General features: G+C 40.8%; 13 protein-coding genes and 1 non-coding gene across 18 annotated transcripts in view; 9 read left to right on the top strand and 5 right to left on the bottom strand.

The window, feature by feature from the left end:
- The first annotated feature begins 5,564 nt into the window (after positions 1-5,564).
- Positions 5,565-7,681, top strand: LOC115688282 (pectinesterase 3-like). The gene is made up of 3 exons (XM_030614071.2): positions 5,565-5,954; positions 6,202-6,871; positions 7,002-7,681. Exons 1-3 carry the CDS (start codon positions 5,565-5,567, stop codon positions 7,679-7,681), a joined length of 1,740 nt encoding a protein of 579 aa, XP_030469931.1.
- Positions 7,682-11,679: 3,998 nt separating this feature from the next.
- On the top strand, positions 11,680-17,557 carry LOC115687176 (alanine aminotransferase 2-like). The gene is made up of 15 exons (XM_030612660.2): positions 11,680-12,130; positions 13,031-13,081; positions 13,433-13,483; positions 13,861-13,926; positions 14,011-14,072; positions 14,570-14,648; positions 14,729-14,833; positions 14,966-15,076; positions 15,269-15,406; positions 15,541-15,615; positions 15,798-15,918; positions 16,060-16,214; positions 16,558-16,632; positions 16,824-17,027; positions 17,258-17,557. The coding sequence occupies exons 1-15, from the start codon at positions 11,930-11,932 to the stop codon at positions 17,375-17,377; spliced, it is 1,614 nt and encodes a 537-aa protein (XP_030468520.1). The 5' UTR covers positions 11,680-11,929; the 3' UTR covers positions 17,378-17,557.
- Positions 17,558-17,985: 428 nt separating this feature from the next.
- Positions 17,986-22,502, bottom strand: LOC115687186 (uncharacterized). Its single transcript, XM_030612670.2, has 5 exons — positions 22,296-22,502; positions 21,546-22,164; positions 20,410-20,932; positions 20,221-20,302; positions 17,986-18,606 (listed from the first exon to the last, which is right to left on the bottom strand). Exons 1-5 carry the CDS (start codon positions 22,356-22,358, stop codon positions 18,370-18,372), a joined length of 1,524 nt encoding a protein of 507 aa, XP_030468530.2. The 5' UTR covers positions 22,359-22,502; the 3' UTR covers positions 17,986-18,369.
- A 4,751-nt stretch (positions 22,503-27,253) lies between these two features.
- LOC115686793 (uncharacterized) lies at positions 27,254-28,518 on the top strand. 2 transcript variants are annotated; one of them, XM_056313968.1, is made up of 3 exons: positions 27,254-27,660; positions 27,917-28,044; positions 28,222-28,518. In XM_056313968.1, the coding sequence occupies exons 1-3, from the start codon at positions 27,508-27,510 to the stop codon at positions 28,352-28,354; spliced, it is 414 nt and encodes a 137-aa protein (XP_056169943.1). In that variant the 5' UTR covers positions 27,254-27,507; the 3' UTR covers positions 28,355-28,518. The 2 variants fall into 2 exon arrangements, with proteins under 2 accessions (XP_056169943.1, XP_030468067.1); XM_030612207.2 differs by having other exon boundaries at positions 27,265-27,660; positions 27,920-28,044.
- Positions 28,519-34,179: 5,661 nt separating this feature from the next.
- Positions 34,180-34,795, bottom strand: LOC115687546 (protein SENESCENCE-ASSOCIATED GENE 21, mitochondrial-like). Its single transcript, XM_030613162.2, has 2 exons — positions 34,643-34,795; positions 34,180-34,484 (listed from the first exon to the last, which is right to left on the bottom strand). The coding sequence occupies exons 1-2, from the start codon at positions 34,684-34,686 to the stop codon at positions 34,265-34,267; spliced, it is 264 nt and encodes an 87-aa protein (XP_030469022.1). The 5' UTR covers positions 34,687-34,795; the 3' UTR covers positions 34,180-34,264.
- A 4,423-nt stretch (positions 34,796-39,218) lies between these two features.
- Positions 39,219-39,320, top strand: LOC115688348 (U6 spliceosomal RNA). The gene has a single exon (XR_004006564.1). It is a non-coding gene; the product is annotated as a U6 spliceosomal RNA (small nuclear RNA).
- Positions 39,321-40,793: 1,473 nt separating this feature from the next.
- On the bottom strand, positions 40,794-41,330 carry LOC130134571 (protein SENESCENCE-ASSOCIATED GENE 21, mitochondrial-like). Its single transcript, XM_056314118.1, has 2 exons — positions 41,234-41,330; positions 40,794-41,069 (listed from the first exon to the last, which is right to left on the bottom strand). The coding sequence occupies exons 1-2, from the start codon at positions 41,275-41,277 to the stop codon at positions 40,868-40,870; spliced, it is 246 nt and encodes an 81-aa protein (XP_056170093.1). The 5' UTR covers positions 41,278-41,330; the 3' UTR covers positions 40,794-40,867.
- Positions 41,331-58,641: 17,311 nt separating this feature from the next.
- LOC115686616 (FCS-Like Zinc finger 17-like) lies at positions 58,642-59,536 on the top strand. Its single transcript, XM_030611970.2, has 2 exons — positions 58,642-58,989; positions 59,135-59,536. Exons 1-2 carry the CDS (start codon positions 58,664-58,666, stop codon positions 59,346-59,348), a joined length of 540 nt encoding a protein of 179 aa, XP_030467830.1. The 5' UTR covers positions 58,642-58,663; the 3' UTR covers positions 59,349-59,536.
- A 4,617-nt stretch (positions 59,537-64,153) lies between these two features.
- Positions 64,154-65,597, bottom strand: LOC115686599 (cytochrome b561 and DOMON domain-containing protein At5g35735-like). Its single transcript, XM_030611954.2, has 3 exons — positions 64,962-65,597; positions 64,592-64,843; positions 64,154-64,468 (listed from the first exon to the last, which is right to left on the bottom strand). The coding sequence occupies exons 1-3, from the start codon at positions 65,595-65,597 to the stop codon at positions 64,154-64,156; spliced, it is 1,203 nt and encodes a 400-aa protein (XP_030467814.1).
- Positions 65,598-71,371: 5,774 nt separating this feature from the next.
- Positions 71,372-77,975, top strand: LOC115686587 (AT-rich interactive domain-containing protein 4-like). Its single transcript, XM_030611939.2, has 15 exons — positions 71,372-71,612; positions 71,706-71,885; positions 72,562-72,615; positions 72,744-72,832; positions 73,402-73,675; positions 73,808-73,864; positions 74,193-74,224; positions 74,648-74,783; positions 74,867-75,037; positions 75,262-75,885; positions 76,435-76,572; positions 76,684-76,782; positions 77,106-77,206; positions 77,303-77,393; positions 77,571-77,975. Exons 1-15 carry the CDS (start codon positions 71,499-71,501, stop codon positions 77,676-77,678), a joined length of 2,268 nt encoding a protein of 755 aa, XP_030467799.1. The 5' UTR covers positions 71,372-71,498; the 3' UTR covers positions 77,679-77,975.
- A 133-nt stretch (positions 77,976-78,108) lies between these two features.
- Positions 78,109-79,524, top strand: LOC115686606 (E3 ubiquitin-protein ligase RSL1). The gene is made up of 2 exons (XM_030611963.2): positions 78,109-79,015; positions 79,357-79,524. Exons 1-2 carry the CDS (start codon positions 78,216-78,218, stop codon positions 79,421-79,423), a joined length of 867 nt encoding a protein of 288 aa, XP_030467823.2. The 5' UTR covers positions 78,109-78,215; the 3' UTR covers positions 79,424-79,524.
- An 8,890-nt stretch (positions 79,525-88,414) lies between these two features.
- Positions 88,415-89,431, bottom strand: LOC115685758 (uncharacterized). The gene is made up of 2 exons (XM_030610868.2): positions 89,393-89,431; positions 88,415-89,203 (listed from the first exon to the last, which is right to left on the bottom strand). Exons 1-2 carry the CDS (start codon positions 89,429-89,431, stop codon positions 88,415-88,417), a joined length of 828 nt encoding a protein of 275 aa, XP_030466728.2.
- A 4,552-nt stretch (positions 89,432-93,983) lies between these two features.
- LOC115685242 (subtilisin-like protease SBT1.5) lies at positions 93,984-97,114 on the top strand. The gene has a single exon (XM_030610278.2). It carries the CDS (start codon positions 94,235-94,237, stop codon positions 96,587-96,589), a length of 2,355 nt encoding a protein of 784 aa, XP_030466138.2. The 5' UTR covers positions 93,984-94,234; the 3' UTR covers positions 96,590-97,114.
- Positions 97,115-112,565: 15,451 nt separating this feature from the next.
- The window catches only part of LOC115684041 (ethylene-responsive transcription factor RAP2-12-like), a 3,046-nt gene continuing 2,606 nt past the window's right edge, over positions 112,566-113,005 (top strand). For all 4 annotated transcript variants that reach the window (XM_056314103.1, XM_056314102.1, XM_056314104.1 and 1 more), the window contains exon 1: positions 112,566-113,005. This exon is cut by the window's right edge and continues 77 nt beyond it. In XM_056314103.1, coding sequence (XP_056170078.1) covers positions 112,779-113,005 — 227 coding nt within the window. In that variant the 5' untranslated portion in view covers positions 112,566-112,778.

Here is a 113,005-nt window from a genome sequence, read left to right as displayed (position 1 = left end):
CAATGATATGAAAATATTGAATTTTCTCCCTTCATGGGGCTTATTCAGTGTCGCGAGCAAGGGGAAAAGAATGAGATTTAGAGGTAATACCCAAAAGGGTTAGCCGACAGCCCTGAATTAGGCACGGGCTCTTTTGAGGCCTTACCTCGCGTGACTTTAGGTTTCATTTTAAGTTCCAATTAATTCTAAAAATTCTATGTGAATTAGGAGTCTCACTAGCCTATTGAGGTCGATTAGGGCGCACATGATAATCATTTTATTTCTCTTTTTTTTTTTTTTCTGTTCTCAGGAACAAGTTTAAGACAGAAATCCGTTTGGTAACACAATTTCATTTTTCTATTTCTGAAACAATTTTCTACTCCAGAAATAGGTTTGAAACAGAAATCAAAAGTAAAAATTTTATAATTTTCTATTTCCAGAATAAAAATGATAAATAAAAACTTTTCTCAACGTTTGCCCTTATTACTAGCCGGCCGCCCACTCGTCGCCCTACCATCACCGCCGGTCGCCTCTCACCACCACCAGCCGTCGTCCTCCGCCACCCACTATTCATTGCCATTGTTCGCTGCCGCTCGCTGTTTGCCTTCCTCCGCCGCCGGCCGCCTTCCGCCGTTAGTCGCCGCCTGTCACCCCGCATTGTTGATCGCCATCGTCCACTTGCCGTCGCCGCCCAACACCGGCCACCTCTTGCCGCCAGTCGCCTTCATCCGTCCTCTGCTGCCTCCCGTCACCACCCAACATTGGCTGCCTTCCGTCACCACCCAACACCGGCCACCTACGCACCCGCTTGCCTCCTGTCATCATCCTCCACCGCTAGGCGCCTCCCGTTGCCGTCCTTCGCCGCCTACTGCCGCCTATCGCCGTCCTCCGCTGCTGCCTAACGCCGGCCACCTCCTGGCGCCGCTCGTCTCCCAGCATCGACCGTCTCTCGCCACTGCTCGCCGACCGCTCAGGAGGAAGAAATTGTGTCATTATGAAACAAATTTTTATTTTAGAAACAGAAATTTTGTGTCGTTATGAAACACATATTTTGGCTCAGAAACTTATGCATGGAATAGAATAGAATAGAAAAATCTATTTCTGGAACAAAATGGTTGTCATTTGCGCCCTTAGAAACCAAATAAGGCGTGAGAGTATGCCTTTCTTCCTACGCAATCAGAGTTTTCTAGGTTCGAGGACTAAATTACACCAATTACCTAATTAATGCCATTTCGGTATCTAAACTTGATTGTTTATCAACTAAGGTGTCCACACGGTCCTCTTGTTCAATTATTGGTCTTAGGGTTCTCGTTTGTTAGAAGCGCGCATGATAACCATTCTGTTTCTTTATTTTTTTATTTTTCTATTCCCGAGAACACGTTTGAAATAGAAATCCGTTTGATAATGTGATTTCATTTTTCTATTTTTGGAACAAATTTTTAATCCAAAAATAGGTTTGGAATAAAAATGAGAAGTAAAGCTTTTCTCCTTTTTTATTTCTGGAACCAAAAGAGAAATAAAAACTCTTCTCAACGCTCGCCCTTGCCTCCCAGTGGCTGCCACTCGCCGCCATCACCCCCCGCAGGCCATCACCCGTCGATGAATTGAGAAAAGCGTAAGAGGGAGAAATTTTGTGTTGTTATTATACGCATATCTCTGTTCAGAAACTCGTCCATGAAATAAAAATAGAAAAATTTACTTCTGGCCAGAAATCTATTCTTGGAATAAAATGGTTATCATTTGCCCCCCTAGGGTCTATGCAATTTTTTGTGTGTTTATTATGGTCCTTTTCCTTAACCATGCTACAAAGGAAAAGAACAATCAATATATTGAAAGTGCGGGAAGTAAATACCAAATAATTGAAAATGCTTAAAGTAAGGTAGGATAAATAAAACTCGATACTTGTTGAGAAAATAATATACAGAGGGCTGGAAGTCCTTGCCGCCGCCCCACCATCGCCGGGAGGGGCCGATGAGAGTGGTGCGGTGGCGGCAGCTTGACTACTCCTCCTTTTTTATAACTTTTTTTAACTTATTTTAAATAATAATTTAAATTTAGGCCAAAACGATGTTTTAGTCTTTTATATAATAATTTAGCCACGTCATCACTACACAGGAGAGATAAAATATTAAAATAAGTCATGTCAGCGCCCCGTCTACATTTTCCGTTAGTAAATTAGACGGTGTTACCTTTAGAACTCGATTGAATCAATTTGATAAATTTTACGACTTAATTGTACTTTTTACAAGTTTTAGGACTTAATCATATTTTCTTGATAAATTTTATGACTTCTAATGAACATAGATCCTCAAAGAATGAATACACTTGTCCAAGCCCCCGAAAGTCGCGCTTCCGGTCAAGGCGACTCAAACCTTTCTTTTCTACAACTGATATGCATCATTAGATCATGCACGCTCCACATGACATCAAACGATGGGGATGGAGCTCGCGCACAGATTCGGTGCAAACAAGGACTGGTCAAAGCTTATACATACACCCTTCGCCAGTTCCGAAAAGTCAAGCGCATGTAAGTCAATGGGGAAAATGCTTTGACTCACTCTAAATCAATGAGGGGGTCTTACATTATGTATACATATAGATCGCGCTTGCCCATATCACCATTTGAAGATATATTATTCCTATGAGAAATTTATTATGTTTAGATGCTCAATGACGTTGTTCTTCCGGTTCCACTACTTAATGAGATTGTTTCGGTTTTGACCAAAAAAAAAAGATATATTATTCCTATTATCCCCCAAAACAGTCTTCCTCAACACGTTATAGTTTTGTCCCCGGGAGAGTGAATTTTGAAAATGAATGAATGAATAAATATCGTTGACCGAAAAAATAAAAAGAATGAATAAATATTTCAAAGCTCTTAACTGGGTCTCCTTTCGATCACGGACTCGACCCCTCTTATAAACAATGGGCGGTTGAGGAATGGGACGTGAGATTTAAGCGTGTGTATAAAATTATTGGCGAAATTATCCAAAAAGTCATAAATATATTGTATGGCCGCCAATTTAGTTAAAAACTATCTAATTTGACTAATATAATTCTAAGCCTTTTGGTGATTTTCTAACATAATCCATCCGGCCAATTTAGGATAGCAATTGCTGATGTGACATGGACAATCTTAAATGAAACAACATCGTTTTGTAATTTCTGTTAAATTTTATGACTTTTCCTTCTTCTTTTTCCTTCGATTTTTCCAATTATGTCCTCTACTTTCATCTTCTTCTCTCCGCTGATCAACGGAGCCTCGACGATTTGCCGGCCACAGGCGAGGGTCGCCGGCCATCATCAAAGCCCTGGCGACCCCTATCAGCTCTTTTGAGAAAGACGAACAGTGAGGAATAGGAAAAAAAGAAGATAAGAAATCGAAAAAAATTATAAAATATCTCAAAACAACGTTATTTTAAGTGGAGTCGAACATATTAGATCAACGGTTGTGCCACGTAGAGCGGCTGGCGCTAACCAAACCGCCATGTCAGCGATTTCTTGTCTAAATTTATCGAACGGACTGCATTGAAAAAGTTGTCAAAAAGTTTAGAACGATATTGGCCAAATTAGAAAGCTTATAAATTATTTGAATTAGCACAATAAGTCTAGGACCTTTTTTTAACAATTTTCCCTACAAATTATTTTTCATTGCCATTATCCATAAATTTATATTAGGCTATATTTTCGTTTAAGGTGAGATCACGTCTGCGTCACATGGACGGTCTTCCAAGCAAATTAAACATCGCGGAAACGCGCGAGGAAGATTAAAAGAAGATGTAAGGTACGACCACAAAAAGAAATCAAAAGAAGAAGTCCCACTGGGGACTTTGACATTGCCAAACTCACTTTTTTTATCCTAATATCGGATGCACAGGATCGAATACAAGAATTAGTACGCGCCATACCATTTTGTAATTTGGTAAGTACATTGGTATCAATTCAGTTATAAATCTTTCAATCATACCAATTTAGTTATAAACCTTTTGATGTGGATGTCGGTGATTCTACGTGACACCAACGCTAACTGCTGGCACTAACATAGATATTTTTTTATAATTTATAATTTATTTTCTTTTTTCCTTTTTTCATTTTTTTTTACCCTTTTCTTTTTGGTAGTGGCCGGTCGCCGGCCATCGACCACATGCCATGGCCAGCGAGAGTGAGCACCGACAAGAGGGCGGCCCTCGCCCAGGCCAAGCCACGACAATTTATAATTTTTTGGTATTCATTTTTTTGTGATCTAGAATATACTATTAATCTAACAGTAAATTAAGGATTGTCACTTAATCATTTCTTTTTTCGTTACAGGAGGATTTGAAAAGATGTCTCTTGGCAAATTCTCTTTTGTGTATTGGAGAATTTTTAAAGGATGGAATGTTGAAATTTAGATGGTTGCGAAGATCACCTCATTTAACCACTGGAATTTGCCCCAGTGGCCACTCTTCTTACTTGTGAAACGGGAGGTAGCGAGTTCAATTCCCTATCTTTTCAAGGGGGCTAAGGGTAACGTTTAGTTTTAGATGTAAGTTTCGACTTCTAGGCTCTGTAAAGAAGCATGACAAAAGTATGAGAATGAGTTGAGAGTTATAGTAGGACAGACAAAAAAAAATCACCTCATTTACGCCTATGAACCGTTGACCAAGCATTGAGGAGCAATTATTTTACAGAAGACAAGCTTTCATGTGATGATCCATGATGGCAGAGGAGATGATTATTCTTACACCGGTCCCATTAGCATCAGGACCATTCGTGACCTCGACACTCGGAAAATTTCATAGGATAGGAAAGAGAGGAACTGGTATACGCATTATCGAAGTGTAATACGATATGCACGGTTCCGGAATTTCGACATAACTCCAAAATGATGGAGATCCCTCCTTCCATATTGACATAGTAATACAACAGGCATTTCAACTAATTCTCTTGTCTGCGGCGAGAGGGTGGTCAATGGTCGGTGGCCGGTGACCGGCTGCTACCAAAAAGAGAAGGGAAAGAAAAAAAAAAAAAAGAATTATTAAAAAAAAAATATCCATATCAGCGTTGGCTGTGCTATGTAGGATCGCCGGCATCCACGTCATCAATTTCCAGCTTAATTTGGCCTGATGGACTGAATTAGCACAATTACAAAAAGTTTAGGACTAAATTGGTCCAATCGAAAGGTTTAAGGCTAAATTGGTACAAATGCAATGAGTCCATGACTTTCTTTGGTACCTAATCCCACATTAATTCAACTGCACAAGTTCGCGATTATTCTCGTGACGTGCGCAAAGATTATTCGATTACTTAGCTACATAATTCGACGCTTGCAAAATGCTTTTCTTTGACGAAGGAATGACGGGGGACGTTTACTTCTTCATCGGATATCTTAAATTAATCTCAAACTTAGTCAAATAATTCACGAGAGAAAACAAAAACAAAACAGAGAGAGAGAGAGAGTCTACGAAAGGCCTGTTCCAAGCCTTGTCCCTTATCTCTCCTATAAAACGAGAATGGTCAACTCCAAAGCCCCCCATGTTTAAACCTCTTCTAGCCCTAAACTCCGAAAACGCCACTAAGACCGTAACAATTCCATACGCACGCGTATGGAACCAGTCGAGTCCTTCAGGGACTACGGTAAGGCCGACACGCTCGAGGATCGCGAGTTCAGGAGGCAGACGCGCATCCGCGTGATCATCATTGTGGTGTCTTCCTTCGTGCTCTTGGCGGCGATCGTCACCACCATCAAGGGAATGGTCCTAGAGGAACGAATCGATGATGCCAACTCGAGCTCGACCACCCAGATGACTCAGGCGGCATCGATCAGGGCCGTGTGCAGCGTGACCGAATACCCCGGCTTGTGTTTCTCCAGCATCGCGACGCACGAGAGCTCCTCCAACACCACCGGCCCCGAACAGATCTTCAAGGTCTCGCTTCTGGTCGCCTTTAGCGGGGCGGCCAGCTTCTTCAACTATACGAGCCAGCTTGTCACGCAGGTAGGCTAAACTAAACATGGATGATCATACATTCAACTACAGATGATCCGCCAAATGCGATTTTTACGTACAGATATCTGTTTGATGATGCCTTGACATAAGACCAACTTCTCTCAAAGATTATTCAGCAATTCCTGGACCTAAAATAAGCCCAGAGTTTGCTTCCACACGAGTTTTGGAACTCGTTGAATCTGAATATATCAAATGCAACTGTTCATTCAACAATTAATTAACCTCGCGTGTATAGGTGAGCGATCCTCAAGAGCAAGCAGCTTTCGGAGTCTGCCAAACGGTGCTCCAAGACGCCGTCAACCACCTCACCGACTCGGTGTCTCTCACGGAGGTCAACCAAGGCCTACAGCTCCTGTCTCCTTACAAAATCTCCGACATGCGGACTTGGCTGAGCACGGCCATCACCGACCAAGAAACCTGCTTGGATGCACTCGAAGAGGCCAACTCCACCCGCCTCGGCAACATGAAGCTCGCCATGCAAAACTCCACCGAGCTCACCAGCAACAGCCTAGCCATCGCCACCAAAATCATGCGTTTGTTAGCCTCCTTCAACGCCCCCATCCACCGGAGGTTGCTAGGGTTCAGAGCCAGGTCCGTTTTCCCAAGCTGGGTTGGCCCGGCTGACCGGAGACTTCTCCAAGAGGTGAACCTGAGGCCGAACTTGACGGTGGCGCAAGACGGGACGGGGAACTACAAGACGATCAGAGACGCGGTGGAGGCCATACCTAAAAAAAGCTTGTCGAGGTTCGTGATTTACATTAAGGCCGGGGTTTATGAGGAGAATGTAATTTTGGATAAGAGCAAGTGGAATGTGATGATGTATGGGGACGGGAAGACTCGTACCATCGTCACTAGTGACCTAAATTTCATCGACGGGATGCCAACATTCGCGACGGCAACGTTCGGTAAGCATTGTTGATTTCTCTAATTAAAACAATGCTGCGTCTTCATATGTGAAATATGTTATCTCAATGCATAGCTCTAAACTTTAATGCATTGACAATGCACTAACGACATTGTTTTGTTCAATACCAGTTGTTGTAGGAAAAGGCTTCATTGCCAAAGACCTGGGGTTCGCAAACACTGCAGGTCCAGCGAAGCTCCGGGCCGTGGCGTTCCGATCGCAGTCCGACCTCTCCGTGATGTACCGGTGCGCGTTCGACGCATTCCAGAACACCCTTTATGCCTACGCGAACCGCCAGTTCTACTCGGATTGCGACATCACGGGCACTGTGGACTTCATTTTCGGGAACGCTGCAATCGTCCTCCAGAACTGCACGATCCTGCCTCGCCAGCCCCTGAGCTTCCTCTACGACACCCTCACGGCCCAAGGCAAGTCCGACCCGAACCAAAACACCGGGATCTCGATCCACAAGTGCAGGATAACTCCGAACGGGAACCTTACGGCCGAGACATACCTGGGCCGGCTGTGGAAGGCCTACTCGACCACGGTCTTCATGGAGTCCAGCATCGGCCCGTTCCTGAGCCCGAAGGGCTGGACCGAGTGGATCGCCGACGTGCAGCCGCCCAACACCATCTTTTATGGAGAGTACATGAACACCGGGCCGGGCTCGAACACGAGCGGGCGGGTCACGTGGCCCGGGTACCATCCGGTCCTTACCATGGACCAGGCCAGGAAGTTCACGGTGGGCTCGTTCATACAAGGCAACGCGTGGTTGCCCCTAACTGGGGTGGCTTTCGACCCATCCTTATGATTCAAAAAAGAGTCGTGTGTTGCACGTAAGTGGAAACTTCTTTCGCAGAGGCTGTCGTTTTCAAATTAAATGTGTAACGAAAGAGAAAAGCGAAAACCGCTTTGAACTCTTTTCAAATAAAGATTGGAAAAGGATGTGAAGAAAATTAGGGAAGTCCCAAGGTGCAACCTTATCATCCAATTACGATCCGATAGCTTCTTTTACTATGAAAAGTCGCGAGATATATGGGCACGTGACACCATTGGAAATCTAATCACCCCCAATATTTCCAAATTGGGTGTCAGTGAATCACTCTAATCAGCTAATTAACTTTGGCAAAAGTAAAATAGAAAAAGATTGATCAACTAGACCTAGATCGACAAAATAAGTCAGCATATTCTACTGTATTTTAATCGATTTGGCAAATTCTAAGGAAATGCTTGCCATGTGACGAGTCTCGGTTTCCAAAGTCGTTCAAAGGTAACGTTAGGTCATTGGTGTATTGGTACTAGCGAAATGATGCTGATCATAAAAAAAAGCATGAAACTAGAAAAAGGCATTTATGAAGTAACGAAGTGCAGCGTTTGTCTGCCCACGCCAATAACCATGCGTTTAAGTGTAATTAATTTCTTATCTACTATCTTAAAATGATCATTGTTACACATAAAATGGTTGATCTTGGATGATTTGGGGCATCACCTTCTAAAAATACATAAAAATCTTTCGGCTAGTATCCCCACAGTGATACAAAGAGGGTCACTATTATATTCGGTTGGATTTTGGATATTGCCTTTGATTTCATATTTTCTAAAGGCGGGCAGTTGCGTCGATAGATAAGTCTCGTGCAATCTTAAATTGTAACGGTACAGTTTCAAAAGCAGTGTTAAGAGACTTGATCAGAGTGGACAATATCGTGTTGGCGTCAGGATGAGGCTGCCGACAAATCTTACTAGAGTCAATTGGGTGATGTGAGTGTATATATGTCTTAGTTACTACGTCGCTTCGCTATTGATCGTTGATTTGGTAGATTGGTCTCGTATGACCTTAAACTAGCAAAATGCGCTTTCAAACTATGCTGGCCTGGGTGGGTCACAATCAAAGTGGACTATATCGTGTTGGCGCTCGGATGGAGCTTCCGACAGGTCCAATTTGACGTGCCAGACTAAGTATCTCTTCCCGATTTAGAGGCGGGTCTCCGGCTCGGAAAAAAAAACATTTATTGATGTATAATTCCAAAAGGTTGCTCTAATCGAAAGTCAAATTTGAGATAATCGGGCTGTTACAACAATAGTTGCCATTTGACTAACCCGGATTCCTAGGGGTCGGGGCAAGTAAGTGGTCCATGGGCATGGTGGACCGGGTGGTCCTTGATTCTCTAGGGTATAAGGCCTTTCTCCAATTGCTTGCCCCGTCGGCCTTCGCCTAAGTCGTAAATATGAACCCTTTGTTTTTTTGTTAACTTCTGCTTGAATTCCAACAAATGAAACTTTGCAATTAATCTCGAGGCATGGCTCCGTTTATTTCGCGAAAAATAAATTATCTAGAAAATATTCCTAAAAAGATCGATTGTATCGTTTAAAATAATCAGCCAATGACAAATATTTTCATTATCGACAATAATTTATATCTAAATACATTCATAGGTAATAAAAATATTTTCCGTTCATTCATTTTTATAAGAAAGCGATCATTTTCAAGAAAGTGTTTTCTAAATTATTCATTTTCTTCGAAATAAACGAAACTTTATTTCCTTTTCTTCTTGAAAAAGTCTCTCTTGACTAGAGAAAGCTATTCAGGCGTAACTTTGATTGATGAGTTACAAATTATAGACTCATCCATATATAAACTTACATTATGTAAAGGTAAATGATGTTCCCTTCCGGTGGATATTGTATAATCAGTCATAAATCTATTGTAAGGATGTTAATTCAGCCCTTTGGTCGGAAGGACTCTATTGGAATTTCGCGCAAATGTTTAGGACTAAATTGAAAAGTTTAGCACTGAATTGACATTCGTGATTTAAGATAAATTGAGTAATTTTCCCTCCCCGTCTGTAATTCCAAAAGACCAATTAAAGGAAGTTTTTATTTTTCGCATCATTTAGAATCACTCGATGTGCAGGCCAGATTAAAGGAACATTTACCATTCCACCTTCCCAAACGAGCTTAAGAGCGCACTCCCTCGCATCGGCTCCTGATACATTTAAACTTTTGCTTTTGGAGTACTCCTCACATGACTTGAACCTAAGATCACAGAATAAAGCAAAACCTTTATTACCATCAAAATCAACACTTTTTTAGTTGTGAAAACTGGAATTAACTACATATGATGTAATGGACATGTAACACCATTGCATAGCCCTTAGGAGATTGTTCTAAGTGCTGAGCATGTCCGTTCATATCGAGGCTTACGTTCGAATCGCAGCGTATGCGCATTCTCTTGGCGCCGCCACCCGACATAGATGCCTCAAGTAATTACCGGACATTTGTGTGAAGGGCGAAAACTATCACACCGGATAGGGATTACTTGGCTCTTTAAGCAGTTCGGGACATTCATTGATATAAAAAACACATAACACTATTATACGAAGTGTTGATTTTGGTACAACATTTACCACAAACAAACAATTAATAAGTAATTTTAGCAAAAAAAAAAAGAACAATTGATAAGTAATAATCCTATAATGCGTAGACTTCTAATCATGGCACCCTAATACATTGTTAGTGTTCTTAGCGAGTGCTCTTAAGGAAATTTGTACAACATTCCTCGTAAGAAGAGAATTCTTTTTAAAGAATAACAAACATCAAAATAGACTTCGATTTCATTCGCCTAAAGAGCCAAAACTAACTTCTTTTCTTTCACTTTCACGTCAAAAACTAAAATATTAATTTCGTTTTCGAAAATTATGAAAACTTCGTATATAGATCTAACATGTCGACGTTAATATATTTATAAAAGTTTTCAATTACTAAAATTAGAAAATGAATTAAAGTGCATGGCCCCAAAGATTTAGAAAAACATAACAAAGGATGGGAGGAAAGTCGTGTGTGGGCCCTTCAATGTTTAATTTTTTTTAATGTAAAATATGGGAGGAGATGACTTGCCGGGCAAGTTCATTATTTATGACTAAGACGTTCAAGAACTATTTAAAAACTTGAAAAACGGTCTGAACTCACTGAGGCCTAAAGTATACATACAAGTGACCAAAGTTTAATTTAATAAGACATGTTGGGTGTATGATATATATAAACACACATTTAAGAGAACATATAGGTCAAATATTTGATTTTGTTGTTTCCGGCAAAAACAATGCGCCGAAGATGGGAAAAACCACAACTAGACTCCATTTATTTCGCGAAAAATAATCTATTCGGAAAATATTTTCCTAAAAATAAAAATAAACAAATGAAAAATATTTTTATGGTTTACGAAAAATTCGAGACATAAATTACTATCGATAATGAAAATATCTCTCATTAATCTAATTACTTCAATTTATATAAATAATTATTTTTTAGATCATCCATTCTTTGCAAAATGAACGGAGCCTTAAATTAGAATGCCTTATTCGTAATGTCACGCGCGCTTCGCTATGGCCCATGGAAAATATCGAAATCCGATGTCACGGCCGCAGATTACTTGATGTTCTTGGGGGCGTGGTTTTTGCTATTGCTGACGATGAGTTTTTCTCGTCTCCTGCCTGCTTCGCTTCGCTCGCACGCCCGCATCAAACGCTGTTTTCGAGAGAACAGCAATGGAAAAACAAGCGGAAGGCAAAAGCCAAGAAGAAGAAGAGGAAGAAGAAGCGCCTCTCCTCCTCTGTCAAAGGGTCGGAGCAGGACACACCGCGGGATGCCGCGACGAGTAGTTTTCGGCAAGTCTGCTCAAGAAAGCAATAAACTTTTGCATAATCCAACACACCCACCATTAAAAAAAGAACAATTAAGACCGCCTTGCGAGGTGGGTCTGGTCTGGCGAAAATCTGGTCTCAAAAGAGAGAGAGAGAGAGAAGAAAGAGAGGAGAGAGAGATCTGAACTTGGAAAGAAGGCGTGACTGGCCAAAACCGTGGGCGAATTTCGTAAGGAAAGATTGGACAAAGCGAAAAAACCTCGGTCCTATAGAGAGAGAGAGAGAGAGAGAGAGACAGAAGGAGAGACAGAGGGAGGTACGCACGCGTACACCCGCACGCAGAGGTTTCCGTCGTCACGTCACGTACGCCTCTCTCTCTCTCTCTCTCCCTCTTCCTTGATCGTGGTGGGTATAAAACGATGCGGAGATTCGTAGCAGAGAGAGCCCGAGACCTCCTCCACCGCACTCGTTCTCTGCAACGCCAGGACCGCCGCCGCTTGCTCTGTCCTCCTCTGTCTCCCTTCTCCTCTCAATCTCGTTTCTTGTCCTCCGCTTCAGCTCCCGATTCGCATCCTCCCATGGGCTCCCCACCCGTCACTCTCGATACTATCAATCCCAAGGTACCGACTTTTTTCCCCTCCGGTCTTTCTTTTCTTGAATTTTCAGTGCGCTTTTGTTTCGCCACCCTTTGTTTTGTGAGGGTGAAAACGACTTTGATTGGCCGCTTTGATGTTCTTCCCGACATGGGTTTTCCGTTGATTGGAAAGCGGGGTCATGTCGGGTTGTTCTTGCTGTCGACAATTTTTTTAGGCCTTTTTTTTCGTTGCCCTGTCGTTTTTAATCTCCTTCGCGTATTTTTTTTTCTCTGGGTGCTTGCACGATTACGGATTACGCGCTCTGTATGGGAATAAAGCCGTTCTGCTTTATTCCTGCTGGTTGTTTGTTCTCTTTATTTATGTTTCCTGTTTGTTTCTTTTTCTTTACCACCCCCCCCCTGTTGATTGGGCTCAAAGCTTTCTGATACTCTACAGGTTCTTGAGATTTGACTGTATGTGTATTTACTGAGAATATTGGGCCATCAAGTTAACATGTAGCTCAAATATGTGGCCAGATGCATATTGCATGTAGAGTTCACGTTTAAATCTTGGTGAAGCACTTGGCGTTTGCCATCATTATCCTTTTCAATTGATGTGAATGACGGGCTGATCGTGGCCAACATTCTCTGTCTAAGCTGATATATTGTCAATAGTGGAAAAGTCACTGGTTCCATGGGGACTGTACTGTGTTTTTGCTCCATGTCGTTGTAGTGCCACAAAATCTGAACCATTCAAGTCAAATCAATGATCAGTGAAAGAATATTTAGTCATTCTAGTGAAACATTGAACTTAGAGTGGAGGCAGAGTTGGGTTCAGTCCTATTTTTTGAGATTCCTCACCATGCATATGTAGCTCTTGGTTGCAGTCTGCAGAATTTTCTTCTCCCAGTGTGGTTTTTCACCTTGAGTGGTTCCTCTTTTCCAGGTTCTGAAATGTGAATATGCTGTTCGTGGTGAAATTGTCTCCATTGCCCAGGTAATGTGACAATCTGCAATCTGCAACTCGTTTGTGATTAAAGATAATTACACTCAATGGGGGTGGAAACACGAGTGGAAATTCTACTTATGAGACCCTCAAATTATTGATAGACGCTGACTGTCCTATGCCGCATGACTAAATGATTATCTAAATATGGAATTAAAAGGTGCAATTTTTTGGGTTACCGTTTGTGACATTGATGCTTTCAAAACTTTGTACACAATGACCAAAAAAGGATACTTGGCAACAGGGAAAATGAATTTCAGTGTAATGTTATGCAGGGTCTAGTATATGATATGTTTCCTGAGAGTACTTATGCAGTTATGTTGCGTTTTTTTTTTGGTACAGCGTTTGCAGCAAGAGCTGAAAGAGAACCCAGGTTCTCATCCTTTTGATGAGGTACTTTCTTCTGCCCTTCATGTGTTGTTCTTCATGGACAATTGTGATGCTACCGCTAGGAGTAAGTATCTTGATATAAAGTTAAGGGGGATATACAATCATATTGCGTTTTACCTGCTCATGAAGTTCAATCCAATTTATTGAAGCAAAGGTGTTCAGGACTTGTTTTTTAGATTTTGATGAGCTGGGAAAATAGCTCACGAGGTTTGTATATCAGAAAAGATAAATCTAAGAAAAGTATCTTGCAAGGATTAACTTGTAGGGAACAAACAGGGGCTCTATTGTGCACCTCGAAGAATTGAGTTTTGGAAGACTGTGTTTGCACTGGTTTTGAAAGTTATTCCCCTGAGAGATGACGACTCTTTTTCTTGGTGCAGATACTTTACTGTAACATTGGAAACCCTCAGTCTCTAGGCCAGCAGCCAATTACCTTTTTTAGAGAGGTATTTTTTTGGTGTAGTTCAGACGAGTCTGTTAAACTCATTCTTTCCCCATGAATGCTCTAATTAGGGTCATTCTTTGTGTAGGTTCTGGCATTATGTGATCATCCATCCATTTTGGACAATAGTGAAACCCAGGGCTTGTTCAGGTACTGACAGATAGCATTGGCCATGTAATTCTTCTTTTATTGCGTTTTTCTGTTACGAGAGGGTCACTGTCTTAGATGTCCATAGAACTGTCAAGTGGGGAGAGGATATGGATTAGATGGACAAGCTTGTGACAAAGTGCTTATGAACAGTAAGCAATGAGATTATCCACTCATTTTGTTGAAGTTCACCGTTAACAGAAGTTCACAATAGAACTGTGTGTAAGTGTCGTACAGGAGTTCCTACCATTTGAACTGCTTGTTGAAACTTGAAATGATTCAACACATATAGTCTATTGACTAGTTTCTATGTTGGATCACTGTCTGCTTTTGCCCATTCATAACAATTTTGGTGAGTGTGCTCTCTTACCAACACACTTCCTAATATACAAATATTGTCGTTTCATTGGCTCTGGCTGGGAGTGTCTTTGATGAGGTGTAATTTTAATAATGCCTGAATCAGTTCTTTCCGTTGTGTAATTCTTTGTTGCATATTACAGTGCTGACGCTATAGAGCGAGCTTGGCAGATTCTTGATCAAATTCCTGGCAGAGCAACTGGTGCATATAGTCATAGCCAGGTTCGGAATTTTCCCATCTGCAGACAGTTGTTCTTTTCCCTGGTGCCACATGATTTATGGCATAGTCTTATGAATGACAGGGAATCCAAGGTTTGCGTGATGCTATTGCTGCTGGTATTGAAGCCCGTGATGGTTTTCCTGCTGATCCAAATGATATTTTCTTGACAGATGGTGCTAGCCCAGCGGTACCATCCCTATTCTAATATTTTCTTTCTTCATTCCTGGTTGTTTTTGGCATTAGGAACTTTCAGGTTTCTCTGGGATTGATATTTCATACTTATATGATGAACAAAGCTGATGCATTTACATGATGTCAGGTTCATATGATGATGCAATTACTAACAAGATCAGAAAGCGATGGACTACTGTGCCCTATTCCTCAGTATCCTTTGTACTCTGCTTCGATCGCCCTCCATGGTGGAACCCTTGTAAGTTTTTCACTTATAGTTAAAATCAAGATCCAATAGATGCTATGTTAATGGGATTGTTTCAAAATTTGTCAATTAGTGTATTTGGCCTTCTTAATGGCATGCATTTATAATTTCTTCACATGTTTTACATCTTTAACTGAGATGGTCCATAGGTTCGTGTTATGAATTATAAGTTTGATATTTCTTCAGGTCCCTTACTATCTGGAGGAGGAAACGGGATGGGGTTTGGAAATGTCTGAGCTTCGAAAGCAATTAGATAATGCGAGATCCAAGGGTATAACTGTTAGGGCACTGGTGGTTATTAATCCTGGCAATCCAACCGGGCAAGTAAGAATTTGTGATTTTAGAACATTTTCCTTTCTGATTCGAGTGCCAGATGCTGTTTAGAAGCATGTGCGGATGTCTTAATTTCGAATGTTCAATGTTTACCTTTTTGATGATTTTGGAGCTTGTGGCTGCAGGTCCTAGCAGAAGAAAACCAACGGCAAGTTGTAGAATTCTGCAAGAAAGAAGGTCTTGTTCTTTTGGCTGACGAGGTTGGTCAATATTTATGACACAATATGCACAATTAATACTACAATCCCAACATATATTGAGGCTGGATGCCTGCTTCAAGCTAGCCAGTTGCATCAATTACTCTAACGCATTTGAGTGGCCAGGATTTTTCTTTTTCGTATTAAGAACGATGACAACATTGACTTGAGCGAACTTCATGCAGGTGTACCAAGAAAATATTTATGTTCCGGACAAGCAATTCCACTCATTCAAGAAGATTGCACGTTCAATGGGGTATGGTGAGAACGACATCTCCTTAGTCTCTTTCCAATCAGTCTCAAAAGGTATGCTGCTCTCCTCTCTCTCTCTCTCTCTCTCTCTCTCTCTCTCTCTCTCAGAGACCTTGTTGTTTTATATTTAAGTGAGATGAGGTAATCAAAATGACTGATAAGTCTAATATTTGGATGTTCCTTTTCGGTGAACAGGATACTACGGTGAGTGTGGTAAAAGAGGAGGTTACATGGAGGTGACAGGGTTTAGTGCTGATGTGAGGGAACAGATTTACAAAGTTGCGTCTGTAAATCTTTGTTCCAATATCTCTGGTCAGATTCTCGCAAGCCTTGTAATGAACCCACCCAAGGTTTGTTCTTTATTCTCTCAACATATGTAGCTTTTCGCCGACTATTTTCTGATTCAAGATCAATGATTGTAATAGTGATCTAGACCATAGACCATTCCTCATAAAAATTCTTTTTTTTTTTCCGTGAATCAAAGCCTTCTTTTGGGTGTAGTATTACTATTCTCATAAGATTTGAAAAATTTGAGCGTTGGATGAACCAGGGTCGAGTGTAGCTCTAGAAATTTGAGTGGCTATATGCTTGAGCGATGCCTGACTGTGACAATGCTATTGTTTTGCAACATCCTTCTACTGGTACTCTTAAGTCACAGTCTGACATTTATTGGGATATATAACATGAACGCAGGTTGGAGATGAGTCATATGAGTCTTATCGTGAAGAGAGAGATGGAATCCTTTCATCCCTAGCAAGACGAGCAAAGGTCAGCTTTCTTTGCTAAAGAGCAAATATTATTTATATGAACTGGAATTGTTCTTCTTTCGGAATAACTGATACATGTAGGGACACCATGGGGAAATATCCACCAGTAGATAACGAAAAGGATACTACTAAGTAAATCCTTTCTTCTATCAATTCTCATCAAGTTATATTCTTCTTCCTCCTTTTGAGCAGACACTGGAAAATGCTTTCAATAGCTTAGAGGGCATAACGTGCAATAGAGCAGAAGGAGCAATGTATCTCTTCCCCCGTATTTATCTTCCCCATAAGGCAATTAAGGCAGCAGAAGCTGCAAAAACGGCACCAGATGCTTTCTACTGTCGCCGCCTCCTTAATGCCACAGGGATTGTTGTTGTTCCTGGTTCTGGCTTCGGACAGGTAATTTCATTAGAGCGCAGTGTTCTTTACTTAAGAAGAAATTGCTTCTATATGATATACATGTTGGAAAATAATTTTTATTTTCATCCGTATGATGAATGTCTAAGACTAGACTCTGTTTCCATAAGGAAGATTACGATCACCGATGATCCAACTTGATCCATAGCTCGAGTTATCTCTTCTTTTTGACCTCTAAATTGTTTTATTTTTTATTTGGTGCTATGTGGAAGGTCCCTGGAACTTGGCATTTCCGATGTACAATACTGCCCCAAGAGGATAAGATTCCAGCAGTCGTGTCTCGCCTAACTGAATTTCACAAAGGATTCATGGATGAATTCCGTGATGAATGAAGAAGCTTCTTGCTCCCAACTGCATCTCGTCAAGGTAATAAGTGGAAGCTGTCGATAGCCATGTTCATGAATTTCGTCCATAAGAGGAACATGTGACATTTGTTGTACTGGTCCTTCTTCTCTTTCTCTTTCTCTTTTGTGTACTTGTTTTTCCAATAAAAAAACTCAGCTCTCTATTCATCTGCTAGCAGTTGGCGGAAAGTTGTGGTCTGATGAATATCTGGATATCTTGCTGTCAACCAAATTTAGATATCAAACTAAAGCTCGAGTTGTAGAACTGAGTCAAGAAACTTGCCCCCGAGTTTGATCGTTGGGTTACCAAATAGAACATGGAGCTATTTCAAGCCTACAGTGATGATTTGTTTTCCCGCACCGAAAGTGCATCTTTAGCCCTATTTGAAACTTTTGCTCGTTTTATCCTCGAACTTCTTAGTCAAGAAAAATTGTGTCGTTCAAAGCTAAAGATTGATCATGCCTTGCTAGGTTTTGCATTTGCTCACATCAATAGGATGGTGAAATACATTTTGGTCACATTTTTCATGAGAATGCTACTCTATTCCAAATTACGCGTTTCCTGCAAATGAAGCTTAAAATTTGGAACTGAAACATCGAGGCGCAAGTAATTCTTTTACTTCAGCAAAAAGTTCCAGCTGCAACATAACAAGTGAAGGAACTGTCCCACTACCACGTCTCAGAAGCTCGTCTGTGAAAGCCTACTAAAATCGGTTCAGTTCTCTCACTTTGAAAGTACCATGTGCCTGTACATGAGCCTCACCTATTCTACGAAAGAATCCGCTTTTTGAGTCCTAGGTGTCGACTGCTGTGCTGGCTACTCTGTCTTGTCAGTAAGCTCCTTTCGACCATCCCTTGTTAAAAGCAAAGATTATAGAATCGTGTGGGAAAGGGGAAATGGTTGTGTGTTGACTCAAGCTAGGATCGACCCAGAAGCACCCAAGGCTCGAAAAGGAAAAGGAAAAAACATTTTCTTGTGATCAGTGATGGCTAGTGCAGGGGAAGCAACCACAAGAGGCATAACCAGAAAAGTGGGAATCTTGGTGGTGGTATTGGTGGTGGTTGATGATCTTCTTGGCTTGTTCGGAGGCCTTCTGAATTTGGTCACTGTGCTGTTGCCTGGCTTGTGCTCGCCAATCCTCTGCCTTTCTGTGCACGTTTGCCATTCTCCTCATCAACTTCTCTTCTAGGTTTGATCTCATCTTTTGTATTTTAACCTAAAAAGGCACAGTCCAACCGGCAACCAACTCAGACGAGGATGGCAATTTAAGGGTAAACGATATTTCAGGTTTTAAAATCTGAATTTCAGTATCACACTTTTGGCTCATACTGAACCACCTTTGATCAAAGATCAGGAATATATCCAGTTTTGCAGAAAGACTGGAGCTGCCACTTCTTCAGATGATATTGGTTTTCAAATTGTGGCTTAGGTTTTGTCAATCAATGAATGACCAGGCACTTAATACACAGTCAAAGAAAAGAAAATTGCGGTTCCCAAGTCAAATAATGAGTGACAATTTCGATATGCTTTGGACTGGGCTTTGTATCTTTATTCCATCTCAATTCTCAGTACCACCATCGTTAATTCTCTCTCTCTCTCTCTCTCTCTCTCTCTCTGCTTCAAGCATGGTATATACTATATATTTCTTGCCCTCTTTCATTTCTGCAAAAATCACATTCTTCTGGGAGAGCTAAGCAGATTTCTTTGGGTTGGGGGACCCCCCCTCAACTCCAAGAGAGAGAGAGAGAGAGAGCTCAATAAACTAATCACCAAGAACAAAAAACCATGCCCCAAGCATAAGAGACAGCCCAACCCCAAGTAAAAAGTACCCAATTCCCCACAAGATCTTCTTATCTTCAAACTGGTGCGTCTGAGAGGGATCTCTCACATGGGCACACAACAAAGAAGCAACAAAAACCAATGAGGCCATAAGCATATAAAATGCGTGCATGATGACTTTTAGGGAGTTAGGCATGCGGATGCCCCAATATTGAATTGAGGAAAGACGCTCAAACAGAGGTGGACCGGTCAAGAAGGATCGTAAAATAAAAGGCTAAAAGAATTTAAGAGAAAGAGCTTGTGTGATTACGGAGAAGGCCGTGGCAGGTGCGTGCGGCTCGAGGAAGAAGAAGATGAAGCCAAAAACGTTGGACTTGAACCTGACACACTGGGATATTAACAAACATAATATAGCCACTCGGTGGGTATGAACAGATTAGTGGGCTTTTCCCTCATCCGCTGTCTTAACCATTCTAAATTACAAAGGTTTTGTTCCGTGTCGCTAATTGTTTACAGAAACCAATGATCAAAAGCATTTTCGACGAACCACGTACTTTTTGTCCTGAACATCGAAGAACTAGCTAGATTGTCTGTAAACTCGACCGGAGTTTAGGTTCGAGGAGGTGGGAGTTCACACGGGGAGGCAGATACACTCAAGTACTTGCCTTTAGGCTTTAGTAATATACTTGTTGGTCCCCTAGAGGTATAAATTGATCCTGTGTGACACGTCGCGAAGCTTGATCCAAATGGGCTAAAGCTACTCAAGCATGTCTTGGATGCCTATCTATTACGCTAAGACAACACAATAACGGGAAGATCCAAGTATTAACAGCTAAATTCTCATATACCTGCAGAAACAAATGTCCATGGTGCTGCAAAATGGGGTTTAGTTCAGAGGACAGGACAAGGACAAATGCCAGAACCTAATGTTGTTTTCTCTGTTTGCTTCCGTTCCACGTAGTTAAATTAACCACTCTAATTTAGCACACATTCATTAGCCACTAGAACAGAAATCTAACAGGTTAGAAGAAAAGCCAAAAAATGGTAGTACCTCAAGCTTTCTGGACTGAGCTTCAGCTTTCGCACTCTCAAGGTTCAACCAAGCTTGAATCTTTGCCTCTTCCCTCTGGTACCTGCCCACTCAAGAACAATCATTACCCGCCACAAAAAAGAACAGAAGATTAAAGTTGAAAGACATAATTATTGAGCAACCATTTTGTCTGTACAGCTTATTAATTACCTGAGGCAGCACTTCATCTTCTCTTCCTCCTCCCATGATGCAGCGCCTGTTCTGGACTCTGAAAAACTGGATTTCTGAAACCCATTAGCGGTGTTGGTCTCGAAATGCCTCAGGCTCTTCGAAATATCCTCCTCCTCCTCTTCCCTGGAGCTCCAGTTAGAGGCGATGGAATCATACTGTGTCCCAAGCTGAAGCTTGGCTAGGTGGCACTCCTTGAGCTGATTCATGTCAATGGCAGTGATTCCACCGTTGTTGCTATGGCAAGTGTCCATGCCCAATGGGCCTGACCGATCGGCCGGTGTGTTGTGCCTCGGTGGGGACGAGACCTTGTACGGGGTGGGGCACCTGGAGTTGGTGGAGCTGCCCAGTGGAGTCATCTCTGTGCCCGCGTCTCTGTGGTGGACCTCTGTGCCTGCATCTTTCATGGTTTCACTGGCTGAGTTCCTGAACAAGAAGCCTTCTCTGGATGGGTCGGCGCATTTGAATTTTGGCAATATGGTGTCCACATCGTCCGTGAACTTATCTGCGGTGGGAACAAATCCTCGGGACATGTTAATCAAGAACCCAGACTGGCTTTTTGCAGTGACAGCAGAGAGTGCATGGAAAGAAGAAATTCCTGGGTTATGAATGATAATTGCATGATCATGAGAAAAAGGGGCTACTTGTTGGCAGAACAGAGAGTGCTCATTGACATGAAAAATGAATTTGCTTTTTGGACATAGGAAAGGTAGAGCATGCAGAATTTCTGCTTGGATGTGCATGGAAATCAACTTCTCTTTTCAAAAAGAAAGATCAGCAGAATTTGACAAATAGAACCGAAGTTTGCCTCTTTTCCTTTCTTTACATTCCTAGACTCAATATTTGCATATTAAAACCAAATTACCTCCTTCACTGAGCTTCAAAGTTTTGAAACAGAAAAGTGAAAGAAACAGAAGATAATAGAAGGGATCAAAGGGGGAAAAAATTTGCAAAGCAGAGATGAAACAAGAAATTGAAAACAAAGAGTCGCGCAAATGGAGAATGAGTTAGTGAAGATGATGACCCAGTGGAGCCCAAGATGTAACAGTTTCAAGTAAAAAGGCCAAAAAAGGGTCAAGGTCTCCATTGAAGTTTTTTTTAAAGGAAGTAAATTACACCTTTTAGGAGTACATCTGCAGAGGCAGGTGAGACCCCATTCAATTCTCCGGCTGGATTTTCATGGCCCAAAGACAGAGACTCCTGAAACTGAGAGACCACCGAGACTACTTCCTCGGTGACCCTTGACTTCTCTGCAAAGACCTCGATGCTGCTGTTGCTGTGCCTGAACCCATCACAGTGCCTGGACATTCTTGATGGTTCGAGTGGCTTCAGGGCATGCGCGGGGGAGCTGTGGCAAGAAGAGCTGCCCATGAGCCACTTCTCTGCATCGTCCCACTTGGAAGGGAAGCTCCTTCTGGACAAGTTCTTGCCCGCACTGAAGCTGAACACAGGCCTACCAGGGGTTGAAGGAGCCTGAAGCAGAGTCGCGGTGGTCTCTGTCCTCCTGCTCGTGACCGAGCTCACTCCATCTCTCCTCCTCTGCGCCGAAACCTCAAGTATGCCACCGGCCTCTGTTGGGTTGCCGTTGTTGTTGCAGCTCACGGTTCCCACAACAGGGAATGACTTGACGAACTCAGATGTCTCTCTGAGGTTGAGCTTGCAAAGTGGGTCAGGGAACGTGTCCACGTCCACGAAAGGGTTGTTGCTTGAGCTCCTCCCGTAGTCCATTGGCGCCTCCTGAGTCACAATCACGAACAAGAACAATCCCACAAAATTATACCATCAGAAACACAGAGAGAGAGAGAGAGACAACAAGAGCACAAGAAAAGGGAAGGGACTTTTTGGCATCTCTTTTTTTAAACTATTACCCTATGAGATGAATACTCTGACGGGTCTGGACGGTAATACCATTTGGGACCTGCGAGATCCATCGTTTTGTTCAAAGGGTCTGTGGAAGAACGAATGAATCTTTCTCTGTTGCCTTGGGCCTTGTCGTTTGTTTCCTCGCTTCTATATACGTTGCTTCATTCTTGGGGTACAGAGGAAGGTGCGTCGTGGGAGCGACGGAGGATGGGGGAAAAAGGAGGAAGGGAGGGGGGGGGGGGGGGGGGGGGATTGACTCGCTGCAGGCCAGGATTACTACGGTCAAGAGGCTGTTCAACTACGACTCACATGCTGCTGATGGAGTAGCACCATTACCAGGTCAGTTCTGTCTGTTGTGCTGTCAAAAATTTTCACTGTTACATCGTGTCATTGTACTGTGTCGCGCAGGAAGCAGACAAGGGATGGAGACGAAAATGTACTTGAACGTGAAAAAGGAAGACTTCGAGAGAGAAAGAGGGAGAGAGAGAGGAGCATTGGAAGGCGGAAAAGGCTCACGGAACGAAAGACAGCTTTCTACTGCGTCTGAGAGTGGGAGGGAGGGAGGGAGGGAGGGGACGTCTATGAATTGGTTTGTGCCATGGATTTTCCAGCTTATTTTATGTGTTCCATTGGCATACAAATTTTTTCCTCTACTTCCATTTTACATAAATGATTCCAAAATTGACCCTGAATTCCTTTTTTTATTTTTGTGTGTGTGAAAATTGCACAAATCCCCCGAACTTTCGTAAAGTTTGTGTTTGCTCCCGAATTTTCAACTGTTACACAGTACCTCTGAACTTTCATTCTGTTACGGTCGATGGCTCTTTGTAATCATTTCCATTAGCATATGCAATGCACGTGACTTTTGAGAGGTGAAAGTATATTTTTATCTCGCTTTTTGTGCGGAATTTCTCTTTTATCTTACATGGCCGTAAAAGATGAAAAAATATTGAAAAATGGGAGAAAACTAAATTAACTAAAATACTAATAATAGAAAGAATAAAAATCGATGACAATTCTAAACAATAAGAAATTGTTAAAATTTGATCAATATAGCCACTTCAAAAGAACTATATAATTACACCCAAAAAAAAGGACTAAATAAGATAAAAAAAATTCAACAAAAAGAAAAATGGTCGTAATAACAAAAAAGATGAAATGACAAAAAATCCATCATCGTATGTATATTTAAAGGGTTAAATAATGTAAAGAAATGATGTACTTAACTCATAAAAAGGAAATGATCCACCGAAATCCAATTTGATATTTTTAAATATTTTTTATTGATCAATCATTTTTTTCATTAATCATTTGAATATACATAATCAATATCTAATGTTTTAGTTTGACCTTTTTGGTTGTTGAGGTTTTTTGCATTTTACTTAATCGTGTTTCTTTTCCTTAAAATGTTTTATTTGCTATACAAATATATTCATCAAATTCGAAAATATTTTATTTTAGGGTTAATACCACGAAAAATCCCAAACTGGTACACATGTGACAAATTTACCCAAAACTAATTTTTTAACCACTAAAAACCCCAAACTGATACATCTATGACAAATTTATCCACCGTTAATTTTCGTTAAATTTTACTGTCAAATTATTGAATCGAATAACAAGTGGCAATTGACAGATATACCGATTTGGGGTTTTGCCCTCCGTTTGTCACAGGTGTAACAGTTTGTGATTTTTCATGATATTAATCCAATTTAACGAAGGGTAAATTTGTCATAAATGTATTGGTTTGGGATTTTTTATGGTAAAAAAATTAGTTTTTGGCAAATTTGTCACAAGTGTACCAGTTTTGGATTTTTTATGGTCAAAATATTAGTTTTGAGTAAATTTGTCACAGATATACCAATTTATGGTTTTTCATGATATTAATCATTTATTTTATAATGTTACTTTTGTTATTCATTTTTCTTATATTAGTAATGTATTTAACTTGTTTTCTCCAATCTCTTTATTTTTTTCATTTTTTTATAGAAGTCCAGGGTAAATGAGATATTTTCTTTAAAAATTGATATGCCTGGATCCGGAATATAATTAATTTAAGACCTGCGGAGTTAACTAAATCAGATCTTTTATATAGAAGACATAATACTCATTAGTCATTATACCCTAGGACCACTTTATGAATGCTCGTTTTAAAGACGCCAACCAATTAATAATGACTTTGATTAATAGTTCTACTTTCCTTTGACCTCACATCAAAAAACCTTTAGTCAATTGCCAATGCTAGGCTTCGGGAGTTTAGCCTTCCTCAGTTCCTCTACCAATCTTTCATGCTATATTTTTAAGCCTCAAAGGTCACGTGCATTGCCTATTCGAACGGAAAATAATGGATAACGACTGTACTTAAATGAAAGTTTGACGGTAATGCGTAACGATAGAAAATTCACAGGAGAAAAAGTATATTACCCCAAAAGTTCGTGAGAGGGTGTCGAGTAATTTCTCTCTTCTTCTTTTTTCGGGGATGAGGTCGAGGAGTGTTTGTGAAACCCCGAAAGGTCTAGTGAACAAATTGACAAGAAAATGCATTGAATCACGCATTAAAAGAAAGAAGGCATCGGGGCACCGACACATTATGTACGAGAAAGTGACACGGGCAGCGGAAATTAAGTTTAGTAACGACGTGCTTAAATAAGAGATCTATCACAAGGGGCTACCCATACCAATGCCTCTTATTAATGAGGCCAAGTTGTCATAACAATGAAACAATCCCATAATGTTCGATGCAAGATCATCATAGATCCATGGATAGATTAGCTGTCGCCGTAATAACATGGTGGGCCACAAAAGAAATCTAAATGGGTCAAAACTAATCTAATTTAGATTTTGATGTTCATGTGATGGATCTAGTTGCCCACGGGCTTGCTCGAGGAATGGACCTACAGATCACTTTAGATGGGCTTGGGCAAGCTCGCGTGATTATAAAGTTCAGCCCATCCTGATTGGGCCGGATTCTGGCCCGCCTAGATCCGAAGAAGCTATGAACTCTTTCTATTGATGGGCAATGTTTGTGCCGTGGTTTTTATTTTCATTCTTTACATGCATATATAGAGCTAGAAGGGACGACTCAGGTTGAAAATTCTCCTCGGCGGTTATCATAGGATCCTTATTCGATTTGAATTATAACTACTCGGTACCACCTAAGACTTTGTCCAAAGTTGGTGAATCCGACACCTTAACCCTACTGATGTGTTAGTAATTCAAAACTCCTTCTACACCGGATAGCATCGACCAAGAGCACGAAGACTGGTTCATGCCATGCATCGAATTTATGGTCCCGTAAAAGACATGAGGGCAAAAGATCACTTAATCAATGATGTTTGGGTGATGTCACTACAATCTTGAAGATGCTAAACGGAAAAAACAAAGGAAATAGTTGAAAGAAGGGATTTGGGATAAATGGACATTGATCTTTTGCCAAATTATAATGTCATCTCTAAACTTTTAATTTGTTTAATGTAATCCCTATATTATTGGTAAATATTCAATGTAGTCCCTAGATTATATAAAAATATATAAAAATTCAGGAATCACGTTGGACATTGGATAAAAGTTTACGGATCACATTGAATAAATCAAAAGTTTAAGGATGACATTGTATATTAAACCAAAGTTCAGGGATCTCGTCAAACAAATTAAAGTTCGAGAACAATATTATATTTATAATTCAGAGATCATTTGTGTCATTTTCAATTTAAAAGAATACAAGTCAAGACCTCCAATTGCAAGATTATTTATTACATAGAAAAAGATTAGAAAATGCATCTCATGACGAACTGTCGTGTCAGGGGTGACAGTGAGGCCATCACAAAAGCAATCATCCACGCGATGATCGCTAATAACAATATTATCTTGTTTTTCGAGTGCTCAAAACAGCTCCAGGCAAGAGATGGCAAATCCAGCCTCCATTGGTCAAGAGCTTGCAAAAGTCAACGGGTAGAGCAAATTTAGGCAGAACAACAAAAACAAAATACAAGTAATCGAAAACGACAGGGAGTAATATAAGTGAGTATGTGCATGAGGGCCTCTTTCATTCTCGTCAAGGACCAATCCGTCGTTGTTGCTTGATGAATCTAAATTTATTTAATTGCATTCTCTATACAAAGCGACGCACCACAATAAATTAGATCTACTTATATTTGGATCTAATGGCTATTAATACACACAGAACGGTTCTTTAATGCTTTGTTTGGGTGGGGAAAGTTTGGTGGGCGAAGAAAAACTTTGAATCTTTCCTATGTTTTTCTCTTGTAAAATCTTTAGATTTTTCTATAATTTTCTCCGTTTTCCATGCCTCACTCCAAGTTTCATGGCATCCCCTTTGCTTCCAAAGCACAGCAGCATGAAAGATTACAGATATTTTGGCAGCGGCAGAGACTACAGTAGCGTGTGATCTTGGGGTCTAGCGACATTTCCTCTAGGTGGATCGATAGTTGAATGATTGAGGACATACCATGAAAAGCATTTGTTCTTTTTGCCAAAAGTAAAGAACCCATTTGAGATATGAGAATAGCTTTCGTTGATTGATGGGCACCAGCAGTAGCTCCAAGCTGAAAACCACTAGGTAGAATTTGCTCATTTTCTTGCACATCAGCCGTCAACTTTTTCTTTCTGAAGTAATCATCTTTCCGTTTTCTCCTGTCAAACTTGTCATGATTCAGTAATGGAGGACTTAGGGTGTGCAAAAGAATAAACATTTCACATCAATTATCACCAGCAGCAATGGATCACTTCTTCCCCAGAAGATGACGAGACCGTAATGTCAAATCCCACCGACCATGATGATTTCAAGAACCCTCTGCACCCTTGATGAGACTGAAATGTCAAATCTCATAACAGATATGAATCAGGCCTCATAGAAGAGATTTCTGAGTTTTGATCGACCAAAACAAATCAACCGAGAGGAGAGAAATATGGCATAAATCTAACAATCAACAGCGACAGTCACTGGATAAACAAGACATGGCCCACTTCCTCCACATAAGATAGCTGGATGATGCACCCATTATTGTACTATCTACTATTTTAATAATAGTGTACACCAACTTACATAGATAACTTAAGAAGCAACAACATTCTTTAAGTCCCACAGAGCTTTAAGCCACAATTTCTCGACAAGGTCTTCTTCTTCTTCTTGTTTCTCTTCCTACTCCATCTTCAAAGTCATCTGGCCATCATTAGTTGCGCTTTTTCGGACGATCCATGGCTTTGTCAAACTTAAAGGCCCCTCGTATCATGGCTCATGAATCTGGTCCAGTCATCAGGCCCTTGAACAGAGTGATGATGCTTGGGAAAAGTCAACTCCCATTCAGAAGAGCACCTGCTATGCGGATCAGATCTTGCTTAAACAACCCGGTACTAAACGATTTTTACTAAGCTTGTGTAAACGTTATGGAAGCCCAGTTCCTGTAAGCGTCAATCTTATCATCCTCTGCCTGATATCAAGTTTGATGCTAGATTTAGACTTAAGAAAGAATCGAGAGGCGAAGATGTTAATTCTAACAGATGCAAAATTTGGCCTGAATTGGGCTTGTAGCAGCTGTAGTCCACCTGCGAATGTTTGTTTAACGCAGGAGAGTCGATCTTATTTCAAGACATCGATTGGTTTTAGCAGGTTTTCGAGGATCGGGCCGAGGGTATACTCTGTTACAGAGACGAGAATGGGGAAATCATCTGCGAAGGTTTCGACGAGGGCCCGAGATACCAGCCGAAGATCTTGAGAACAGAGCATCATCCCAGGTAAAGCAATCTCCAGCTAAATTGCATGAACTATTCAATTTGAATATCTGTGAAATCACACCAGGTAGGTTGAGTGATGCGACGAACTCTGTTCAAATATTGCATCTGATTATGACCCGCTTGATTAAACGACCTCCTGCTAAATTTGCGCTTTTCTTTCTTTTTCTGGACATTCAGAGATGCGAAGATCATTGACCTTCTCCAACAGAACTGGATTCAGCTAGTTAATGGAAGCGAAGTATACCAAGCTGACGCGGGACTCGCAGCACAACAGGACTTCAACCAGAATGGTTACAACAGATTTCGCTGATCGACTGCGCTAAAATTACTTTCCAAGAATAAATCATATGCAAACTAGATATGCTCTAGAATGTCGAAAATCCAATTCCTGCAATGTGAATAGTGCACTGGTTTTGCCCAGAAGGTGAATTATGTCTCTCGAGTCTTGATTCAAGAAATGCTCTTTCAATGGTCCCCGACACCTGATCGATGTGGGTATTGGATGAGGGCATGGCATTGTACGATCTCATCGGCGAGATTATTGGTGCAGTCCGCGCAATCCATGGTCGAACCTATGGTCGTGCACTTGCATCCCCAAGCTCTTGAGCTTATGAAAAAGTGTGGGGATGCTAGATACAATGGACACGTTGCCTTTCGACTCTGATCACCTGTCGATGATTCTATACATGCAGAAGCTTCGCCTTTATATATAAAACGTAATCCTCGCAGAAATGGCCTGCAATCGCTCATCTTCGTCATCTGGATTGAAGCTTCGACGGGTTTTTTCAGAGGAAAAATATCGAGTAGGTTCATTCTTCATAAGAAACCGTGCTGTGAAGAACATGCAACAGTCCATAAGGTCTTTGGTATATTCAAAGTTGATCTAATTATAGCTTAACTGTATCTGATTTAGTCAACATATATGAGTTATGGCTATATTCTTGTTAAACTTCTAAATAATCTAGCATTAGTTTGGCACGTTTAACCTTCTATAATTATAGCCAGAGGTCGCGAGCTTCGTTAAAGTGTATGAGAAAAATTCAATCCCAGATTGGGTAATGCTTGCAAGATAAGAGTTCAGGCTATATTCTTCTTAAACTTCTAGATATTCTAGCATTAGTTTGGCACATTTAGCCTTCTCTAATGATAGCCAGAGGTCACGAGCTTCGTTAAAGTGCACGAGAAAACTTCAATCCCAGGTCGGGCAATGCTTGCAAGACAAAAGTTCATGCTATGTTCTTGTTAAAAGTTTAGATATTCTAACACTAGTTTGGCTTGTAATTATAGCCAGAGGTCACGAGCTTCATTAAAGTGCACGAGAGAACCTTAATCCCAAGTCGAGCAATGTGTGCAAGATAAGAAAAACTACATGAACTCCTTTGAGATTTCCTTTGCACGCCATGTTAAAAGTTTCAATAAGGTTTTCTCGAGAAAAGTGCCAAAAAAGTCATAAACATTTTGCATTTGTGCCAATTTAGTCCTAAACCTTTTTTTGGTGCCAATTCAGTCGTAAACCTTTTGCATTGGTGCCAATTCGATCATAAACCTTTTGTCCTTGTGCCAACTTAGTCATTCCGATCAATTTTAGCCGGATTTTGCTAACATGGACGTCGGCTGACCGGTCACCGACGCTGACGTGGACAACTTTAATAATATTTTATTTTATTTTATCCCTCCCCTCCCTCCTTCCTCTAGCCGGTCGCGGGACCGGCAACCGGCAGAGGCTGGCGCCGGCGAGGTCGACCTCGCCGGTCATTGGCGAGGCTTGCCCTCGCCAGCGATGGCAAAGGTGAGCCTCACCAGCGGCTGGGCGAGGCCCGACCTCGCTCAGTGCGAGGCCACCCTCGCCAGTGGTCAGCGAGGTTGACCTCACCGGCCTTTGGCCAGCCGGACCGCCTAGCCGGCCTCTGGCCTCTTGGCGGTCGCCAATCCGGCGACTGGCTGGAGGAAGGAAGGAGGGAAGGGGAAAAAAAAAGAAATAAAAATTCAAAAAAATATTAAAATATTATTAAAGTTGTCCACGTCAGCACCGGTGACCGGCCGTCGGCCGATCGACGTCCACATCAGCAAAATTCGGCCAAAATTGACTAGAAGGACTGAACTGGCACAAAAACAAAAGGTTTAGGACTGAATTGGCGTCAATATAAAAAGTTTAGGACTGAATTGACACAATAAAAAGGTTTAGGACTAAATTGGTAGCAATGTAAAAGGTTGAGGACTGAATTGACACAAAAAAAAAGGTTTATGACTAAATTAGCACCAATGCAGAAGGTTTATAACTTCTTTGGCACTTTTCCCAGGTTTTCTCCTTTGTTCGTGAAGAAAAGGCTTTTAACTTTGATGCTTGGTTGGGCCGGCTATCGGGCCAACAACTTTTGCCAGGGCCTAGCCCAAGGCCCAAGCCCGCAATTTATTTGACTATGCACATGTAATTGACCGAGCTCGCTCCATTTGGCAATGTCAAAATTGGTACAATTGTACTCGTAACCAATGCCCAACTCAGTTCTTGATTTGATACTTGTCAATTTGGCACTTATCCCTTTTGATTCACGTTAACTGATACGGCCTTTCCAACTCGGTGGAGAAACTCACATTTGTCAAAAATGGCTATTGATGTGTACAATCACGTCAATGAAATTTCGAAGTAATAATCATAAGAATGCGGGAGGGGAGGGGGCGTTTAGATGTTGGCTGGATGAATGGCCCCTGGGTCCTCGCCCGGTGGTGGAACAATCGCTCACCACCTTTTTGCAAGGGTTGGTCGGCCCTTGCAACCGTCATGTGAGGGTCAATCGACTCTCGTTCGTTGATGAATTGTACTAGTACCGTCACCGTGCGAGCATTCTAACCCTTGCTTATATCTGGGTGAGCGCACGTAGGCTTTCACCTGCTCGTGATAAGGCCGGACCTTCACCAACATAGGCGGGTAGCGCTAGCATCCCACACACTCTCTCCCACGTTGTTCTCTCTTTTATCTTTTTAATATGGGTGTGCAAAAGGAATAGTCCAGACCGGGAACTGCCCAGATCCGAGGGTCCCAGTTCGGTCACCGGTTCCATAAAAATGGAACGGGTGATTTTTGGTCCGGTTCCTGGTGTGGAAACTGCCCACTTGGACCGCCCGGACCAGACCGACTATTTTTCTTTTATTTCTTAAAATTCTTTACAGAAAACCTTTTCTTTACCACCCGGACCTAACCTCTTCTCTTTCCATGTTCGGCTATTCCTTCCAGTTTCACACTTGCTCTTTCCCTCACCCTCTCACGCTCGCTCTTTCCCGAGGATCCCAACTCGGAACATGGCGAGGTGGTCGGCCGTAGTTCGATTCATCTCAAACTCGCCCCACCGTCTTCGAACCGAGTAGGGACCCCCGCAATTAAATGCTCATCCCTGGGAACCCTTTTGCTTCGCCTTGTTCTGTTTAAAGGATGAGCTGAGCTTAGTTTCTCTGGCTTTCGAGTGTTTTGTGTCCAACTGAATTGATTTCTTTGATGTCAAGCATTTCCTGATGGTCGTTTGGGTCTAAGTTTGGGTTCGAGTTCTAAAAGATGGTCGACGTGTTCTCCTCACTCCATGTTCACCACATGCTCGATGAAATGCTTTGAATCAAACTTGTGCAAACTTGTCTCTGTGTTGTGTATGCAAACTGGCTGCTATGTTTCGGACCAAAAAATAAAACACTGGCTGCTATGTGTTTGTAATGATACTTAAACGAAGCTACGTTCTTGTTTAAGGAAAATATTTTGAATCAAAACACTTGAATGTTCATCTCACATCTATTTTCGGTTCAGCTATTTCGCATTCACTTTCTTGCTATTCGAGTTTACGGTCGTATGTCCCGGCCTTGCTCTATTTCTGTATTGTCATGGGTTCTGGTGCTGTTCGATGGTGGCTGGTGGTGGCCATTAACGTGGTAGAGGCGGTCCGGTGATGTTTTAAACTTAAAATTTGCCACAATTATTGGGAATCCCACGGTTCCATTCAACCGTTCGAGAACCAACCGGACCATCGGGGTTCGGTCCGGTCCCAGGTTCAGCGGGAACCCCATCCTCTTGGTCCAGTTCCCGGTTCTAGGGTGGGAATGGAACCTCTCGGAAACCGATCACCTCCACTTTTTAAGTTTTGTCGGCTGTACACATCAACAAATAGGGTTTCCACGGCTTAGTTGGATTGCCATGTAAGCTAGAAAGATCAAATTCGTTCAAATCAAAGAATACAAGTATATCAAAGACCAATATCAATGTTCCAAGACCATATTGAATATTAACTAAGGGTTTAAGGACCAATTTGACATCACCTCTCAAATTAGGGGTGTAGTTCCTAGCATAATTTGAAACCAAAATTCCAACACGACATAAACTTGTTGAGAGAGATCCAAACTCAACACGGCACGACTTAACTCAAAGAGAATATGAATCGACATACTTTCACCCATTTTAGTAAAAAGAACAACTTTGTGATCATGAAACTATACGAATGGCCGCCAGTACGAATACAACAAACATCACACGAATCGCCAGCCAAATTTTAACGTCCACTTGGAGAATGCGACACAACTTTGCAAATAAGTTTTACTATTAAATCACGGTACACCTGCCATTGCTCACGAGATCTTAAGTCGAGATGAATTTATTAGTTACGGCAAATTCGTTCAAGTCGAGCTAATTTCCTCAAATAATCTCGAATATCCAAGAAGAATATACCGATTCCTCCCCCATCAGTTCCCTTCAATTACTTCAAACACGCTGGAAGATGGGACCGAATGCTCTTTTCATCGCGGGCATTTTTTCCTCGATTTTCCCATTTTGTGAATGGTTCATAACAATACGTCAACGTTCGATGTTTTTCTCTAGGACCCTTTGAGTTTAACGACTATTTTCCTGGGAAATAGCGAACGAAGTTTCTTCACTAACCTTAGTTGAGATACTTGCTTCTCAATCCAAAAACGGAAGATACCCTACTTTTTGTCTGCCTAGAAATGTTAGGAAAAAGAAATTTTAGTATGTTCGTCAATATCGTGAAAGAAATTTTCGAGTGATCATCGGTAGAAACATGATACGTGTACGCATACAACTTTTCACATAGCTGCATTCTCACAATAGCCACCCATTATATTCTAGCAAAAAAAGAAAAAAAGAAGAAGAAAAAAGCCACCCTTTATATAATAGGTGACATCTTTTACATTGAGATAATTGTCCAAAAAGCCATAAATTTATTATTGTAGGGCGACCAATGTGGTCATAAACCTTTTGGTTGTGCAAATTTAGTCATAAACATTTTGACATTTTGTCAATTTAGTCCCAAACCTTTCAATTTGTCAATTTAGCCCTAACCCTTTTGAAAATTTATCAATTCAGTGCAAATCTATCTTTTGGAAAATTGGCTAGAAGAACTACATTGGTAAAACGATAAAAGGTTTAGGACTAAATTGATAAATTGCCAAAAGATTGAGAACTAAATTGGTACGATTGAAAAGTTTAAGACTACATTGACATAATTGAAAAGCTTAGGATTGAATTGGCTGCTGTACAATATGTTTAGGACTTTTTGGACAATTTTTCCCTTTTACATTTACTTGTTTTATAGGCAATTCGCTAGTCTAACATAAGTAGTATTTGATTCAGTCCTGTTCTCCCACTCAATGAAAGTAAATCCAGAAGGAGAAGAATTTAAGGTGTTATTGCAAAGTAGGTTTCTATGCATATATCTCCTCGTTTTGTGGGCTGCTTGCATTGATTTTCTAAAAGATACATTTGTTTGTCGAGGGACATGGAATGTGAATAGGATTCTCATTTCCATTCTTTTAGGTAGTTTCATCATCAACTTTTCATACGGGTGGGAATGAATGGACCAAACACGATCATAAAATTAGGTCAGCAAATTATTTTAGTCCAAACATTTGCTTGGATCGCTAGATGTTAATAAACGGGCTTGATTCTGTATACATTATCATTCCGATTCCTCTTTATTTATTCTCTCTTTTTTTTTATTATATTCCAAGCTTTTCATTCAGATAAGTCAAATGAGTCCTAAGTTTTTTGTCCATTTAAATGCCATAAAATAGCATAACAAAATTACGGAAGTTGCATATTATATTCATTGATTGAAAGGCCCCTCCCGTGCCCCATATTAATCGGGTCACAACACAGATCGTATCGTATATTATCATAAATAAGGGATTATAGATCAAGGAAAAGCCACATTTATTATAAAGATCTTGTTCAGAGTTTGCCCTTTTTCTTGGAGAGAAACTTCTCTCTCAGCTCTGCAGCATCAACCTCATCGAAGTGGCTCTCCGGTATCCAGTTTCCACTCTTGGGATCTCTCATCCAGAACACCTTCTTCTCCTCCTCCTCGTCCGCCACCTTCCTCATCGCACCTGCTGCCGTCGCCCTTGCAGCCGCCGTGGCCTTCTCCGCTAGTGCTCCATATGATCTCCGGCTAAACCACAAACGTCCAAAGACAGTCACTACGGTATGTTCATGTCATATGATTGGACGTGGAAAAGCGCAGAAAGAACACGAGAAAACCCGTGAGTCGCGACGCTTGACGTGCAGTGACTGGTGTGAACAAGAAATGGAGTTAGAATAATCGCTTACCCGAGAAGAAGAATGCCATTGATGGGGGCTTTGGCCATGATCATCGCTTTCAAGAAACCTGAAACTAGATAGATGTGGATGGGATTACTTGCTAGGGTTCTTGAACGAGGGGGGGTTTTTATAGTACTTAGAGATACAGAGAGATTTACGTGAGGCAAAAGTTTCCTAAGAATCTTTGAAATAAGTGGCTGCGGAACGAAATTATCAATCGAAAGGAAGCACGTGGGGTATCTGAGAATTTCTATCTGCAATGGAATTCCAGAGCACCTAAATTCTCCAATTTGCTCTTATTGCGCTTGAGGTGTCAACTCAATTTTCGTTTTTTATTTTGCTTTTTGCCAAGAGGTATCGATTTACGTAGATGTCTTTACGTCATTTATTTTCGCTACAATTCATTCGCATGCACGAAGGCGCACGTCTTGCACGCCAAATGTAATTAGGGGAGGATTCGGATTCATCGTATTTAGACTTCTTTACAGAACTTATTTCGCCAATATTATCTTAGCATTTGTTGTGGCTGTCAGTGGAATTGTTAGACTTAGGCATTTAGTATGCTTAATTATGTTACGGTCTGCACTTTAAATTTTGAATTTAAATGTCATGAAATTCTACGACACTACCTAATGGTATACGAGGTTCCATGAAATTTTGGAATAAAAATCTGAGAGTAGAAAGAAGCTTCGCATTGTGCATAGCATAAGAGAAATAGATGCGCACTTTACATTTTTTTCTCATTATACCTAACTTTGTCTAATCGGCAACAACCAACAGGTGCATGAATCACTGGGGATAATTCTCAACAGCGAATCTGGCTCCAAAACAAAAAATCACTAAGGGCGAACTCGATTTGTTTCTCTTTGACAAAGCCAAACCAATTAAGAGTGCGTTTGTTTCACGCAAAACTCGTGATTTGGAAAATATTTTCCAAAAAATAATCTAATCATGTTAGGCCCACTTAGGGGAAAAGGCACACCATTTTTGGCTTGGTTGGCTCAGCCCAGCCCAAAGAATAGTACAAAAAATTCTAAGATGGGCGGGCTTGGGTAAATTTTTAGGCCTGACCTTGTGGCCCAAATTGAGCTCGCTCAATGATCACATATAAACCAGATAAAAATCCTAATCCAAGAATCGGTTTTGTGATATTTGATGTAACAAAGTAAAACATGATATGTTTGTGATCGCTTTATATCATGGAACATCCTAACATTTTACCTTAATTGGGATGCTTGCAAATTATCGCGTCCTCATGCATATGGTAAAGCTTGTCCACAAGGTTATAGGCATGAAGAAACATTGTGATTTTACATGTTATTTAAATAAAGAGGAGGACTTATTATGTTCATCTAGTGTTTCTTACTGTTGGGACGAGCGTAGAAGTCCAACGCTTCATGGGGACTCATTCGAGGAGATCAGCCCAAGTCTAAACCCGCATAAAAATCTAGTTAGACCCACCTTTGTTAAAAAATTTAAGCAAGTGGTTATGAGCCAATTATGATATATTAACTATATCCATATCACACCAATACCTAGATGTGAGATTATGTTATACTTCATCGATCCTATCATAGTTCGGTTTGTTTTTCAACATTCAAAAACCTAATCTAATTTCACTCTATAACAAAGTGGTAACAACAATAAAATTAGATTACCAGCGATCTAACGGTTTAGAGTTTCAAATGTTGGAGTATTTAAATGGTACATTACAATCTTGATAGTATCAATGCACAAAAGTGTGTGAATATGCTTTATGTGTGAATTCTCTTTTGGGGTTGGAATGTATGTGTGTGAAGTTTTTGACATGGGATGGAAGTTGCTGAAAGGAATTGTAAGGTAGTCTTTTCTTTTTAACTTAAGCACCTACATGGCCATGTGATGAACGAGGGAATTTCATGGGGGTGATCCTCAGCATTATCCTCTCTTGATTATGGTGGATCTTCTCTATTCACTTCTTTTTGGGAGGTAGACGAATTTGTCGTAGGCTGGCAATTATTCCCCATTTGTCGGAATTCTTTTTCAGGGATATGTTCTGCTGATACCCCACAGGCACTACCTGTTGTCCCGATTGTTTCCTCCAGCAAAGATGTACACACGGCTATGCATACGCAAGAGAGAGACATTTGACAAATTAAGAAAAAATCGCTCTATTAGGAAATATTTGAATAAAAGAAATTTTTATGATTCGAAATTTTTTTGGAAGATCACTGTAAGATAGAGATATTCAGAATTTAAAACTGAAATATGCGAAAGATAAATAAGTAATTGAGATTATTTGAGGAAGAAAAAAATGATTGAGATCCCATAAAAATAGGAGGTTCTCTTTGCTTTATGTAACGGTGCATAGCTACTATAAGTTAGACGGTAGAAAATGATTATGCTCATATAGGGAAAAAAAAAAACATAAATAATTGTGCATGGGATCGTTCTAATATCCGGCGGACTGATTCCCATTGGTGAATCACAACTATCTCTAACACTTACGAATCGCGACTAACTCCAATGCTTTCTCTAAGATGTGATATCTTCTCATGTTTGATGTTAATTGATCTTCGCAAAGACTCCTGTGGCAATCAACCCTTTTGATACTATATTGTGTTGTCATGACATGAAATTCGACATTGCATAAAATATTGTACTTTATAAGCTAGAATTACATCTGGGCAGAGGACGACTCAAATCTAACTCGTCAGACACACATGGAGACCAAGGGCTATCTTCAACACAACAAGAGTCAAACATTATGTTAAAAAACAATGGTACTAGGGCCACAAGACATTCTTACTAAAAAAATGTTTATTAAAAGGTACGGTCACACTTGATAGACAACGTTGAGATGAATGGCGTCCCTATATAACATGATCAATTTATGTAAATTTCAAATGTGATCTTATCATATCATCAATCAACAAGTCCTATTAATTAAGAAAGTTTTTGTTATTATTAGGGAAAATTGGTTCAATTTTTTTGTTAATCCCATGACAATGTCAGCATAGTTATACGCGATCATGGTTTACTCCTTTGGTCTAATCACAAAATCACATTTGTAAGTTTACGTGTCAAACTGACGAGTCGTAAAACGAGCAAATGAAGAGACAGAGTTTATGTTAATTCTTCTTTGTTATGAGAAAAATGGTGTCAACTCCTAGGAAGGTATTTGGTTAGCGCCGACTGTGCCACGTAAGTCGGCCGGCGTTCACGTCAACGATTTCCAACCAAAATTTGCTTAATGAATTCAATTGGCAAATTGTCAAAAGGTTATTCAATTGACAAAATTGAAAGATTTTGGACTGAATTGACAAAAATGCAATAAGTTTAGGACTTTTGGACAACTTTCCCGTCGAGGATAAAATGAAAGTGCACGAGGGGCAACCCTCCGATCATATAGTTTGTGGGTTCAATCCATATTGGAGCAAACTAGATGGGAATCACTTGATGAGCACATGCATCGTTTGAGTTTATGTGAAACATCGAGTACATCGCCAGCTGTCTGCTGGCCATTGGAGGATGGTTCGAGATAGGTATTTGATTTCTTTTCCCAAATTAAGGAGAGCCTTTCACAATTTCATCTAATTTGAGAACCAAAGGTTATTATGTCATCATTGATCTTCGAAATTCGAGGCCGAAGATGATATAAATCAGATTTTCCAAATCGCTGTTCCACTAAGACAGTTGTCAGTGACACAAGTTCTTTGATGGGAGTTAGTGATGTGAGCTCGAAACCTCCTCGGTCCCACATCGTTCAAATATCTAGCAAAGCAAACAGTTATGTGAGAACGCGAAGCAGAGTTAGGGCCTGTTTGGTTCGATTTTGGAAAAATATCTTTGGCAAAATGTAAATGCTTTTGATCTAAAAGGGTTTTTCGAAATGCAAATAATATTTGGTAACGTGTATTTTAAAATCACGTTTAAAAGGAACTTTGGTTTAAATACCGTTTGATAAAAACTAATTTTGTAAAGGATTTTGCTAATATTTTTTTTTAAAAAAATCAGCAAAGAACTCAGCCACCGCCGGCAGGCCAAAATGGCCGTCGGCCAACCTCTACCGGCTAGATCTGGCAGCCGGCCAACCGCCAATGGTCAAATCTGGCCGCCGGCTAGCCTCGCCTGAGGGTTGCGCGACCTCAGGCGAGGTGGCCTGAGGTTGCCTGACTTAGGCGTCGCCTGGGTCGCGCGGGTCCGGCCACCGCCTCCTAGGGGTCGCCCGACCCGGCGACCACCGCCTAGGGTTGCCCAACCTCAGGCAACGCTTAGGTCGCGCGACCTAGAGGCGGCGGTCGCCAGAGGTAGGGCGACCCCCGGTCAGCGATCGCCGAACCCCTCAAGCGGCGGTCGCCGGCCTCCGGTTTGGTTCCTCGGGAAGATGAACAGTGTGCATGAACAGTGCACCTTGCATTCCGAAAATGCAATTTGCCAAAGTGCCTCTAGACCTGTCTTGGCCTAAAAGACTTTAGAAGCCTTCGGAAATGCAATTGTATTTTCCCAAAGTGCTCCAAAAGAATTGCCAAACACCATTTGCATTTGGCCAAGGGACTTTAGAGCCCAAATGAATATTCCAAATGCTGAACCAAACAGGCCCTTACACCGTTTCCTTGGAGACATGAAAATTGGATCAATAAAGAGAAGTTTAGCATGGTCCCTGCATAACGAGGCGACACTCGCAAACGAAGTGGTCGCATTTAATTGACCCTTTTGCCTCGAGTCAAGGAAAATATGTGACGGAGAAAATGTCTTGTTTTTTCGAAGTGAGGATCGAAATTCAAAATTCCTACAAATGCTAAGGAAATCTGCCAAGAAAGCGGATAGCTTGAATTCCATAAGAAAGCATACTCGAGGGTTTGAACTTAAATTAGTTCGAATGGATAAGTTGTCGGGCTCAAGCTATACACTTAATTTTGTTATTCAAGTCTCTCGTTATTTCGCATCTCAATTTTTTATTCTTACGATCAAATGCCGGACCAATTTTGTTTGGGCCGAGGTTTCTAATGTATGTTCTTCATTCTATAGTTTATTCATGTAAACAATATGAACAATTCATATAATTAAAAAAAAAACACTTTTTGGTCTATGGATCATATGTAGATCAAATCTATCTTCACTGTTGATGTGGATACTATTAGGAGACTCATTATTTAATGATGGAGATGAAAGCAATTTGTATAATTTATAAATTGCACGATAATTTGTTGTCTAATATGAATTTTGGAAAGGTTGTCCATATTTTTGTGGGCTCCGATGCATTATTACTCCAAAGCTTTTGATTGGTTACAGTTGTGAGCAAGGAAGCCTTAACCTACAGCCTGCGAGGATGGCCTTACTCAGATCTGCGCGAGGCCAGGCGAGGGTTGTGACCCTTGTTGGCTATCGGCAAGGGCTTCGCAGCCCTTGACCAGTGGCCGACAAGCTCTGGTGACCCTCGTTGGCCACGGTGGGAAAAAAAAATAAAAGAAGGAAGAAAAAGAGAAAACAAAAAAATAAAAGGAAAAATAAAAGAAAAATAAAAAATTTCAAAACGATTTTATTAAAATATAAAATAAAAATTATTTACGTCAGAGCCGACCGTGTCATGTAGGATAGCCAGCGTCCACATCAACGATTTCTGGCAATTCACTAATCTAACATAACTAGTATTTGATTCAGTCATGTTCTCCTTCTCATTGAAACCAAATCTAGAAGGAGGAGAATTTAAGGTGTTATTGCAAAGTAGGTTCCTATGCATGTATCTCCTCGTCTTGTGAGCTGGTTTCATTGATTTTCTAAAGATACACTTGCTTGTCGGGGGACATGGAATGTGAATAGGATTCTCATTTCTATTCTTTTAGGTCGTTTCCTCATCACCTGTTCATACATATGGGAATGAATGGACCAAACACGATAATAAAATTAGGTCAGCAAATTATTTTAGTCCTAAAAGTCACTTGAATCGCAAGATGTTTATAAACGGGCTCGATTCTGACATACAGTATCATTCCGATTCCTCCTTATTTATTCTCTTTATTTTTATTTTACTCCAAGCTTTTCATTCGGATAAGCCAAACGGGTCCTAAGTTTTATGTCCATTCAAAGCCAATAAAATAGCATAACAAAATCACGAAAGTTGCATAAATTCATTGATTTGAAAAGCCATCTTGTATCCCGTATTAATAGGATCACAACATAAATCGTATCGTGTCATATCACAAATAAGGGATTATAGATCAAGAAAAATCCACAGTTATCAGAAGATCTAGTTCAAAGTTTGCCCTTCTTCTTGGAGAGAAACTTCTCTCTCAGCTCTGCAACATCAACCTCATCGAAGTGGCTCTCCGGTATCCAGTTCCCACTCTTGGGATCTCTCATCCAGAACACCTTCTTCTCCTCCTCCTCATTCGCCACCTTCCTCATAGCACTTGCCGCCGCCCTCTTCTCCGCTAGTGCTCTGTACGATCGCCGGCTGAACCACACACATCCAAAGACAGTCACTACGGTATGTTCATGTCATACGATCGGACGTGGAAAAGCATCGAAAGAACACGATGCAACCCATGAGTCGCGGTTGCGGCGCTTGACGTGCTGTGACTGGTGAGAACAAGAAATGGAGTTAGAATAATCGCCTACCTGAGAAGGAGAATGCCATTGATGGGGGCTTTGGCCATGATCATCGCTTTCAAGAAACCTGAAACTGGATAGATATGGATGGGATTACTTGCTAGGGTTCTTGAGCGAGGGGGGGTTTTTATAGTACTTAGAGATACAGAGGGATTTACGTGAGGCAAAAGTTTCCTAAGAATCTTTGAAATAAGTGGATGCGGAACTATATTATCAGTCGAAAGGTATAAAAGGAAGCACGTGGGGTATCTGAGAGTTCCTATCTGCAATGGAATTCTTAAGAGTTCCTAGGTTCTCCAATTTGCTCTTATGGCTCTCGAGGTGTCAACTCAATTTTCTTTTTCTTTTTTTTTGGCTTTTTGCCAAGAGGTATCGATTTTAACTGACGAAGATGTCTTTACGTCATTAATTTTTGCTACAGTTTATTCTCATGCACGATGCGCATGTCTTCTTGCATGCCAAATGTGTTGAAATAGTTTTTTTATCATAAAAGAGGTGACTCTTGGTTAATAGAAGATGTAACTCTTGGTTATGAAAAGAGTTGACTTTTCGTCCTAAAAAAGAGGTTATTAGTGGTTATGAACGGAAATTATTCTTAACATGAAGAGTGGTGATGGCTAGGGATAAGGTATCTATTCCCAATAAGTGTGTTGATTGGTCGTCTGTGAATAGAGATCAAATTGCACGTTATTTATTATAACCGCAGCTGTTCATAACTGCAACCTTCTTCGGAACTTTTTCGGAACTTTCTCTTCTTCTCTTTTCATACACACAACTTTAACAACACATTCAAGGTGAAATTCCAAGAGAGAAATTAAGTAATTGTTGAACTCGTTTCTCTGCGATTTTGGTGTACATTCTAGAGATATATCTGTTCTAAACCCGACAGCAACAATAGTGGGGGCAAATAATACCTTAAGGACCGTGATTGTCATCACACATCAATGCATCAAGATTTATTACTATTTCTCTATCTTCATCAGCAATCAATTTTCTCTCACAATCTTAAGGTATTATTGTCATAGAGATGGAGACATGGGCTGTATCAAGTGCTCGCAATCTTGACAGATTGCGAATTGATCCTAATGATGGAACTAATTTCATCCGTTGGAAGGATAATATGATCCTTTTTTTATCTGAATTATGTATCTTCTACATCTTATATCCCAACTTGCTCGCTATCCCTAATCCAAAGGATGATGATTCCGATGATATCAATGCTGTAAGGAAAAGGCGTGAGGATGATGAAAGAAGATGCCGAGGAAGGATTCTCGATGATTTGTCATATTGTCTGTGTGAAACCTTTCAATCTTACACAAGACCAAATACAATACTGACAAACAACGTACCGATAGATTTACTGCTCTGAAATATTTTGAATTTATCATGATTAATGGAAATTCTGTCTCTAAGCAAGTGGAGGAACTTCAAATATATGTTGCCAAACTCAAAGACCTTATGATTGAAGTTTCTGAACCTCTTCAAGTTGCTGCAATTATTTCAAAATTGCCTTCAACTTGGAATGATTATCGAAAGAAACTTCTCCATACAATCGAGAACCTGTCTGTAGATAATTTGATAAAACACATTCGAATTGAGGTAGGTTCTCGGGAACGTGAGGCTAATTACGTGAAAAAAGTTGCAAACAAGATGCATTTTGTTGAGAATGGCAACATGTGTAGAGACAAACAAAATAAGAGGGGAAACAAGAGGAAGTTCATTAACACCAACAACACCAACAAGTCTGGCAACAACAGTACATTCAAGAAGGACAAGTCTTGCTTTTACTGTGGTAAAAAAGGCCACTACAATAAGGAGTGCTGCTACCGGAAAAAGTAAAAGGCTGACACAACGGCGAATATTGTGGAGCAAAACACCAATGGATTAGTTGCTATGGTCTCTGAATTGCAAATTGGGATGATGACTGAATTAAATATGTCAACTATGAATGATTCAAAGGATTGGTTGTTTGATTCCGGTGCAACTGTGCATGTCTGCAATGATAAGAAGCAATTCAAATCTTATACACCTATGGAGAAGAAACAATAAGTGTTGATGGGAAATCACAATACTGCAGTTGTTCAAGGGACTGGCACAGTTGAACTGCAATTCACTTCCGGAAAGAAATTGACTTTGATCAATGTGCTGTATGTTCCTGATATTTGTAAGAATCTTGTATCAGCGAATTTGTTGTGCAAGAATGGAATTAAGGCTGTGTTAGAGGCCAATAAGCTTATCTTGTCTAAGTATGGGATATTTGTTGGGAAAAGGGTACTCTTGTAACGGAATGTTCAAATTAAGTATTAATAAGAATTTCATTTCTATTTGTATGCTTGAGTCATCTTCCTTGTGGCATAATAGATTATCACGTGTTGGATATAGTACTTTGAAATTTATGAATAAATGTGGTATGATATCATGTGATAATCGGGATAAGAAGGATTGTGAAATATGTTTACAAGCAAAGATGACTAAGAAATCATTCTCAAAGGTAGAAAGATCTACTAAAGTACTTGAATTGGTGCATTCTGATATTTGTGAATTAAATGTGTAGTAACTAGGGGTGGAAATCGTTATTTTATTACATTTATTGATGATTACTCTAGATATACTCATATTTACCTAATGAAATCAAAAGATCGAGCTTTTGATATGTTCGAGATATACAAGGTTGTAGTTGAAAATCAAAGGGACGCAAAAATCAAAGTTTTGAGAAGTGATTGCGGAGAAGAATACTTCTCATTAGATTTTTCTGCATTTTGTGAGGAAAATGGTATTGTGCATCAAGTAAGTGCACCCTATACACTACAACAGAATGGATTGGCCGAAAGAAAGAATCGAATTTTGGTGGATATGGTTAATTCCATGATCTTACAAGCAAAATTGTCAATAAATTTGTGGGGAGAAGCACTTCTTACTGCATGCCACATTCACAACAAAATTCCTTCGAAGAAATTTAAGATATCTCCATATGAATTATGGAAAGGAAGGGTACCGAATATCCAACACTCTAAAGTATGGGGATGCCTTGCGTACTATAGAATTCCTTATCCTAAGCAAACAAAATTAGGACCAAGGGCGTTAAAAAGTGTGTTTATAGGATATGCTGAAAATTCTAAAGCTTATCGCTTATTAGATGTTGAATATAATGTTATTGTGGAATCAAGAGATGTTGAATTTCTTGAACACAAGTTTCTTAAAGATTCAAGTGATACCTCAACATATTCACAAATAACAATTGACGCAAGCAATCCTTCATCAATTAAAAGGAAACTATTTAATTCTCCAAGCGAGCCAAGGAGAAGTCAAAGAGTGAAGAAAATGAAAGATTTCGGTTCCGATTTTGTAACTTTCCTGGAAGAAGGAGATGAGGAAAATGTTGTGAATAAATTACCCATGTTATTGTACTTGGATGAAGATCCAAGGACATTCAGTGAGGCAATGGCATCTAGAGATGCATCATTTTGGAAAGAAGCAATTAATGATGAAATGGATTCAATTATTGCTAACAATACATGGACGTTAGTTGAATTGCCTCCTGGATCAAATCCAATCGGATGCAAATGGGCATTTAGAAGAAAGTATAATCCATATGGTACATTACAAACCTTTAAAGCAAGGTTAGTAGCAAAAGGTTATAAGCAGAAAAATAGGATTGACTACTTTGATACATATGCACCAGTTGCTTGAATAACATCCATTAGAGTTCTATTAGCTTTGGCATCAATTTATAAATTGCATGTGCATCAAATGGATGTTAAAACAACTTTTCTAAATGGTAAACTAGAAGATGAGGTGTATATGGAACAACTTGAAGGTTTCGTTCTACCTGGAAATGAGAATAAGGTTTGTAAGTTAAACAAATCTTTATATGGTTTAAAGCAAGCACCGAAACAATGGCATGAAGAATTTGATTTGGTGGTTTTATCATATGTATTTAAGCATAACAATGCTAATAAGTGCATTTACTCAAAATTTACCAAAGAGTATGGAGTTATAATATGCTTATATATAGATGATATGCTCATTATTGGTACAAATATGCATGGTATAGATGAAACTAAACGGTATCTATCTTTTCAGTTTAAAATGAAAGATTTGGGAGAAGTGGATACAATTTTAAGTATCATAGTGATCAAATATAGTGGGGGTTATGCTTTAAGTCAATGCCACTATGTGGAGAAAATCATTCAAAAATACTAGTATTTGGAAATTAAAGAGTCAAATGTACCATATGATATATCAATTAAATTGATGGAAAATACTGAGCACCCTTTAGCACAATTAGAATATGCTAGTGCAATTGCAAGTCTGATATACGCTATGCATTGCATTAGACCGGATATAGCATTTATTGTCTGTAAATTGTCCAGATTTACTAGTAATCTTAGTACTGTGCATTGGAAGACTATAAGTAGAATTCTTGGTTATTTAAAGAAAACAATGCATTATGGTCTATTTTATGAAAGACAACCAGCAGTACTAGAAGGATATTCAGATGCTAGTTGGATAACTAGCCCAATTGATAACAGGTCAACATCTTGGTGCGTCTTTAAGCTTGCAAATGGTGCAGTTTCTTGGGCACTAAAGAAGCAAACATGTATAGCTCATTCAACGATGGAATCCGAATTCATATCACTATCGGCGGCTAGTAAAGAGGTTGAATGGCTGCAAAATTTGCTATTGGATATAGAGTTGTTGCCACAACCAATGGTAGCCGTATCTTTACATTATGATAGTGAGACAACTATGTCTAAGGCATAAAATAAAATATACAATGGAAAATCTAGACATATTAGTTTGCGACATGAGTATGTTCGACAATTAATTACTGATGGAATTATTTCAGTAATTTATGTTCGAACAAATAATAACTTGGCTAATCCATTCACTAAAGGACTCTTGAGAGGTTTATTAAGCAGCACTGCTAAGAGAATGGGTCTTAGACCAATTGATAATAGTCAAGCATAGTGGAAACCCAACATTATAAAATTAAATGGGTAACAACAAGCTATTGTAACTTGACGGTGATCAAGTACTAGGGCATAAGGTTAGTACTCATGGAAAGTTAGGAGGATGAGTGTAAGAAACACTCTTAATGAAGTTCAAAGTTTTTAGCAGGGCAATGCTAAGGGAATAATTTAGGAACTTCACCTATATGAACATAAGAAGTGGTGTCCTTACCAAAAAAAAAAAAAAAAACATAAGAAGTGGTGCCGCTTCTAACAAAAGTCGGATGAACTTTTGTAAATGTTCATGAATGCAGGAGGGAGCACAAGGTCATAAAAGTGCTTAGGCATAGGAAAATTTCTAACCAAATGTGTATAAATTCATATGTGTGATAATTTGATTAACAAACAAAATCACGGTTCAAAGTTTATCTACCAATGATTTCGTTAATGGAAATTATTTACACTAATTGAATGTTCAAATCTTAACAGATACCTTCTTGTATGTATGAATTTATGTAAATTAGTGCAGATAACAAACTAAGTGGGGGATTGTTGAAATAGTTTGTTATCGTAAAAGAGGTGACTCTTGGTTAATAGAAGATGTGACTATTGGTTATGAAAAGATGTGACTCTTCGTCCTAAAAAAGAGGTTATCGGTGGTTATGAAAGGAATTTATTCTTAACATGAAGAGTGGTGATGATTGGAGATAAGGTACCTATTCCCAATTCAACCTTCTTCGGAACTCTCTCTTCTTCTCTTTTCATACACACAATTTTAACAACATATTCAAGGTGAAATTCTAAGTGAGAAATTGAGTAATTGTTAAACTCGTTTCTCTGCGGCTTTGGTGTACATCTTGGAGGTATATTTGTTCTAAACTCGGTAGCAACAATAGTGGAGGCAAATAATACCTTAAAGACAGTAATTGTCATTACGCATCAAAGCATCAAGGATCTATTACTATTTCTCTATCTTCATCGGCAATCAATTTCTCCAACAAAATGTAATTAGGGTTCTTGGTTTTTTAAGGATTCCAATTCATCAAATTTATAGTTCTTTCCGTGACTTAATTTGCCAATATTGTCTTAACACTTGTTGTGGTTGTTAGTGGAATTGTTAGACTTAGGAATTTTAGTATGCTTACTTATCTTACGGTCTGTATTTTTAATTTTTTAATTTAAATGTCATGAAAATCTACGATGCTATCAAATGATAGGAGGACTTATTAAGTAGATCTAATGTTTCTTACTGTTGGGACGAGCGTAGAAGTCCAATGCCTCTTGGGGACTCATTCGAGGAGATTAGTCCAAGTCCGAACCCGCATAAAAATCTATTCATACCCATCTTTGTTCAAAAGTTTAAGCAAGTGGTTATGGGTCAATTATGATATATTAATTATATACAAATCACAACAATCTTGGTTGCGAGATTATAGTTTGGTTTACTTTTTAACATTCTAAAACCTAATCTAATTTCACTCTTTAACAAAATGGTAACCACGAGAAAATTAGGTTGCTGGTGATCTAATGGCTTAAACTTTGAAATATTAGATTACTTAAATGTTAAATCATAATTTTGATAATATCGATACATAAAAATATGTAAATATGCTTTATATGTGAATTCTCTTTGGGGTTGGAATTAGGGGCGTCAAAACCAAACTGAACAGAAAATTTCGAGTCTTTTCTAAAATCCTGAATCAAATCGAACCGTTGACACTCCTAGTTGGAATGTATGTGTGTAAGCTGCCGAAAGGAGTTGTAAAGTAGTCTTTTCTTTTAACTTAAGCACCTACTTGGCCAGGCGACGAACGAGGGAATTTCATTGGGGATCCTCAGCACTATCCTCTCTTGATTATGGTGGATTTTCTCTATTCGCTTCTTTTTGGGAGATAGACGGATTTATCATAGGCCGGCATTATTCCCCATTTTTGGAAATTCATTTTTAGGGATATATTCTGATACCCCACAGGCCCCACTAGTTATTCCCATTGTTTGCTCCAGCAAAGATGTACACGCAGCTATGCATACGCAAGAAAGAGACATTTGGTATGTTAAGAAAAATCACCCAATTAGGAAATATTTGCATAAAAGATATTGGTCGAAATGCACGATAAAAGTACGTGTTACAAAGAACATCGTGCAGAGAAAATCGTTTCGAGATTCGAATTTTGTTTTTGAAAGATCATAATAAGATAGAGATTCAGAATTTAAAACTGAAATACGCGAGAGATAAGATAAGGTTACTCATTCATCCATCTGTCCTTTGTAAAATAAGTAATCGAGATTATTTGAGGAAGAAAAAAAATGATTGAAATCCCATAAAAATAGGAGGTTTTCTTTGCTTTATATAATAGTATAGATACTGTAAGTTAGACGGTAGAAAATGATTATGCTCAGGAAAAGGAAAACAAAAACCCTAGATAATTATGAAGGGCATCCTTCTGATACTCGGCAAACTGATTCCCACCGGCGAATCGCGACTATCTTTCTCAAAGATGTGATGTCTTCTCATGTTTGATGTTGATCGATCTTCGAAAAGCCTCCTGTGGCAATCAACCCTTTTCATCTTGCAACTATATTGCGTTGTCATGACATGAAATTTAACATTCCATAGATGATGTACTTTATGAGCTAGAATTACATGCGGACCTTTTAATTGTGTTAATTGAGTCTTAAATATTTTCATGTTTTGCCAATTGAGTTTATCTGGTCAATTTTGATCGGAAATCTCTGACGTGGACGCTGGCCATCCTACGTGGCACGACCAACGTTAACGTGAACAATTTTTAATGAGCAAATGAATCATGTGATTCTATATAAAAGATTGAGTACATTGCTTGTGACATCCGGAAATTTCGTAACAATAAGTAATTGACGTTGGGAATTTTCTATTTTCGAAGATGATATTTGGATTATAAAGCTAAATATTATTTAAGTTAATATTCGTGCACACGCGTAAAAATCGTTGTTGGATTGTAAATTGCGAAGCGCGGATTCGGAAACGTAATCGCCCCAAGCTCGTCATAATTAAAATCTTAAACGTTGTTGTGTGCGATAATTGTAGTGCGGTATTAATTAATTTACCGTTGTGTTGGGAATTTAGTGGGTATTATTATTATTGGTTAATTTTGGTTAAGTAGTGTTAGTCTTTTATTCTAATTTGCCGTTAAGGAAAGGGGGGAGATATTCTCTCAAAATATTCCTCTGGACTCTTCTTCTCTCACGTGACTATTGAAGGACAGGATGACCGAATGCCATTTGTCCCCTTGAGCTAGACACCTAGCCTAAGTAATCATTTTCCTTGGCCACCACTCCTTTCTTGATTTCTTACACCTGGCTATGATGGAAAGAGAAGATGCCATCTGTGAGTGCCACCTGTGAGTGCATTGTAATTATCCACCCCTTCGTCTACTCCTCTGTTTCATTTATCTGGGTATCACCGAAGGAAAATCTTACCAAATCGTAACTCCCTTCTTCACTTTTTACTTTCACCATCACCGATCCAGAATTTCTGAGAGAGAGCTTTAACTTTTGGGTGTTCAAATTCTGCATAAGGTAAGTGAAAACTCTAGATTTAAGCTAAGTAAATCTACTGACACTTTTAACTTGGTTGCTTGAGAAAGGTTATTTTGATGTGCAATAGTGAGGTTGTGATGATGGTTGAATCTGTTTTGCTGGTTCTGTGCACGTTTAAATCGATGTGATTTGTTTCCTTAAAGAATGGTGAAAATCGGCAAGTGAAACGATTAAATCTAAACGTGTAAGTATTATCTTTGAGGTAATTGTTGGATTCTTCTTATTGATTTATGTATGTTTAAAAAAGGGTAGAAAATCGTTTTACTGAAAGTGGAGTATATTATGTGAGTATGAATGATGATTCTGTATATCTTTGGAACTGCTTAGACTTTACTGTCAAGAATCTGGTTCTGTATACTTTTTAAACTGTTCAGACTTTACCGTTCAAACTTTAGCCTTATGAGTCTGAATTCGCTTATGAATCTGAACCCGCTTCTGAGTCTGAACCCGATTATGAGCCTGAATTCACTTCTGAGTTTGAACTTGCTTCTGATGACTCGAATTTGCTTTTGAACCTGAATTTGCTTATGAGTTGAGTTTGCTTTTGAGTTTGAAATGTATTGCTTCATATTTAATTGCTCAGATGATGCATTTCATGATTTTAAAGTACAAAACCGTGATGGCTCGGTATGGGACTTGCCAAAGCGGACTTTCGCATGCAAATACTTGGTTGTCATGACTTGCATGGGAATAATATTAATTCCGTCGCCCATTTAGTGGTGTGTGACGATGCCCCGTGTGTCGGGATGTGTTAAATATGTCTTGAATTTTATGTTCTCGGTCCGGTTTAACACCCGACCCGACATATTTTTGTGCGACCCGAAAATTGAGATTTAGTTCGCGACGCGGAGAGTTGGGCCGAGGAAATTGAGATTTATGGTGGTCCGCTCGAGCTGGAGCAACGAACCAATGTTTCGGGGGGTTTGGGGGCGTAGCCCCCGAGGAAATTTTTTTGGGAGCACTATTTATACCGCGGCTAGGTTTTCTCATTGTAGAGAGAGAGAATTTTATTTTCAGAGAGTTTTGTAAGCCGTGAGCTTTTGTCGTTGGTTCGACTTCTGAAAACTGTACTCTCTTTGATTATAGTGGAATTTTGTCTTGCCTCGCCCGTGGACGTAGATCACGTTGTGATCGAACCACGTAAATCCTCGTGTTCTGTGTTTGCTTTTCCGCGTTTGCTACAACAAACTGGTATCAGAGCTACGTCCGATTCTAGGGTTCGAGCAAGATGGCATCTTTGAAGTTTCAGATCTCATCTTTTGACGGACAGAACAACTTCGGATTATGGAGAATAAAGATGAAGGCTTTATTGAGGCGAGAGGGTACGATTAAGGCGCTGGACGGAAAATATCCAGACGATATGACCTCGGCTGAGATTGAAGAGATGGACGAGAAGGCGCATAGCGCGATCCAGTTGTCTCTTGATGACAAGGTTTTGCGAGAAGTCGTGGATGAAGAAACAGCGGCCGGTCTCTGGAAGAAACTGGAAAGTCTCTATATGAAGAAATCTCTAACATCGAGACTTTATTTGAAGCAGCGTCTTTATACCCTAAAGATGCGCGAAGGTACGTCTGTTCAGGAACACTTGGATGAGTTTAATAAAATTGTTCTGGATATGAAAAATTTAGATATTAAACTCGAGGATGAAGATCAAGCTTTGATCGTGTTATGTTCACTGCCTGCCTCATACGAAAATTTTGTGAACTCGATGCTTTATGGACGTGAATCCATAACTTTGGAGGATGTCAAAGCATCTTTGAATTCTGCAGAACTGAGAACAAAATTGAATGGGAATACCAGTGAAAATAAAGCAGATGGTTTGTTTGTGAGAGGCAGGACCAAGAGCAGGGATAAAGCTTTCCGAGGGAAATCTGTTGGTCGTTCAAAATCTAAGCCACCTGGAGATAAGATGAACGTTGAGTGCTACTATTGTCATAAAAAAGGGACATTACAAGTCAGATTGTCCTTCGCTCAAGAAAAAGGATAAGCAGCATGGTCAAAAACAAGATTCGGCGAATGTTGCAAACGAAAATGAGGCTAATGCGTCAGACAGTGTTCTTACGGCATGCTCTGCTGTTAATTTGTCCAATGATGTTTGGATAATGGATTCGGGAGCATCATATCACATGTGCCCAAACAGGGAATGGTTCACCACATACGAGCCATTGAATGGTGGATCAGTCTTGATGGGGAATGATGCTGTATGCAAAGTCATGGGTATTGGTACTGTTCGGATTAAATGCCACGACAAAGCAGTAAGAACCTTGACTGAAGTTAGACATATACCAGACTTGAAGAGAAACCTTATCTCGTTGAGCAGTTTGGATTCCATTGGGTGTGTGTACTCAGGTGGAGGTGGAGTTCTCAAAGTTACAAAAGGCAATCTGGTTGTGATGAAAGGAAGCAAGGTGAATCACTTGTATCGTTTGCAGGGTAGCACAGTTATGGGTCCTTCGATTGGCTCAAGCAATTCCGTTTCTGATAATGATAGAACGAAATTATGGCACATGCGTTTGGGCCACATGAGTGAGCGTGGCATGTCAGTTTTGAGTAAACGTGGTTTACTTTGTGGGGAGCAGACGACCTCGCTAGATTTCTGTGAGCATTGTGTTCTTGGCAAGCAATGTAGAGTCAGATTCAGTACGGGGACGCATTCGACAAAGGGCACACTCGACTATATCCATTCCGATTTATGGGGACCATCACAGGTTCCATCTAAGGGTGGTGCTCTTTACTTTGTGACGTTCATTGACGATTATTCCAGGAAGGTTTGGGTTTACTTTTTGAAAAGAAAAAGTGATGTGTTTGAAACTTTCAAGAAGTGGAAAGCTCTTGTTGAGAATCAGACAGGGAAGAAGATCAAACGTCTTAGGACTGATAATGGTCTTGAGTTCTGTGGTGGCGATTTTAATGAATTCTGTGCAGATACAGGTATTGTTCGACACCGTACAGTTAGACACACTCCACAGCAGAATGGAGTGGCAGAACGTATGAACAGAACTCTATTGGAGAGAGCAAGATGCATGCTCTCTAATGCTGGCATGGAAAAGGATTTTTGGGCTGAAGCTATTAACACGGCTTGTTATCTGGTTAATCGCTCTCCTTCAACAGCAATAGAATGCAAGACTCCTTTTGAGATGTGGTCAGGTAAGCCTTGTGATTACTCTAATCTAAAGGTTTTTGGATGCCCTGCTTATTATCATGTTAAGGATGGTAAGTTAGAACCTAGAGCAAAGAAATGTATTTTTGTTGGGTATGCTGATGGGGTGAAAGGTTATCGTTTATGGTGCCAGGAACCTAACTCACCTAAGTTCATTATTAGTAGGGATGTTACATTTAATGAAATGCATATGCTTGATCAAAGGAAAGTTGCTGATGAGTTTGCAGGAAAACATGAGAGTGATATGAATGAGGTGGAGGTTCAGGTGGAGCTTCCAGAAAAGACCTCTCAGAATGTTTTGAACGAGCAAAATACTCCTGTTGATTCAAGTTCAGATGAGGAAGCTGTAGATGAGGTGGAGCAGCCATACTCTATTGCTACTGGCAGAGAAAGGAGGCAGACTCGGCCTCCTCAGAAATATGGATTCTCTGATCTGGTGGCTTATGCTCTTTCGACAGCAGAAGATATGGGTATTCAGGAACCTTCTACCTATACAGAAGTTGTTACTTGCACAGAATCAGAGAAATGGGCTGTTGCTATGGTTGAGGAACTTGAATCACTTCACAAGAACCAGACTTGGGACTTGGTGCAGTTGCCTAAGGGAAAAAGAGCCATCGGGTGTAAATGGGTCTTCAAGAAAAAGGAAGGAATTTCAGGTGTTGAAAATGCTAGATGCAAGGCTCGGCTCGTAGCTAAAGGCTACAACCAGAAGGAGGGAATTGATTATGACGAAGTTTTCTCCCCTGTGGTAAAACACACTTCCATTCGTGTGTTGCTGGCTATAGTTGCTCAATTTGACTTAGAGCTTGAGCAACTTGACGTGAAGACTGCTTTTCTGCATGGCGAGCTTGAGGAAACTATTTATATGGCCCAGCCCGAGGGCTATTACGTAGAAGGCAAGGAAGATCATGTTTGTAAATTGAAGAAATCCTTGTATGGTCTGAAGCAGTCACCAAGACAGTGGTATAAGAGATTCGACAGCTTTATGATAGGGAGCGGTTATCATAGGAGCAACTATGATAGTTGTGTCTACTTCAGGAAGGGTTCAGATGGATCCTTTGTCTATCTTCTCTTGTACGTGGATGACATGCTCATTGCTGCAAAGAACATGTCAGAAGTGTTGATCTTGAAGAAACGGCTCAGTGAGGAGTTCGAGATGAAGGATCTGGGTCCTGCCAAGAAGATCTTAGGAATGGAGATTCAGAGGGACAGGAAAGAAGGGAAGTTATATCTCTCACAGAGGAGTTATATTGAGAAGGTGCTTGAGAGGTTTGGCATGCAAAACGCTAAGCCCGTGAGTACACCGTTGGCATCCCATTTTAGACTTTCAGCTCTACATTCACCTCAATCAGAGGTCGAGGAGGCTGCGATGTCTCGTGTCCCATACTCCAGTGCAGTCGGTAGCATTATGTATGCTATGGTATGCACTCGTCCAGTACATTGCGCAGTGCGATTAGTGTGGTTAGTAGATATATGGCGCATCCTGGAAAGGTTCATTGGCGAGCGATGAAATGGATACTTAGGTATCTTAGAGGCTCCGCAGAGTTGGGCCTAGTGTTTGATAGAAACAGTTCTAACGGTACCTCAATCGTGGGATTTGTGGATTCCGATTATGCAGGTGATCTCGATAAGAGGAGATCTTTGACTGGCTATCTTTTCACACTATCTAGTTCGGCTATTAGTTGGAGGTCAACCTTACGATCGACGGTTGCTTTGTCTACTACGGAGGCAGAGTATATGGCAGCAGCGAAGGCGTGAAAGAAGGTATTTGGTTAAGGAATCTTGTTCAGGAACTTGGGCTACAGCAGGAAGACAATTCGGTTGTCTTTTGCGACAATTAGAGTGCTATATACTTGATTAGAAATCAAGCATATCATGAGAGGACTAAGCACATCGATGTCAGGTATCACTTTATTCGAGAGGCAGTTGCTGAGAGAAATATGACAGTAAAGAAAATTGGTACAGCTGACAATCCTGCTGATATGTTGACCAAGCCAGTTCCCGCCAACAAGTTTAAGCATTGCTTGAACTTGATTGGCATGCTCAGTTGAGTTTGCCCCTTCTGAGGCTTTGGTGGAGAGGTAAATGACAGTTCTACATTTGTTTTTGAAGTGGATATGTTCTTTCGTTGCAGCCCTTGTTTCCTACACCGAGTTAGCTCACGTAGGCTTAGGGATGCCGAGAGAATGTGTTCGGCTTCTTGACTGTTTTATTTTGGGAAATTCAAGCCAAGGTGGAGATTTGTTAAATATGTCTTGAATTTTATGTTCTCGGTCCGGTTTAACACCCGACCCGACATATTTTTGTGCGACCCGAAAATTGAGATTTAGTTCGCGACGCGGAGAGTTGGGCCGAGGAAATTGAGATTTATGGCGGTCCGCTCGAGCTGGAGCAACGAACCAATGTTTCGGGGGGTTTGGGGGCGTAGCCCCCGAGGAAATTTTTTTGGGAGCACTATTTATACCGCGGCTAGGTTTTCTCATTGTAGAGAGAGAGAATTTTATTTTCAGAGAGTTTTGTAAGCCGTGAGCTTTTGTCGTTGTTTTGACTTCTGAAAACTGTACTCTCTTTGATTATAGTGGAATTTTGTCTTGCCTCGCCCGTGGACGTAGATCACGTTGTGATCGAACCACGTAAATCCTCGTGTTCTGTATTTGCTTTTCCGCGTTTGCTACAACAGGATGCCCCGTAGGTCGGGATGCCCTGGGGAGTGTTTCGGGATGCCTCGGGAGTCGAGATGCCCCGTTGGTCCGGATGCCCCGGGTGTGTGCCGGGATGCCTCGGAGTTGAGATGCCCCGTTGGTCGGGATGCCCCGAGAGTATTCGGGAGGATGAAGTAATGAACCTAATCGCATGAGCACGAATGTTTTACTTCATATGCTTGTGGTTGAGTGAAAGTATTGTGAAATGTGGCATTGCTCAGACTTTGTGGCACATTCAGACGGTAAAGGTATAACAGGCATTCGAATTCTATGCATACTGTTTATTATGCATGTATGTGGTTTATGCCAGGTGAAGTGGTAAGCTGATTTTCCTAACTTAAAACTAGAGACTTCATTTACTGGGCCTCGGCTCATCCCATTATTTTTTCAGACATGTAGGAGTGGACAATCTGCTACCAATGCTTGCTGGTTTTTCCCTAAATACTATGAATGCTAGTACGTTGTGATGCTTGTCCCGAGGGCGGATATAATTTGTACTAGATATATATCTACTATATGGGTTGATGCGGGATTTTGGTTGATATGAATGCGACGACATCTACGACTCATTGTAAAGTCTACTTTTGTGCGGGCCGTCTTTGGAGTAAATTGTAGTATGGAGATAGGCAACTTCGACCTACCCAGATGTTGTTCTTTGTGATTTTATGATGTATTGTATGGACTTGTAATTCTCACAAGTGTTGTTAAGGAGAAGCAATAGTATTTTGACAAAACTTATTCAGACTTTGACTTTCGCTGGCCAATTTATTAATAATATTATTTGGTACGTGTTGCGCGTGACGTTCTGGGGCGTCACATTGCTAGCTACCAACTTGCCATTGAAGGATGTTTCGAGATAGGTTTTCAATTTCTTTTCCCAGATTAAGGAGAGCCTTTTCACAATTTCGATTAATTTGAGAACCAAAGGTTATTATGTCATTGATCTTCGAAGTTCGAGATCGGGAATGATATAGATAAGATTTCCCAAATTGCCGTTCCATCGAGCCAGTCTATCGGTCACACGAGTCCTTTGATGGGAGTTAGTGCTGTCAACTCGAAACCTCTTCAATTCTAGATCGTTCAAAGATCAAGCAAAGCAACAGTTCATATGAGGACGCGAAGCAAGGTCAAGTCATTTCCTTGGAGACATGAAATTGGATGAATATAGAGATGGTTAGCATGGTCTCAGCATAACGACGCGACACTCACAAACGAAGTGGTCACATTCAATTGACCTTTGGCCCCAAGTCAAGGAATATATGTGATGGAGAAAATGTCTTGTTTTTTTTCCAAGTGAGCATTGAAAGTGGGTAGCATGAATTCCATAGGAAAGCATAACTCAAGGCTAGTTCAAATGGATGAGTTGTCGGGCTCAAGCTTAATCTAATTTTGTAATTCAAATCTCTACTTTTTTCCCATCTCAATTTTGTGGTCTTACGATCAAATGCCAGACCAATATAGTTTGGGCCGAGCTTGCTAATGTATGATATTTATTCTATAGTTTATTCGTGTAAACAATAGGAACATATCATATAAATTAGAAAAAAACACCTTTTGGTTTATGGATCATATGTAGACCGAATCCATCTCCATTGTCGATTGCGTGGATCCTCTTACGAGACTCGTTAATTAACGATCGAGATGAAATCGATTCGTATAATTTACAATCTACACGATAAACTCCGTTGTCTCATATATGAATTTTGGAAAGGCGGTCCATATTTTTGTGGGCTCCAATGCATTATTACTCCAAAGCTTTTGGCCTGCCACATCTTTGATGCCCGGTTGCTTGCGCACTTTCTTTCCTTCGTTAATTTTTCACCTTCAAAAGGCAAACTGTGTGCAAGGGATTTTCATCGGTTTGTCATCGATTTATAAGACAAGTGATTATCAAGCGGTCATGTGATAAATCATTATCATTTTCGATTATATTAAACGGCGCCCATTTATGCAAATATTTCATCATAATCCGTCACATCACTTCACTTAAAGAATAGATTCTAAACATCAAATCATGGAATACGTGTAGAAAATTGCTCTTTCTCAAAACCTTCCGAACAGTAGAACATGTGAAGGAAAAGGGAGTTGGGCCGATTAGGTGCGGTGCGGCTAAAGTAAATTTTTTAAATGACACCGTCCAAAATATGATGGAGTACTTTAGGTAATTAACCAAAGTGACAGTGACACCAAAAGCGCGCGCATATCTTTAGTCCCTGAAGAATCGTTGTCTAAATCAACATTGATAAATCGAAAAAAAAAAGGAAAGAAATGCGAGGGCTAAAATTCTTTAAAAAAAAATGCTAAGAACTCATCGCCAAGCATACAAATTCAATTAGAATTAGAGGTCCCATTAAAAGCTAAAGTGTCGAGATTCGAACTTTTTACGATCTAGACTTTGATATCACATTAGAAAAATAATTTCCTCAGAAAACCCTCGAGGCCCGACGGGACTATGAAGTCTATCTAGCACGTTTATTAAAAAGAATCGACCCGTCAAGTGGAAGCCACTCATATTCCTTATTGTACCTAAATTAATATATTATTTCACCTGGGATGCGACCAGGGCGTTCGAACTTCTTACAGCCGTGATAATTTTGCCACGTTTAGAACGTTGGACCGACCGCACGCGTCGCTTGCCCACGTGTGGGGGCACCAAACGAAGAGAAAAAAGGGCGGGCCATACACAGAAATTCCGGTTTAATGAGAATTTAATATTGCATCAAGTGGATAAACACCAATACCATCACGAAACGCGGTAACATCAGCTTCATGAAAAAAATATAAAATCCTTACGTTATAACATATATATTATATTATATTTGCGTGTTTTTGCAGCACGTGAAAGAAACAGCAATATCACACAGCTAGATTCCATGTAATAATGCCCGTGCATGACTATGCATTGCTCGGACCCTTTGTGTGACGCAGCTTTCTTTAAATGCCCACCGCTCTCTCCCTTCTCAACTCTCACCACACTCTACTGTCTCTCTCTTCTTCTCTCTTCTCTCTCTTCTCTCTCTCTCTCTCTCTCTCTCTCTCTCTCTAGATGAAGAGGCCATTGATGGAGTGGGGAATGCCCGAGCAAAGCATCAAGGAGATTCGCGAGCGAAACAGCAAGAACGACAGATCATCATCATCAGTTTCATCAGCATCAGTAGTAGCTGTTGGCCTGAGGATCCTGACGCAGGTGTCTGAGACGACCAAGCCCCACATAGTCGTCAAGCCCAAGGCAACCGCGAGCCTCCACCACGTTAAGCCTCGCTCGCAGGCTCGATCCCGGAGTAACCCTAATCTTGAGTACTCCTGCTTTCTCAGGACGTGCTCTCTGTGCCGCAAGAAGCTCAGCCCCGACCAAGACATTTACATGTACAGGTATAGCTCCGAATACAGTGCGCTCAGATCCAGGATCATCTTTTGGCTGTTCTTGTCATGCTAAGTTGGGTTTCATCTTGGATTATAGCTGTTCTAATTTGGTTTGAATGACTAATGAGGTGTCGCGATTGTTATGTCGATTCAGGGGAGATGAAGGATACTGCAGCGTGGAGTGCAGAGACAGGAGGATCATGATGGACGAAATGAAGGAACTGGAGGCTTCCACCAAACGGATGGTGTCGTCTCCCAGGCATTGCTACTCCGCTTCCCTCCAGAGCGAGACCCGCCTCCTCCGTGAAGAGCTCCAGCGACGGCAGCGCCACCTAATCACTCCAAAAACTCGGACCATAGTCTCATAGCCCTTCCCTTCTTCTTCTTCTTTTTTTGGGCTTCCTTTTATGTTTAGTGATGAGGAATTAGCGTACCGCGTTCTTAGCAAAGGAAACTCTCCTTTTTAGAGTGTTACAACAAAGGAAGTACTCCCCAATTGAAATATTGGACATTTTGTGGACATCGAAATCCAATTTCTGCTTTTTCGTCAGCATAATATTTGGTGTATCTTCCATAATTAGTTCGGGGTTATTGGTGAAGTTGTTAGATTTCCTTTCCTTTCCCGTCGAGCAATACCTTGTGTAAATGTTTGCACTGTACGATAAGCAATACAATTCAATTACGAATTTTCAAACATTTTTTCTTTCACCTGAAATTGAAAAAAAAAGGAGTTGTTATACCATCGTCGTGTATATATTTCATTTTTTTTGTCCGGGATAATAATTTCGAAAATAGATCCAAGCAGAGTTTATATGGATTTGAGGATTTTTTTTTTTTGAAGTCCCAGCTATATGGGGCTGATACAACGCACTGATATTTTGCGCTGAAAGCTTTTGTCCCTTTCCTTGTCATGAACGAAGCAAACATCATATGCTCTTTGTCAGAAGGAGGAGCACGATCGATGCAAGTTTGATTGAGATGGAGATATCTTTTCCTGAGTAATGGTAGATTTGCCCAAGAGGTTTATCTAGTTATTTTTATGAGTGGCGTGAAGAATGTCGAACGAGTTTGTACGAGTTAAGAATTTTGTTTTAACGGCTCGATCGTTTCGAAGCGAGAACCAAAGTTCCCCGATTCGATTCGAGAAGGTCCTTTTCAGGAAAAATGGTCCGTGCCGAAAGAAGAGGCGATATTTTTATTTTTGCCCGGATCAAACGGTCAAACCAACGATATTTTTAGGATTTTACTATTTTTTATTCCTTTTGTGAAAGAAGTCGTAAAGCATGGTCAAAAGAAAAGGTGTGACGGGTAAATTATATTCAAATGTGATTAGCAAAAGATTTATTACATCAGTGGGATGAATGCATGATGTAATATCAAAAGTATGTAGAAAATTGCTCTTTCTCAAGTGACAGCGTTGTTAGCGCTACATCAGCATTTTTTCCTCACATCTAATCATATTTTGACGCGCGTTAGTTGACGTGAAATTAAGGGAAAAAAATAAAAGATTTTTGTTGTTCCACCGGCCATGGACCTCAAACTAGCCGCCTGCCATCCTTGTACACCACCACGCCAGAGGCCGAGCCTCCATATCTATCCAGGTCGAAGATGAAGACGAAGAAGACTACACAGGCCGAGCCTCCAAATCGACTCCACCTTCACTTTCTTCAAGCTCGTCCATGGCCGCCTCCAGATCTGGTCGAGCTCGACTACACCTAGACATCATCCGCCCCAAAACAGTTCGAGCTCGACGGCTCTTCCATGGCCGCCGAGAATCGATCACAACATCAAGCTTGGCAGACATAAAAGGCCGTCACCTCCAAATCTAGAATGTCAACATTGCCCAGATATGGCCGTCGCGAAGGTCGTGACACGACCTCGAGTTGCAACGATGACAGCCATTAGAGGTCAACTTGAGAGAGGGCATTAAAAGTTGTAAACGGCCATAGACAAACAAAAAATGGCGTGTAACAACAAAGGGAACAAAGAAAGAGCGCAAGCAATAAATGTTTACTTGTAAGAGAATATGTGTAAAGAGGATCTCATCATTTACGTTACAAAAAAGAGAGAAAGGAGAAAGAGAGCGCGCGGCGCTTAGGCAGTAAATATTTGCTTGTGGTAAGTACTTTCCCACATAAAGACCAACCAGAAGAGAGAGATTTGGTGCTTTTGATTGAGACAAACAAAAATTCAGGTCAGAATTATCACCCAAAGTAAATTTGGTGCTTTTTTTTTTAATTAACCCAAAAAGAATTCGGAAACAAGAATCATGAGTAATGACGTCAATTTTTTTCCTTTGAAAATTAAGAAAAGAAAAGAAAAGAGCAAGTCATCAAGGTGAAGAGATGAGAATAAATGCTCTCCGAAGCGGGCTGTACATACATGCTTAGGTGGCTCTTAGGTGGAACTAGACATGTTAAACATGTGGATTGGGTCGGGTTTGGATCAGATCATTAATATACATGCTTTGGTGGCTCTTAGGTGGAACTAGACCTATTAAATAGGGGAGTTGGGTTGAATTTGGGTTGGATCATGATTCAGCTTAAATTGACATGTATAACTCGTTTATGATCCATTTATCGCAAGGCAAATTTGTCAACCCATATCTATACCCGACTCAAATCATACCCAACCCAACCCATTTAACTAAATCTAGGAAAGCTTATTTTTGCTAATTATTTTAAAAATTATATTGCTAAAACATTTTCATGCAATACAAATTCAGTGAAAAATTTTTATATATTTTTTAAAAATTATTGAGGCTTCGTTTGTTTCGAGAAAAATATGATATTTCTGGAAAATGTTTTTAGGAAAATGACAATGTTTTTTTTAAAAATATATTTTTAAAAAATCATATTATAATTATTTTTCTTTTCCTTTTTCCTTTTCTTTTTTTCTTTTTTCTTCTTCCCTGTCGGTGGCTGGCCACAAGGGAGGGACGAGCTCGTCGGCTTCTGGCAAGCTTCGAGCCTCCCCAATCGAGCGAGACTCAAGCTCGCCATCGCTCGATCAGTGAGGCTCGAAGCTCGCCAGAGGCCGATGAGACCTCGGTCTCGCCAGTTGGCGAGCTTGAGTGTTGCCAGATCGGCGAGCTCGAGCTTCGCCGGCCTCCGGCAAGCTCGTCCCTCTCTTGTGGCCGACCTCGGTGGAGAAAGAAGAAAAAAGAAAAAAAGAAAAAGAAAAGAAAATTAATATAAAAATAAAAAATGACATGTTTATTATTCACTTAAGTTTGTTGGGTAACACATTTGTGACCCATTTAATATCCATTAAGTTAATAGGCAACTCATTAATGACCCATTTAAGTATATTTTGAAAACTAAATCCAACCCATTTATAACTCACAATAATTAAACATGGATTAATATATAGGTTCTCGACCCATTGACCACCTTCAGGTGGAACAATTTTTTGGTGGAGGATGTAACCAATTCATTGTTTGCAATAAGAATGGAGATTTTCTAAAAATCTAGGAAAGTTATAAGAAAAAAAGTCCTTAACATATTGTATAGATGCCGATTCAATCTTAAACTTTTTACTTTGATCAATTTAGTCATAAATCTTTTGACGGTCTACCAATGAAGTTCTTTTAGCAAATTTTGGCTGAAAATTGCTGAAGTGAAGGTCGGCCATCATATGTGGCACAAAAGACGCTATCGTAGACGATTTTCACAATTTTTTTCTTTTCTTTTACTTCTTTTTTTTTCATTCTTCCTCCACCGGTCGTTAGGCCTCGGACCGTCGCAGCCTCGGGTGAGGGCCATGTTGGGTGAGGGCGTCACGTCCCTCCTAGAGTCTGGCTAAGGTCAACCCTCGCCAGAAGTCGGCAACCGGCAGAAGAATTAGGAAAAAAAAGACAAGAAAAAAAATCGTGAAATTTTAAAGTAATTACAAAATTGTCCACATCAGTACTAGTTGTGCCACGTAAGATAGCCGACAGTGACTAGACCACCGCGTCAGTGATTTCTAACCAAAATCGTGCCACGTCAGTACTAGTTGTGCCACGTAAGATAGCCGGCAGTGACTAGACCACCGCGTCAGTGATTTCTAACCAAAATCGTGCCACGTCAGCACGTGGTGGTCTAGTCACCGCGTCAGCAATTTCTGATCAAAATTGACCGAATGGACTACATTAGCAAATCGTCAAAACGTTTAGGATTATGTTGACTTAATTAAAAAGTTTAGAACTGAATTGACATTCATACAATATGTTTGTTTTAACTATCCCCTAAAATTCTAGAGTCCTATGTGCCATTATAATAGGTGGCGTTTTAGGAATACTTTGGTGTAATATATTTACTAGTCATAAACCCATGACAAAAACAACTCATGCACACGTAATATTCCTTTCATTGTAGCATAAGTCCATTATGATTATATAACAGTTGTAATAGATAGATCCTATGAGCAAGTATCATACAAATATTAGATGAGAATTTTTATCACTATATAAAGTTGTAAGAATTGAACGAAAATTACAAAAAAAAAAAAGTTCATTGTTATCATCAGCCTTTTCTCTTTTTGTCTTTCATTTTACACTCATTTGCCCTTCTTATTGTGCATCCCTGTTTAACTTCATACAAAACATTAAATGATCCACGAATTTCTAAATTTTTGAAAAAATAATTTATTTCTCTTTATTGTTCACATATATATAACTTTCATGAGGAGGGGGACAGAAACTCAATCCGCCAACTCGGCAAAATAGAGCTTTAGGAGGGAAAATTGTCCGAAAATTCATAAAAGTATTGTACTTTTGTCAATTCACTTCTAAACTTTTCAATTTTACCAATTGAGTCATAAACCTATTCACATTTTGCCAATTGAGTCCATCCGACCGATTTTGGCCGAAAATCGCTACTGCAGACGTTGACCGTCCAACGTGCTAGTCAAATGTAGCTGGACGGACTCAATTGGGAAAACGTGAAAATATTTAGAATTCAATTGGCATAATTGAAATGTTTAGGACTGAATTGATAAAAGTGCAATAAGTTTATGATTTTTTGTATAATTTTCTCCCGATACATGTATAAGCCTAATAAGAAAAAAAACATGAAAGGCTCTCTCTATTATATGGGTCATCCAAAAGACTGTCAACATGGAGCTGAACAAAGAAATAAGATCAAGAAAATCCAAGAAGAGAAAAATCAGAACCTATGAGTAAAATCTCATACTATGCTCTGCCATTGTTGTAGCCATCATCTCCATTTATGCTGTGAGAGATCTTCGGAGTTGAAGATGCTGTCTTTTTTCTCTTGATCACGATGTACCAAGTGACGGCTTCCAGAATCGCTGCGCCGGCCCCCAAGAAGGCGACGATCCCGATGTACGCGGTCCGCCATTTCTGTTCCGGATCCTGTATGTCCAACCCCTTAAACACGTTGACGATGCTCAAGACGATCACGGTGTATCCGACCGTGTGGTGGTACACGTTCCAGTAGAGCCTGTACTTGTGATCCTTCTTGGGCCGCAGAAGCAGAGCGAATCCCTGCAGAGCACAGCCACGACCAAATTGTCATACGTGAGATCATGTTGAGTTCACGTGCACAGACAAGTTTTGATTGTGAAATCATCAGGCTTGGCCATGCACGATGCAACTTCTGAAGCGTACCTGAATAGTTCCGAGGACAAAAAGGGCGAGGCCGATGTTGCCGTGGACCTTGTTGTTGGCCGAGGATTCGTTCCCGAGCTTGAGGCCGGTGGCCCAGCCGGCGACGCCGACCGCATAGGCCGAGGCCTGGCACGAGATGTGGAGGTAGAACCATGCAGGATCGGCCGATTGGAACACCTTCAGGTACCTCGCGATCAATGCCCCCATCGGCATCAGTGTCCCCCAACTCACCGCATTCAACACCCCATGCACCTGCAATCCACATAATCTTATCAACGTTCATGAAAATGATTCTTGTTTTCAAACAATTTCCATCGAATAATAATGCTAATGATACTAAACTAGTTCCAGAAGTTGGTGGGCCACTTACATTCCTCCTCCGCTGCCTCGAGCTTCCCAATCCGCCACTCCCTGCGACGATCCCGGACAGGAAGTCCAGCGTCCCCACTGACTCGATGTTGTCGCCGCTCGTCAGGTGCGTTCCGGGGGATCCGCCCTCCATGGGGCCGACCTGCCACACCTGGTTCACCGTCGTCATTCCGCTGCTCAGCTGCAGCGTTGCGAAGATGGTCATATCGCTGCCCTCGAGCACCGCCGAGATATTCGGCACCCCGAAGCTAAGGTTCCCTGGCGTCAGGCACGTCTGGTAGCTGTCCACCGAGGAGGTGTAGGCCCACATGGACCCGCTCGAGTTCTGGTAGGCGACGAGTGCCTGTGAACCCACCATCTGTTGGCCGGCGGGGTTGATGGCCCAGGACAGCCAGTTGGACGACGTGACTCCGGTGACCCGGAAGGCGATGTCGGCGACGTTCGAGGTCTCGTTGTAGTTCCAGTGAAGGTAGGAGCTCAGGACCGGGAGCTCAGCGCAAGACGCGTAGTCTCTGTTGCCCGAGAAGGCGTGGCTCTGGCTCTGGCATGTCTGAGCCAGAGATGGAGCGAGAAACGGAGAGAGCAAAGCAAGCGAAAGCAGGGCAAGGTGGGGCGAGCCGGTACGAGCTCCGTTCATGGTGGTCGCTCACGAGACACCCTTGAGGAACAAGAGTTTCTCGGGGAAAGGGAGGTGGGGTTGGTGAATTTGTAGTGGAGCTGCGATTGTTCGCTGACAATGTCGCGATTTGCAATGAACACACGGGGGCGTGCATACATATATATATGAAGGCAAGGTGTGAATTTTGTGGTGTTCGATGGATCGGGAAGGTGCCGAGAAAGAGGAAGGTCTGATCCGACTCACTTTGTTCACGACCTTTTCTTTCAATGTATGATCGGCGGTCGCAGAGTCCAACCATGAACAGGCGAGCGAGGGAGGAGCCTTTCTCCTGCGCGTTCCGACTTTCTTGCCCCTCGAAACTTGTACTTTTCTCCACTGCATGACGTTGATTCGTCGTGGGTTGACTTGTATGAGCCGGGAGGTGGAAGAAGCAAAACGGCGTCGTTCTCTCCCATGTATTTATATCTTTTTTAATTGTCATAGGACATATCATTGCTTACTAAGGGTTTGTAAAGGAACCAGGAGTCTCCTGGACCGAACCGGCTCGGAACCGGCGATTCCCATAGGGACCAGTCCGATTCCCAATTCCAATTTATTGGAACCGATGAGTACTAGTCCGATTTCTAGTTCCAAATGTGGAACCATCCACCAGGACTGGATCAATTTTATATATATAATTTCATAGGTAGTTATATTGTGAAATCTGCTTATTTGATTTTACAGAAGTAACATGCTTGCACAGAGTTCAATAATTTTAAAAACTGACAAGGAAATCTCTTATTAGATGAAGTGACGAAACGTTTCTTCGAAGAATGGCTTCTGGTTTGCTTCCCTTGATAATAACTTTGTCTCAATATGTTCTCATAGAATCAATACTTTTTTTTATTAATTGCGTGATGGCCAAAGAAGTACCCACATAGAAACTCGGTTCACCATGCTATTGATTGATTAATACAATTTTGTAGGGACTGAAGACCGGTTCAATGGACCCACCCGGACCATGCTCACCCATCTTCCTTACCTTCTCCTGACATGGGGGTGACCATGTGTTTGCCTTTGCGAAACACGAATGGGCATATCTTTTCTAGGCTCGATTAATTATAGTTAAGACAAAATTATATTACTCATGTGTTGAGCTCACGGTTATCGTTCAATAATTATGATCACATGATTTGGAATTCTCGGATTCACACGAGAAAATATATTATCAACAAGAAGAAATCAGATTATTCTAAATGAAAAATCATTTTCGCGGGACTTTTTCTTATGGACTATACATTAACCTGGAGGTTCCCATTTTTAAAAACAAAGCTCTCGGCAAACTTGCCTAGAAACGACTTTCTTTCCCTTTCTGAGGGAACAAAGATAGTTTGGACTTTTTCGAGCGTCCAACTAAATGAATTCGCGGTGAGTAACATGTCGTGCAAATCCCGCGAGATTGCGAGGTTCGCCCGCCGTGAAATTTAAAATACTGCGACGATGGAGACCTCACGATACCACCTACGCGCATGCACGTGGCAAAGGGTCGGGCTAGGATATCGGGATCATAATGGGTGAAGCGAGCTAAATTCTACGTAAGGCGAAAAGTCTTACCCGTCACGGACATTAACCAAAGTAGACCGACACATGAGAGGAAGATTGCAACGCACGGTCAACATCCTTCGAAATTAAGCGCTTCGAGAATGTACAAATTCTTGCACCAATTTCTACGGAGACATGAAGGAGTAACGTAATAAGAGTTTGATCTTTCCTTTCCTATTTTTTTTTTTATATAAATTAAGTCGCTCTTTCTCTCTCTTGGTACGTATTGAGTACGAGTATCACGGGCTGGAAGTCGAACTTAGAGCCTTTAGAGCGAAGCTATGAGAAAGGAAAGCGACCGGACCAACGTGTTCGACTTGCCCATGAAATGAGAGAAAGAGTTGAGAAAATTGCAAAAAATTAAGGGGATGGTGCAGAGGGTGGGGCGTGCAAAGGAACTGGAAATCGCCCGGACGGCTTGAAACCGGATTGGACCAGCGGTTCCGGTGGGGACTAGTCCGATTCTCGATTCCAATTTACTAGAACTGGTGAGTACTAATCCGGTTCCCGGTTTTAGGCGATTCCCAAACTGGACCGGTAATACATATAATTTTTAAGAAAAATTTCCGGCCAAGAAAAAAAAGCATTTTAAGAAAAAATGAAAATCCTAAAAATCTCTAATCTGAAGCTCAACGCTCATCAATTAAGTGCTTGTCTTGTCTCACTCTCACTTTGCCTAGGTCGTCTCTCTATCTCTTACTCATAGTCTCGATTCTCAAGCTTAACACCCATTAACCCACGGTCTCGACTCTCAACTCCCGTCAACTCATGGCCACACCTCCAGTCGTTCATCGCCTCCCTCTCTCGCTCTCGGTTAGTCCGGTCTAGTTCCTGGATGGGTCCATGGAACCGGTCCCACCAAGCTTTATGCAAATGGGGGTGACCGAGAGCAAGAGGCGATCCGGTTCCTAAGTGGGTCTATGAAACCAACGGGCGGTTCCTAGTTTTAATTTTTCGAAACCGATTCTTAGTGGAAGTTCCTAGTTCCATGGTGGGAACTGCCCACCTAGACTATGCTCACCCCTAGTAGAGAACGAGTTTGGAGGGGAGAATAACAAAAAAAAGTCCTAAACCTATAAAAATTATGTCATTACAGTCATAAACCCTTTTTTTTTGTCAATCGAGTCCTATACTTTTTGTATTTGTGTCAATTCAATCCATCATACCAATTTTGGCCAAAAATCGTTGAAATAGACGCCAACCATCCTACGTGGCGCGGCTAGCGCGACGATGACAATTTTTAATAGTATTTTAATATTTTTTGAATTTTCATTTATTTTTTTTGAAAAACTAGAAAAATATTATTAAAAATTGTCCATGTCAGCGTCGAATGGGTGGTGTCCTTGTTAGCGTTTTCTGGGCAAAATTGATTGGATGAATTGAATTGGCACATATTCAAAATATTTAGAAGTCAATTAGAAAAAAAACAAGTTTATGATTGAATTGGCACAATTACAATAGATTTATAACTTTTTTGGTAATTCTCTCCAATATGGAGATAGATGTCATTTATTAATGCATATTGGGTCGATCCCCTGCTTCTTTTGGCCTTCAACCTTGTGTTTTATTTTCTCCCAATTCATCCTTCCATATCCGTCTTTGACGAAGACGGTGACATGTGATTAGATTTAACGTAAGAGTCAAGGTCACTAGTTTCACAAAACTTATCATGAAAAGTACAATCGAGTAATAAAACTTGTAAAAAGTTCAATTTAGTTCTAAAATTTGTCAAATTGGTGCAATTGGATTATTTCGTTTAACTTCATTCAACTTGGCTAATGGAAAATGCGGACGTGACTTTTTAAAATATTTTATCTCTCCCACGTGGCATTAAGATTAACTAAAGCACTAAAACAATGTCGTTTTAATCAAAATCTCAATTTTTTAACCTAAATTTTAGTTAAATTAGATTAACAAATAAGAAAGCTAAAAGTTTTTTTTTTTGAAAAGAAAAAAATATAGGCGGGAGGGGCTGGCCCCACTGGCGATGGGGCGGTGGCCACGGTGAAGGGCCAGGCCCTCCTTTTGCCGGCGGTATTTTTTTTTTCCTCTTTTTTGTGTTTTTTTTTAGCCTTTTTTGTTTTTTTTTAAGTTTGTCTTCTTTTTGGAAAAACTTGAGTGGACCGAACCGAGACGAGGGAGTGCACCCTTAAACTGCTGCGGAAGTGGATAAGTTGATGAGGTGTGCACAAAACTTGACCCGAACGCCACCTTAAACTTATGTCCTCACATATGGATTATCATATAACGCTTCATTTTGATATGCATATCAGAATTCATAAAACAAAGAAAAATCATTTTGTGAAGAAGAAAGATAAAAGATCCATAAAAATCGAAGAATCTCTTAAAGCCAACTTTTAACTGGTGTGCTCCCCAAAACTTATCATTAGACCCCTTAAATCATAATTGACTCGCTTCTTGAAGTGTTTGGGGAGTGATATTGACTTTCAGTTACATTCAAAATCCCAAAATCTAGGGCTAATTTGCAGCACTAATCCAATATTTCATGTCCAGAGAAAATAAGACATAGAGGAAAGCAACTATAAATTTGAAAGATGGCACTATTTATTTACTTTCAAATTGGTTTAACTTTCCGTTAATGTAGTTACCTCGAAGCAAGCAACCGCAAAGTAAAATGTCGTTCTTGCCTAATATTAAGTAGGGTTAATATTACAAAAAAAACTATAAACCGGTACATTCGTGATGAATTTAGTTCAAACTAAACCCAAAACGGGTACACCTATAACAAATTTACTCTCAATTAATTTCACCGTTAAATTGCTGAATTGGATTATATGTGACAATTGAAAGGTTTACCGATTTAGGGTTTTATCTCTCTGTTTATCTTAGATTTACCAATTTATGATTTTTCGTAGTATTAATCCAATTTAACGGATAGTAAATTTGTTACAAGTATACTAGTTTTGGATTTTTGGTGGTCAAAAAATTAATTTGATTTTCGTGATATTTACCCTATTAAGTAATCACTCACTTCATCCGCATAATTAATGATAACCAATCATTTTCTTTTTCATGCATGTGTCGCGGTCCAGAGAATTGGATCGTTCTTGAGATTTTTTGAACGATGGACCGGGATCGACCCATAAACAAGAAGGTGGACCTCGAGTATTCTAAGTATTAGGATTTTCTTTGTGTGTTCTAAAATACTCTTGGGGCGGGCATTTTTGTAGTTGTACCGCATTTTTGTAATTCTATTGGTCGATAGAAAAGTGGCCCTTGATTGGGGATAAGGAGGTGGAATCTCTACTGTTAGATCGAGAAGAGATATATGGATATTTTGTATTTGTATATAAAGGTCTCCTCTCCCTCATTTGTACATTTTATTCTAAAGTGAAATACATTCAAGAGTGCTTTCTTTAAAATTCTTATGAATGAGTGAGTGAGTGTGCCTTTCTCCTAGCACGTCAAAATTAAATATAGAACTCTAAAATATGTCAATTGAAATTAAATATAGAGCTCTTAAATATGTCGATTAACATTATTTATAAGATTTTTTTTTCTTTGTTCTATCACAATAAAGTCAATCACCGTACAATTCTACAAAATCTAATTACTTTCAAAATTGTTAACTATCCCATTAATGTTCTTACTTCGAAGCAACTGCAAACTAAAAGGCCTTGGAGCAACTGCAAAGTAAAAGATCGTTGTCGCCTAATATTAAGTAATCACTCACTTCATCTGCATCGTTTAATGATTACCCATTTTTTTTTCTTTTTCATGCATAACACGTCCGCGCGTGCATCGCTTTTAATATCGTGATATAATTAAAGATAGAACTAACAATAATGCTGATCGACATTATTTATAAGATTTTATTTTTACTCTGTTCTTATCAATATAAAGTCAATCCCCGCAAAATTGTACAAAATCTAAAGTATGTTATAGTGTTTTTTACCACATGATCATGACGTTAATAAAATATATAGAATTTTGAATAATTAAAATTTCTTATACAAATTGATTTTAGATAGGAAAATCCAGCCCGGATGATATACAATGTACAATCCTAAAACGAAGGAACGATCCCCAAATATCTATTTAGGGTTTCGAATCGCTTTCCACCGTCTCCTTCTTCTTCTTGCGCAATCGCCGGAGAATGCCACCCCCGACGACCGCGAATCGCAGGCCGGCGAGCGAGTTTGACGGTAATGGGTCGGGCGGCGCCGGATTACTAATTTGGACGCTGCGGCGATCGTGCGGTGTGGGGACTGAGAGGTGAAGCTTCTCGCCGAGGCCATGATTCGTGAGGGCAACAACGATCTGCTCGAGCAATTCGTCATCGTCTAGTCTCCCGCGAGATCCGCGCGGAAGACAAAGATGTCGCATGTCAGAGCGAGAGACGCTTGCAGCTTCCTTGCGGTGACCGGCGGTGGAAGTTCGGAGAATGCTGCGTGTTCCTTTCTGGAGCAAGCGTCTTCTGGGTATTTGGAGGTGCGAATTCAGCTTTTTGCTTAGTTGGTTCTTGTAGGCATGGTTTTGTTGTGATATTGAGCGGGGATATTGACAACACCCTTCTCAGTGCAGGTCCATACCCTGCAAAGTCCGAGTGAAGATGAATTTCGTCGGGCTTTGGAGTTGCACAGGCCTGCGTTCGTGTACTTGCAAGGAGATCAGCTCGAGGATGGTGCAGTGTCTCTGGCATGGACTAATTGCGCCACTGCCGACTCTATAGCTGGGCTGTTTGGGCACACATTGCCTGTCACTGTATGTAATCCTGATCTCTATCTGCATAGTTGCCCGCATGAATCCATTCGCGTAGTGTTCCTTTCTCTCGTTTTTTTTGCCTGGCCAAAAATCTTGATTGTTGCACAATCTATACCTCTATTGCAAAAGCCATGGACTGATGAAATGGTGTCAAATGGGTACTCTAGTCCGTTTTATAGTCGCAGCCTTCTAGTCATATTGCAGAGTCTTCTGATGATATGTTGGTTGGCATCTTGTCGAATTATGCATGTGCTGCCTCAATGGACACTAAAGACAATAATACTGAGACTGCACACCATCTAAAACTAGCTGATAAGGCGAATTGACCTCGATGTTGGGAAAACCGATAGGGGTGATTAACTATGAGATTTTGAGGATGTGTACAGACATGATGTGCAATCTTGTTTCTGATCAATAGTAATAGGGACGAGGTTGGAGAAGTCGCGGGCGGGCCAATTCATTGTCAATGGATATCTAAGGCATGGTAGAATTCTGAGGACACAGAACTGCTGTCATTCTATTTGTTCTGGGGGAGGGTGACTTGTGAAAGTCTAACACAACTTTCTTCTTCCATTTTCCCATTCTTCTTTGCCAATTGTGATGTGACTTTCGGTCATTTCGTTTTTAGAGTTTAGCCATAGCTTTGTAGTGGCTTACTTTTGTAATTCATCTGCAGATTTACCTGGAAATTCCACGTGGCGAAAAACTGGCTGAGGCACTTCATTCTAAGGTTTGGTCATTTGAGAAATTAATGGCATCGGATAATTCCATGCAAGACTATTGATTGATCGAGCAATTAGTCATAAGTCTCCTGGATGCAGAAAGATATTGTTAAAGCTGGCTGCCTCATCTTTGCAGGGGATACCTTATGTGATATACTGGAAGTATTCGGTCCCTCGAGCCGCAGCTCCTTATTTCCTTCATGCTTTATTGTCAGTACTGAAGAGGTAGGTCTTTCGAACTTGTTGTTGTGTTTATGTGTGATTATATCATGAGTGAAACCGGCGCTTGCTCCGTCTCTGGTGGTAACATATATTTTCTTTGCTTTATGCAGTTTTTGTTACTGTCCTCTTTCTTGAGTGATAGAATTGAATTTTCATCTAAGTAGGTCTCTCACTTTCTCTCTCAACAGCTGTACTTGACATTGCCATGAGTGTGGTAGCTCATGTTTAGTTGAAATTAGATTATAAACCATTTTTCTGATAAGAAAGTATATAGAGGGAGATATAGTCAATCGTGATAAGGTTGCTCTCTCGTCAACTCTTGGAGATATATTGAAGTTGTATCATGTATCTCTTGGGTTATCTGGAAACATCTTTTGACTTGCCAATTAACATCACATTAGATGAGTGGCTACGGAGCAAAGTGGAGTCAATTTTGCCTGTCAAACATGCATCAAAGGGAAAAAGAGTGCTAATAGAGAACCAACTAGGTGAAAAAGAGAACATGACAACAGCAAGACACACATACCAGCATATCACTTACCTTTACATGCTTGTTTTTCCATGTGTTGCAGTTCAAGGGCTCATGCATGGGATTCTTTTCAGCTTGCCCATGCTTCAACTAGTTTTTGCTGTCTACAAAGGAGGAGTGTCTCTTCTGATGATATGACCCAAGCCAGCAGTGACCTAGGACTGGATCTTCTTGGGATCCCTCCTGAAATTGATGTCTCTTACCCTGAGGAAGATATTGCGGAGGAAAGAGATGATTTGAGCTTTCTTCCTGCAGTTAAAATACATGACGAAGATGTGAGCTTGAGGTTTCTTATTTGTGGTGTTCGATCTAGTGTGGTAAGCTGGAAGCCAATCCTTACTTATGCTTCTATAAACATTAACTCGTGCAACAAAGCGGGGTTACAACATTTGGCACTACCGTTCTGTGGTACTTAATATCTTGCTAATCTAAAGCCGGATTCTTCGCAGGATGCAGAATTGTTGGGATTTTTGGAGCATGGTCTCAATGCCCTCTTGACTATTGAAGTAAGTTTGACAATATTTACTTGGATCGACTTCATTTATTCATTTAGGATCTCATCGTTGCTGTTGTCTCCTTGATGAAGCCATTCCAAGTTATACACATTTTAATATCTGTAAGGACATCAAACATGCATTGCAAGCATTTGAGGAGACACAGGATTATCTCTATTTTGAAAATCTCTTTTGTCACTGAAGAACTGAGCAATCACTAACAGTTTCAACTTTAGTAAAATTTGTTTTAGTATTTGTGTTCCAATTAGACTGACATTTATCACTTGTGAAAGTTCTAATTTATAATTTCCGTTTCTCTTCCTTTTTTATGTGGTTTCAGATGCGAGGAAGCAAGCTCCTTGGAAAATTTAGGTATGTTCCCTTTTTTGAGTGATTACTAGTAATGAAAAGCTAAGAAGTAGTAATCTATTTTTGAAATGGAATGGATTTGTGTCTTATACAGACACAAGTAAGGTAGTCTAAAAGAGAGAATACATGTTTGTCTCTATTATCACACATAATATAAGTGGAATAATTTGTGGCCTGTCTGAGAAGGATCATGGATAGTGGAAGATTGCTTTCGTTATAGAACAAGCTTCTTTGGATTCAGCTCATGTTAACCTATGTTTTGAGCCCAATGAGGAATGCAATTCTGACTTTGCAAATCACATACCACTCTTTTAAGATATAAATTTCTGTATATTTCATACCACTTTTATCCAAGTCTTTTTGACGTGTTACTTTGTATAGCTGAAGTTAATTCCGTCCATTATTGATATATTAAGGATGATGCAGTGCGCCTCAGCCACTCTTTGACACAGAGACATTCTCTCGCGATGTTGTGACCATGCGCTGCGATCTATCCACATCTAGTTATGCGCACTTCTCCCTGTTGCTGTCGGGTAATACTCAGACTTGCTTCAACGATCAGGTACAGATCGATACTATGATTTGGTTTATTTTGACATTTTGACTGCTGCCATTCTGACTCTTCTGTGGCATCTCCTTCTCCAGCTATTGGAAAATCACATTAAAAAGGAAATCATAGGGAGTCAACTTGTTCACACACTGCTTAATACCGAGGACAACAAACTGCCATCATCTGAACCTCGGTTATCTGCTTCAGTAGCTTGTGGGGCTCCAGTATATGAAGTTTCGATGGATGTCCCTTCTTGGGCTTCTCAGGTCTCACTTTGCATTTATATTCTGTGGAATGAGTTATATTATCCTGTGCAGGTTACACGTCAGAATAATATGGTTTTTCACGTGTTGCTGATTCTAGAGAAGGATAATATACTTGTTTTGTCCTCATAAGATGACTGCCTAATTTGTTTTAGCTTTATTTTGGCCATTATCCATTCACAAAGGATCTGTTAATCACACACACATGATTGTTGTTGCATTTCCAGGTCCTAAGGCAGTTGGCATTGGATGGTTCGCATCATTGTTTGGTTGCTCTTGGGATTGCCAGCATTCAAGGATTGGCAGTTGCTTCTTTTGACAAAGATGATGCTGAACGTCTATCTCTCTCCAATTCAGAGGATTGTAAGGAAGTTTTCTCGAGTGACAGCTTTGTTAGCGCTACTCCTGTTTGGTTAAGACCTCCTGCTCCTAGTAGAAAGAGGACTGAATTATGCCAAGATGCAAGTCCGGACTCTCATCCTGGGCAAACAGTTGCGTACATAGGTGCTTACTTGGACAAAGATGGAGAGAATAGAGAGACTAAAGATAATTACTCGAGTGGGCATCCAGCTCAAGGAAGAATGAAAATTGCAGCTTTGAGGCCTGTCCCTCATATTTATCAGCGGAAAATGCAGTTTATATGTGAAACTTCTCAAAGAGACGGTAATGACAATGGGAAAGTTCAAGAAAATTCTGTCTTCCTCCTTGCAAAGCAGAGGGTTGTCCGACCATCTTCAGCTTATAGGAAGTCGTCTTCAAGAACTTTTCAGGCTAGGCAAATTATCTCCTTGAATCCATTGCCTCTAAAAAAACACGGTTGTGGCAGAAGCTCTATCCAAGTTTGCTCTGAGGTGAGTCATATTCAGCCTAAGGGTTTTGGCCTTGTTGTACTTGCTCAATCTTCAGTGTCAGGAATTTTACTGCTTACAGAGTTTATTTTAAAAAAGATGCTACCGGGATACCCCCATTGAACCATGATCCAAGATTTTCATTCTGACCTTTTGTCCTTATTCATTTCTAAACCGTATGTTACAACCCCATCTCCCAGTCTGCCATGCATTCAAATCAAGAACTAAGATGACAAATGAGCATTTGCCTTTGTTTGCTAGTCCCTCCTAGACAGAATGCACATGTTATTTGCTGAAAAATTAGCAAAAGACGAAAGAGAAGTTCATGTCAGTTGCGTACTATGTGGAAAATAGTCGGTAAACCCTGAAATGTATGATGATTGATTGACATTGAGGATCGTTTGTGTTTTATAACCATTATCAATTCGCGCACATGACATTGAATCTGACATGTGTTGCTCTGTAGTGTACTTCTAGGATATTCATTACGTTTATCAGATGGATTCTTCACAGATTAGTTCAATTGTAAACCTTTCATTTTTCCTTTTTTAGGAGGAATTCCTCAAGGATGTAATGCACTTTTTGACTGTTCGAGGACATGCTCGACTTATTCCTCCAGGTGGTCTTGCTGAGTTCCCAGAAGCTGTGCTCAATGCAAAGCGTCTTGACCTCTATAACTTGTATAAAGAGGTGATCGTCATTATAAATTGGCACTCATTCCCATTTTCTGGAAGTTCACTGTAAAAGTGGTTCCAATTTAAACATTGTGTGCACTTTTGATTGCATTTGGTATATTATTAGGTGGTTTCGAGGGGAGGCTTTCATGTTGGCAATGGCATTAACTGGAAAGGACAAGTCTTCTCAAAGATGAGCAACTATACAATGACTCATAGGATGACTGTATGTGCTATTGCCTCTTAAATTTGTGGATTTTGCACATTTATGCCTGTTCATGGTACAAAATGATGTTTTAATTCCTGATGAATGAATTTCGTGGTTTGAGTTCTGGAGCAACCATGTACAATCAATTTTCTTTTAGTTTACCTGTTAGTTCATCTCTTAAAAATCTCATAGCAGCCCGTGTGTAACCTTCTTTCTATTTTGACATGACGTAGCGAGACTTGCCTGACATGTAAAAAACGAGGCACAGTGATCTAATTGGTTTCATCGTCATCCCACATGTCACTATTAGCAATCAACAATCTGACATCTTATTCTCACAGGGGGTTGGAAACACACTCAAGAGACACTATGAGACATACCTCCTTGAGTACGAGTTGGCCCATGACGATGTTGATGGAGAGTGTTGCTTACTGTGTCACAGGTATTACTTTCTCTATCTCTCTTGTACTATTATGCTCAATCACCCATATTTTTTAAGATATTCGTGCTCACAACCGTCTGGGCTTCATGACAACAGTGGCGCAGCTGGGGACTGGGTCAACTGTGGCACGTGCGGTGAGTGGGCCCACTTTGGCTGCGATAGAAGGCAAGGTCTCGGTGCTTTTAAGGTACTGTAGGCATATGATGTCAATCCCTTTTCAGTTGCAAAACCGGTCCTTTTTTCCTAAAATCCTGTTATTCCCTTCACACTTGGCTCGTGGCCTCGCCTTTGTAATCATGTTATAAGGCTCGCATGTTGCAGTCAATCCATGATTGAAATACTCTTTTCTTGTGCGAATTTGCAGGACTATGCCAAAACCGATGGACTGGAATATGTATGCCCACAGTGCAGCATCACAAGTATGAAGAAGAAACCACACAGAAGCAGTAATGAAATCGCCAAGGCTTACTAATCATGACTTACTACCACTTGTCAACTTTTTTCTGTTACACCCTGAAGATCAGCATGTAACAACATGTTTTCTTCTCTCTCAGATATAGGACTAGTACATATTTTCGTTATGCTTTCTTTTTAATTTTTCTAGATGTATTTATATATCCGGAGTGCCCCAATTTTTTTATTAGCAGGGGCCATGCTCGGAGTCGATGTACTCGAGTGAAAAAATTTGTAATTGTTTGCCTGACCTCATATATCATTGACAAATTTTTCCTTGTGTTTTGGCAAAGCAAATATGATGAGATTTCTTTTATGTGTAAGCTTGACCTAGAGAGTAGAGAAAGGGAAGGAGCGAAGTCGAGGAGACCCATGAAGCTGCCGTTTGAGATTTTGTTGTGTTTGAACTTAAATTACATTGGATCCATACAAGTCAATGAATTTGGATCTATCGGATGAACTTGCAAAAATAGTTGGAAAAAGAAAAATTAAATTTCTAGACCCTTCAAATTCCAGGGATGGGTGAGCTATAAATAACAACCAATTGATCATTCAGATGAAATCAAGAGTCAATTGTTATCTGATGGAGGAGATGCATCGTCTCCACATCGATGATTTCTACTTCTCTGCTCTATATGATGAGGAAGAGATATTTCTGATATCGGACGAAAAGTATGCACTGGAATTGCAGCTCCAAGAAGTACTCATGAGCTCATTGATTGTTTCATCGCAGAGCAATGCGACTATCCAATTTCCTATCGCGGGAATCGCTAGCTCTGGAAATTCAGAAGCCGGCGAATGTTCTCGGGTTTTTTGCCGTATTTGTATGGACGAGAAATCTCTGAAGGAGATGTTCAAAGGCTTGTGTTGCACTCACTCGTTCTGCATGGAATGCATGGGGCAGTATGTAGCGTCGAAGATTAAGGAGAACGAGCCGACCGTCACCTGTCCCGACTTGAAATGCAAGAGCGTCCTCGAACCTCATGCTTGCCGCTCGATACTTCCACGGGAAGTGCTTGATAGATGGGAAAATGTGCTGTGCGAGTCGCTGATTCTCGGGTCTCAGAAGTTCTATTGCCCTTTTAAGGATTGTTCGGCAATGTTGGTGGACGATGGAGGCGAAGTCGTGACACGGTCAGAGTGTCCGATTTGCCGGAGATTGTTCTGCGCGCGGTGCAAGGTCTCGTGGCATGAGGGATTGGAGTGTGAGGAGTTCCAGATGACGAAGAGAGGAGTGAGAGAGAGAGATTTGGACAAGATGATGACGGAACTTGCCGAGAGCCAAAGATGGAGGAAATGTCCCAACTGCAAGTTCTATGTGGAAAAGGTTGATGGCTGTCTGCACATCTCTTGCAGGTTTGTTTTCGTCTTTCAATTCTCATAAACTTCAGTAGATCTTTGGTACTTAAAATTAAAGAGCTTTTTTCGGCATGCATTAAGAAAGAATACGTATGAGTTAATTAGGATAATGAACGCCTTTGAGTAGGATCACAGGGATTCAACTCGTCGTGGTTACGCATATCAGAACCCGTGCGATCACATTCTACAAGTGGATCTGATTGAATAATTAATGTGTGATGTTGGACTCTAAACAAGTTAAGATGCATCTAATCAAGCTGCTTAACCTGTTGCTCATGAGGGAAAACAAGGGCATCCATTTAATTGGCAAATGTGTTTGCTTCACATGCTTTTTACAGGTGTGGACATCAATTTTGTTATGGTTGTGGAAGCCACTGGGGAAGAATTCATTCCTGCATTTCCTGAATTTGGCTAACGTCTGTTTCGAAACTTTTCTTTTTTTTTTCGAAAGTTTAATGCATAGGAAAATTGTAATCTCTCCTTAATTAGCCGCTTAAACAAGTACCGGAGGCACCCGTTAATGCATATTTCTTTCTATATAATGTAAGTTTTCCATCAGCAATCTATGTGCTGGATAATCAGGCTTATGAATCTCATTGTATTCATTAAGGATCATTGTATCCTAGCTGAATTGGAACGAGTTGGGTGGTAGCAATTCAAGTTCTGTTCCTTGTTATACAAGCGCTTGTGACGACAAATGAAATTAAACCCTAAATTGCTTGGCAAAAGTTCATATGGACATGGAGAACCTTTGGACTCTTGCATTGATGTGTAGGGCATCTGGACTGATGAATAGGTCCCGAAATCCCAATTACCCTAAATTGCTTTGGCAAAAGTTCATGTGGACATGGACAACCTTTGGACTCTTGCATTGATGTGCAGGGCATCTGGACTGATGAATAGGCCCTGAAATCCCAATTCATCAAGGCCCAGAAATCCTAGAACCCATCATGCATAAAAGTGGTTAGATTCAACGTTTGCTAAAAGCTTAAATAATCAATGAGCCACGCACCAATTAGATATATATTAACTACTTCATTCTACACCGAGTTATTTATGTAGGTCTTCATTTTGACAACACCTTGGCTTATGTATCTTTCTTATTAAGCACCTATTTTGTGTCCAACATGATTCGGCAAAGCACAATGCAAGAGTATTGAGATTGATAGGTTGTACTTTTTTCCGCGCTTGATTTTTCTCTAATCACTTTTCTGATTGGTGAGTTATAACTATGAGTGTTACCAACGTTTTAATGTTAGTGAAGTTTGCATGTAGATGATATTCGTAACTTGTATTTTATTAATCAGATGCCTGATCGAAAGGATTTCCTCTCGGACTAGAGATAGGAGAAAATTTTTGCTCGTACATGAAATTGATATGTTAAATGATAGGGCAAATTGCAACTAGACTGCAGTGGGGGTGGGGTTGCCAGTCCCCCATCTAGCCGCACTCTCAATGAATGATTTCACTTTAATTTGACTCTGCTTTGCACTCCTATCACTTTTTTCAAGTCTAGGGTTTCTAAAAAGCTTAGTTAGCAAAAGGGATTAGGTGATAATAATTGAAGGGAAGAGGAGCACTACAAGGACACACAGAAGATGCAGGAACCTTCTTTTGCAATAAATTACATTTCTTTTTCTCTAATGGGATGTTCAAACTCCATTCTTTCCACACGATGTTGCTACCTTGTAAAAGCTAATGGGGGGGGATAAGATCATAGAAGGAGAAAAAGTTAGTGATTTACAAGAAAAATAGAATGATAAAGGGGTCTCCTTTTGATTCCCACTTGAGACTCATAATAAGACTCGAGGCAATAATTGCATTCGAACTGCACAAGCCCCCACAACAAAGGCCATCCTTCCCCTTCATTCAATCAAAGCTTCTTCTTGTTTCAAACTTTCATGGGGCCTCCCTCAAACGCTTTCTTGATCGGTTTCCATTCAATTTCAACTTCAACATGCACTGCCCACTTTTCGGATATCGAATTCCAATTCCATCGGTACTTTTTTATCGGGATCGCCAAAATCCACTTTGCTTTAACCAAAGATTTAACACGACGGATGTCTTGCAAAATGCCACGCATGTCTTATTTGCTTTAGAACGATGGCAATCGCCCCTTTCCAATTCTTGAAATATGCAAAAGTAAACGAATAAGTTGCGAAACAGCCCATTTACCTAAAAGGTAAGTAAGAAATTGCGAATCAAACCCCATTTTAAAAAATCATAGAAGTAGGGACACGAGGACATTTGACCTTAGTAATGTCTAGTCCTCACTATTTCACGTTTGAATAAGAATTCCCCCACAATCCAAACGTTTAGGAGATCGAAATAGAGACTCAATTTGCTCCACTACTAATATAAAGCAAGAGAAAATGAAATTACCTGTGAGTACTTTGCCCTATTCAAGGTCCCTAACATTCCCTTATTTGCTTCCTTTTTCTTTTTTTCTTTTTTGTCCCTCAATGTTGGTGTCTGTTTTTCGAAAAGGAGTAGCTAAAGACTTTGGACTTGACGAAGAAACGGGAGCGACTTGGTCAAGGCGGCTGGCGTGCTTACGATATAAATTCGATGGGCACACCTAAGCAAGAATAATAACTCTAATACCAAGTTAAGAATTGAGACGAAAAAGGGAGATTGTATTATTCTGTATATTTCGAATGAAAAGTATAAGATCCCTATATATAGGGTAAGTACAATTAATTCAAATTGCAATTAACTTCACCTTAAATAATAATCTTAATATAATCTAACATAAATAAAATAACCCGAGTACTTTGCCCTATTCAAGGTCCCTAGCATTCCCTCATTTGCTTCCTTTTACTTTTTTGTTTTTGTTTTACCCCTGAAATGTCGTTATTCATGTGAAATTCAACGTTTATGACCCACGATTTCTCTTTTTTAATCAGGTGTAGGGTAATGATGATGGCTGCATTAAAGGGGAGTTTCTGCATATGGCAGTGGCAATCTTGGCCCACCCTCCTATTTCTTCCAAAGCGATGAAATGATGAAATAAGATGATGGACAACTGTCCTGGCCATGCGCAATGAGTTCCAGATCTTCGAAGTATTGCTCGTGCTCTCCCACTTGACGTACAATTTACTGAAGATCACATCCATTGAGTTTTGTCAATAACGCATGTATGCTCCTCGTTAAGGACTATCGATTTTGATTCATCATACATCAAATACATGGAGAAATATTTCTTGCCAGTAAACCTCTACAGAAATCGGTAAGTTTCGAGTAAGTTTCGTCGACCACAGGAACCTGAGCATATTCAAGGACCTGTTACCCGGCATTACCCGACATGGGAAAACCAATATCATAGAGGCTCCGTAGCGAGAGGAACCACGAACACGATTGTAATAAGATATCGAGATTATACTCAAATAATTATCAGTGGTACTCTTTGAAGTCAGCCCTAGAAGAATAAGGTGCTACACTAATTGTAGTAAGCAGAACAGGGCCTTGGCCTAGGCAATGGTAAAAAAGAAGAAGAAGAAAATGATACGAGCGGTAAGTTGCTTATTCAATGTATTGGCGATAAGTTACCGACTTTTATCTGCTTATTTGAGAATTACCAACTCTCATAGGAAATTACCAATTCGAGTTATATACCAATCAAGTTATTCACCGGTTTCAGATTACCAAGTCTTATTCGGTTAGCATACAAACATTGTGAAAGCATCTTATCAGCTCAAGTAAAATCTTGAAGGGCTGGACACGAGATCATGGTCATAAGCACAGTCAAAGGTGGACGAGTGCGTGCAAACTGTCTTGAAAGTTTGAAACTCAACGTGTGGTGGTGGTGCCAAAACTTCACCCCCACCCAAAATAAAAAGAGGAGAAGAAGTCAAAATTGGGGGGTGGTGGGTGAAATTCCAATCGAGTAAAAGGTCGAAGAAAAAACAAAGGAGGAGGGGGGGGATCGATCTAGATGATGCAGCATGTGATGGCCAATTTATATGATTTTGTCTGTTTTCTTTTGGTGGGTCTTTCATGATTTGATTATATTTGGAGCTTGCATGTTTCGATTTAGATCAGTGTGTGCGTACATCTCTGTTGGTTTCTTGCATAGGAACTGTTAATTTTCATTGAATACCCACGAGTGGGGTGACCCCATATGGCCTCGTTTACATGAGAATTCGAAAGCATTGCATTTATCATTACTCTCTTAGCCAAAAAAAAAAAAAACAGTACAAAGAGCGCGGGAAAATCGTCCGATGAGTCATAAGCCGACCGAACAAACACCTTATTCGCTCTTGAATTTTTTTTAATTTTGTCAATTGAGTCATGAACTTTTGTTCGAAATTTCAATATAGCCATTTCGGTTAATTTTCGTCAGAAATCATTGACATGGCAATCCACTCACCACCACATCAGTGATTTTCGGGCGAAAATTGGTCGGAAGGAACGCATTGGAATTTCGAGCAAAGGTTTAGGACTTGATTGGGAAAATTTAAAAGTTTATGATCGAATTGGTATCCGTATAATAGGTTTAGGACTTTGATCGGACAATTTCTCCTATCGTCAAATGAGCAAACAACGAGACGTTTCGATACACTGGCCACATGACTTTTCTCATAATATATATAATGAATATTTGAAAATCGAATATTTCTTGTTAATTATACTAGATATGTGTTTTAGGGTTATATATGATGTTGTTAACAAACGCGTATGTGTTCCAATTTGAAGTAATCGGTTTCTCCGCACTTGTTAGCAAGATCCGTACCAACACAAGCTTTAATATCCCTACCTCCAACTGTGAATCGTTGGAAGTTTAAGTTCGTGGTTAGGTGAAAGGTGAGATCGAGCGATTATGATGCTAAGGTTCCGTTTGTTTCGCGAAAAAATGAATGATTTGAAAAATAATTTTTCAAAGATGATTACCTATATCATTTAATTAATGAAAAATATTTTTATCGTCGACAGCAATTTATATCTAAATACTTTCATAGACGGCAAAAAATATTTTTTATTAATTTGTTTTTGCAAGCAATAATTTCTAAAAAAATGTTATTTGTTGTAAAATATTGCGCTGCAAGAATATAATAGAGAGAATAGAGAGAGATTAAGTAGAGAAAGTAGATAAACACCAAATATGGTAGAGAAAGTCAGAGGAGAAATTTTATTTTCACTGTATATTTTCCTCTTTCATTCTCTTCTTCTGATCTGATTTCTTACCCAATGACAAAAAATAAGCTTCTATTTATAAGGAAACAAGGATGCACATATCATTAATGTCAATGTATTGAATATATACATTGAATAGGGAGATGGGCATTCATACGTATAATGTAGATTACGAATGTGCCATAATAGGTACATTGAATATAATGAACATTCATTCATGTATTTCATAACACTCCCCCTTGAATATTCATTGTATTCATGAATGTGCATTGAATGATACTGCCTCATTAAAAACCTTAAGCCGGAAAAACCTAGTGGGACAAAAACCGGACAAAAGGGAAAAAGAGTACAGGGCACAAATTTTATGATCTCTCCCTTTTATGGATGCATTAATTGCCTCATTAAAAACCTTAAGCCGGAAAAACCCAATGGGACAAAAACCGGACAAAAGGGAAAAAGAGTGCAATGCATAGTTCACAATATCTCCCCCTCAATTTGAGCTATATAGCCACTGCTGGGGCTAGTTAATCTTGCATCTTATGAACTCGCCGCATACCAATGCCATATACTAATTTCTCAAAAGTTGACGTTGGCAATGATTTGGTAAAAAGATCTGCAAGATTGTTCATGGATTGAATCTGCTTAACATCAATTTGTCGACTTTCTTGGAGTTCGTGAGTATAGAAAAATTTCGACGAGATATGCTTGGTCCTATCACCTTTGATATATCCTCCCCTAACTTGTGCAACACAAGCAGCATTATCTTCATAAATTATAGTGGGAGAATTTGTAACCGGTGTTAAGCAACAAGAATTGTGAATATGTGTTATAACGGATCTTAACCAAACACACTCTCTTCCAGCTTCATATAAATCAATAATCTCAGAGTGGTTGGAAGATGTAGCTACTAGCGATTGCTTCGTAGAACGCCAAGAAATGGCGGTGCCATTATAACAAAATAAATAACCAGTTTGAGAGCCAGCTTTATGTGGATCAGATCTATATCCGGCATCAGCATATCCAACTAAACCAGAGGTAGTGGAATCCTTGGAATAATATAATCCCAAATCTATGGTTCCTCGGAGATAACTAAAAATATGTTTAACTCCATTCCAGTGTCTCCGAGTTGGCTCAGAACTAAAACGTGCCAATAAATTTACCGCAAAAGCGATATCTGGTCTCGTACATTGTGCCAAGTACATCAAAGCCCCAATTGCATTGAGATATGGTACTTCAGGACCAAGTATCTCTTCATCAGATTCTCTAGGACGAAACGGATATTTTTGAGGATTTAGAGACCTTACAACCATAGGAGTGCTCAATGGGTGAGCATTGTCCATGTTGAAGCGTTTAAGTAATCTTTCAATGTATGCTGATTGATGGACGATTATTCCATTTGCTTTATGCTCAAGCTCTAGACCAAGACAAAGTTTGGTTTTACCCAAATCTTTAACTTCAAATTCCTTTTTCAAATACTCAACAGTTTTAGCTAACTCTTCTGAAGTTCCAATTAAATTTATATTGTCGATATAAACTGCTACAATAGCAAATCCGGTTTCTGATTTCTTAATAAACACGCATGGGCAGATAGGATCATTCTTGTACCTTTCCTTAATTACGTACTCACTTAGGCGTTGATACCACATGCGACCGGATTGCTTTAACCCGTACAAAGATCTTTGCAATTTTATTGAGAATAAGTTGCGGGGAGTGCATGCATCAGGCATTTTGAATCCCTTGGGAATTTTCATATAAATATCCGAGTCTAATGAGCCATATAGATATGCCGTCACAACGTCCATAAGACGCATTTCCAATCTTTCAGAGAGTACCAGACTAATGAGAAAACGAAATGTAATCATATCCATCACAGGTGAATATATCTCATCATAATCAATCCCAGGTCTCTGGGAGAATCCTTGGGCAACGAGTCGGGCTTTATACCTGACAACCTCGTTTTTCTCATTTCGTTTCCGGATAAATACCCACTTATATCCAACGGGCTTTACATTATCGGGGATGCGAGTTATGGGTCCAAAAACCTCTCGTTTAGCTAGGGAAGCTAATTCAGTCTTAATTGCTTCCTCCCACTTAGACCAATCTTGCCTTTGACGGCATTCAATAATAGATTGCGGCTCACAATCATCATCCATAATTTTATGAGCAACTGAGAATGCAAAAACATCAACAATGATGATTTCATTCCGATCCCAAATCTCATTACAATATGTAATGGAATTCTCAGTATTCCTAGGGTTGGTGATCTTTTCATGGGTTTGTGCCTCTTCAGGGGCATTAAGCTCTTTAGGAGTAAGCACAACACCGGGCTCTTCTGGAGCGGATTCCTGATTCTTTCCCCTTCGTTTTCGAGGAACAGTGTCTTTTGATCCTATCGGCCTACCACGCTTCAAATGTGGGGGATTTTGATCCATTTTAGCTTGTCCTTCGGGAACAGCTATCCTAGCTGGAGCATTTGCAGCTGGAATATGAGACTTCGTTATCTTAGTAGCATCATTAAATGCGTTAGGAAGTCTATTGGCTATAGCCTGTAAATGGATTATGCGCTGCACCTCGTTTTCACACTCAGGAGTTCTTGGGTCTAATTGAGATAATTTTTTCTCATTCTAGGAGAAAACCTTAACTGGTTTTTGCTTTGCAGCCATGTCAGTTTTAGGTGTCCCAATCGATGGAAACATAGTCTCATTGAAATGACAATCTGCGAATCTGGCAGTAAAAAGATCACCAGTAGTTGGTTCCAAGAACCTAATGATGGACGGTGAATTAAACCCAACATAAATGCCCAAACGACGTTGGGGAACCATTTTCATTCTTTTTGGCGGTGCTACAAGCACCTGCATTGCACAACCAAAGGTGCGTAAATGTGAAATATCAAGTTCATAACCAAGAACCATTTGAAGGGGAGATTGTAAGAGACTAGTAGTGGGGCGCAATCTTATTAGGGCTGCCGCATGCAAAACTGCATGACCCCATGCTGTATCGTTGAGATTCGTTCTTAATAATAGAGTGCGGGCAATGATTTGGATATGTTTAATTAATGATTCTGCCAATCCATTTTGAGTATGAACATATGCGACCGGGTGCTCGACCTCGATTCCGAGTGAAGTACAATACGTATCAAAACTCTTTGATGTAAATTCACCAGCATTATCCATCATTATGCTTTTAATTGGATAATCAGGGAATTGTGCCCGGAGCTTTATAATCTGCGCAAGTAAACGTGCAAAGGTGACATTGCGCGTAGATAATAGACAAACATGGGACCATCTACAGGATGCGTCCACTAGTACCATAAAATATCGAAACAGTCCACTTGGTGGTTGTATTGGTCCACAAATATCACCCTGAATTCTTTGCAGGAATAAAGGGGATTCAAGATCAACCTTTGTTATAGAAGGTTTGATAATGAGTTTTCCTTGTGAACAAGCTTCACAATTATAATCTTTGGACAATAATACCTTTGTATCCTTTAAAGGGTGCCCTTTTGTATTTTGAATTATTCTACGCATCATTGAAGCGCCAGGGTGACCAAGGCGATCATGCCATAATCCAAACTGATCAGGGTTTACCAATTTCCAGGATATGGTGGAGTAGGTTTCAACGGCCTTAATCATGACACAATACAAACCCATAGAAGAAGCTTCTAGCTTCTCATGGATGGTCTTCAGGCCCATCTTATAAGAGGTAATGCCAATATATTCTTTATTTTGCTCATAAATAGTCTCAACACGGTACCCATTACGGCGTACATCTTTAAAGCTAAGCAGATTCCTTTTTGATCTACTGCTTAGAAATGCATTCTCAATATGCAGGATGGTGCCTTTTGGCAAAACAATTGTGGCATTCCCGAAACCATCAATAATCGGAATAGGACCAGATATTGTATGGACATGTGTCTTACGCAATGTCATACTCGAGAAAAAGTGTCTACTACGAAATATAGTATGCGTTGATGCACTATCAAGCAAACAAACATCTTCCTTTTTCTCGGTGTTTTCCATTTGCATTTATGTTGACAACTTCAGGTGTCAAGTATCATAAAATTTTCATATTAGTTATAGGGTCAAATAAAATTTCAAAATAATAAATATTATGTCAAGTTCATAAGCATTTCATTGCATAACCATATTAAAGAACAATAAAAGGTAATACATTTAAAGAAAAACAACTAGAAAATAAATTATTAGAATCATAAAATTCGAAGTCTAAGATGTCATCCACCAGTCTGATGCTTCATCAAAGTAATCAGAGGTCCTCAAAGAAATCAGAGACATCCAGGGATGCATTTGCTACTTTAGGAGCAAGAGGAGTCCCACCAACAGAGATATTGTTGGCCTCAACAGTGGTTATGGCAGCAGGATTAATTTCAATGGCGTGAGATTCACCACGTTTGCCCGTATTTTTTAAAGATGCCTGGTATAGATCAACAAAGTGCTTTGGTGTACGACAAGTACGTGACCAGTGGCCAGTCATGCCACAACGATGGCAAATACTTTCATTAGTCACCTTCTTTGGCTTCTTTTCTTTGTCATGATTCGGGCCAAAGTTAGATTTCCTAGGGCGGTTAAATTTTCTGCCACCCCTTCGAGGATTATATTCTTGCCTGCGCTTGTAGCCCTTAAAATGGCCAGTAATTTTCTCAGAGTTAGCATGTGCTTCAGGCAATGCTTTTGAGCCAGCAGGTCTAAGATCATGATTTTTGAGCAGCAATTCATTAGTTTGCTCAGCAGTGAGGAGCACAGAAATTAATTCAGAGTATGTGTCAAATTGACGATGCCGGTATTGCTGTTGCAATACAATATTCGAAGCATGGAAGGTGGAGAAAGTTTTCTCTAACAGTTCCACATCAGTGAGCTTGATACCGCATAACTCAAGCCGAGAAACAATATCAAATAAAGCGGAGTTATAGTCAGACACTGATTTAAAATCTTGTAGTCTGAGATTTTGCCAGTCATATTGTGCTTGAGGAAGGACTTGAGGAAGGATAACAGTCTTGGTATGATCATACCTATCCTTCAACCTCTTCCACAAGGTCTGAGGGTCTCAAACGGATAAATATTGAGTCTGCAGGCTCTCATGCAAATGACGACAAATAAAAATCAGTGCATTTGCTTTATCTTTTGCATTTGAGGTTCCGTCTTCTGTAATTGCGTTAGCAAGATCTTGCCCTTGGAGGTGCATTTCCATGTCAAGGAACCATGATAGATAATTATTTCCACTCACTTCGAGGATGTGGAATTTGGGCTTTTCAATATTTGCCATAATTCTTGCAAAACAAATGAATCCTTAAATTAATTAGAAGGATTTCCAAATATCCACCGCCACTTCAGGAGCAGAAGGATACTTTTAGGTTGGAAATTTGGCTTCAGGCCAAGCAAAAGAAAAAAAATTGATAGAAGAAGATGAAGTATAAGTTGATTAATAAAAAAAGAGAATATATACTTACCTTGCAAAAATTATTTACTCAATTGGTAGATCTTCGTGCTGATAACGTGTTGTAAAATATTGCGTTGCAAGAATATAATAGAGAGAATAGAGAGAGATTAAGTAGAGAAAGTAGATAAACACTAAAGATGGTAGAGAAAGTCAGAGGAGAAATTTTATTTTCACTGTATATTTTCTTCTTTCATTCTCTTCTTCTGATCTGATTTCTTACCCAATGACCAAAAATAAGCTCCTATTTATAAGGAAACAAGGATGCACATATCATTAAAGTCAATGTATTGAATATATACATTGAATAGGGAGATGGGCATTCATACGTAGAATGTAGGTTACGAATGTGCCATAATAGGTACATTGAATATTCATTCATGTATGTAGGTTACGAATGTGCCATAATAGGTACATTGAATATAATGAATATTCATTCATGTATTTCATAACATTATTCAAATCATTCGATTTTTCAAAACAAACACACCCTAGAACAGTTGTAAACGTCAGAAACTGACTATCAATCTTTTCGATTGATCGCCCAATTAACTGGCGAGCAAGGTCAGTGTCACCACCTCCAAAATGTTCATTAACAACCAAATACATGACGTCATGCTTTCACAGAAAATGTTGGGATTGAAAATGCACTTCGTGTTTTTATACGCAATGACAAATGAATAACATTATTATTGCAAACTTGCAATGCACATCCGCACGTGCCGGTCGACAAAAAATCTTCAGATTTCCGGTGTGTCACATCGTCTCACGTGGAATTACTAATAATGAAGCTTTATAATTTACAATACGAAGTATATGTAATTAAATAAAAAGGGATAAATTTGTTGAATGTCCAAAAACTTATTTTGAAAGTGCAAGTTGATGTAATCAAGTCATTCTAGTAATTACGTCTAACTTGACAAACGAAAATGCTAACAAATTTTTAGGACTCAATTGCACCAATTAGGCTGCGAATGGTAACCATTCTGTTTCAGAAATTAATTTCTGGCCAGAAATTGATTTTTCTATTTCTGTTCCTGGAGAAGTTTCCTAGCAAAAAAATACATTTAATAACGACACAAAATTTCTGTTCCAGAAATATAAATTTGTTTGATAACGGCACAAAATTTCTTCTTCTCGGGTGGTCGGTGGGCGATGGATGGTGGCGGGAGGAGGGCGGGTGGCGGCGGGAGACGGTGGCCGGTGGTGGGAGGCGGGCGGCGGCGGGAGGACGGTGGCCGACGGTGGGAGATGGTGGCCGATGGACGGCGGGCGGCGGCCAACGGTGGCCGGCGGTGGGAGGTGGGTGGCGGCCAAAAGAGGGCGACCGGCGGCGGGAGACGGTGGCCGGTGGATGGCGGCTGGCTAGAGATCGTGGCCGGTGGACGGCGGGCGGCGGCCGGTGGACGGCGGGCGGCGGGCGGCGGTGGGAGGAGGGCGACCAATGGTGGGAGATGGTGGCCTGTGGACGGCGGCTGGCGGTGGGCGGTGGGCGGCGGTGGCGGGAGGAGAGAGGCCGAGGGGTGGGAGGCGGGTGGCGGCGGAGACGGCCGCGGCGGCCGGCGGCCACGGCGGCGGCGGCCGGCGGCCCACGGCGGCCGGCTGTGGGAGGTGGACGGCGGTGGCCGGAGGAGGGAGGCCGGGGATGGGAGGCGGGTGGCGGCGAGAGATGGTGGTTGGTGGTGGGTGGCGGCCGTAGGCCGTTGGTAGGGGGAGGAGGGTAGGTGGCGGCAGGAGACGGTGGCCGGCGGCGGCGGCCAGCGACGGGTAGCGGTGATTGGTGGGCGGCGGCGGCCGGCGATGGGCGGTGGGTGAGCGACCGGCTAGTAGTGAGAGAAAGTGATGAGAAGAACAAAATAATTTTGTTTCTCATTTCTGTTCCAGAAATAGAGAAGCTAAGGGTGCGCATGACAACCATTCTGTGCCCGGGAACTATTTCTGAACAGAAATGATTTTTTTTTATTCTGTGCCCGGAAACAATTTCTGTGCATTTGAAGGCGTTTGGTAAACTGTCCAAAATTTCTATTCCTGAAATAGAAAAGAACATAAATGCATTTGGTAACTACACACAAATTTCTTTTTATTAATAATATTTTGAATTGTTTAATATTTTTTTCTTTCTACCCGAAGCCATGGCCGCCGCCGCGACAGCCCCACCCAGGGCCGCGAGGGCGTCAGAGCCCTCGCCGGCCGCCGGCGGAGGCGAGGTCCCCCGCCGGCGAGGGCGAGGGCCGGACCCTCGCCGCCCGGGTGAGGCGGCTCGCCGTCGGTCATGGCGAGGCCGTCGCAACCCATGGCGAGGCCGAGCCTCGCCGTGGGTCGGGACGGCGAGGTCGGTCATGGCGAGGCCGCCGCGACGGCGAGGTCGGCCTCGCCCGGATCTGGGCGAGGCCGAGCCTCGCCGTCACGACCCACTGGCGAAGTCACCATGACCGACGGTGAGCCGCCGCCCAAGCGGCGAGGGTCCGCCTCGCCTCGCCGGCAGGGGGACCCTCGCCTCGGCGGCCGCCGAGGGCCGTGACGCCCTCGCGGCCTCGGGCTATGGCCGGCCGCGACCGGCCACAACCTAAGAAGAGCAACACAAAAGAAGAAAAGAAAAAAAAAAAAAAAGAAAAAAACTGATTTCTCAAAATTGTGCCGAGAAACAAGAAACAACTTTTTTTCTTTTTGTTTCTCTTCCAAAACAGCTTTCTCGGCACAAATATTTGAAAAAATGTGCCCGGAACAAAAAGTTTACTAAACGCATTTCTGTTCCCAAATTATTTCTGGGAACAAAAAAACAGAAATTTTCACTGTTTGGCACGTTACCAAACGGGCCCTAAAAATTTTAACTTCTGATTTCTGTTCCAAACCTATTTCTGGAACAAAAATTTGTTCCAGAAATAGAAATTGGAATTTCGTTACCAAACAGATTTATGTTCCAAACCTATTTCTGGAACAGAAATAGAGAAACAGAATGGTTACCATTCGCAGCCTTAGGACTTGATTAAGTTATATTACTCAATTGCAATTTTCGCGATAAATTTTAGGATTTCAATTGCATTTTTTGAAAATCTTAAAATTTAATTATATTTTCGCGATAAAATGTTAGGTCCTTCGGTTTACTCATCCATAAATAAAGAAAAGTTTCACATGTTCGTGGGCTTCGGTTCGGTCCACGACGTCGAAGGAATCGGACTATTGAAGAAATAGGGGACATTTTTCTGTCACGGGACTAAAGTGTCTCCGCATAATTGTGTACTTACATATAATATAATATAATGTAATATATTAATTTAATTCAATTTGATCTTTGTTTTTCTGGACTTGGTATGAGAAGAAGAAAAAGAGAGGTCAAGAGGACACCAGTCGACAAAAGATTACACGTGGGGGCCGAGTCAGAGTGTCCTCATCCTCCTCTCCCCACACTGTCGTTTGATGCTTCGTGCCGCGTCTGGCATTGCATTAAACGACAAAGTTCTAGTTAAAACCCCAGCATTTAGTGAAATTAATGCTGTAAAATTAAGTTAATCGCACACCAACAGCATTGATTATTAAAAAAAAAAAAGGGAGAGAACGATGTTAGATAATCTAACCTCTAAGAGCCCCGTCCTTTAGTTTTCGAATGATCTAATTCTCGATGAACATAGCTCGATACTATTTTTTCTTTTTCTATAGATAGAGTAAAGGCGAGACGAGATGAGATAGACAGTGCGTTAATGTAATGCGACGATGCATCGGGACGAATGTTTTATGTCGCATTCTTGCATTCTGTGTCGTCCGGGGCATTCGGCGGAGGTTAAGCAAATCGGAACTGGATTTCTCGAAATTTAGTCCCGAAACAAAGGAACAACACTCAGATCGGCTCGACCATACCATATCGTCCTTATGATCACGATTCTCAATGTCACGTCATACGGTATCCACTTCTAACCGACTTCGACTTATCTCTGGTCAGGAATGGCAACATCTTTTCCGGGTTACGAAGGACGAATGTTGGAGGTGGGGGGAGGGGAACACTCGCCGAGCGACTCGGTTCAGCAAAATCGCCCGCTTTTCCAAAATTTTTCAATTTTCACAATTATTTCACCGCGTACAGTCATCGATTCGAAAATTGTATTATTCTAAATTAAGCATATTAAATGGATAATTTAATTTTAGGATTATGTATGAGCAGTCGGATGCTTTCGTGGATGTCGGGAAATTAACGAGGACGACCCCGAATCCTCCGTGCTCGCTCGTTACAAGGGGGGTGGTGCAGCAGCAGCAGCAGCAGCAGCAGTAGCAGGCTACTGCGGAAACAAACAAAAACTCCACCTTTGAATCTCCCCCTTCCTCCTCCACCACCACCACCACCACCACCACCCCCACCTTTCTACCGCAACTCTTCTCTCTCTCTCTCTCTCTCTCTCTCTCTCTCTCTCTCTCTATCTTTCCTCCACAGTCGCGGCCAACTTGTGCACCGCCACCGCGCTCGCCCGTCCCGGGCAGGTCCCCCCACCACCACCCCCACCCCCACCCCCAAAAAATCTCTCCTTTTTATACTTTCCATGTTTCAAATCTCACTTCCCCAACACCACCACCACCACCACCACCACCATCACCACCATCTCTAAACCTCGCCTCTCCCCTTTCAAGCTCTCTCTTCCCGATATGGGTCTGCCTTCCCTCTTCTTCGTCTTGCTCGCCATCCTCCCACTCTCTTCTTCTTCCTCTTCCTCTTCCTCCACGTCGGACCACAAGACCTTCATAGTCCAAGTCCAGCACGACGCCAAGCCTTCCATCTTCCCCACCCACGCCCACTGGTACGACTCCACCCTCTCCTCCCTCTCTTCCTCCTCTTCTGGGTCTCCCTCTCCCGGCCCGACCCGGGTCCTCCACACTTACTCCACCGTCTTCCATGGCTTCTCCGCCAAGCTCTCCCCCTCCGAGGCCCTGAGGATCCGGTCCCTCCCCCACGTGCTCGCCCTCATCCCCGAGCAGGTCCGCCGCGTGCACACCACGCGCTCCCCGCAGTTCCTCGGCCTCAAGACCGGCGACAGCGCGGGCCTCCTCAAGGAGTCCGACTTCGGGTCGGATCTCGTCATCGGGGTCATCGACACCGGCATCTGGCCCGAGCGCCAGAGCTTCAACGACCGCGACCTGGGCCCCGTCCCCTCCAAGTGGAAAGGCGAGTGCGTCGCGGGTAAGGCGTTCCCCTCCACTTCCTGTAACCGGAAACTGATAGGGGCTAGGTATTTCAGCAATGGGTACGAGGCCACCAATGGGAAGATGAACGAGACGACGCAGTTCCGGTCGCCTCGGGATTCCGACGGCCACGGGACCCACACCTCGTCCATCGCGGCGGGCCGCTACGTGTTCCCCGCCTCGACGCTGGGGTACGCGCGGGGCGTGGCCGCTGGCATGGCGCCCAAGGCCCGCTTTGCCGCCTACAAGGTGTGCTGGGACTCGGGCTGCTATGACTCCGACATACTGGCGGCCTTCGACGCCGCCGTGGCCGACGGGGTCGATGTCATTTCGCTCAGCGTCGGCGGCGTGGTGGTGCCGTATTATCTGGATGCCATCGCGATCGGCGCCTTCGGGGCGGAGGAAGCAGGGGTGTTCGTGTCGGCCTCCGCGGGGAACGGCGGCCCTGGGGGGCTTACGGTCACGAATGTCGCGCCCTGGGTGACCACGGTGGGCGCCGGCACCATCGATAGGGATTTCCCTGCGGATGTGAAATTGGGCAATGGGAAGATGATTCCAGGTGTGAGTATCTATGGCGGGCCGGGATTGACACCAGGACGTATGTATCCATTGATTTATGCCGGGAGTGAGGGCGGAGATGGGTACTCCTCATCTCTGTGCATGGAGGGGTCCTTGGATCCGAGTCTTGTGAAGGGCAAGATTGTGTTGTGTGATAGGGGGATCAATTTGAGGACCGCCAAAGGTGAGGTGGTGAAGAAAGCAGGCGGGGTCGGAATGATCTTGGCGAACGGGGTTTTCGATGGCGAAGGATTGGTGGCCGATTGCCATGTGCTGCCGGCGACGGCGGTTGGTGCATTGGGCGGTGATGAGATCAGGAAGTACATCGAGGTTGCGTCCAAGTCGAAGTCGCCGCCCACAGCCACGGTGATCTTCAGGGGGACTCGGCTGGGAGTCCGGCCCGCGCCGGTTGTGGCTTCTTTCTCTGCTCGGGGTCCCAATCCGGTGTCCCCTGAGATCTTGAAGCCTGATGTGATCGCTCCTGGGTTGAACATACTCGCTGCTTGGCCCGATAATGTAGGCCCTTCCGGAGTCGCCTCGGATAAGCGCAAGACGGAGTTTAACATACTGTCAGGTACCTCAATGGCTTGCCCTCATGTTTCGGGCCTGGCCGCGTTGTTGAAGGCTGCACACCCCGAATGGAGTCCTGCAGCAGTAAGATCCGCACTGATGACGACTGCTTATACCGTGGACAACAGGGGAGAGACGATGCTGGATGAGTCTTCAGGGAACACTTCAACAGTCATGGACTATGGGGCCGGTCACGTCCATCCCCAAAAGGCCATGGACCCCGGGTTGATATACGACCTGAACTCGTATGACTACGTCGATTTTCTATGCAACTCGAACTACACGGCCAACAACATCCAAGTTGTCACTAGGAAGAAAGCCGATTGCAGCCGAGCCAAAAGGGCTGGCCACTCTGGGAACTTGAACTACCCATCCTTGTCGGTGGCATTCCAGCAGTACGGGAAGCCTAAAATGTCGACCCACTTCATCCGCATGGTCACTAATGTCGGGGACCCTCAGTCGGTATACCGGGTCAGCGTGAGGCCCCCCCGTGGGGTTTCGGTCACGGTGCAGCCGGAGAAGCTTGCCTTCAGGAGGATTGGTCAGAAGCTGAACTTCCTTGTGAGGGTCGAAGTGAGGGCGGTGAAGCTCTCGCCGGGAGGGTCCAGCATGAGGAGCGGCTCGGTGATATGGTCAGACGGGAAGCACACGGTCACTAGTCCCCTGGTCGTGACATTGCAGCAGCCTCTCTAGTTTGCTATCTTTGGGGGGTTTTTGAAGTTGTAGGTTTGCCTGTCCTGTAATTTCCTCTTTTCGTTATAGCATTATACGTCTCCTCTCTTTCTCTTTCTCTTTCCTTAATCTCTATGAATGTATAATGAGAGCAGCACTTGGGGTTTGAGCTTTCTGGCTTAGAAAGCAGGGTGGTAGCGGGGTGGTGTATCTGTATCTGTATGTCTGTTGTAAGATCAAGAACCAAGAGTCAAGAATCAAGAATGTTTGCAGAAAAATGCTGCTGTGTTTGATTGAGAAAAGTCAAAGTGGCCATGGATGATGGAAACATGTCTTTGATTTTCTCTCGTCTGTTTTCTTTTGCGTTAAGTTGTAATGTGATGGATCTTGACTTGATTTGGAGTTTTGCTAGAGGGGGAGAGAGCATGTGCCCAGTGCTAGCGGTGGATGTTGAGATTGTCTTTTGGAGATTGCGATGTAACTTTCATGGCCATGCATCTTTTAGTGAGAGGAATTCAGATATGGAAACAAATCTACTTCAGGAAAGAGACGGTCCATATGGACAAAGAACCATGTGGGGTCGACTAAGGCTTTCAAATTGTCTCTTCAAATTAATATTGATAATAACAGTTCTTATAATATAGTATTCGAATATAGATAATGTCCTCTCTTTTTCCCATTCTTTCTGGCTGCCGCTGACCATTTGGGTCTATCGATTTTTGGCCCTTTCAAATAAAAGTTAGTCCATAACTTCTCAATTGATATATAAAGTATTATTTTTAGGTTTTTATAAAAGTATGTATTAGGATGTATGATTTCGCCTCTCAAATTGACGACTGAAACTTCAATTTTGAGAGTCACAAGACTTGAAGAAGGAAAGGGCAAGGTCAAAAATTGTCCTCGTGCTCTCGGTCAACGTACGATTTGATTCTTGAACTCTACTTTTCGTTCATCTTTACCCTTTTCTCTGCACCGAACCGGCTTAGTAATATTCGGATCGAATCGATTTAATCTTTAGTTCATTACGTATTTTAAATAAAATCGACACATCTGTCACAGAAGATACGTAACTATTTTTTGAATTTTCAAACGTCGAAACGTGATTAAGCAAATAACACATGTCAAAAGTACAAAAAAGAAGTGACGGGACGAGCGATGTCTTGTTTGATAATATCAGTCCCGCGAATTTAAAGTTGAGTACTTGTGGTAGTAAAAAATGTGGAAGCGTAAGAATGACCATAAAAGCAGCTTATAAATGGAGAGATCAGACATTCTATAACGAAAAGAGCAATAGTCCTAAAGCAAAAGAATTGCCCCGCTCGTGAGCTCATGTCTCAGTCATCTGGGGCAACATCCATGCAAATTACATAAGAAAGCCATCATTGATGGTTTTTCAGAGAAAGCCCAACCTCCATTTGAAGAAGCCAGCTTCCATTAGCTTTGAAAAGAACGGGTAATGAATGATGTCGAGAGTGCTTTTGCAACTTTGGCCCAATTATGATTGTGTGGTTCTAGCTTAATCTTACTAATTTTTTTTTGTTTACTTCCATTCCTAACCATTCCAGGAACAATAGATTCTCACTTTAGATTTCAAATTTACACTTTCTTTGGTAGGAGGGATTGCGAGAGAAGAGATAGGACTCTAAAAATACATTTGTTATTCGGATGGAAGGAAAAGGATTGCGAGGATTAACAAAGTGGATTTCTCATACATTTTAGATCCCTCTAGATTCCAGATCCATCCAAATACGGGGCATATCTGTTTATTAGGGACACCGACACAAATGGTCCTTGAACTTTGGCCCGAGTGCAATGTAGTCCCTGAATTTTAACCTGATGTGCAGTGTAGTTCTCGAACTTTCGGTACATGCTCAAACTAGTCCCCAAACTATATGAAAATGTTCAATATTGTCCCTGAACTTAAATTAATGGAAGGACAGTATCGAACATTTTCATATAGTTAGGAACTAGTTTGATCGAAAGTTCAATGACTTTACTGAACAAATAAAAAGTTCAGAGATCGCATTGTACACTGGCCAAAGTTCAAGGACCATGTTGAACAAATTGAAAGTTCATTGATCATATTGCACATTGAGCCAAAAGTTCATGGATCATTTGTGTCATTTTCCCCTGTTTATTAATAAACAAACACTTTCTTCTTTCCGACTCATGCCCTTATTTTATGCTCATTTCCTAGTAGATACATCAAAAGATGTTAATGTCGCGGTGCATCGTCTTCCTTTCTTTTCCCTCATTAGTATCCTCACTCGCTACAGATACGGTTGGGAGTAATGTTAGATATACTTAGACATATACGCAAAATCGGTTTACAAAGCAACATACCAAATCAAATATAGGTTTGGTTCTGAAGTCATCCGTAGGCTTGAGGATGACCTGTCTGATTTGGTCTTGGACCCGGCCCGAATGGACCATTTCGGCCTTTATATTTGGAAGGCCGGGCCCGAGCTTACTTGGGCCTGGGCCTTCTCTTACCAAAATGGAAAGTTATTAGCCAGGCCTCCATTTTCTTTTGCAATTGATGCATTCTTAAAGGAACCCAACCAAATTTTGTGATGAAAATGCTGTGGTAGCTCACGTGGTGACAATACGGCATTTGGAGAATCAGCCGCGTCTCTCTTAAGTAGGGACGGCAGTTCGTGTTGACGGGTCGATCTACTACGCATGGACGCGATCCAATCATTAACCATTGGCACGACGCAACCCGAGCAATACGATCAGTTCATATAATCAACTCCGACCGACAAATATAACAATCGACATCGCTTCACAGACTTCCGACATCACCGGAAGTCTAGAACTATTGTCTCAGCCAAAATAAGGCAAGAAAGGTCCCCAACAGCACATACCATCAAATCTAAACGTTAAATTTAAATTGCATCCCCGATACTCGAATGCTCTATAGTTCTCCACTTCAAGCAAAAGAACCGGAAAATCGGGTTTCGATGACCGGGCGACCCGAAGGTTCTATTATCACGGGCCAAGGGTCAGTCGGCCGCCCGACACAAATCTTTAGGTGCGCCCAACATTCAATGGTCACTCAACTTAAGTCTGTTTGCACCACGAAAGAACAACTTGGCACGGTCACTCAACTTAAGTCTGTTTCGTAGGGGCCATCGCCTCGATTTGCCCACCTCATCCGATTGCTGGCAGAGAAAGCGACCCCCTCCATTAACGTTTGCCGATGCAACTTGAGACCAACATCTTGGTCATCTTCCTAGGCAACACTTTGGCCCCATCTGCTTCATATATAATGCCCAATGACTATTAACTTTGGCCCCGCACAATGTCGGTATTCTCCATCCCTACCGACTTCACTTATTAGGGTGTGTTCGTTTCGCGAAAAATAAATAACGTGAAAAAATATCTTCTTAAAAATAATCGTTTGTGTCGCTAGCAAAGAGGAAAGAACGAACAAAAAATGTTGGTTGCCAGCAAAAATGCTCAAGCATAAATTGCTATCGATAAATGAACATTTTTCATTAGCTAGTTATTTCGAGCAATGCAAGCAATCAATTTTAGGGAAAATACTTTTGAGATTATCTATTTCACACGAAACGAACAGACCCTCCTCATTGTTTTCCACCCCACCAAAAAATGCAACAAGAAAAACAAATCGATGAACTCATTTTTTCTTTTTACGTAAATCACTTCCATTTCTTTTGGAGACCGAGATGATTTTCATTTTTTGTTTGATTTAAGTCTGGCGATTCGCATACTTTGATTCTTTTTAAATATGAAATATATGAAACCTTCACAATATTTATATATTGACATGTAAATTCACATATATATTTTTTATATCGTTGTTTGAAAATATTCTGAATTTGTCCTTAAAGGTAAAAAAGTTGGTTTTTGCTTTCGCTTAATCTTAAACAAGTAGGCTTTAAATTCGGTAAGAACTAACTAGCTAAAGTCAATAATGACAGAAGATAACTTGTATATAATAAAAAATAATGATTACCCGGCTTCTATATCATGTAATCTTTTGGGGTCAAGTGGCATCATATATAAATTATTGTGTACCAAAACAAATCTACTTTCTCTAAGTCTAGTCAAAGACGGACGACCGGTCACCTCAGGATGACTGTAGAAAATTTGCAAGTGCTACAACATTATAATTGTAACCCTTTTTCATGGCGAATTGTAGAGTTGCAAACGTTTTACCAACCGGCCCGGTGCACAATTGTATGTGACGAATTTAATTTGATACTTGTTCCTTGCAAGATGCTTGGATTTAAATTTCATGGTACCGAATTACGTGCAGACTGCAGTGCACCCCTTTCTTTATGTGCATAAGACTTTGAAGTAACAAAACATCTTTTGTCCACAAAAAAAAAAAAAAGAGTAGCAAAACATCGATTTGACTTGTATTTGTTCCTCTTCGGAAAGTTTAAGATAGGGGAAAAGTCGCAAAAAATCCTCAAATTATACCCATTGCTACATATATTTATTCCAAACTTTTTTTGTGACATCAAAAATCCCAAATTATACTCATTGTGACATATTACTCTAAACTTTTCATTTTTATTTCACTTAAGTCATGCAGACGTCATGTCAACATTGTTTGCTTTCTGAATTTCATATAGATAGATTTTTAACGGTTTTCATTGACAAACTTTGACGAAGGGTAAATATATCGCACGGGTACAAATTTGGGACTTTGGGTAAATATATCACGGTGGACATTGCTTAAATTTTTTCGTGACTTTTTCCCTTTAAGATAAAAGTCAAATGTCCCTTGATTTACTACTTAAATCCGAGCTAAAAAAAAAGAAAGAGAAACAAATTTTTTCTAATAACAATGCATGAAGAATATCATCGTTGATTTCGTCTGGCATTATAAAATCTTCACAAAATAATTTGAGTGTACGAGAAAGAATTCAAGATCCTGCAACGAAACGAAATCAAGCGAAAATAAAATCGGCAGTCATGATTCCAAATAATAAAAATAAAAATATGTCAAATCGTGTATTCTTATCGTGCTTCGAGTTCATATTTACTTTCAAAAATTTTTATCTTTTTTTTTCCTACAAATTTTTTTTATTAAGTGGCGACCCCACTTGACCCACTTGTCTATAGACAATGCTGTCCACCAAGAATTATCTTGACTACATAAAAACAAATTGTATTATTGTATTTCAGTACAGTGAAGCGTGTAGGGCACGAGTTCAACCTCCTTCTTCAATGTTTAATCTACTGATTTTTTTTAAAATAATAATAATATTCCAATTTTCCAATTCAATCAATCTCTCGTCCTCCGTCCATGAAATGACGAGCGTGATGCTTAAAATTATTTTAAGTGGAAAGATAATGTTGTAATTATAGGTTATTTATGACTCAACATTAGTGAGATGTCTCTTCAATTCACGTGCAAAAAAATTTGTAAACGTACGTGCAGAAGATTTACTAGTCATCTCTTTAGTTAACGTGCAGAAGCTTTAATAGATATCTCTTCTGTTCACGTGAAATGGGTTCTTTGTCTTTAAGAAGACGCGTCTCTTTAGTTCTATGGAGGTGTGCTAGTTTCGAAAAGTGTTTAACATTGTCTAATTCGTATAGTGCTAATGCAAATAGGTTCGATGTGTTGTATATTGGGAGGCATAGTTCGAGATTCTTCATAGCCTTTAGGAGATTCATTAATCCACACCTCACCTCATGTTTAATTCTTTTTCTATTTTATAGCATCTAGCAAGTCTATATTTGGTGTGTAATTCAATCATCTTTATTTGTTAATATTATATAAACATTGACTTAGTTATTATTAAATTTTCTATTGCTTTCTTAGAATTTTTTTTTGTTTATATTTTCTGGTTACACAAACGGTATTTCACAAAAGGAACATCATATAATAAATGCGACGAAACCAGCCGCATCCATATTAATCACACGATCAGACAATACTCTTCAAAGTAAATACACCAAATCATTTATTTCAGTTCTTTCTAAAATATATTCTCTTTCATATCGCGAATTGTTTTCAATACATATAATATAATTAATCGTCTAATCGATCATATTCCCAATCAAAAAATAGAAAGACTAATTTTCTTCATTCCCTTGAAATAATTCACAAGTCGATACAAAAAGTGTCACCTGTCCCATCACGCAAGAGCAAATGAAAGCTGATAATAATGCATATATCATATAATCAACGAAAAAATAATATAAAAAGGAACTAGTGGAGATATTCAGCAACCAATTATTGCCCGGCCGATGCAACTTTCAGGATCCCCCACCAACCCTTCTCTTTCAACTATTGATATCAAATAATTAAGAATGGCTTGGCAAAAATACATAGACAATCAAATAATAAACAAATAAACAAAAGAGTTAATACCACGAAAAACCCCAAACTGATACACCTGTGACAATTTTACCTAAAACTAATTTTTTGACCACTAAAAACCCTAAATTGGTACACTTGTGACAAATTTACCCTCAGTTTGTTTCCGTTAAATTTTACTGTCAAATTGTTTTGTTAAATGACACGCGACAATTAACTGATGTATCGGTTTTATGTTTTACCCTCCATTTGTCACAGGTGTACCTGTTTGTAATTTTTTTGTGGTATTATTTCAATTTAACGAAAACTAACGATGGTTAAATTTGTTACAAATGTACCAGTTTGGGGTTTTTAGTGGTCAAAGTATTAATTTGGGGTAAATTTGTTATAGGCGTACCAGTTTGAGGTTTTTTTGTGATCAAAAAAATAGTTTGGGGTAAAATTGTCATGTGTGTATCAGTTTGGAATTTTTCGTGGTATTAACCAAAAATAAAGAGCCAAAGAGCTAGCCAAGGAATCGGGACAACCCTTGCTGTGAAATAGTGATGCGAATAATGGAAAATCCTTTTCTCTTTTGTAAACTATGAATGGAAAAATCTGTCGAGCATAAAAGACAAATGAAATCACATACCTTGTTGCGATTTTTTTTTCTCTCGATAAATCCTTTATTGAAAATGAGAGATCGGAGAATGCGGATTTTAATTTGGCTGAAACTACAAGAGTATTTACCCAGGCCTAAGATAATTAATATTTATCCTGGAAAAAGGCCTAACATAATTAGATCTTATCTTTGGCCCGGTAAAAAAGCAAAAATAAAAATGGCGAGTCAACAAAATTAATGATTTGTTGAGGGGCAAATGAAATTATCAGCGTCAGTAACCGTACGAATGAACATGATAAACAACATCACTAAGGATGGGGACAAAGAAAGATGTCGACATACAAGGTCATTGGGAAACGTTGGACGACTTGGACATTTGCACCTGCCCCAATAGCAGCTTGTAGATGCCTGTAGAATCACCAACAACAGTTCAGTCGATAAGTTTGATTTCTTTTGTCAACAATCACGATTCTATGGCGACACTTGGAGAAAAGTAGCTGCACCAAATGGAAGCTTTGCTGGTGGCAAACAATCCCTTGAAAAATACGTGAAAGGGCGGAGGGAATCGATCGTTTTGACAAGTTGATCTTAGTTTAATTTAGCTTTTAAACAAGTTGGTAATCATCTTTGTCTTTAACAAAGCGGCGAACTTTACTTGGCAAGCCCCGTTGTTTTGGCATCGCCAACTCCAGTGGATATTCTTGCCGGCAATGACAAGGTACGCATATTAATTACAACTATTATAACTAGAAAGAAAGAAAATACGCAAAGCTTTGTTTATTTTGCGAAAAATGAATAATTTGAAAAATACTTTTTAAAAAATAATTGTTTATATTATTTGAAATAATTAATTAATAAATAAAATATTTTTTTAAATCCTTCAATTTTTTTTCCTTTAATTACTTTTATTAAAGTACGATGCAAATTTATAACTCTTGGTACCTTATTCAATTTTATTTTACTTTTACTCTTTTGAATATCGTGCTCCAATCCTCAGTCCTCATGATCAGATGACGAACCACCACAATCGGATTGGTCAACAAAAGCAACAGATCCGACTAGGCGGGACTCGGTGGTTCATCACTTCTTTTCTTTTTTTTTTTTGTAAAAATTATTCAAAAAGTCTTAAAGTTATTGTAATTTTGTCAATTTAGTCATAAATCTTTTAATTGTGTTAATCGAATTCTAAACATTTTCACGTTTTCCCAATTGAGTTCATCTGGCCAATTTTGGCTGAAAAACGTTAGTGTGGACGCCGATTGTCCTAAGTGGTATGGTTAGTACTGACGTAGACATTTTACATAATATTTTAATATTTTTTCGATTTTTTTAAGTTTTTATTCTATTTTTTCCAGTTTTTTCTTTTCTTCTCTTTCTTCTTCTTCCCTCCGCCGGCCATCGCCGGCCTCATTGATGGCCGGTAGAGGTCACTGGCCTCATGCAAGAATCCTGACGAGGGCGAAAAGAGGCGGAGATGAAGGTGCCAAGCCAGATGCGGGCCTTCTTGATTGATGGGGTCGCTAATCTCAGCAGTGTACTTGCCCCACCGCCGCCTTTGTACACCCCTATACTTGGGCTTGCTAGCGCCAAGGTGTTGGTCGTGGTGGTGGCTCTTCAGGGCCAATCCGGCGAGTTCCGAGACGTTTTCCGGCATCATAGAGGCTCTGCTTCGAATCATGCCGAGAGAGAGGTGCAGGTAGAAGGATTGGAGAGGAAAGAGCAACAAGTGGCGAAGCTTCTTCCACTTGTTCAAACTCCTATTACCCCCTCTCGCCAGGCCAGGTGTGGGCATCCCTCGCCTGAGGCCAACGGAGGTCGTCAGCTGTTAGCGAGGCCGGGCGATGGCCGACGTAGGGAAAAAGAAAAAAAGGAAAAAATTAAAGAAAGAAAAGAGAAGAAAATAAAAAAGAAAAAAAAGAATAAATAAAAGAATACATAAATAATTCGAAAAAAAATTATTCAAAATATCTATATCAGCACCGATTGTATCACGTTAGACAGTCGGTGTCTACATTAATGTTTTCCTGCCAAAATTGATCAAATGAACTCAATTGGTAAAACATAAAAATATTTATGATCAATTGGTATAATTAAAAGGTTTAAAATCGAATTGATAAAAATGTAATAAATTTATCACTTTTTGGACAATTATGTTTTTTATTTTATTTTATCGCAATGAGGTTCACCGCTTGACCCACTTGTCAACGGACAATGCTGTCCACCAAATTATCTTGATGAGACCAAACGATCATGTCACAATAGCGTGAAGCGTGTGGGGCACGAGCTCAAACTCTCTATTTAATCTGCTGATTTTTTTAAAAAAATAATATTCAATATTCCGATTCGATTAATCTCTCATTAAAATTATTTTAAGTGAAAAGATAATAATGCGACGAAATCAGCTGCATCCAAATTAAGTGCTCGGTCAGTCAAAACTCTTCAAAAATAATATATTATTTATTTATTTCAATTCACGAATTATTCTCAATATGCACGATATAATTCAACGTCTAATCGATCATCTTTCCAGCCAAAAAACCAAACTAATTTTCTTCATTCCCTTAAAATAATCCACAAGTTGATATCCCACAAGAACAAATATATAGTCAATGAAAATAATATAAAAGGAGCACTAGTGGAGACTCGGTCATCAATTATTGCCCGGTCGATGCAACTTTAAGGATCCCATACACCCTTATCTTTCGGCTATTGATCGATATCATCAAGATCGATATATGGCAAAAATGACCAGACAATCAAATACTATATAGATAAATATATGAGAACCAAGAGCTAGCTAGCCAAGGGACGGGGACCACCCTTGGTAAATAGTGGAGTGAATAATTGAAAATAATTTTTTTTTCCATAAGCTATAAATGGAAAAATCTCTCGAGCATAGAAATTATCGCCTCAAATGCAAGACAGATGAAATCACAAAACCCTCATTGTGAAATACTTTTTCGTGAATCCCTTGATGAAAACGAGAGATCAGAGAATGCGAATTTTAATTCTGCCGAAGCTACAAGAATATTTATCTAGGCTTGAGATAATTAATATTTATCCCGAAAAAAAGGCCTAACATAATTTAGATCCCATCTTAGGCCTGGTAAAAAGGTAAAAAGAAAAAGTGGGTCATCAAAATAATGATTTGTTGAGGGCAGATGTAATTATCAGCATCAGTAACTATAAAAGTAATTATAAAAAAAAGGTTATTAAGGATAAGAACAAGATCGATAGAACCTTGGACAACTTGGACATTGCAACTGCTGCAGCCCGGCAACTTGCTAGATGCGTGCAGAATCACTGCTAGCTTTGCCTGTCGCAAACTGTGAAGGGGCAAAAGGGAATCAAATTATAATTTGGACAAGTTGATCTAGTTAATTAAGCAATAAACTTGTTGGTAATCTTCGTCTTTAACGACGAGTCGAGGCTTACTTTGGCTGGGCCCGATCCTTTCGGCATCTCCGTTGCCGGCCATGACAAGGTACGCGAACTATGCCACGGATACTATTATAACCAGAAAGAAAGAGCATAATCCTCGGAATGCTCTTCGAAGGAAACATGTACGTTTATTCCATATGCTTCTCTCGCATCTGAATCGGCATTTTGATGCCGTCCAAAACGGGCGTCAAGATCTTGTGCTCCCCCGTGGAGTCTCGCCCTAGACACGGGGGTGAAACGAAGACCTAAGTGACGTCTCGTGTGGCGTAAATCGATTATAGATTGGCAATATGATTAGGGGTTGTCTTAATCCAACTTGTGTATAAATTAATGGACGGAGGGAGATATGATCAAGATAGAGATGAAGTGTGCAAGGAGTGGGAATCTAAAGCCTATTCGTAAAAATAAATGCGGAGGCATCATCTCTCAAGTCAAGCAAGTTGGATTAGTTTAAGCATATAATTCTCACACGGCGGATAAACATGAAAATTTTCTTTCCTTCTCGGCTCATCTAGTTGTTCTATGATTGCTCTTAATTTTTTTCTTCGGGAATTGACAGGTAAAAAAAAAGGTTTTATGCTCGATTGATTGTTAATGGTCATGTGTAAGCACGAAAAACTTTATCGAACCGCTGAAAACTGTTCTAAAATTTTAATCTGTTAAATGAATACGTGATTTAATATTTAAATTTCTGACACTTCTATTCATGTGTAAGTCGGACTTTGGCTTAGGACCAATCGTGGAATTCTATAATAGTGAAGATATATATACGAGATTTAGAAAGATTTAAACTTAATACTTTTTTGTATGTTAACTTGATAGTGGCTTCACAAAATCTTATGAATCAGGCTTAACTAGACGAGCAGTTGTTATCATAACATTTGCCTGCACCAGAGGGCCCGGACAAGGAGCGATTCGTGTAAGCTTCCACGATGGCAACGAGAGCAAGAAAGAACTCAATCGCGCACCAATTAAGGGGGGAGAGCGCCATCGGAACATACACGAAAAGCCGGAATTAGCTCACAAGAGACGCTTTCCGACGAAATAGGGACGCTCAGCATCGGAACTCCAATGTTAAGCGCATAGCGCTCGGGCAACAATACCGCCGGGACGACGAATGGCCTTTCGGGAAGGTGCCTCGCCCTGTATCCGAAGGGTTACAGAAACTCGCCCTGTATCCGAAGGGTTACAGAAAAGAAGAAGAAGAAGAAGAAGAAGTTGGGGGAAGAAATCGGCGCTCAGCTCTGAATTCGTTGCCCCGTAGTTCAAGACAACGGTGGCATCATCATCATCATCATCATGATGTCCTGTGCGGCTCCCCCAATTCGATTGGAGCTATGCGCACTCCCACCAATAAGTCTCGCGAGACCCAACTTGCCCCCCCCCATCCCCCCTTAAGATCAGTGAATTTCGTCACCCTTAGGAAAAAAGAAAAATCGAGAAAAAAAGGAAGAAAATATAAGTTCCGAATTTTCCCAACTTTATTGTTATTTCCTTTTTCTTTCTCAATAAGAAGCGCGCGCGTGCGTGCGGGGGAATCAAATGGGTACAAAAACAGGCCGCCGGGGGGCTCGGACGGACCAGCTCGAGCCCCCCCCCATTTTTTTGTGCTCTTCACGTGTCGTGCCCTCGTCCCCGTTCCCGTCCCCGTCCCCGTCCCCGTCCCCGTCCCCACACCCTCTCTCTCTCTCTCTCTCTCTCCATCCGTCCGTTTCCATCTTTTCGAGGCGTGTTTTATTTGGCGTTCTTTTGTCGTGTTCGGGGGTCTGATTCCGGTGCATGCACCTTCCCCCCCCCCCCCCAAAACATAAAGAAGAAGTCCGGCGACTAAAGAGGTTCGGGGCTCCTTCGATTGACCCCGTCGGCCGGGCCGTTATTACGGTTCTTGCCACTCGCGCTCTTTTACCGACCTCGTCCCCCTTTGGTTTCCTGTTTTGGCGGCTTCCCCGGGGTGGGTCGTGATTCTTGATGGATTTTGCCCGGCACGTGCGTACTGGTCCCTTCCCAACTACCCAGTCCCACTCCCCCGTTTCGCCTTTTTCTCTCTCTCACTTTTCTTTTTCTTTTTCTCTTTTTCTTTTGATTTCGCGGAAAATCTCACGTTAATATACCTGTGACGAATTTACCGAATTAATTTTTGACCACGAAAAAACTTTAAAATTGGCATACCCGCAACAAATTTGACCTGCTAAAAATCTCAAAACCGGTACGTTTACGATAAATTTACTCTCCGTCAGATTTTCGTTAAACTATATTGATATCATGAAAAATCACGGACGGTAGACATCCGCGATAAACGGAGAGTAAACCCCAAATTAAGACGCTCGTTAAACGCCACGTGTCATTCAACTTATTGTAGGTTAAATTGATTGTAAATGTACCGGTTTGAGGTTTTTTGTGATCAAAAAAATTAATTTAGGGTAGATTTGTCATAGATGTATCAATTTGAGATTTTTTTTAGTAAAAGAATTAATTTAAGATAAATTTGTTATCGGCGTATCGATTTTGGATTTTTTGTGGGATCGACTCTCCTCTTTTGTGTTCGGAAGGTTTTGACGGAAAATTTGGAGAGTTTGGTTTTCGAGAGGACCTTAGCAACGAGTTTGTGTCAGGAGCATGAGAGGATATTAGGGGCGCTTTCTTTCGGTCATGCCCTTTGCTGGTCGTTGCAACGATCGTCTCGTGTCCTCTTCCTTTAGGTTTTGCATTGCTTGTGGTTTATTGTAGCAGTGGGCTCCAATTCAAACCCCAACTTTGCTTTATCCAATTATATCCCAAACTTTTTTTGTCTCATAAAAACCCCAAACTTTACTTTTGTCCAATTACCGTTTCTATTCATCCAATTTTTTAATATTATTTTTATTTTTTCGAATTTTTTTTTTCTTTTCTTTTTTTTGTTTCACGCAACCTCCGGCCGGTCACGGTCCGCTGACCGCTGAGGCGAGGTCCCGCGGCCGCCGGGAGTGGGCTCGCCCAGAACGCGAGTTCCCGCGACTCTCGCCACGTGGCCGGCGGCGATGGCGATTTTTGGCGGCGCCGGCGGGTGATTGACTCTCCTCAGCCGCTTTTGAGTTCGGAAGGTTTTGACGGAAATTTTGGAGAGTTTGGTTTTCCAGAGGACTTAGCAACGAGTTTGTGTCGACGTGAAGAGCATGAGACGATATTAGGGGCGCTTTCTTTCGGTCATGCCCTTTGCTGGTCGTTGCAACGGTCGTCTCGTGTCCTCTTCCTTTAGAGGTTGAAGGTGAAAAAAAAAGGAAAAGAAAAGAAAAAAGAAAAATTCGAAAAATAAAAATAATATTAAAAATTGGATGAATAGTAAACTAGAGATTTGGGGCAAAAATAAAAGTTTGTTTTTTACGACAAAAAAAAGTGAGATACCCTAATTTATGTATCTTTTTTTCTTGCTTGGTTTCGGGGTGACGGATCAGAATTCGTAACGTGCGGCAAGAAACTAATTTCCGTCACGATAATAACATTTGTATGGATGAATCGTTGCGCGATTATGTCAGTCTAATCGAGACTTGGAGAGTAAAGCGTGATTAGCGTTTTCGTAAGACGTCAGTGCTTAAGTTGATGGGCACCTCTTGTTTCTGTCAAACTATATACCATCCACTCAACGTTGGCGTTCCTTCATTTCAGGGCCGGAAAATGAATTTCGTACCTTATTCTATCTTGAGGATCTTACAAACTAACACCTCTATAATTTGAAGTCCTTTTCTTTTACGTTGTTTTCTCTCGAGATATATATGAAAAATCATTACTTCAGAAACTTCAATTATTTTACGGCAGAGAAATCGAATATTACGATCATCATACGTAAAGAGGATTCGTTTTTCCGGGCACGAGTCCATGACTTGCGGCTACAGACCGTCCAGTGGTAGGAGGAACCTTTCCCGAATCTTCATCTTATTTTTTTCTACCGACCCTTCGACTCGTTCGATAACAAGGGAACGGTAGAAACATCGATCGTGCATGTTACGACGACTTTCGACGAAAGCCAATTCGATTTGTTGAAGTGCGTTGAACTTAGCATTAGGGGTTTTGTGGTCCAGAAACTAAGATTGGGACTTAGAAGACGCTAGGGCAGAGAAATCGAGTACTAAGGGTTTTCTTTTACGTTGTTTTCTCTCGAGATATATATGAAAAATCATTATTTCGGAAACTTCAATTATTATACGGCAGAGAAATCGAGTATTACGATCATCATACATAAAGAGGATCCGTTTTTCCGGGCACGAGTCCATGACTTCCGGCCATAGACCGTCCAGTGGTAGGAGGAACCTTTCCCGAATCTTCATCTCATTTTTTTCTACCGACCCTTCGACTCGTTCGATAACAAGGGAACGGTAGAAACATCGATCGTGCACGTTACGGCGACTTCCGACGAAAGCCAATTCGATTTGTTGAAGTGCGTTGAACTTAGCATTAGGGGTTTTTGTGGTCGGGAAACTAAGATTGGGACTTGGAAGACGCTAGGGCGGGGAAGGTAAGAAAAGAGAAAATTAGTCCCCCTCGGGGGTGCGACGAACGAAAAGATTTCGAGTAAAAGTTAGGCGGCTTGGTCCGCCCGTACAATCGGGGGGTTTGGTCAAATCGGGTGAGACGAACTCCTCTTTAGATTCGGTAAGGCGAAGGAGAACTAAGCGGACATGTTTCACAAAGGTTGACCGGTCACGCCCGGAAAATCACGCCCGGAAAATCATCCCGCCCGGAATTAATCTCTTCCTTGAAAAAATAAAAAAAATTGATCTCTTTCGGCACGTCTCACGCACGAATTGACAAAAAAATAAGCGGTATTTCATATATATATATTTATTTGTAATTTTCGGGAATAATTATGTTTCGATCGACAGTAAAAGTATAAATTAATACGAAGTTTAGGAAAAAATTATCTAAAAATTCTTAAGCCTACTGCACTTATGTCAATTTAGTTTTAAAATTTTCAATTTTGCTAATTGAATCGTAAACCTTCTGCCGATTTGCCCACTGAGTCCATTCAGTTAAATTTGGCAGGAAATTGCCGACGTGGCATAGCCGGCGGTGATGTAGATTATTTTTCGTAATATTTTTAATACTTTTTGAATTTTCCCTTCTTTTTTTTACCTTCTCTTCTCTCTTCTTTTTTCTTTCCATTTTCTCTTCTCTCTTCTTTTTTCTTTTTCTCTTTTTCCCTCCGTCGGCCACATCGGGCATCCTCGATGTCGCCGGCCTCAGGCGAGGGGGGGCGAATCATTCATTAACGGAGCCTACAAGAGTAAGAAATCCGAAATCCTCCCATCCTCAGGCGAGGGGGGGTGAATAATTCATTAACAGAACCTAAAAGAGTAAGAAATCCGAAATCCTCTCGTCCTCAAGCGAGGGGGACATATCATTCATTTTTCAGCGAAACAAACGGATCCAAAAAAAAAAGGCAAGAAATCCGAAATCCTCCCACACGATTTACTTTGACCCCCGCCTCGTTTTACTCCTACTCAAATGCTCGCGGCGTGAATCCACCGCCCCAGGAAGGGCAGACGCGTACTTTCACGAATCGCGCGGGTAATTACCGGCCCCGCCCGAGGGCAGATCCGTAAAACCGGCCCGCTCCCAATTTGCGACAACTTGCACTAAAAATACACGATTCCCACCAAACCCAAAATTTCATCGAAATAAAAACCCCGAAGGAGGAAGAAGGAGAAGAACAGGAACGATCTCCATTTTCTCTCTGCAACATCAAAGCCACCGCTCTCTTCAAATCAGATCGACCGATCGATCTCACACCCGCCGCCGATTCACAGGCCAGAAGCTCCGATCGCCGCCGGCGTGCCCTTCCTTCCGGCTCCCACCTGATCTTTTCCCGTACCGGCCCCCCCGTTCTCGCAATGTGTGGAGGTGCCATCATCTCCGATTTCATCCCCAACCCGAGGTCCCGCAGGTTGACTGCGGACTTCCTGTGGCCCGATCTGAAGCGGTCGTCGTCGCTGTCGTCGGGCGGCAAGAAGCAGCAGTCGAGGAGACAGGCCAAGTCGGAGCTCATCGACGTCGTGGACGATGACTTCGAGGCCGATTTCCAGGGCTTCAACGACGACTCCGAGGTCGAGGACGATCT

This window comes from Syzygium oleosum, unplaced genomic scaffold (genome assembly GCF_021117445.2).
Source record: "Syzygium oleosum isolate NSW1041296 unplaced genomic scaffold, Sole_v2.1 Sole_v2.08, whole genome shotgun sequence".
NCBI classification, from domain to species: Eukaryota; Viridiplantae; Streptophyta; class Magnoliopsida; order Myrtales; family Myrtaceae; genus Syzygium; species Syzygium oleosum.
Note: the sequence above shows the minus strand (reverse complement) of the source record. Positions and strands in the feature narration are given on the sequence as shown.

What these genes read in the sequence shown, in the direction of transcription:
- LOC115688282 (XM_030614071.2), top strand. Translation starts at nt 5,565, where the DNA reads ATGGAACCAGTCGAGTCCTTCAGGGACTACGGTAAGGCCGACACGCTC. An exon ending in CGAGCCAGCTTGTCACGCAG is followed by an intron (nt 5,955 to 6,201) that starts GTAGGCTAAACT and finishes TCGCGTGTATAG; the next exon opens with GTGAGCGATCCTCAAGAGCA. An exon ending in ATTCGCGACGGCAACGTTCG is followed by an intron (nt 6,872 to 7,001) that starts GTAAGCATTGTT and finishes GTTCAATACCAG; the next exon opens with TTGTTGTAGGAAAAGGCTTC.
- LOC115687176 (XM_030612660.2), top strand. Translation starts at nt 11,930, where the DNA reads ATGCGGAGATTCGTAGCAGAGAGAGCCCGAGACCTCCTCCACCGCACT. An exon ending in GTTCTCATCCTTTTGATGAG is followed by an intron (nt 13,484 to 13,860) that starts GTACTTTCTTCT and finishes TTCTTGGTGCAG; the next exon opens with ATACTTTACTGTAACATTGG. An exon ending in TTTCCAATCAGTCTCAAAAG is followed by an intron (nt 15,919 to 16,059) that starts GTATGCTGCTCT and finishes TTCGGTGAACAG; the next exon opens with GATACTACGGTGAGTGTGGT.
- LOC115687186 (XM_030612670.2), bottom strand. Translation starts at nt 22,358, where the DNA reads ATGGATCTCGCAGGTCCCAAATGGTATTACCGTCCAGACCCGTCAGAG. An exon ending in TGCAGATGTACTCCTAAAAG is followed by an intron (nt 20,933 to 21,545) that starts GTGTAATTTACT and finishes TTCCCACCGCAG; the next exon opens with ATAAGTTCACGGACGATGTG. An exon ending in AAGATGAAGTGCTGCCTCAG is followed by an intron (nt 20,303 to 20,409) that starts GTAATTAATAAG and finishes TTGAGTGGGCAG; the next exon opens with GTACCAGAGGGAAGAGGCAA.
- LOC115686793 (XM_056313968.1), top strand. Translation starts at nt 27,508, where the DNA reads ATGGCTTTGTCAAACTTAAAGGCCCCTCGTATCATGGCTCATGAATCT. An exon ending in GATCTTGCTTAAACAACCCG is followed by an intron (nt 27,661 to 27,916) that starts GTACTAAACGAT and finishes GATTGGTTTTAG; the next exon opens with CAGGTTTTCGAGGATCGGGC. An exon ending in AGAACAGAGCATCATCCCAG is followed by an intron (nt 28,045 to 28,221) that starts GTAAAGCAATCT and finishes CTGGACATTCAG; the next exon opens with AGATGCGAAGATCATTGACC.
- LOC115687546 (XM_030613162.2), bottom strand. Translation starts at nt 34,686, where the DNA reads ATGATCATGGCCAAAGCCCCCATCAATGGCATTCTTCTTCTCGG. An exon ending in AATGGCATTCTTCTTCTCGG is followed by an intron (nt 34,485 to 34,642) that starts GTAAGCGATTAT and finishes TTTGTGGTTTAG; the next exon opens with CCGGAGATCATATGGAGCAC.
- LOC130134571 (XM_056314118.1), bottom strand. Translation starts at nt 41,277, where the DNA reads ATGATCATGGCCAAAGCCCCCATCAATGGCATTCTCCTTCTCAG. An exon ending in AATGGCATTCTCCTTCTCAG is followed by an intron (nt 41,070 to 41,233) that starts GTAGGCGATTAT and finishes TGTGTGGTTCAG; the next exon opens with CCGGCGATCGTACAGAGCAC.
- LOC115686616 (XM_030611970.2), top strand. Translation starts at nt 58,664, where the DNA reads ATGAAGAGGCCATTGATGGAGTGGGGAATGCCCGAGCAAAGCATCAAG. An exon ending in CAAGACATTTACATGTACAG is followed by an intron (nt 58,990 to 59,134) that starts GTATAGCTCCGA and finishes ATGTCGATTCAG; the next exon opens with GGGAGATGAAGGATACTGCA.
- LOC115686599 (XM_030611954.2), bottom strand. Translation starts at nt 65,597, where the DNA reads ATGAACGGAGCTCGTACCGGCTCGCCCCACCTTGCCCTGCTTTCGCTT. An exon ending in CGAGGCAGCGGAGGAGGAAT is followed by an intron (nt 64,844 to 64,961) that starts GTAAGTGGCCCA and finishes TGTGGATTGCAG; the next exon opens with GTGCATGGGGTGTTGAATGC. An exon ending in TTGTCCTCGGAACTATTCAG is followed by an intron (nt 64,469 to 64,591) that starts GTACGCTTCAGA and finishes TGTGCTCTGCAG; the next exon opens with GGATTCGCTCTGCTTCTGCG.
- LOC115686587 (XM_030611939.2), top strand. Translation starts at nt 71,499, where the DNA reads ATGTCGCATGTCAGAGCGAGAGACGCTTGCAGCTTCCTTGCGGTGACC. An exon ending in CTATCCAAGTTTGCTCTGAG is followed by an intron (nt 75,886 to 76,434) that starts GTGAGTCATATT and finishes TTCCTTTTTTAG; the next exon opens with GAGGAATTCCTCAAGGATGT. An exon ending in CAATGACTCATAGGATGACT is followed by an intron (nt 76,783 to 77,105) that starts GTATGTGCTATT and finishes TTATTCTCACAG; the next exon opens with GGGGTTGGAAACACACTCAA.
- LOC115686606 (XM_030611963.2), top strand. Translation starts at nt 78,216, where the DNA reads ATGAAATCAAGAGTCAATTGTTATCTGATGGAGGAGATGCATCGTCTC. An exon ending in TGTCTGCACATCTCTTGCAG is followed by an intron (nt 79,016 to 79,356) that starts GTTTGTTTTCGT and finishes TGCTTTTTACAG; the next exon opens with GTGTGGACATCAATTTTGTT.
- LOC115685758 (XM_030610868.2), bottom strand. Translation starts at nt 89,431, where the DNA reads ATGGCAAATATTGAAAAGCCCAAATTCCACATCCTCGAA. An exon ending in CCAAATTCCACATCCTCGAA is followed by an intron (nt 89,204 to 89,392) that starts GTGAGTGGAAAT and finishes TGAGACCCTCAG; the next exon opens with ACCTTGTGGAAGAGGTTGAA.
- LOC115685242 (XM_030610278.2), top strand. Translation starts at nt 94,235, where the DNA reads ATGGGTCTGCCTTCCCTCTTCTTCGTCTTGCTCGCCATCCTCCCACTC.